The sequence below is a fragment of the Thermobia domestica genome, chromosome 1 (assembly GCF_964235325.1).
Source record: "Thermobia domestica chromosome 1, izTheDome1.hap1.1, whole genome shotgun sequence".
Lineage (NCBI taxonomy): Eukaryota > Metazoa > Arthropoda > Insecta > Zygentoma > Lepismatidae > Thermobia > Thermobia domestica.
The window spans coordinates 238,278,543-238,422,721 of NC_137454.1; positions in this window are offsets into that span (position 1 = coordinate 238,278,543).

The window sequence follows — 144,179 nt, forward strand, 5'->3', positions numbered from 1 at the left end:
CAGAACTCGAAAATGTTGGTGCTTATAGCAATCGTTTAAGTGAATCACTTAGGAACTAGCATTTTCATTACCAGGGCAATAAGTTTTATAATGTTGGAGTATGGGGAAATAATTTGAAGTACTGTTTAGACATGCATGGCAATTTCCTAAAATATATCATTTAAGTATATCTTCACTTTTCTTATATTGGCTGAAAATTAGTATTTATAAGCTAATATTGTTTTCAGAAGTACAACTTATTTTCTTTATAATAAGTAGGTTTTCTTTCTAATAAAAAATATAATAATGTTTTATTCTTAAAATTTTCTTTTTTCTTTTCTGAAAGACCATGCGCACTAACTTTCTCCTGTATAATATTGAGAAATACAGAGAATCAGTACTTAAATGTCTTATTATCATTTTAGGCTAGGAATAAGAATGGTCATAATATTGTTTATTTGGAACAAGTGATTGTAACCTAAGTAATCTTTGGAAAGATTGCACAAAAAAAAACTAAACTCTGATTTTTCATTTAATATCAGCTTCTTTACTGTGTATAAACAGCCACTCTTGCTTTAAAGTTTTATATATATATATATATATATATATATATATATATATATATATATATATATATATATATATATATATATATATATATATAAGATGAACACCAATACTTCTTACAATCACTTAGATTACAATTATTATTTTTGCACGGATTAGGATTAGGATTTAGATTTCTGGGCTTTCGTCATTTAGCCCATCACACATGGGAGAGGACGTCACTCGGCGAGTACATTACCCAGGGAAAGGAAGGAAAGAAGGGGCCTGGGACCTACAAGTTAGGTACAACCAAAGCATTTGTCTGGTGTGAATGGAGAAAACCCAGAAAAGCGTCATTCATGATCGCTGGCCTGAAAATCGCTTTACAGTTTTTCGACCGAGTGGCTGACCGGGAATCGAACCTGGAACCGCTCGCACCAAAGGCGAGAGCATTAGCGACTACGCTACGCGGGGACACTTATTTTTAGACGGTTATAGTCATTTATAATTGAGAGCACAAATCACACATTTTATCTAATTATTTAATCTTACATAGATACCAGTTAGCAAAGGCTCTTAATCATCGTAATCAGATTATAGTTTAAGATGAACATTTGATTCCACCATATTAGTGGGGCCGCGGTGGCTCAGTAGTAGAGCGTTCACCTCTGGTGCTAGGGGTCTAGGGTTCAAACCCTACTCCCGCCAAGTGAACTTTGTGGTGGACAAACAACATGTGCGTGGGTTTTCTCGGGGTTCTTCCGTTTCCTCCCACTTTCTTCATTCCACCATTTCATTCATTACTCATCATCACCGTCTCCTTTAGTTTAACCGGTATAATTTCATTTCATTTTTCCACCATATTAGCATAGACCTTTTGTAAAAGGTAAAATAAATTGTGTGGGTGTATAGCTAATGAAAATAATGTTGGCTGTTATATGATAAGGGAAATCGATATTAGTTTTTTTTCATTACCAAAATGGAAGAGAAATAAATTTTCAATTAATTTTGATACTTTTAGTTCGTTAAGATCTGAAAGAGTCTTCCCGTACATTATATAATGGGTGGGGGGATTCTGAACGGTGTGCCCCTCTGAACATATTAATGTTTTTCATTTGTTTTCGAAAATCGCCACCTTAGAGTTTAGTAGAAAGTGGTGGAAGTGGAAGACGTTTGTGTGGTGAGGTAAATATTCGTGCGATGTGAGGAACGCACGTTTGTTTTGGAGAGGAAAGCCAACTATTGAAACTTAAATGTAAATACCAAGTAATAAAATAGCCATACTGTAGTTTGAGAACTTGTGTATATAGTGTGTAATTTCTATCAGAGACAGAACAGAACCATGTTGTTGATGCATGGACATTTGTCGGGGATTTAGTCATGCCTGACTAAATCTGACTGGTGCTGCAATCTGTAAAAAAACTACAATCACTTAACTGACAACCTGCGTTGTGGGGCTGATCTGAACAGATTTGATTGTGTGACACTGAACACAGGTTTGTACTGTTGTTATATTGTTTTTACTGCACAATTTGTATACAGTGTCTTATCAGGGTTTCATGTTTCATTACAGCTGCCAAGAGACTACAAGAGAGTAAAGAATGGTACAAAATACGAACGAAGAAATGAGCAAACAATGGCGAAAGCCTTAGAGGAAACTAAAAACAAAAAGTCCCTGTGCCAGGCTGCCGAAAAATACGGGATACCCAAGGGCACGTTACACTTGACGTCGAAATCTGCAGTAGGAAGTCACATGGAGATCAGCCTGTGTTTGGGAAAGAAAAGGAACACGAAATCTCAAACTTGCTGCTCAAAGTGGCGCGGAAAGTTTTCCCTGTAACACCGCAAAGTGTAAGAAAAGCAGCATTTGACTACGCTGAAAAGAAAGCACTGAAATATCAACAGAGAGACGCGAACGGCAGGAAAAGATTGGCTTCGATTGTTTCTCAAACGACACCCTGATTTATCGTTACGAACCCCGCAACAGCTATCCCTTACAAGAGCAAAAGGTTTCAAAAAGGACACTAGCTGGATCAACTCACCGGATCACATCTACAACGTGGAAGAGACTGGTCTTTCTTTCAACAATAAACCAAAGCGTGTTATGGCAGACAAAGGTTGTTCAAATGCAATGTTCGTGACATCTGCCGAGAAAGGAGAAAACGTTTCGTTAATTAAGTGATGTAATGTTGGAAACGCTTTCATTTCTTCGTCCTGGGTCATCTACAATGGGCGTTTGGATCCAATGTTCAAGATGCAGGCGTTGGTACCACTTAGTCTTTGTGGGCGCTGGCGACAATTTACTTTTTATCTGTGTACGATGCAAAACCAGTGCGTGAGCACATGCCAGCATTGCTTTCCTCTACGTGGTCTACGTTACCCAAGGAGAGTTTAATACACAGTAGATATATTATTGATTTTGTATAGACTTTAGTAAATCTCTGCCTTTGTTCTTATTGTACAGATCATACATAGAGATTATTCTTTTCTAAAATATATACGTTTAGTATTTCTCAATATTTTAATGCTTTTTCTTTTAATGTTCAGTGTCACCCCTCCGTTGTTCAGTTTCACCTCTCGGTTGTGGGTGACTCTGAACAGAACACACGTGTTTATTTCCACGCACGTAGCATCCATTCTGTACCAGATATTACGAGGTACTTGCACCGAGTGTTGAACAATATATTTGGCTTTCGATTCCACGTAAAGTTTCTTCCATTCGTTGCGAACCGTTTGCCTACAAGATGAATTACCATGAAACTGTTCAGTGTCCCCCCCCCCCCACACACTATTCCGTTTAAAAATGCTTTGCTACTGCACGTTTCTAACACATAGATATTTAGAAAGAACAAATATTCGTATTTTCTAAGGAATATGAAAGCTGATAGTAAAACATACTAGCATTTGTTTATTTGCCTTTTTTTCTATTAATCATTTCTTTAAGTTATTAATACAATTCTTTCTGTTACTCTTGTGCCCATGTATAAGTATTTCAAAACACAGATAATGATTACAAACAGCTAATTAACTGAAACATGTTCAACAAAAATTGGGCACACCTAAAAATAACTACAACATTTACACATATCTTTCGAAGATCTCAAATATGAGCTCTGATTCATTAGAAAAATAACAAAAAGTATACGCCAATTTCTCTTCAGATAAGTACAGGATGTTTCAGTTAAAATCAGTGATTTTGAAGTGAAATAACGTATTTTATTGATGACCATTGTAAGAAAAATTTACATGGTATGATAAGTGAAAGACTAAAGGTTAATGTAACACATGTTCGAAGTGCCCACCCTGACGATTGGACACTTCCCTGACCCTGATGTGGATGTTATCAAAACTCGTACCAAGAGTGACGTGACTAGCTGCTGCCGTACACTGCTCAATGCTTGCTCTTAATTCATTTAAAGATCAGGGTTTAAGCTTGAATACCTCCTGCTTGAGTAACGCTATAAAAAAAATCACAAAAGTTAATATCTAGGCTGCATGGAGGCCACTCAAAGCCAATTCCAAAAGGGAATGGATAGCGATTAGAGAACACACGATCGCGTAATTTTGTGTGAAGGAAATTAAGAGCAGGTATTGTTGTATGCAGTTTAGCTCCATCCTGCTGGAACCATTGCCGGCGAAGCGGACACCTTTCACAACGAAGGTCAGGATAGCAGTAATGCTCAAGTATTTCCAAATAATTTTCTGATGTGACAGAGCCATCAAAGAACGAAGGTCCTATTATGCCACATTTTGATACAGCACATCAAGTCAAAACGTTTTCCGAAAGCAAAGATGAATATGCCATTTCATGTGGATTTTCTGTTACCCAAAATCTTACATTTTGTTTATTTACTTCACGTGACAGATTAAAGTAAGCTTCGTCTGTACACCACAAGTTTTCATTAATGTCTGGTTCATCAGCAATTAACGCACTGAACTGATTTACAAAAGGCAGATGCTCTCTTTTTACAAAGTACATGAATTTTTGAATCATTTACATTTTCCACATTTGTAGGTTTCTTCACAGAATACCCCAACATGATGTTACGGACATTTCATTTTCTGCTGACGAACATCGCAAAGATTTTTTAGTCGGTAAATTCACAACAGATGTTCGCACTACTGTAATACGCTGTTTCGTACGCAGAGTGGGTCTGGATTCCCCTCTTCGAAGTCCTATAACATTACCAGTCTTATTGAAGTGATCAACATAACGCCATATGGACCCGGTGGGTTGTCCCTATGAACAATGATTTTCCAGTCGGAATCACCGTTGAATCAACAAGGGAGCGTGATTCAATGAACCAAGTCACCAATGAGATATTCTGCTGCAACGTAAGTCTACGGTCCGCCATTACTATACTGGACTATGCAACCTGAACCAAAAAATAAAACATTGTAAAACAGAATTTGTACTTTGTATGCTGTGTATTTACACACAAACACACACACGTACACACACACACACACACACACACACACACACACACATATATATATATATATATATATATATATATATATATATATATATATATATATATATTACTATACTATTATTCAAAAAAGAATTGCAGCCGCTAGAAATGGCGGCTTCTTGGGTGAAACACCCTGTATATACACACACTAAATGGATGGTATTATTGGCCACACTGAACACGATTCCGATATTTATCTAATGCAACAAGTGCGTGACTTATTTTAGAACTTGAAATTATGCTATACATAAATGTCGGAAGTATTAAATAACGGCTATATTCGTCTGTCCGTCCGTCTGTCTGTCTGTCTGTCTGTCTGTCTATGTACAGGCATCAGAGCAAAAACATCGAGATACATAGGGAAGTGGCTCTTTGTAGTTGATTCAGATTCCCAAGAATAGTTCCTATTTCGTCCGTTAATCCTCTATTCAAACCGAAAGAAGTTCAAATTAAAATCTTGTTTCAATGTGTATCTTTATAGAACAAAACTATAATAGCGATAAGCTGTTCTCTGAAATCGATTCAATAACGTAAGAGAAGATACTGTCACAAGCCGCATAATTTCACCGAAAACAGAAATGGTTTGAAATTTACTATCACTTCTAATTTCAATACTGATTTCCAGGGAGCAAAAACTGTAGAAGATGTTGAGAAGCTTTGTTTCTGTTGGTTTAGCGTTTCAAGAATAGGCTCCATCTCCTCCGTCAATCAGCAATATTAGAATCAACAATTTCGGATTTCTACTTTTATTGCCATTGAATAAAATGATAACAGATAGCAACAAACGGTTTCCTGCAGTCGATTCATAGTCTCAAGAGAACACGTCATCACCACCCGTAGCCCTCTACCAAAACTGGAAGTGATTGACATCACTATTACTTCCTTTTCCAATACTGGTTTCCATGGAACAAAAACAGTAAGAAATAGCGAATGATGACTTTTTGATAAGGATATGAATTCAGCATACGACAAATAGATTATATTTTCTACGGTACTTTTTTTTATTGTAACAATACTACTCCAAGTCAGGGTATTTGAATTTGAATAGTTTAGAAGTACACCGTAGTTTCACACTGTAAATCAAAATTCACATATTTCTATTCCTTGTGATTTAGGTTTCAACTTAGAGATTTCGACGAAACAATCATTATGATAAATGTTACAGAATTGTCGTATATCCAGTTGAAAACTAAGCAGTCCTAAGTTCCACCAAAATATTCCCTCTATCCATAAACCGCCACCAATGTTTCGAGAAATCTCTCAAGCAAGATGGAAAACATCTCTGTGGGCTGTTCTCAGCATATTTTTCCCTTGCTAGAGTATCTAGATATCACTTCGCTTTCAGGATCATTTACACTTGAGAAAACAAAGAAATTGCTTTGTGGTAGTTTGAACAAATAAGAAGTAGAAAGTGCAGGAACACAATTATTTCTCGGATACTTTTGTATCTATGAGAGAATTGTCATACGAGAGAAATCGTTGCCAAGTTGCCCACAAATCGGATTGGTAACATATACAATAACTCTCTACTGTAAATTTTCACTACGTAAACGTAAAATGTCAGTGATTCTTTGTCGCAAACATTTCTCGTATACCACACTTCTTGGATCAATGAATGCAAAGAATAATGTCTTTGTTATTTACTACTACTACTTTACTTTCAACCATGACCTCACCAATTGGCATTTTGCTGCTTCATTTGAGAGTCATGTTGGTAATATAATCTTTCATCTTTGACAACAATGTTCAATACAGGTGGGGTGTCATGTCATATATATTTTTTAAGTATGGCTACTTGCCTTTTGTCTTCGTTTAGTTTTCATCTTGTTACGTGATTAACGGTTTTGAATTAAGTTCTAATTCTTCTAATATCTTTAAAATGAAATAATGCACATCCCAATTCAAATTCAGTAAACCTGATATGATGTGAATAGTAACACGGCATTCTTGAATTAAGCCTCTCTCATGGTTCACTTTTTAAGTGGTATATGCTATCCAAGGTCTGCATAATTCATGGATTGTTTCCATCTTGAACGTTTTCTAACAGGGGTGAGTGCACGTGAATGAACTCAGTATTTCACAGACTTAAGTTGCTTTTAATAAATTAAAGCTTAAGAAATAAGAGACAAATTAATATATTTTAGAAAATGTATTCATTTTCTTATGTCACTTGCTTTCTTGATCGACATATTTACAAATACCTATTTTCTTCTTAATGGCAAATTCGATAATGGACCGTGGATCTATGTTGTAGAAAAAATTAAATGTATCATACAACATATGTTTTTGCTATTCATCTGAACTGACAATATAGTATCGGAATTTACATATTATAAGATTCGTGTTTAGTCACACTCACACAAACGTAAGCGTAAATCGTAACCCTGATTTACTGATCTAATGGTTCCACTTACATCTATTGTACTACGCAAAAGTATATTGATGGTACTACTATTATCTATTGTACTGCTCTAAAAACAGTAGTTTTCTTGTGTAAGTAGTATACTCGTATCATCACTTTTAATAAGTTCTTGGACGTCAAATTATCGGAATTTAAAATTTCAGAAATACCTGCCTCCAATGTTCTGATATGAATATTTGCGCAAGAGTTATGTTAATATTTCAAAGTCAATAACGTGTTCGTCAAACATCAAAGAACAAATTTAATCATACAACGATTTATATATCTGCTCATTTATTTCTTAGGAATATACTATGGTCAAAAATTCAATACACAAATATTAATACAATCATTATGACATGATTGAATTATAATTACTAATAAAAAAAGTTGTTTCTATAATGCTTGGACAAAAAAAGTTTCATATGTCACTCTTGGCTTCACTGTATAAAATAAAGGGCCAATTGAAACAAAATATATTGCCAAAAATGATAATAACCATCATTGATCATTTTAATTCTGATGTGTATCTATGAATGTTTAAAAGAAAATGATATATTTCCTCTTATAAATAAAACTGCCCAAACACATCAACTTGCTACAGGGTGGGGCAAATAAATTGGCCCGGAGAGCAGAATTCCATGGTACAAAGAACCACGACAAAGAAAAGGAAATAGTTCCCTAACTTGTTAATAGCAGATGTTGAAAATTACCACCATTCATTGAATGATCACATGAATGAAAATGAACAATTTCAGGTGTTCGAACACGTTTCGGAATGTTATTTTGCCTTGTTCAAAATAGATCCTGTCTGACGTCATTATCTGATTAATCGTTGCATTGCACTTTTTGTTGGCACTTCGACACCGTGAGATTCATGAGCAAACAACTGACCACACTCTTCCTAAGTATTTGTTTTCACTTGACTTTCCATAATGAACACCCTCTTCAGCACTGTGACTTCCAAAATGAACATCTTCATCTATGCGCTGCTCAACTCACACTGACGCAGCTCACACTAAGGTCTCAACTGATAGTGTGGGTGCACGTTGTCTGTTTCTGTGCATACATTCACGTCCAATCGTATGCACTCGTTCGGGCCACCTTTATTTGCCCCACCCTGTATATAGTGGTTGATTTCATATCCCGTGAAAATTATCTTCATTTACCTGCAACATAACCATAAGATGGAAACGTAAGTAGCATGTTCAATTTTCCGAAGTCTATAACGATGTTTGATACGTGAAAACAAAGTAAACAAAGGATATCTTTTAGGCAACTATATTACGTTTCTACTTGCCATGTGTAACTTGCGATTTGCTGCTCTACTAACTCTCATAGTCATCAAACTTCTTGGATCAAAATAACTCAGTTTGTGGATGATTAATACAAAAGTTGGTTACAAACACTAAAACTCTCCTTATGTGAAACCAACTTTTGGTTTTCAAGGTTAGATTTCCTCGTACTGTTATTAGAACTCGGTTACCTTGTCGATAAAGCATATTTCTCATGGACTACAGAAGATTAGAAGGGTCATAGAGTGCAATTATTTTATCCTTGGATGCACTGTCGTTTGGAAACCATTCAATCTGAAGATATTTCTATGCATATCAAGGAACTTTAAGACCTTTCACGTTACTTCCTCTCTTGTCACACATAGTTGCCAGAATGTGAGTGCCGACATTCTTACACGCCGTGAATACCTTTTTCAGTAGCGACCAGAATGCCCGATTCAACTATACCATGTAAAATGTTGGATGCAATCGGTTGCTTTCATCTTCCTCTCAGGTATTTTATAATTATATATATATAATTTTATTATTAATTTGTCATATGTACATTGATTTAATTAATCTATTCGGCAATTGAATATGAACTTAATATATATGAACAAGTTACGCATATGCGTTGACTTTAAACTAAAGATAAAGTTATTGAAAACAATTAGTTTATTACCATATACCAGCAAATTGCTTATATAATATAAAGTCACAAGTAGATAAATTAATTAGATAATGTACTGGAGACCAAAATTATTACTATACTAAGAAAACTCTGAAACAAACAAGATGCAATTTAAAATGTATACTGCCGTGTCTAACACATTTCAGAAAGATTGAAACAAATTGATGAAAAGATTGAATAAAAAAATATGAATAAATTCAGTAGAACACAAGTCGCATCTATATCTTCTTTTGGGTGTTTAAGTTCAAATACTTATTTGAATTTTCAAGAGTTTCCTAAGAGACATAAATTATGAAGAAACTAATCTAATGTGCCCCAAAAAATAAAGAATTACTATTACTATCATTCATTGACACAACTTGTATTATAATTCCATCCAGGTCTCTTAGGTTAAGTTCATTGTTTAGTTAATGTCAAAGGATATGTATTGGGTTACATATTTTTAGCTTCATTAACAATTCGATGGTTATGTCCTCTACGTGACATGAACACTAAACAACTAACGCCAATAAGTCTGCATCTCCATGTTATGAGTTTTCTTGCTCACTTTTTTTAAGATTGTGACATAATAGTAAGATTAGTCATAGCTAAAGAAAGGCAAAGCATGAATAATTAAAAGTCCGAAATATGACAAATATGATGGTTTAGAAATGTTGAAAAACCAAATCTTCAATAATAAGATAACTATCAATTAGATGAAAGAGGTAATATCATGTGGTATAGTTTTTGCTACTAGCAGTTGTTGATAGTAATTGAAAAATGCAGTGATATATAGAAAATAAATTGATGGGAATTTTTCTTTTTCATAAAAGAATCCTCCCTGATACGATCAGCAAGTTGTTTTTCTCTTTTGCAGTGGCAAATAGAGGGACGGGGAGTAGATGAGTTATTTTGATTGTCTAACGATTTACATAGAATGAATAGTACAATCTTTAAGCCTAATGTAAATGAAAATCATACATTATTTTGCTTTGGATTATATGCACAAGACAACTTTTTAGTCTGTTGTACATCACTTCAATTCCGACACCGAGTTACGAGTGGAAGTAAGGATGGCGGATTGGACTTTAGTCAGAAAACAATGTTTGCTGGAAGTTCTGCTTTAAGCAAAACTTTTGCCACTAATCTATTCTGATAAAAATAAAACAAAATACATTGGGATGAAAAGTGCAATTAGGTTTGAAGCTGATGCAAGATCAATGGGTTCAAGAAAGTTGCAAATTCAGTTTAGACATCACAACATACGGAATATGAAGAAATATGAAAATTTTCACTAAAAACGATTTTTTGGTCAAAATATTATCAGTTATGAAAATTTAAAACACGGTATTTCTTTTCTACATATCATGAAATATAAAGGTCCTTGTTTACATTGACAAGGTTCTTTAAAATATGAGATTTCATATTTTGCCACATTCTTGTGGAAAAATCGGTGTAATATTGGTAGACACATTCTTAATCTGATAATGTGTGTAAAAGCGAAGAATTACTATATAATTTATACAACATAATCTGTTTAATAACCCGATAAAAGATATTTTATTTTTAACATTAATATAACGTCTGGCTCTGTATATTTCACGAACTGCCATAAGTAAACAATTGTCATTCTCGCTTTGTGATCTGAAAATATAGAGATTCCGATCCTGTGGCAGGTCATTCTAATTTTTTTCTAGAGGCTGACCCTAGTTCTATCAAACTAACTTCTTGTTAGTGCCTTAACTCGTTTGAGATGTTAGTATGAGAATAATTTTTTATTTTAATAATTTGGCAATATATTACACGACTGGCGTTCTCCTTTACAATCAGAAGATATAGTGGTTCTGACCCCGTGACAAGCTATTTTAATATTTTCTTTCTCTAGAGATTGATGTTAGTTCTACTAAATGAATGTATAAATAGTTTATGGATCACTGATGAGATATGTTAACAAAATATTTGTAATTTTATAATTATTATTATTTACACTAACGAACTCTGATTTCCAAAATAATGTCAACTAATGACAAATATAATATCAAAAAAGTTGTTTCTAAGTTTAATTAAAATGAGTCCACGCATGACTTATATTAAGGTACTTGAAAGAAGTTAGTTTATCAACAATGGAAATATAGATAGATGTTAAAGAGGTGGGAATTATAGCCCAATAAGTATTACTTCATGTAATTAATTCAGCTTCTGGTACTGCTTACCAGTTCACATCACCTTCTTTAAAATGTAATAATAAAAATCCAATCCAGTTTATTTACGATTCTACTGATATAATCAAGGAACAATTTATTCCTGGGTTACAAGTTAATAAATTTAGTAGTATTTGATGAACGAAATTTGGAACTTTCTTTACTGCGCTAATTGGTCCAATTCAAATCATGGTATTCGATTCTTACAATTATTATAAACATCACTGTTAGGATTGTATATCTTATCAATCAACAGTAGGTACAACAACAACAACAATATTCTTCTTAATAGTGTATTATTTTACGTAAATAAATAATCAATCTCTTCCCCAGAAAATAATAATAATAATTACTATTTGCAATGAATGACAATTTTTTAGCACGATAAAAATGCGTGTTGTTAATTTAGATCAGAAACTACGTATGGGAATTTAGTCTCAAGTATGATATTATAGTCCAGGCAATTTACGTTTCGGCCTGGGGGAAATTGCAATAGAAACGTTTAAAAAGTTTTGGATTTTCAAGAATAATTACTGAGTAACATATTAAAAATGCGACAAAATCGAACCACGGGAACACCGCCGGATGGAGGTTCATGTTTATAAAATATTGTGTCTATCTTGCAAATTTTTCTGTGACTTGGGTTTCTCTCATACGATTTTGACGGTTTTGTTAATGATGACGTCAGAAAACAGTACCTACAGATTAACATGGGATCTGGGCGATATGTCCTCAACGGGAATCAAACCCGGGTTCCCTCCATCACAAGGCGACGAGCGTAACCACTCATCCACCTGGAACATTAAGTAACTATATACGAGTTTCCAAATCATAAGGGAAAACGTTATACCCCTCCCAAAAATAGTATAAATTTATTCCGAATGTCCTAATATATTTGTAAATAAAGTTTAATTTGTGTATATTAGCTACCTGGTTTCTTAATTTGATTTCATTATTATTTCTTTTTAGATTTTAGTACTTCTAAAAGTACTTATTTATAATTTGCTTTTTCTATTTTTTTAAAGATTAAATTGCACATTTCAGAATGGAGATGTCTGAATACCGTGTGATATGTAAGGAAAAATTGAACAGTTGGCAAAAGGAAATTAAAATTAAACAGAAAGGAGCAGATGACACAAATAAAGCAAGCCGCAGGCGTCGAAGTGATGTGCTGTTTCTGGTATTAGTGTCCATGTTTCATGTCGGAAACAATTCACAGATTCAAACTATATTGATGTCAAGAAACGGCAGACTAGTAATGAAACAAAACCAAGAAAAAGTGCAGGTTTAAATGAAGGCCCATTTCGCAGTGCTACTTATTGCTTGTCGTGCTATACATTTGTGAAATTCGAAACACAAACCGACATCAGAGCATGTAAGAATACATACGTCAGAATTTGTTGAAAATGTCAAAAGTGTCGTGAAAATCGTTCTGATGAATTATCATTTAAGGTACGAGAACGTTTAGAGCACTATCTTGGTGACCTTCATGCAGCCGACTGCTTCTACCATAACACTTGTAGTGGCAATTTTCGAACTGGTAGGATCATTCTCCGTGAATACTCTTAATCCAATAAGTACATAAGGAACGGTCGACCCAGTAATGAAGAACAGCACCTTGCTTTCCTTCAGACCTGTTCGTACTTGGAAAATAATGATGAGAACAATTGCTAATATAAGACCGGATTTCAAAAATGGAAGAATATCCTAAAGGGAGTAAAACCTGTGCCTATTAGTTGAGAAGATGGCAATGGTAAAACACACACCACATGTTATTAAGGTTTTTCTTTGCTTTTTACTATGAAATGGAATGTTCTCTTTCAAATTCCGATTGATGCCACCTTGGCATCCTTGGGCAATTTTCAATATTACGACATATATGACTTCACTGTTTCACACCTCTAATTTACGCAGTAAACGCTGACAGATGAGTTAAAATCTCCGTAACACAGCAACTATACACAGTAAAAGATACTTTTTGGCAGTATACATATAGTCAAACCTTTCTACAATTTGGAACATTTCGGTGACGATTCCTGGTATTTTTCGTTACAATTTTCGAAAAATATTAATTCACTTTAATAATTGCCTATGAACAAAGTATTTAAACGAATTGCACCAAACTAAAGAAAATGGCAAAGAAAAGTGTAAAATAAATATTTCTTACTCATGAAAGCATTACAGTAAAACTTGTATAAAGATAAAAGGTGAAATAAGAATGTTTATGTCACGCTAATATGTATAGTGTATAAGAACCATATATACCCGATGACACGAGTCGATCATATGGATTAACAATACCACGTCTGAGTGGTTCATCTTTGCATAATCTCACACTCAGTGACTTTCTACAAGTAACGCCTATGCAAACCGTGATCCAAAGGAACCGTGCCCACCCTTTGTGTTTATTACGAAAGGTCAATCTCTCGATATCATCAAAACATCAGAGAATATTTCTCACGCCTTAAAAATAGATATGTAGTGGTTGCAAACTATTCAGACTAGTGACGATATATAATTGTCGGGGAACATGGACAGATTTGCCAGACAAACAAACAATACATCAACTCCAGCACGCTATACGTTTGGGCCGGTTATTGATTCCCCACCGTCCCGTCCAGATGGTGTTCTTAAAACGTTGTGTTATGTGGAAGAAGTTGTCAGAGAAAAATATCAATATATACATATGCAGCAGACATGCAAATATACAAAGTTATAACGAAAATCAAGTGGTCTGATATTGAGCGTTGGCATCACCTTGTTGCTAGACCAGGTACGGTGCACACACTAATGTCATTCATTGGATCCCTTGGATATCTTATGAGAGGAAGCGGTTTGGAGGATTTGCTACAGTCAGCAATTGTGAGCAACATGGTTTCCGAAACGTATGATGAGAGAAGTGCGAGAATTGCGTATGGTGGCATCCGTTCTTCTTGAGAAGTTTATTCACGATGAAACTGACACAGTGGAAGAGCTACAATGTGGACTTGACAAAACAAGAAAAAACACAACTAGTCAGTTTGTAGATTGATATGTTGATCATCCCTGTTGTTATTACTCAGTTGTTTATTAGATCACAAAGAGAAGATGACTGGTTAATTAAGCAGTACTGTCTAAAGCGTTTTTTTGAAAACCAGATGCACATTTCAACTATGCCTCGTACATAACGTGGAATATTGTTGAGATGGGAAATGCTCCCCCTTCTGAATTTAAAGACACTCTCTTAGAAGGACATAGTGCTTGCCACCATAGAGCTAGACCTTGGAATCGTCTTCATGTAGATTAGTTTGGAGATCATACTTAAATTAGAAAGTGGAAGGCAAAAGGAGGTCTCATTCTGATGACTCTTTTCCCAGATCAAGTTTCCGGATGGATTCTATCTCATCATATCTGTAATACCATTTCCATATCAATGGATCTGATGGAAGAAGATTCCAAGGAGAATATTGATAAAAAGGAAAAAGCCAGCCATATAGTTCTTGATCAAACTGACCGAGAGAAGAGAAGAAAACATATTAAAACAATGCATTTATACACTAAATACTGAAATCAATGATATTGTTAACGTCAGTACTGGACATACGGGCGACGTTAATGTAAGTGTAGAAGATGCTCTGGAGATTGGTTTCAGATTTCAAAAATAATTTGCAGCGTGGATTCCACCACAGTCTGAGAAAAACGATGAATACTCTTTCGTTATTGAAAAAGGAAGTCAAATATGGAAAGAGGGAAGGATAAGATATTTTAAAAAAGTATACAGCCGCTTGTTAGTTATATCGCAGAAAAGGCAAATGGATCTTTCATGTGTTCTCAATTTTGCCACGTAGCTGCAGAGTACAGTTGCGATGTCATTGCTGTGTTTGATAAATACACTGATCTGCCAGAACATTAACTGGTCTGTGTATGATATTCTCCTCATTAAATCATTTTGGGTCATGATATATGCGAATTTCTCATATTTGTGCAGCTTTCACAGGCTGTGCCACAGCGTTCCGAATATTGTTTCAATTGGAAAGTTCTCAGCATTTAACAATCTGCTCAAGAATAGTGACCTCCGGAAGAAAAGCAATGGTTCTGTTATATGACTGCAGGTCATTGGAATACGCAAATGAAATCTACAGAAGAGGACATGAAGGCTGAAGAGTGGGGTTGGTATATAAAGAATAATTTCCATTATCCAATATTTTCTGATATGCTACCAGCTCCAGAGCATCTACGTAACATGATACGCTATTCTTGTATGAGTAAACGCGCGACTAGTCGATGCGGATGCAAGCATATACGACTGCTATGTTGCTTGTGGAGACTGCCAAATCACTGGTTGCGATAATATTCAAACTCGCGTTTATAATGAGTATTAAGGATGATAATGAGTTAAGTTAAAAAGCTTAACTTTATGCATACAAAAAATATAAGCAAAAACGTGTTATACGATTTTTTAAAATGAAGAATTACATTATTAAAATACTTACACATAGAGAAGACAGTGAAGTGGCATTAACGTTGTTAATATATTGAACTTATCAAATGATTTAATAAACAATTAAAAATACGTTGATTGTAAATAAGTTTTTTACACGAAAGGGTGTAAGATAGGAGAAAATTGTTATTATTGGACACGTTAGCATTTATATATAGCTTTTATTCAAAAAATGTTTCATGTAATTCCGATTGCAGAAACCCGAGATACAGACAATTATCTAAGGTGAATATATAAGAAATTGTAAGTTCTTAAATTAAATTTCGTTTTCCACATGAAACTGTACAAGATTTAGATACCAATGCTCATAATAAAAATATAGTACGTAAAACGGTCTTTGATTTAAAGAAACAATCGTCAAATCCAGATGAGAGGTAACCGAGACACAGAAAAAATTACAAGATAGCCTTAATGTTGTTTAACGATGATCCACCATTTCGAAAACCGTTTTTAGGAGTGTTCCCGTGGTCCGATTTTGTCGGATTTCGAATATGTTATTTAGTAATGATTCCTGATTCAGAAACTGTTTAAGAAGCTTCTATTGCAATTTTGTCCAGGTTGAGGGTATAATCGCTCTAGATTTCCTGAATTATTATGTAATTTATTAAGCAATATATACATCTCGGGAGTCTTGCAGTTAAACGAAAGTATAAGCTTAAGAGTTAGCCATTACTAGTACTTGCGTTATAAACTTTTAGCCCACTATACAACATACATTAGACTTTAATAAATAAAAGTTTTAATTATTTATAATTAACATTTTTCCTTTTATGTTCCAACCGACAGCTCCAAAGACCATAACATTTTTATACAACTATACAACGACTTGCTGTTCACAACATTCCTGCAGGTAGCGACATTTCTTTGACCTGATGGTGATAGCGCTAGTTAACAATATTTATTAGCATAATTATTTACTATTACGAGTTAGTATGATGTAATGAGACAATTGCCGATTATTATAAAGAATTACAGGCCGCTTTAGAGGTAGAGCCCTTACTTCTGACATATGAGATCTCTAGTTCCATCTCAGCTCCAACTAATTGTGATTTGTGGTGAATAAACCTCGTGCTTCTCCCACTTTCACCATTTCACCTTCGTCACCCATCCCATCATCACCGTGTCCTTTAATCTCGGTGCATAATCCTGAGACATGCTGTGCTATACTTAAAAGGGGTCCTTTGACTTTGGACAACCAACATTATAAACCTCTGTAGCTAAATAGTATAATATTTTCGGACACCGTGAATCATAGCATTTTATAATTAGGGTTTGTGTTAGATCTCGCTCACTACACTAAGCACTGTATCACCTTTGAAGTGTGCTAATGAACAGCTTGATGAGGAAGTCTTCAGTAGAGCTTCGTCTTACTACATAGCATGGTTATTGTACAATATCAACTTTAAGGTCACAAAAAATCGTTCCTTTTTCAGTACGTAAAATATACTCTCACATATATTTCTTATCTTAAAAACATTGAGAGATCTATTGATTGGTATACCTTTCACCTTTTTATATTTTGTCATTATATAATAATATTGTTAATTTATCATCAATATGTATACGCATTTATAAGGGAAAAACTTTAAGGATTCGTATATTATGTAAAAATTTCCCTACTGTCTTGTTACGGAATACTTTCCATTACAGTTTGTTTACAAGACAGACTTGTAATTTGGTAAAAAGTCACTGTAGTTATTCGGATGACAGACGCCTTTCTGTTTAATTCAATTAGAGTTTGGTGCTTGTTTTGGCGTAAGAAAATACTGAATACAGACCATACATAAAATTACTTTCGGTAAACTTTTAAATATAAATTTCAAGCTTTCCGAAGCAAAAGAACCAGCTTTAATAACTTTAACAAGAAACCTGATACTCTTTCCTTTCGTGTTTCTCTTCCTGTGGAAAAATATAAGGGAAACAGTTACCAAAGAACTATTTCAATTAGAATTTGAAAGAGAGGAAGATTTCCGTACCGTATATAAAAGCAACTTCTGGTAACTCAACTCGAATATTTCTTAGATTTGTTTTTGTATGTTTGCTGTAGTTTTTTAAGTAAATTCTAAACATTCTTCTCATTATGTGGCGAGACTCTCTTTTCCAAAACAAGATTCTATGAAAATCAAAAGTATTCTGAATATGTTTTTCTTCGTGTAAGATGATGAATCTGTGAACAAAAGTGTTTTAAATAACATGATATCAACTAAGAAACAAACACAAAGTCTAAAGGAACTGCAAACTAAGAAAATACATAGTTACCTACATCACGAAAACTAAAGTAAAAAAATAATGAAAACTCTATTAACAATTTTCTTAAGGGCATACTGTAAATTCAGCTTAATATTTTATTTCATAATACAAGTAAGAATATAATTAGCTAATTTTATGCTTTACGTATCCTGGAAAGTGGTCAGGTGCTGCGTACCAAGCTTAGTTTGCTTGTTTCTTTAGAGTTTATCATAACTTTTGATCATGGAGGATTTATATCATGTGGATATCCAGTTTAATGTAAAATTCATTTCACATGGAACTCTAATCAGCAATTGATAATATAATATTTGTTTCTATTATTATAAAATTTATACGAGTTTCTACTGGACATCCTTTCGAAATATTTTCCCGCATTTCATTATTCATAATTTTAGTATGAAATTACTGCATGCAAATGCTCTTCATTTACTTCTGAAACTGATACAAGAAATAAGAAAAAGCAGAGGGATGGTACATGTTTGTCCTCTTCCGAGTACGTTTCGATCACATTTATACATGAATTACAACGTCACTGCGTTCATTCCTGGAAGCAGTCCTGAAACGACTGAAAAAGGCTGTACTTCCCTTAACGTGTTTTTCTCTATGACCTGGATGGTGTCAAATAGTATTCAGTGTAAAGAACAGAGAAAGCTCACAGAGTGCTGAATCCACGAGCAAGGTTTTGGTGCACCACGGAGATTCTGTTTTCAGGCCAAAGAGTTGGACAACATTCCTGGTGCAAAGGTCTCGAGAGACATATCCACTTGTCCGGTCGTTTACCACGAATGAAATGAGTTATGATTGTAACACAATTGTTCAGATCTTCTTATTAATAGTTTAACACGATCGCTCTAGAGGATCAGACTTATCTACCCTTTTGAGTCTCCTTACATTGGGATCTTGATTTCGGTTTAGTACCCGTAGATCCATGTTTCATCCTTTGTAACGATATTTGTCAGGTATGTATTTGGTAACACCCTTCCAGCTCCCTGTTCTTGGTGACGAGAGTACGCACTGCAAGTAAAATTGTATTCTTATTTTATTTCAATTTAAGCTTTGAAATACACGACTTTGACCAAAACGAAATATAGTAAAATGCCATCTTTTGCAACAAACTATCAGTGTCATCTATCGCAGTTTTCACACACTGGATATAAGAACCAATCTACGCTGTAAGGTTAACTCTATCCTTGCAAGGTACATCATGATCAGTAGCTAAGGCACTGGCTTTCTCCCCAAAGATAAATTAAAAATAAATAGGGGATCTATCGAAGAACAATCAAGTTACGATATTTCACTATTGTAAAAAGTGATGTTTCGTGTAAACTCTATATATTTATTATTAGTTATACAAAAATTAAGGATATGAACAACACTAGAGGTTTGAAAACAACTAATGAAGTCAAAATAACCGGACATGACACAATTTGAAGTAATCTATTATATTATTTATGTTAGATAATATTTAAATAGTACGCAGATAATTTGATAAAAGAACTAACTAAGTATTTGCCAATCTTAGACATAAGTGTAGAGCATACCAACGTATAACTATAACTAGTACGACTCACATTATGCTTTATTTTTTGTGCAATTATGCTTTATTTCTTTTCAAATTATGCTTTATTGTTAATTTCAATCATTGTTTTACATTAATCGTGTATAATGTATAACATTTACTACACACTAAACATATTAAATACCTTGATCTATTTATTAATATTTTGTGGAACCAGTTTCTTTCATATTTAATGAACTTTCTACTTAATGCACTGTAAAGAGATATGCTTCACTCGAGTCAGTTTTTTCTATCACTTGTGTCCGCCTTAGAGGTGCACATATACAAAAAGGGAAAGTAAACCAAATGATACCACCAAAAAGTACAGAAAGTCCTCAAGTTCAAGAGGTACACATAACAATATAGTGTGAAGTTCTTGTATACTATTCATTGTTGGCGGGAAGTTTTCTTCTTTTCTTTTTTTCTTTTCTCCACATGTAAGGATTACGTCGAAAAGTTAGTTTACAGTAATAAAAATAAGTTTTTCATTGTTGCATTATGTTCTCAATGATTTTGCATGGGAAATATTGGCTCTAAAAATATTAATACAGTATGTTAAGCTTGCAATTAAACAGAATTTTCCAAGAATTGTGCTATATATTTTAAATTACGCTTTATGCTATATTATCTAAGATTATGCTTTAAAAACTACTTTCTTCTGGACCCTTAAACAACCACAACCATGTTCAAGGTACCACCATATGTCTAAATTGCTTTATGCTTTTTATGCTTTTGGGTTGCCCTAATTACAACCATGAGTCTATATCTAGTTCTCCAAGTCTTCTACTGCCTTAAGTCTTTCAATATCTATGCGCATTCCAATAGATGCAGTAGTTTATCACTGCGTGTTATGTAATTGTAATGACATTTTTTAGTTGAGAACATTTAGTATCCTAGATGAAGTAAAGAGAATGCTGCCAACAGAGTAATTTCTTGTGTTATTTAAATCCATTATAACACTCTCAAATCTATAAATAGTTTGTACGATTTAAAGAAAATTAGATTTGAAAGTTCCAAACAAGGCTTACTAAGTACATTAGCCATCTAAGCACCGTTACACAAAATCTGTGACCTTCTACTTGCCTGTAATTACAAAGTTCTTAAAATCCTCATGCTACATACACTTCACTAAACCATCAATGTTTAGTATCCTCTAATAATAGAAACGATAAAGTCAATAATCATATTTTTCTTCTCAACTCTAACATTAAAATCATGCTACCTTCGCATTATTGCCTCTCGATAATCTCTTAAGTGCCTACATTAACTTCTCCACAACCTCTTCAGAAATTAATTACAATTTTGTAGTCTGAAACTTCTCCATGAGTTTCTCCAACTCTTTAATACTTAATGCTGTGTTGAATAATACATTGCATCAGATCTTGTAGTAGTTACTTTCCTGATTTCAGTCAAATTGTAGTCTAGGAATATTTGCAAAAATTTTCAAAATTATGAATAAGGACTATCTAAAGTTTGTTTTAAATTATCTTTAAGAGATTAGGGCCATTTGGAAACAAAATTTCTAGCCATCGAGTAACGCTTTGAAATAACTAGTTTTGAGACTTTTTATATGTTGTTAGCTCACTCCCTAATTGGTCTTGATTAGTGGTTCTCAATCTTTTCAACCCTAGCCCCATCCTTAGGTGAATGCAATTGTTCTTAGTGTCTTCATCTTCTTAACGCAATTAACTCATGCACAAAGTTGAACGTAAGCTTGAACAAAACAGTTTAAGAGTCAGAAAAAGCCTTTATTCTTAAAATCAGCCTTGAAGATTATGTATGAAGTGAAACGAAATTTTGTTTCCTTAATTTGTCTTACACTAGCCATCTTTTTTCCTTACATCGCTTCCATCAATAGCCCGATAAACAGTCTACCACCCAAGTTTTATTCCAGCGCCATCTTTGGAAATTAGAACGCCCAAAGAGGTCGTTAAGGTTCACCTAGAAGAGAACTGGTCTATACTACTTCCATATATGTAAAATCAAGGAGAGTTCACATAATATATAAACGATATATAATAGACCATATATCTTTGCACATTGAGGAAATCATTACCTAAGGATGAGTGAAAATAATATTTCAATTCGTTTACGAAATATTTAATTGATTCTATTCCTGACTATGTATAGTCACAACAGTTTTTGCCCACGCGGTATTTGCATCCGCGGTTTTTGCCCTTCCGCAGGTTTTGTTCACGCATTTGCGTCTTTGAGCGGTTTTTGTCTATGCGCTGTTTTTTGTCCATGCGCTGTTTTGACCGGATACCTACACAGTTAACCGAAATGAATGTTAAGGACTTGATATTCATTTCAACCAAATTATTATCATAGAGATAACAATACTTGACGTTCTTCTTGAGTATAGATCCTTTTCAACAGAAGAAGAAGCCATATCCCTCCTTATATTAGACAAATGAAAATTAGGAAAAGAGGAAGAGCTATATACTAACTTTAAGTGAAACCAAATATACAGTAGACTTTTGAAGATAAATATGAATAAATACAAATACATTAGTGTATATTTACTAATGTAACAATATCAGTGTTAATACATAATCATTCTTCTTCATGGTTTATTTTTATATAATGTAATTTATATTATTGTATATCTTTCATTACTGTTTTCCACGTAATTCATTTCTGTACATTTTATTATTCGATTACTTCCGCAAATCTATTTCAAAATTATTATTTTTAAACATTTCCGACCCGTATCATTTAAATTTCTATATGCAATATGGTTTCTCTCCTTTCTTACCTGCTTCACTTTCTTCCATCTATTTTCTTATCTAGATATTCTCCATATCTCTGTCTTCTGCAATATAAAAGTCTTCGAACTTTTCCGAAACTTGCTGCATACTCATGAGTGCCACAAATAACTGCTCTTCCGAAGTTCCACAGAGTTTGAAAGAAGCAATCTTGAAAAAATAATTTGAAGCTAGTTTATCATTGGTAGGTTTCAAACAAACGTCTAAACTGTAATTCCGCACGGGATCGAAGCAAGAGAATTTATTTAATTAGAGATTGAGGTGTTCATTTTTTGGAAGGGTAAACCGAAAGAGGTAATTTATTTAAATCTATATTAGTCATTTAAAAGTAAATAAACTAACATTTAAACAATTTTCATTCAAATATTTGGCCTTTCCAGTAAAATATCAAAGCATAAGTCTTAATACCAATTGAACCATTGAATTCAGAAATGAAATCAAACAAAATTTCTAAGTTTATATTATACAATGATGCTCTTCAAATTAATGATCATCATACCTATTTTGTCATTACAGGTATGACAGGTCACTTGCTGCAACAGAGAAGCTTTCGTGCTCCATAGTCTTTTGCTAACCTCCTCGTCTTCACGTACGATTTCTCTGTTTTAAAATATTCGATCATTAATAGTATTCTCCTTCGCCCCTCCCTCTCTTTCCTGTCACCATACTCTCCAGCACGTCCCTCATAGTACAGTTCCTTCTTATCCAATGTCCAAACCAGTTTCTCTTTCTCTTGTTAATAAAACCTGAAATTGTTATTTTCTCCCCACCATTTCTAACAAACTGTCACTGATTATCCGCCCGACCCATCTAATTCTCTCCCTTCTTCTCCGCAGCCACACTTCGAAAGGTTCCAATCATATTTCACCATTTTTGCGTAATGTCCATGTTTCTGACCCATACAGTACAATACTTAAAAGGATGAAATTTATGAGTTTTTTTTCTCAACTCTTTATTCGAGTTCCCACGAAATAGTATTTTCCTTCCCTAAATGCTTATTTCGCCATTCTAATTCATGGTTTTATTTCACATTCACACTTCATACGATCACTAAGGAGGTGTATTATTAATACGGAAGAATCAATGTAATGCAGCGGGAAGCGAGGGAATCTCGAAAAAACACAGAGACAATAGTGTCCATCATAATATCGAATGCTGTGGGATTGAACCAGGATCCGCTGGCACACAGGTAAACGCTCTGCCACTAACTCTGTCTATTTCCTTCTCAATGAGTTCAGAAAATGATATTAACCCTTAATACCGCAAGGTATTTCAGTTACACAAAACCGCAAGGTGTGTCAAATGCACACATTGCCATTTCTCACCTCATTTCGTTTTCAATACTTTAATATTTTATTTTTTCTTAACCGCAATTTTGTAGAAATATGTATTTAAAAGCAATACATTCTAACATAAGCCAAATATATAATATTCAGTGTTTCCAACCCCTTTGCATTACGAAAAATAAGCGACAACAAATTAGTAAAAGTAAAGACAAAAGTATTCTTCATAGATATATTTTTTGTATATTTTTGACATAACATGGATTAAGTTGTACATTGAACATCAAAATACTCTAATATAAGGAAAAATAAATAATATTCAATGTTTCTATCAGTTTGTAGTACCAAAGATAAACAACTACTTTAAAAAACTGAACACTAATGTTTTCTTCATAGACTTGTTTGGTATTGTTGACAAAACATTCAACATTTCACACATTTAACACCACTACGTTCTACATTCTAATGCAAGACAAAATATATTGTTCAGGGTTTTCATCCTCAAGTATCTAATGTATGATAAGCAACTCATTTGAAAAACTTTGAAAATATTTAATATTTTCTTAGTACATATACTTTGATATATCATTGACATTACATTTTTGTATATTTCCCCTTAAGAGTTACCCATGGAGCATTTCAGACATTTTCTGATAACACTTGAGTGCTTAGGGCAGACATTCTTCTTGCAAATATCACACACTTGTCTCTGCATTCTGCACTTTTTGGGATTACACATGTAACATCTTCTCTTGGGCGTAGATTTCAGTGTGCCAACACCTGTAGATGATACACCTTCTTTTCTTAATCAACAACTATATCGTCAGTGTTGTGCATGCTTCACAAAAGAATAGCAGCCTTTTTCGGTTTCGAGCAATAGGAAACTAATGTGAAATCACTTGTGAACCCGAAAATAGATGATTGCTTAACCCTGTTCTTGCTTGGTTTGAATTCTTCAGGAACAAATGGTTTGTTTTTTCTCACAGTGCCTACTATTGTTAGACCGTTTCTTAGTAAGGTTTTCCCGAGTTCCATGTCTGTAAAAGAATGGACACAATTTATATTTCTGTTAGTTCGATAATATTGTTCTACTAAGGATTAAACAACTTCTGTAGCTAACTTATTTGTTCTTTTTTTCCTTCTTTGCCTAAGTACGGTATACCTTTCAAAGGATAATGGGTTTTAGAGTCACATATCCACCAAATTTTCATACCGTACTTATTCGGCTTTGACGGCATGTATTGTTTGAAAGGACAATGACCTCTAAAGAGAACAATCTGTTCGTCGACTGTTAGACAACTACCATGAAGATAATATTTTGTTAAGTTTTTGCAAATCTTTTCCCAAATGGCTCTAATCGGAGCAAGTTTGTCCTTCCTTTTTTCCGATCTAGTAGTTTTATCATCAACCTGATGAAAGACAGTAGATCAATAAATCTATTATAACTCATAGTGGCGCGAAATAAAAGTGGACCGTACTTCTTATTCCATAGAGACTTTATGTTTTTCCATTTCAGATGACCAGCAGTAATAAGAAGTCCAATAAATGCTAAAACTTCTTCAGAATCACACATCTTTAACAACTTTTCCTTTTTTTTCCCTATAGACCCGATTATATTCTGATTTTGTGTTTGTAACAATATCACTTATAATATTATCCCCAACGAATAAGTAGAACACATCCTCAGGTGCTTTTACTTCAGAGTTAGCAGGAAGAACTACCTTATTGCAACTGCCTCTAACAATATTTCGTGCTTTTATTTTGGTAGAAGTTGGAACGTCCTTATTCCAACGGGTCCCATTTTTACTTACATATTCACTTACACTTGAACGAGAAGGTACTTGAATGTCATTATCACTATCCGAAGCCTTTCTTGATCTTCATGTTCACTTACATTATTCACGTGATCTGCTTCACTCGAATCACTTTCAAGTGTTTAATCGAATAGCAATTCTTCATCTGAGTTTATACTGCAATCTGAACACGATTCATTATCAGCAAGTATTTGTTCAATTTCTGTATCATTCACTTTTCTTTTTGCCATATTTAAACATAAAGTACACTCACCAACACGAAGGAAAATATTTCAAAACATAAATAATCTGGAATAACACCCACCAACACAAAAGCAACAGAAAACAAATGAATTACTAAAGGCGCATAAGAATATTACCAGCCACATCTGTCAAGAATGCAACTACATACAAGAGCAACTACATAGCAACTACGACTAAATTTTATCAACATAAATATAGAAAAAGAGACAAACAAAGAAAGAAAACCCGAAAGAAGAACGCAAGTAAGAACGTGAGGAGGATATGACGTCTGATAATTGATTCAAAAATTTTGAAAATACAATTATTCAATACATTTTAAATATGTATCCATTGGACACATCTTACGGCATTAACGAACATAAAGTATTAATCCCGCCATATGCAAAAGAATCAGCACCTAGAACGAACTTACTTTGGTAATACAATGTTATTGAGTAGTTAGATGCATACCTAGAAGTAAAAGAAAATTTTAAAAATAATAAAGATACAGCATCTAAAAATTCAAAGCTATATGTCCATTGGACACACCTTGCGGTATTAAGGGTTAATATTCACAAGATTATTCATGAGACAACTTTGAAGGTTTATTACTAACCTAACTTCAACAGTTCGTATTTCTCTCAAAATTATGTGCCTACTTTACACAGTCAAGTTAAATGTTCGCTTCTTAAATTTATATCACATGCTAAACCTACATTTGCCACCTTCTTTCATGGGTTCATGGTCTCCAAAACAAATGCTGTAAGTGCTGTTAGATACTACTTCAAGAACTTAGAAACAAGAACAAGAAAAAAGATTGCAGGAATATCTCCCATTTACCTATTCATAAATATCATACAACTACAAAAAATATGTTGTTACCAATCCAATTATAGTAAAATTATAACATCTTGGGAAGATTATCTATTTTGCGGATTATTATCAGTGATCTTCCTTTCCCTTTTATCTTCTTTCTTTGCAGTTATGTATTACTTTGTGACTAAATGTTGTTTAAAAACTTCAGTGATGAAAAGGGAAGAAGTATTACAACATAAGAAAACAGAAATATTTAACCACTTTTTAAAGTATAAAAGTAAAGTAAGAAACTACGGAAAATCACTGTTTAATAATTCGTAATTGAATATGTGAATTGAAAAACGGCTCATGTTCTCCACTGGAGAATGTTCTTGAGGAGGAAGAAAAACATTATAAAACTGAATGTCTTTGATTTCAAATCCTTTATTGTGGTTTGCTTATTATTTTTGTGCCTCTCTGAAGTTCAAGCTGTGTAGAATCAGTGATCATAGTTTGAGCAGTGTCATTAGTCTAGGGAAACTGAATAGGTACATTTAGCAATAAGAGGAGAGGGGAAATTTTTCAATAATACCAGAAAATCCAGGGAAATTATCGCACTGACTATATCACAAATATAAATCCTTAAATTATTGTCTGTTGTTCAGATATAAACCAATACAATATCAATAGTTAGTAGTGTAAAGTTTCAGACTATATTTTTAAAGTTATCATTAACATTCTTTTACCTTTCTCTTACAATTATTGACCACAGTTCGATTAAGTTAACAAGATCCAGCGCATTAATTTTTACACATAATTGCAAGAGAAATTAGACACATTAAATGCATATCACAATTAACTCTAACTCTTAAAACTCCATGAATAATATTTCTTCTGTAGTCATAGCAACGCAAAACAAATAAGTATATCTTGGTACAGCAACTCTCCTTTTTATTATTATTTTATCTAACTGCACACATATTCTACCTGTTTCTTCTTCTTCACAACAGATTGTACACTTTTAAGCACCGTTACCCAAAATAGCTACAACTAGAAATGGAAGTAATTCACAGATATCAGATACACAATCTCGTTATATATATTCCTCCCGACTAGGACTTCTTAAATTAGTTATAATTCAAGAAAGAATCCTGGACCGTTACATATCTTGCATACATGGTTACCTTACTTTCCGAATAGCCCTCACACACATAAATTATAATACATGTATATTAATTTCATTTTGTTTTAACAATTATTTTATATTCATTTAATAATCAATTTCATTTTAATTCAATAAAATTACCGCCGAAGAGGATTTATTCAAAAATGCAAACCTTTTGCAAATTATTTAGACCCTAAAATAGATTTTTTAATTCAATATCATCGGAGCTCATAGACAAATTAAATTAGGTATATTGAAATATTACATAACATTTCTTCCCTTTGGACATAATTAAGATAATTATAAAAGACTTTGAAATCACAATATTGATAAGTGAAGCGAATTACAAAGAAATCATAACAATACTCAAAGTGAAACAAAACAAAACTTGATTAATATCATTAACAGGAATAATATAAATAAAGCAATTATTATATTAAAAATCAATCTGAAAACTCAACATTATCTATGTTAATCTTACATTAAACTTCTGAAGGAGCTAACGTTTTAATTAATTGTATCCATTTACCTTCGGCATACTTTGACGGACGCCATAGTTTCAGCTCATCAACATTACGCAAACCCAAAAGTTTACCAGTCTTTACATCCATTAATTCAACAAAATTAGAGTTAACTTGTTTTGTACACAAATAACGTCCTGCGTATAAATTGGAAAACTTATAAATCCTTTTTAACGACGCATCGCTTTGTTGATGAAACTTCACAAAAACTGGATATTTTGATTTCTAGATTTACCTGCTTGTTGATGTTCCTTTTTCTGATTTCGCAAACGAAGTGTATGCGTCCTATGAAGATGTACCATACTAACAAGATGCGAATAATCCATTTCATCATCTTCATTAAGTTTAATATTAAGATGTTGTTCTATTGGCTTTATACAGTCTGTTCCATTATGAATATTGGCCGGAGTGACACCAAGGTATCCGAAACTGAATAATTTAAAAAGTAGGTGATTTCGGTAACATATTTAATCCAGTCGGTGTGTTTGTTTTGACAATAGTGTCTACATAGCATACCGAGATTTCAATGTACATTTTCAACAACAGAACTACTGGCGTGATACGGTGTAACAAAACGCACATAAATGTTGGCATTATTCATCGCACGGATAAATACATTGCTGCGAAACTGTCCACCATTATCACAGAGGTTATGCTTAATTGAGCCACAATGAGGTATATATACATTCAAAATTCAATGCACAATTTTAGATGAAGTTGCTCTTCGTAGAGGATATGCAACTAGATATCTCGTAAAAATATATATAACGGTAAAAGGAAAACTTTCACCTGTAGATGCTCGAGGAAGAGGTCCATATAAATCCACAGAAATAAAAGAACGAGGTCTTTAAGGCAGGATTGACATAATAGGTTTATATATAGAGCTTGATAGTTGTGCTTAATTTTCATACATTCCTCACAATCATTGATGTAGCTTTTGATCTGTGTTCGTAGTAATTTCCAATAAAAGGATTTACTAATTAATGAGTATACCTCCAAACATCCGAAATGGCCAAAATCATCATGATACGCTCTTAATATACGACGCACTAATATCGGTGGAATACAAAATTTCATTCTGTTTTTATATTTAAAGTCTTTAATCAATAATACGTCTTTAGATACTTGATACACTGTATACCAATTACGAGGACAATCACAGTCCTTAGCTCAAGATGTTAAATGTATGATTTTAGCATAACATTCATACATCCGTTGTTGCTCTTTCAATTCCTCTATGGATATCTTAGCTATTTCATCTTGTAAGATTTTAAAAACGTTAATGGACAACATGCGATGATTGTCATCCGGAAATAACCTTTCCACTGAGACATTATTGACCCCTTTAATGTGCTCTGCTTCGAAATCGAAAGATTGAAATTATAAAGAACATCTTAATAAACGCCTATTGTATCTCTGTACTTTCTTAAGATGACGCAAAGAATTATGATATGTTCGGACTATGAAATGGCTGCCACTGACGTACGGAGCGAACTTTTGAAGTGCAAAACGTACAACGATTAATTCGATTTCTCTGGTCGTCTAATCCTTTTCTGCGTTCTTCAATGTTCAACTAACAGAGTAAATAACAGCTGGTTCATCCGTAATTAGTTTAGGTTATCATAATATGCTAGAAATTCCTGATAACGAACCATCACACTGCACATAAAAAGAACGATCATATCTAGGATTATTTAGACGAATATTTTCCATAATACTAGTTTTTAATTTGTTAACACTATTTTTTGTAAAGTAACCAATTACCGCGGGATTCCCTTTCTGGTTACAGAGAATAGAGGTTGAGCAATTTCTGCAAATGGAGGTATTGACTTTCTAATCCAGTTGAACAATCCCATAACTTGAGTGTTTCTTTTAAGTTAGTGGGAGCGGGCAAATTTCTTATAGCTTGTATCTTGGATTCACCAAAATACATTCATTGAGCGACTATCAAATAACCCAAAAAATCAATGTACTCCTTGAAAAATTTGGATTTTTCTATATCAACATTTAAGCCTGCTTTTTGCAAATGTTCCAGAACTGCGTAAAAATTTTCCAAATATTCTTTGGGAGTTTTCCCCATAATTAAAATATCATCAGCATAGAAAATCTCATTTGCACGAAGATCTTGTCCTATCACTTTATTTCAACATGATGCTAAGGCAACACTACCATTAAACCAAAGACCGCTCTATTATATTCATATAACTGCCCTTTAAAAGAAAAATCTGCATAAGGTCTTGAACTTTTTCCTAACAAGATCGGATTATATGTCATCCGAGATCCAGATTTCCAAATATGGTATTTCCTTGTAATGAACTAAGGATTTCTTCGACCGGGGATATCTTACTTGCTGTAATTTTATTTGTTTGTTTAACTTTCTCAGATCTAATACTATTCTCAATCGTTTACCATTCTTTTTAGGTACCACATGCAATGGATCTAAATGGACACTCTGTGAAGGACTTATTATTCCGACTTGCAACTTTTAAGTAATATATCTTCTTATATTCTCCCTAAATCTATAAGGTATAATGTATGGCTTTGTTATAATCGGATTTTCTGTATCGACTTCAATATCGTACACGAAATTTTTATAACATCCCGGTCTATGTGAAAATAACATTCTATGCTTATGAAAAATACTTCTGAATTGTACTACAAAGTTTTCATCAGTATTATCAACGGTGTCTACAATTTTATCCACAGACTTATAAACTAAATGGTCACCGTTGTCGATAGTAGGCTTTTCACTTCCATGATCCATAATTATCTTTTCCTTACTATTACATTCATTTATATTAAGGACATTACTTATAAGGGGTTGCCACTGGAATCCAAAGTTGTCACTAACAGGAATTAAATTTTGAACAATTTTGTCGCGAAGGATATGCATTGAGAATGTTTTATTTTCAAAATCTAAAGCTGCACGTAATTGCGTGAGAAAATCTAGACATACCAGTACATTTTTTAGTTAATTAATAACGTAAATGGGAATTGAAATTTCATAATCCTATATTGAATTTACCACTTGTTTTTATCCATAACCATTTTCTTATGTTACCTGTGTAATCAACCAAAATTAAATTATCTATTTTCTGCAATCTAGGGTTGGAATAGACTTTTGTAAGTTCACGTAAAAAGGAATATGATAGTAGCGATACACTGGCTCCAGTATCATTCAAAGCTTGAAGGGAAATATCATTAATTATCGAATTTATTTTGGCTGTACTAAGTGTTTTCAAGAAAACAATCATTATCGTGCTTGCATACATATTCGATCTTATCATCAAACATCCAATGCCAATTACTAATGGAATTATATTGGTAATTATTACTAAGATACAAAGTTTTAAAGTGTGTTTCATTTACACAAAAACACTCTTGCGAATTAGTTGTTGACGTGGCTTTAACCCGTTCCACGTCAGCTACATCTAGTTTAAATTGCCATCAGCAAATGATTCAGTTAGGTTGCATTTAGTAGCGCAATCTTGTGTAGCGTTCTGTATATTATGAATTCCTTCAGTTCTTTGGTTTCTATTTTAAAAATTTATTACCTATGAAGTTATTACGAAATCCATTTCGAAAAAAAAATATATATATATACTGTTTGCCTGCTTTCTAAATGTTGTACGATTACCATTTTCTGTTTCTTCTGAAATTCAGTTCGGTTCTATTACCGGTATAATTGAATATATCATTACTTCTTACATTAGGACTACACTCTTCACGCACATTGATATTTCCGATTGGAATATGATTGGCTTGGTTTCGGTTATTATTACCCACATAGCACAAGTACGTCCACGGGATGTCCGAGACTGAGCAAGTAACGTTTTGTGGATTATCCGAATTTACTCCCAAGACTTAAACAGGATTTCCGCGGGAGTTCAAGATGTCCGCTAATATCCCGGGATACTGAACATTCAGCTGGACCACAAAGGGATGTTATTGGCAAATCGTGTTATAACAATGGGATGTCAAACGACTATTCTATATAGCATAAGGACGTCCACTGGTTGTCCGAGACTGATCCTGCAATTGATAACGGGATATCCGAATTTCCTTCCGGGAGATCCGCAGGACCTCCACGAGAAAATGGGATATTCAACGGAACCTCAAAGGAATGTCCATTAAAAAACTTTGGGATAACAATGGGATGTGAATCGACTATCATAGGATTACATAAGGTCCAACGTGGGATATTGATTGGATAACGTTTTGTGTCCTATGGAGCTCCTCCTTTGGTCCAAAAAATGTCAATGTTGGCTAGACGACTAGTATCCACGTACCGACTATAACCGGGATGACCATGGACTATTAACGGGATGTTCATTAGATAACATTTTGAGGCTCTTCTAAACGTTCGCTCTCACTTATCTTCATTTTCGAAAATTGTGGGAAAATGAAAGAAAAAAGACGTTTGGGAAGGGGCAGCATAACGGTCATAGAACTCTACGATCAAAACTAAGAATTGTTTGAAATAACTCAGTTGTAATGACATGTTTAATAAGTCACAAACGATGACGTCATAGGCTGCAACAACAAATATCTCAACTACAAATAAGTTATTAAAAACTTGTCGTTCACATTAGAGAATTCCGTGGCTACTATATCAGCCACTTTCCGAATATCTATTATTTCTTCAGTTCTCCCAGCTTTTATCAAAATTAGACATGTGGATGAAGGGGACCTTGAAATGATACGAAAGTAACATGTAGCAATCGAATTATTGACAAAAATTCTACGTATTCCTAATTTCTATTATAAGACCTATTGAGACGTTTGAAGTATCATCTGATCTAATAATTCCAAGATCCTTCAGACAAGTTGAAGATATGGCAGCTGTTGCTCTGTCGGAGACCCCATAACGATCTGGAGTGAGAGACAGAGTAGGTAGTGAAGCTCTCACTTGGCTTGTTGTTTCTCTTACCCTCTGTGAAGTTTGACTTGAAGTACTGGGCTGATTGACATTCAAGTCTGAACTAGAATAGGATTTACTATCGTCGCTGGAATGGTCCTCGTCAAACTTTAGTGTTTCTTGATTCGAGTATGTTCTTCGAAGATGAGATTCATAAAACGACAGTTGTTTGATTTTTCTTGCAAACCTTTTTTCCAGTTTTACTGTCTCTTTACTGTCAACTCCTCCAATAACCATTTTTCTTGCTGTCCGTTGATCTTCAATGAATTTGATTTCTTTATTAGGAATTTTCTTGTCCCTGCAACAATAACATTCATTGACTTTGCACTTACAAGATGCGATGTCAAATTTTTTATTTCAGCTTCTTTGCGGAAAGAAGTAATCTTCTCTTTATACAAAGGACTTTTCTTCCTTTTTTGGTACGGTTTTAATAAAGTCCGGTATTTATCATGATACACTCTTAATAACTGAAGAACTCTTGTGTGAGATGCAGTGGGAATAGATGCCTTACACCACACACTTTCCACCTTAGATGCTACAATATCTGAAGTATCAGCCAAAGAAGGATCTTGCCGGGATTGTTCTTTTAGTTCGCACCTCACAAAAAGATAATATTTCATAACAATACTATAAGTTGGTAACATAATTTCAGGTAACTTATCTAGCTACCCAAATAGAGGACAATAAGTGTCTTTTTTAGTATTAAGTTTTTACAGGATGAATCACTTCAAATTATTAGAGTTCATTAAAATTGAAACACATCTAGAAAGACAAAAAGACAACTGAAATCAGTTTAACGTAATCACACAGTAATACACATTACACTACATCAGACTTTAATGCTGTAACACATGCAATATACAACGTATAGCGTAACCAAATCAATTTTAGCAGTGTTCTCTACTCAAGCCATTAGGAGTCAGTACCAGAGTGAAGTGAAAAGAAAGGTAACAGTATTCATGTGTTTCTGCATAATATTTTACTTAACAGCGCTGTTTGTGATAGAATGGGTCTCTTTACTTTCAGATACTTAAATGTTACCTACATTTTCTTGAATAACTTCCATTCAAATTAAGAAATCAGGGTGTACTTTGGAATTTCAAATGCATATTATAGGCTTTCATTATGTCAGAGTAAACTTACTATGTACTATAACTGGTTTTTTGGTTTTGTTGAAATACCAGTTTAGAAAATGTAGTGAAATTTTTCACTTTCAACTAAAATTTGAAATATTTTCACTCTAATTGTAAAATGCTTTGTCGCAATAAAAACACATACTCTCCATTTCAATTCTTTTTAGTTCAAGTTTATAAGACAATTATTTGGCAGCATATCAACCATTCGTCTACAGTCGTTGATCGCCAACCTAATATTCGGGAAATTTTGCAGAAGGAAAGGTTAACTATGCTGGTGGCACCCAAAGATAATAAATTTAAACAAAAATAAATATTGATTTTTGAAATACTTACTAAGGAGCAACAATCCCGAACTATTAGAATACCGATGTGCAAACCTCAATTTTTCACACCAGCCTACTGCAAAGGCTTTAAATATTAGGTGATGGGCATATAGACCAACTCCTTTGTGAGTATAGATGCAAACGAATGGAGAGGAGATTTGTTGAAAATAGAAGGTCTTCAATCTGAAATAGTGGAATTATTCCAATCGTCCCAGAGCTCCTTCGTGGCTAAGCGGTTAGTGTACGCGCCTTTGGCGTGGGGAACCCGGGTTCGATTCCCGGCGAGAGCTCATGTGGTTCGGATTCCACGTTAATCAGTAGGTCCACGTCTCATATAGCCTCGCTGCTGAACGGGATGTTAAACCCAAAATCAGCTCAGCTCCAATCGTCCCAGTCTTTGCCAAAGTAATAAAACGTCTTACCCTACAGTAATAAAACTTATTACGTTAAATACAAAAAAAAATCCAGTTCAATAAGCTGTTAGAACGGAACGTAAGAGTACGTAATAGTGGCAAAAAGAACATGCACATTGTTGCGTGAGAAACCTAAAAAACTTCTAAGTTGCTTCTCAACAATGTAGAAATCTTATTACGGTGAGGACGCAAGGGAATAACCTGCTCCGCATAACCACTATTGGAAAGTTAGTATGCATACATATGGAAGTAAATATCTAGACTGTTTAATCTTGCAATATTTCAAAGACATCGATTCTTCATATGTATATAAGTTACATGGTATCTTCAAGTTATATACATTATCTCCAAGCTGTTTTCCCACGCAATGAGGTTTTCTATTAAGGCAGGAAATATGGCAAAGTGGGAAACATAAATTTTAGTACTGACTCATTACCTACACAGCATATTCATACTTCTAGGAAATTTGTTAATATCTAATAAAATCTTCAAGACTATGCCTACTTGTTGAATCGTATTATTTGATTTAGGGCGTTACTTATGTTCCTTGCATCGCTTAAGATAGACAAATAGCTTCCACGTAGATCCCTATAAGTAATTAGCACAAACAAATGCACAAATATACATAAAATCTGTTGGAAGAAAGATTATAGATTTTTACTTGAAAGTAGCAACAAATTACTGCATAAAGCAATGCAATGAGCAAGTTGAAGTGTTATAGTGGATGTAAATTATATACGATGTGATTAAAACACACTTCTAACTTCGAATAAGGCGCATTTACATTTTGACGGCTATGTCGTATTTGAGGCTCAAAAAACTCACATCATCGTCGAGAAGCAAATGCATATTTGGTGAATACTTGTTGATGTGGTTGTGGAGTGGTGCTCCTTTGCTCCTTTTTCTCCAGAGCTAAAGATCGCAACGATGTGACGGTCAACAGAGAGCGCTGCAGCCTACTTCTTTCTTTCCAATAATTATTGTATTATAATTTTGCGAGCTCTGGATTGAACGATCCGCTCGGGAGAGTAATGCTCCTGGAAGTATGTTTTTTCGCGCGCTACTATAGCCAGCTGTTTTACGCGTAATACTAGCCAGTTGTTTTTAGTCACAAAATTTATATCATGGAGCACAAGGGAAACAAAACGAGCCCTGCAGGGTTTCTAACCCGCTCCTCCTCCTACTACTACTACTTATCTGCACACAAGTTAGTAAATCACTTTTTTGAGTATTATTTTCATATTATTTTAATTTAAACAGTGTTATAAAAATGTAAAAAGAACTTTCCTCGGGCCGGGTTTGAACTTACGCCAAAAGAGATGTTTGTTACTAGCATATAGCGCTAGCCCACTCGGCCAGGAAGACCTACAACAACAGTCGTTTGATTTCGGCTATTTGAATGCAACGTGGCAAGAAAGGGATAACGCCAACCAATCAGAACTGTGCTTTTCTTTCCTACTTCTGGGAGCATTACTCTCCTGAGCTAGTCCTTGGATTGAGCAGAGTGTCGTTATGCATCCGGCAAGCTGTTTCACAATCGCTCTTTTGCACCTAAGTTCAACAATCGTCTAATTAGATGTTTGAATGATGTAGTTTGCTATCCACGAAGTTGTGATTTGATGTTATAAGAACTTATTTGTTGGATGTACGTGGTATATTGACAACCCACAAAAGTATTCAGACATATAAGAACAATATTAATCGAGGTATTACTGAAACAGCATCACAAACCATGTTATTGATCGCGGTATTCGTGAGGTAGCATCACAAGCCATGTTATTGATTACGGTATTGTGAGATAGGACTAAAAATCGTGCGGTAGGCATTTCAATGACTATTTCCCCTACTTAATCGGAAGGAGTACTGTTTTCAATAAACCAATAAAGGTCGAACCAATTAGACGGTGTTTGTTTAATATCACATGTAAAAAGAAACTATCCGATGGCAAATCATTCGTATACCGAGCCAGTGTACAAAGCGTTTCCATCGAATAGGTCCTTTTTAAAGATAGTATTAAAGAAACATCGCTCAATGTATATATGCATGCACGTGCATGTGTGCTGCATATGTTACGTCTGGTAAAATATGATAAAAATTTAAAAGAGCACATTCAATTTCGCCATTTACAATTTAACGAATCATTTTTATTGCTCATCACCGTTATTATGTCATTCTTTGAAGCAGCAAAATCTCGCAAATCTAATTAAAACAAGCGACGTTGGTTTAGGATGTATAGCAATTAAATTTGTTATCAACATAGATGTTCAATTTGCCATATATCCATGGAGAAATCACAGTTTAAAATACTAAAGCAGATGTACGAATGTTTATTTTACATTTGTGGAAATTCGATGTGAAATGAGAGCTATTATATATCTCTCTCTGTACGAAACCGATATTACCATTCTAACTTTTATTAGTGTTTCAACGTCACTTCTGGGTGATTAAGTGTGTAAATTTCATGGTGGTAATCTTTCGTATCAGCAAAGAACAAATCGCAAGGTAATTAATTTTAAGCTGCAAAAGCATTTTGTTAGAAGACTATTAAATGCTTCATCCGTTTTTTAATGAGTCCTAAAAAAGAAAGGTAAAAAATTAAATTCAAATGATTATTTGAACGTTTCCGCATTTTTACGTTATACCGACAAAAATTATATATATATATATATATATATATATATATATATATATATATCACGTTTACTTAATTCTATAGACATTATTCAAAACACGTGTTTAACATGAGATCTTCATGGATTTGTTTTTTCTTCTCAATTTTCAAAATACAACGAAACTATACTATCAAAAGTTTTGATACGTAATATAGTGATAATCGACAATACATTAAACAAATTACTGGTCATCTCCGCCTAACTGACAATCAAGAAACATCATCATCAATTATTTTTTGTCTGGTGGTTGGTTTTACGCATGCACCCTGCATGCATTTCTATATTCAACCCTTCTCCTTCTCCATCAGTAGCTTCCATCATTATTTTACATTGTTCAGCAACTCATACCACTTCCATCTCCTTTTCAATCTTTCCGGAACATTTTCTTCCGGTTCGTCAGTTATTAAACATTTTCTTGGCAAGCAATAGTACATCCAGTGCTTTTCTTGTTCCGAGAATGACCTCCAGTATTATCTTCCTTTCTTCACCAGTTTTTTCTATCATTCCTTCATAACTCTATTGATTTTCTTTACCTTTCTCCACACTCCAGTCCCGAGAGATTCCAGTTTCCTTATTTCCTATTTCCTCAATGCCCAGATCTCTGCTAAGTAAAGGATTATCCCAAGTATTAGTTCATGTCTACAAAAACTTTACATTACCAGATTGGAGCTCAGGTTAGTAAGTTAGGTTTGAGCTTATCGTTATAATAAACCATTTAGGTACATGATTGTTATAGTTGAATTTATGTTTTAATATAGAATGTTATTTGTCAAATCTTGCAGTAGCTGTGCATATGTAAATTGAAATATGTTATATTTTCTAAAGTATATTTAGATCTAGAAAGTTTATATGCAGTAATTATACAGTAATTGTGTGATTGTACTGTCTAATATCATTAACATGCAATTCCTAATGAAAATTTCTAACATAGTTAGAAAACCAAATTATTACATTTGATTTGTAATTTGTTATTAATTCATTTGTAATCTTTCGCAAATTTAACTTAAACCTTTATTGTTTTACGATATTAGAAATTATTTATATTATATGTACAGAAAAGTAAGAAGAGTTATAAGGAACAGACTGTATAAAAATGGACTCTGATGTATTGAGTGTTTAATAGTTAAATTTGTATTTACGCCTTGTAATTGGAAAATATGAAATTAAGTCGAAATCAGTACAGAATATAAATACGGGGATATCTTTTAATTACTTTGATGCTTCATTATTAAATATAACAGCAAAATAGTCTCTCTTCTTTATCGGATCATAGGATAGTAATTAAATTGTCTATTTTTAGGAAGTCAACCAGAATATGGTAAACATGTATGAATCGGTGACAATATTTGTTCACCTGATTACTTAACACTTTCCCTTCTATTTACGTTATGTATACCAGTTGAAATACCATATAGTAGGGATAGGTGGTGATTTTGTCAGATCATCATTAGTATATTTGATCTATAATTATGAAGTGTACTGATGATCCTGAGACGAATATTCGGACCCAAGAGGAACGGGAATGGGAAATGGCGGAAACTTCATAACGAGGAACTACATAATTTATATGGTTTACCCAACATTGTTAGGGTCGTCAAGTCTAGGAGGCTTAGGTGGGCGGGAATGGAAGAAAGTAGAAACGCTTTCAAAGTCTTGACGGGAAGACCAGACTACTGGAGATTGGAATATAAAGTAGAAACTGGATGCAGTTAGCTAAGAATAGAAGTCAGTGGAGAGCTTTTGTGAACGCGGCATTGAACCTCCGGGTTCCATAGGCCATAGAATTTGTTAGTTAGTTACTGATGGTGGATGCGATTGTCTAGCATGTACAGTATAATGATAGTCGCTAATGTACGTTTGTTATGATTTTCAGTGGTTAAATACACGGTTAAAGCAACGATTCAATATTTAAATGTTTAATGTCAATATAGTCCTATCTAATATAGCCCTATATGTAGCGTGTTGTTCTCTTTGAGGACCCTACATCTGTGGCATATAAATAATTGTAAAACCTGATTGATATATGTTGTAAAACGGCAACTATTAACTGCCGTTCACGTCAAATTCATTAGTCATCGGTATTCTATATAGGTCAGCTGAAAGATGACGCCTTACACATCCACGTTGTAACGGGCTACGACCAGCGTACTTTAATATATGATTGCCAGAATAAGAAAAATAATGTATTTGGAACCTATAAGTTTTCTTTGGTGATGCCAATAGGTATGATACAGAAGAACAGTAGAGACTGGCGGCCAAACATTAGAGAGGCAGTAACAGATTTTTAAGCACGGAGGCTATATGAGAGAAGATTAGAACTTGACGTGGAATCCGAACCACATGAGCTACCACCGAGAATCAAACCCAGGTGCCTTAAAGGGATATACGATAATCGTATAGCCTCAAGGAAGCAAGACGTTTGATTAATTGACAAATGCTCATTCAATGTACATTGTCAGCTCTCTGCAATTTGACCATCCAATAACGGATCAACATACAGAAATGGTCAATATATAGACCAACATACACCTACTATATTTTATTTTTCAGCTCATAAGCATGCACTGTAAAATTATAAATTCAATATCATACAGTACTATATAAGAATTGAGAATTAATACTAATTTTATTAGTTTTTAATAGCGTTCCTTTCCAGCATTGAGTAAGCCTATTTTTGGGATAAGCTGTACTCCTTCGAATCACAGTTATTTCCTTTTGTAACAGTATATATAATAAATATATATCATATATCATTTACTGTATATCATAAATGTATATTATATATCGTATTTTATATCGAACATTGCGGTTTGAAAACCAAGAGTTTCAAAAATATACCCTAACAATTTGTCTGCATAAATGTTTGTCTTTATTGTACTACAAGTAGTGAAGAAATGAAAATTTGGTTTCAAACAAGGTAATTAAGCATTGGCTAAAAAGCTGGCGTTGCTTCCAAGTATATGAATATTGAAGTAAAACTATTTGATTCTTTAACAAAATATTTAATCAATAATAAATACTTATTTAGAAGGATAGAAAGTATTTGCTGATGTTACGGTTGAAGCAGTCAGTCGTATTTAAGGAGCAAGAAAAAATTAGTATTTTTTTAAATTGCAAACATACATTGATATCATTAATTTTCTCTGAGGGGTTTGTTTACGCTAACTCTTACACATCAAGGATGCTCTTAACAAATGTCATAATTGAAATATAATAATGCAACTTAAAATAGCTATTTATTTAACATCGTAAACAATTGTTAATATTAAGTTAGTTTACAAGTTTATAATTTTGATTAACCCACTTTAAAAGAATATTTATCATGAATACAACTTTTCAAAGTAATATACTGAAGTAATGTTCGTAATGACTATTAAGCACTAAAAAAGGGAAGACAATCGAAAGCAATCTGTATCGTAGAATATGCAGTAAGGAATTTGTTAAGTATTTCATTCTTAAACAACATTTATAAAATGTAAAACTGAAAACTAAAATTAATAAAAAATTAAAATATAAAAATGATGATAAAGTTAATTAATTAATTAGTTACGTTACTCTATGAATACTAGTCTTTTCAAACTAGTATCAAACTTTGTTTCTCATTATGGTAAAATTCAAATGTTACTTGATAAAGCTTGGAGTTCCGGAAGATAATATGGAAGAGTTCTGTTAATAATTTATTAATTAATTAGCTATTGGAATTTGTTGATTTCGTTTATATCTGTGAAAACTGAGCTATTTCCTGTAAATCAGTTGATTTATAGAATGGGAATTAAGAACATATCAGCAGCTCTAAAGACAACAAAGAAAATGTTAATAAGGGACCAAATTTTACTATTATCGTGTGCTTCCTTCTAATGATTGTAACCGAAGAAAAACACTTGGTGTTTAGGGTCATTTTTTTTCAGAGAACAATTTAAGTTCAGTGGAGTGTGCATATTGAGAGAACAGAAGAAAAAGTAGATTTCTTGCTTTAATTTCTACTGGTGCTTATAGATGATAAGTAATATTTCAATGAAAATTTTTACCTTCAAATATAGGTTGTTCTGAATTGTAAAGAGCAACAGCAAACACACTACAATGTTACAGTATTAACACTTATTGTTAAGAATATTGTTCGAAATGAGACATATATCAATTGATATGTCTTATTGGGCTGAACAAAACAATATGGATGAGTATAAATCCTTATGTGTAGTTTTCGAAGAAAAGAGAGAAAACTTTTAATTTATACGATAACCATGCACCATTAATATATAACTGACATTGGAGTAAACAATAACAAACTTCTCATTATGACAGTAGCAAGACGACAGTAAACAGCATGGTTAGTGAAAATAGCCCAAAATTATGTTTAAGTTGTAAACTTCACTTTCCTCGTTAACTTCACCCACGAACGAAAATAGGTGATCCCTGTAGGTTTCGAGCTCCTGAGTTCGAATCCGTAACCCGTTTTTCTCCAGAACGTACCAGTTTTCATGGAGGAGAGAGGGGTGTTTCAACATCTGCCCAAAGATGCTATTATCCACCCATAATAATTTGCTCATAATTGAAATATCAATATAAATTATGCTGATAAAATTGCATAAAAAGTTAAAGTTTGCTGCTTACGTGTCACTTCGTTTTCCTACTCCTCTTGTAATTACTACAGAGTGTTTCACGTGTCCTATTCCAACAAAAGTCTGCCAACATATTCACACTCCATTTACCTATGTAGCGCCTCTCCATGGTTGCTATTTGTTGGTAAAATCTTTCCCTGTGTTCGTCAGAGACCTTCCTCAAGCTGTAGATTTCGGGGAGGAAGTCCAGATGGCAATGCAGGAAGTGTAACTTTAGGATTATATTACATCCCATGTTACGAAATGAAGTAATTAACCTGCCCACGATGTCTTTGTAATCAGGGGACTTATGATTCCCTAGAAAGTTACTGCAGACTTCTCGAAAGGCCTCCCAAGCCTCACTTTCCACTTCATTAAACTTAGAAGAAAATGTAGTATCCTTTAAAAAGTCTCTGATTTGAGGTCCCGTAAAAACACCTTCTTTCACATTGGCGTCGCTGAGTCTTGGGAATAGTTTTCTGAGATGATTAAATGCTTCACCATTCCGGTTCAGGGCTTTGACGAAGACCTTCATGAGCCCTAATTTGATATGAAGAGGTGGTAAGAATATCCACCGGAATTCTCCGGATCCACAAGACGTTCATTAGCTACGTTCATCTCCCCTGGGAACAGTTGCTTCCTTGGCGTCCATTTTCTGATGGTGTACTGATCTTTGGCTCGACTATCCTAATGACACAAAAAGCAACAGTGCTTTGTGTAACCTCCTTGTAAACCGGTGAGGATGGCAATAACCTTAAGACCACTGCAAACAGACCACTGGAACTGTTCATACTTCATTTTCTTTAATAGGTTTCGCATGTTCTTTTATGTTTCTTTTATATGTACACCATGAGCAATATGGCTGGCTGGCTTTTCATTGCCATTGTGTAGCAACCCTGCCTTGAGACTTATCATAGAGGAATCTACGAATAGCCTCCAATCTTCAGTGTCGTAGTTCAACTTCAGTTGTCCCAAAAGCGATGGAATGTCACTGTAATACACCAAATCACCTTCCTTTGTAAAATTAGGAACTAGGCTCACTTCTCTTTTCCTATACATCGATATTTTCACATCTTGGTTTAGTAGATTCCATTGCTGAAGTTGTGATGCAAGCAACAGGGCCTTAGACTTGGGAAGGTTTAAATCTCTGATCAGATTATTCAGCTCTTCCTGACTTATCACATGTGGTCCATTAGTGTCAGTCACTGGAGCGTAATTGTGATCTGACTGTGTATTCGAAGATTGTGCAACATCCTCACAAGCAGCAGGTTCTTCATCGGATGAAACACTGCACAGGGTGTATGAGTCTGATGGTACGGGTACAGACAATCATCATGTTTCACAGATCTCCTCGCGAAATCCAAGTTAGGATACTGTATTTTATGCTTCATGTTTTTTAAGAAACCTTTTATATTAGTCAGGCAGAAGTAACAGCCTGAAACATGATCACGGGGCTCGCACCAAACCATAGGTACGGCGAACAACATCGATTTATGTGTATCTTTCAACCATCCCCTGAGAGTACGCGCACTCGAGTTACAACTTTGTTTCAGAGCCCAAACGCGATCCTGGTCGCCGATTTTACACCCGTAGTACAGATGGTAGGCTGTGTTCAGGAACGGTAACAATGACATACTTTGTCCCTTGAAAATCACTTCCCCACATATGTAGCAGAATGAATCTGTCGAATTGTTGCAAGTTCTCGGCATGTTCGTTTAACACAAACGTCAATATTTCACGCAGAAATATTTTTCACCTACGGTATACACAGACACACCGTAACCTTCTAACACGAACACCACACTACCACCTTCTAACACGAAAATCAACTCGAAACTGAAATATTTGTTTCACGCGACAACGTGGTGTTTGTCTTGGCGCCTTTTTCAACAATCTGTCTGTCGTCTAGACAAAAGGGAGCCGACGAATGATCGCAAGTTGATTACGAAACCCTTCCCCGTCAATAACGTATAGGTTTTTAGTGTATGCAGTGTGGAACGACAGTAAATCTTTGCAACCCAAGGTGGGAGGGTACGTTTTCTGGGGGTCGTGAGCTAGAGAAAAGAATGTTCCTGGGATATAGCTTAGTAACAGTTCTTGGATTAAGATAAAAATTCAGAATTATGCAGGGGGGCGCGGTGGCTCAGTGGTAGAGCGTTCACCTCTGGTGCTTGGGGTCCCGGGTTCGATCCCAGCCCCCGCCAAGTGAACTTTGTGGTGGACAAACACCGTGCTCGTGGGTTTTCTCGGGGTACTCCCGTTTCCTCCCACTTTCTTCATTCCACCATTTCACTCATCTCTCATTATCACCGTCTCCTTTAGCCTAACCGGCATAACCGTGGGACGTAAAACTCAAAGATTTCATTTCAGAATTATGCACTCCAAACACGGAAAACACATATTAAATAAAAAAATAAGATTTTTCTGTCAATTATGGAAACAGCACACCGCCAAATAAAACCTTACGAGCTGGAACTTTCTCTACAAGATATTCGTAATCAGCGTCTTGAAATCTATCCGATACACCCTTTTACCCTCGTGGGAGGATTTTCATGCCGACCAGTGTAATAAGATCATTTGTCTTATTTGTTATGAAAATAACTTCTGATACCCGTTTTCAAAACATGCACATAGCGTTCCACGACGCTCCCAACAGGGAAGTAGAGTGAACTACGTATGTGTTTAATACCTCAGGCATACAGGAATTTCCTGAATGTGAAACAAGTAAAATAAGAGGTAGTAAGTGAAAACGCGAAACCTATTTATAAAATATATTATATAGATCGCGAGTAATAGTAGTGCTATTGGCCTTCCGCAGTGGAAATAAGTGTGAAAAATGTGTACAGTTATCAAGTACCAATAACATATAAGTATAGCTAGAAGTAGTTGGAAGGGGACCCGCCAAATCATCAAAAGATGCCCATGGGGAATTTTATTATATTTCGATATTAATTCCTCTTGAGGTTTGGTTAATCTAGGTTTTGCAATTTGACAAGTGTGCAAGTGGTTACGAAAGACTTAATATTCGCCATCATATTCTGACAAGTGAAGAGTCTACGAACCTTACACAAAGTTTTAAAATAGCTCCCATGATTGACCGTTAGCGAAATTCATGATAATAACCCATAATCATGTTTTTCAAGAATGAGGGTACCAATAGTTTATACTCAACAGTACGAGCCTTTGTTCGCTGGTAAAGGATATCATTTTCTTCTATAATCAACCAGCTTATTACCATTATTTGCCACTTGTTGATATACATTTTTCTTGTCAGATTCATTTTTTTAATAATTTCTAATATCTCGATATGCTAAATAAAGGCAATTCTCGCAAACTGCATATAAAATGTTATAATAAACATCCCGTCCAAGGGTTCATGTAACACATCATACAAATTGTTGTCGTATATACGAGTGAGAAAATCTGGTATCAAATTCTGCCCTGAGCTGGTATGTTCGATTTTAAAATTGAATTCAAAAAGTCTCTGAGTTATGTTGCCGTAACGTAATATTTTCTTTGGATTGCGTAACATGTATACCAAACTCGTATTGTATGTTAAAATTGTAAATTCATTTACCAACAAATGCTGAAATCTAATCACCGCGTTAAAGATTCTAAGCAGTTCGAATTCAAAGATTGTACGATTAGGGTCAGACTCCTTTAACCGTTTATGGAACCACTGGTTGTCTTTTGTGAAATTATTACAGCCAGACACTTTAGAGACGCACCCACCTGTAAATAAAATTTATTATTAAAATAATGAACCTTTAATTATTACATTTTCTTCAAAGGCTTCCTTTATTCTTTTTAAGGCTTCAGCCTGCCGAGGTTTCCACTCAAATTTTTGCTTAGGAGATTTTAACTCGTTAATAGGCAAAATTTTTTCATCATAATTAGGACAATGTTTCGCATAATGCCCCAGAGATCCTAATAGTTTCTGGACCCTCTTCTACAGCGGGGCAAGGCAATCGGTGGATCGTCTCAATACGCTCACGGAGCAATGAAACATTATCATCAGAAAATAAGAAGCCTAAATACTGAATAGAAGTTTGAAACAGCTTACACTCTTGAGGCGATACCTTTATCTCTGTAGAACGTAATCTATAAAATACCTCAAGCAACAAATTCTCGTGAGATTCCAAGTCAGAAGTTAAGACAATATCGTGGATATCAAAAATCAACACATTTTCATTTTAGATCATCCAGCACATCATTCAAAACATGTGTAATTACTTCTCAAGTTCTGGATAGACAAATGAGCGTACACTAATAAGCTTGTTTTACAGTTAAAACTAAATAGCACACACTTGCCTAACACAAGTTCGGTATTATTAACTGCCTTTCCTTTAAATGTTTTAGGAATAACTTGTAAGTTCAATTTTTTGTAAAAACTGAAACACTCCATTATTTACTAAATAGATAGATGTTGAGTCTACACAAGCATGATACTGTCTCTTAAATAGCTTAAGCATAACATAAACAAATTTATTAGACTCTTGAGAAATGGTACGCAAACGTCCTTGGCCTTCAGCATTGTACCAGCCCATTTTCGTGTTTCTTAAATTGAAGGAACACGAAGACAAGCGCGCAGCACTGTTTTTATTGTGTAAAGTTCCAGAAAAATAATGTTGCTTTTGTTGTAGATTTATGAAAAGAGAGGGAAGCACTATCGGTAGCAGTTCTCGGAGAAGAGGATGAAAATTAAGACGAATTATTGAATTCCAGCATATAGAGTTCATGCTTCATACACTGTTCCAATAGTTGCTCAAAGTCCCTCATAGATTTAGGAATTCCAGAATAGAACAGTTTCTCCCTAATACTCGGGGTAACACCAGAAATAATTGCACGCAATACACTTTCTTCATCCTCTGTAAGATCTAAAATTTTTACACTAGTAGGCCTACATACCCTCTTCACGTAATCTTTAATACGTTCATGTGGAGCTTGGGGACGATAAAAGTTATTAACAATCAGTTGATACTGAGCACAATCAGATATTAACTACCGAACAACGTGCCTACATACAGGGTCCAAAGCTAAAGAACAAGCTTCAGAGAAAATGTCACTAAGAGGTTTTCTCACCTTTGTTCTCTCTGCCAACATTAAACATTCAAAAGAAAAATATTTAAGTCATTCAATTCGCTCAATTGAACGAAAGTCATACAATTGGTCGGGCACTGTACCATAGCACATTAGAAGTTAATTCACATACTTATCAATAAGCTTCAATTGTACATTTTGTTCTATTTTGCTATGAGGGATATAACCCGCATTCTCATTCGTTTGAGGCGTAGTTAGTCCGCCTTTTTTAAATCTCTATTAACCCACTATTTCCTTCTGATACAAAATCGGTTTGAGTACCTTGTGATTTCGTCTCGGGGTTTGAACCCATACCTTTCCAGAACGAATAACGAGCAAGCCCTTCTGTTCTTCAGATTCCGACACTATGAATTATTACAAATCATATTTTAAGAAAACAAATAAATGAACTTCTTAATACTTTTACAGCGTATAGCTGTATTTATTATTCCTATTAAATGATAGAACGTTGTAACGCCCCCTTCCACCTAACTTCGCCTAATCGAATCCACATTGAGAATTATATAAAAAAAACTAAACAAACTGTCAATATGGTCTTAGACAGCAAAGCCTGGCAGAGAGGGCTTGGGAGAGAGGAGTCGAGCAGTATCGCGTAATCAACTTAGCACGTATTAGCTGGAATTGCAGATCCAATATGCGTGTTTTCAGAAAGGGAAACACTTCAAACATAAACAAAATAAACATGTACAACAGTGTTTCAATTTTAAAGATAACAACTTTATTGTCAATGGAAGGTGGTGTATATGCACTAAATCGTTTGAATAGCGCATATACACTCGGATGAAACGTGCAATATACAACTATCCTAATAATTATTAATTTCTCGGCAAATTTGATTAAATCTCAAAAATTTCAATTTTAGCTTTACTAGCAGATTCAAATCTTCCTTCAATTCAAAATCAATAGTAATTCAAATAGAATCTACAGTCAATAATTACTTTTCTCGCCAAAAATTGACTTTAACAGTTACAAAACTCCTGTCCACTTTTACGAACATCAACTACTCATAAGTAAATTCTTTCAAAAATGAAAAATATTTCTAAATATAATTCTGACAATACTTCTAGTTCTTAAATTGTTAACTCATTCAAATAATAGCAGTCAAATTTAATTCTGAATCAATATCTTTACTTTCAAGGCTTATGACAACTTTCGAGAAAAAATATGTCTATATTTATCGTTCGAGAAAATATATCACGCTCTCCTTTTGAACGTATAGCTAAACAGCTGAAAAAGAAAATACTTAAATTAAAATGGAATCTTGGATCTGCAGGTGGTACAAATCTTATTTCAATTATCGCGGTCAAAGTAGAAAGAATAATCGCCACAATTTCTGGGAGGATTTTAACTACTGTTGGAAAGCAATGGCCCGCGAGTTTAATCCCATTGGAGACAACATACAGACAACCACACTATCCACACTTTTAACGAATACAACTACTATAGGTAAAATACGAGTAGCAACTCACCCAGTTTCAGTAATACTCAATGGTTTACCTACTAGCTTCTTTCCTCTCGTTGGGTATTTGGCCTCCTTGACTAACGGTTGACTAGCCACGTACGCAATTCTTTGCTCTGTGCCAGAAATTATGCTATTCAACTTACGAAGTTCTGACAAGTTCAAACATCTAATCACGTATTTACAGAGATTCTCCTCAGGACAAATCTTTAGGATTGCCAAAAGAAAAAAGTTCTTAACTAGCAATCTCTTCAGACTCTATAAAGAATAGCCCTACACTACAAAATTTCTCTCTCCTTAATAAATTTCTTTTTTTGAAAAAAGAAATATTTCAGAAAGATTAAGGAGTAATGAAACAGGCACAAAATGCACACATTCACTCTCTGAATACAATTGATAGAGCGAAATGAGGGTTCACTTTGCATATACACTTTCCTTCTCTGACTCTGTAACTTTCACAAGCACAAAAAAGCCTATTTCTTTGTCAATTTCTTCCAGAAAAACTGTGAACTTGTTCCACAAATCGTGATACTTTACTTCACTTAACTCACAAAGAATATATAGCAGTAAAAGCTTTTCTGGCACGGAACATGTCCTACTTAACACACAAGCAAATCGAGAACACGTAACCGCGAACAACTCCATCCTCTCTGGATTCACTCAAGGAACTAGATAACGGGTCCTTGAGTCACCGAGCCAGGTAGAATCGGCGAGACAAGCCACGCCCACCGTACAAACACGCGCAAACACCTCTTTTCTCTCTAGTTGTCATAGCCTAGCTTTTCAAAGTCAATTCCTCCTTACATTCCTCCCTTCAACTTTTTTTAAATACTTTTTTTCTTTCTCTTCGTATTCTAAAAAGAAGATTTTTTTACAAAGAGAATATTATTGTTTTAAACACTAAAAATTATTTACAATATTAGTTTAAATAGAAAAAATAACGCTCTATATACAATTTTCCTTCTTGTAACCATCCATTCTTCTTCTTCTCAGATCCAGAAGGATGGTATGTTACATCCGCCTCTCCTTAGAATTAAAAAAATATACAAAGCTATATATTTTTTTGCAGGAAATCTACAAAATAAAAAAACAAACTATTAGTCAACAACATTTTTACAATTATAATAAATTAACTACTTATATACAATTCTTTGAATACAATTCATTAATCTAAAAATTGAATCAATAAATTACTATTTACAATCTATTTACAAAATTTAGAGATCTCTAAGTGCATTTAGTATTATCAAAAAATTTTTCAATTCCATGGCCATGGTAAATAAATCCAAAGAAATTATCTGATAAGCAATAACAAAGCTACATACAAATATACAATATCAAATAACAATAATAAAATAAATGACTAATAGTTTTTAATATTCAATATTTCCTTACCAAAAGTGAATTAATTTCATATCTCTTCCATTTCCATTAATAATTCAATACTCTTGGTTCTCTATATACTTTCAATTCCTATACATGACTTCTACGGAAAGAATTCAAACTATTTTCTTCATCCGTTACTAATACTGTACTTGGGGTCAGGAAACGACGGACTACAAATGAATCGAGCCATTTGTCGCTAAGAGACTTAGCTATTTTGTCTTTAAGAGATGACATTACATGGGAGCGAATGAGAACCTTATCTCGTAATCCAAAGGATACTTCCCTTCTCCTCTGAGCCATTAACTTCTTCCTTTTACTCCACGATTTCTCCATATTCTGCATTGCATTTAGCTAGAGCTCTTGGGTTGATTTACCCCCAATATCTGACTCTGTGATTTTCCATCGGTTCTCCAAAGGGGTGTTGGTAGGACGTCCGTAAAATATCTCGATTGGAGACATCTTTAAGCCAGAATGCTCACTAATATTTAATGTGTAATGCAAATCGGGAATAAGATTAGACCAAAGGTGTTGCTTATCTGAAAAATAAGCTCGAATTGAGGCCTTCAAGGTCTTGATGAAACGCTCAGAGATATTTCCTTCTGGATGATATGGACTAAGCTTTATATGATTTATGCCAAGTCCTAACATAAACTTTCTGAAATGCTCAGAAACAAACACTGAAGCATTGTCAGTAGATATTGCCTCAGGAAATCCCAACCTACTGAACATATACATTAGGTTTTCGGTGATTGATGCTGAAGTTAAAGTTCTTAACTTCTCCAACACCACAAACCTACTAGCGTTATCTACTCCAATGAGTATACACTTAAAGCCTTTAGAGGTGGGTAAAATTCCTATGATGTCAATCATCCAGTGTGATCCTATTCTCTTATTATATTCAGAGATTAGGTGTCCCATTTTCTTTTTATTTTCTTCTTTTGTAAACTGACATCGATGACAGCATCGAAAAAACTCCGTTACTTCTTGCTTCATGTTTTCCCAAGTGAATCTCTTATATAGCTTCTTCAAAGTTCGATAAATGCCAGAATGGCCGCCAACCAGTTTATCATTATGATAATATTCGATTAGCACATGTCTTAGATTCTTGGGAATAACAATCTTGTAAGGGTTGTTTACCGAGTTCGTCTTTTTCATTAATATTCTCTTATTCAGGATATAGCCAGAAAGTGACTCACCCTTTTCGATCTTCTCAATAATATCTCTAAGTTCAGAATCTTCTCTCTGCAGCTCATCGATCGGTTCTTTTATCAACGGAAGTCTCCACATATGTGCTAACCTTAGATTCTCGTTAAAAGCAGCTAATCCCATAGGCCCATCTATAATGCGAAATTCAAAGGGATCGTAAACCCTTGTCAATGTGTCTGCTACTAAATTCTCGGAAGATCTAACGTGCTTTATTTGAAAATTAAATTGACAAAGGGTCTCAACTAATGGTCCATACTTCATTAGTCTCTTTGAATTGCTGAGAATCCAAGTTAGAGCCTTATTGTCCGTTAGTACGTCGAATTCCTTTACCATGTAATGCCGGAATCGAGCAATCGTTTTTACTAAGCTAATAAACTCAATTTCATAAATGCTGCGGTGTTTGTCAGCTTCCGACAGTTTCTTACTGAAGAACGCGACGGGTTGATATTCCCCCTTGCTGTTCTCCTGCTGCAAACACCCAGCAATACTCTTTCCCAAGCCATCCATGTTTACTATAAAACGTTTATTGAGGTCAGGAGTTTTTAACACAACATTCTCCACCAATAAATTCTTCAAGCTGTCAAGAATATTTTGATGTTCTAGATTCCATTCAAATTTTCTATTGACAGACTTGAGTTCACTTAATGGTCCCATGAGTTCTTGCATTTTGGACGCGAACTTAGAATAATAACTAAACAACTAGAGAATTTTCAAAAGACCTCTACGATTCCTTGGTGGAGGGATATTTTTGATTGGTGATACCCTTTTCGGATCAATCTCCATTTTGTCCCCTGATACTACATAACCTAAGTAATTAATCTTACTATAGAAAAACAAACACTTATGAGGTGAGACCGTTACATTATATTTTCTAAATATATCGAAAACCTTTCTTATCGTTTCTTTATGTTCCTCTACTGTATCTGAAAATATCAATACATCGTCGAAATACGTTTTTACGCCATCTTTTCCCAAATTTCCTAACAGTTTTTTCATCACACGAGTTAATAGGTTACTCCCAGTTTTAATTCCAACTGGCACTCGTGTATAACGATATAAACCCGAGGTATCGTCTAGTTTAATCTGATTGTACGCACGCCGTAAGTCAATGCGTGATTACAGCTTCTTCCTTGACAACCTTGTTAGACATTCCTCCAAGTTTGGAGCAGGAAAAGGATCATCAACTATTAAGGAATTAGCCTGAACGTAATTTCCGACAATTCTAAAAGTATTATTTTTGTTCTTAACGAGGAAGCAACTGCTAGCATAGTTAGAATGGCCCACTTCCTCTAATATACCCTGTTCAACCAACTCTCGAATCTGTTCGTCAAAAATCTTTTCCTTTCCTTTAGGGATTGGAAATGGATTTTGTTTAAATGGTTTGTCTTCTAATAAATAAATATGAACGGTGAAGTCTTTGATGCATCCAACTCATTCTGTGATAACATCTGCATAATCTTTATTAATCGAATCTATGAATGAATTAATATCCTAATTGCGATACTTCCAATTTTCTTCATCAAATTTTTCCCCCTGTGTGTTCGACGGGTTTTTCACCTGTGGAGATCGTTTACATTTGGTTTCTCCCTGGTGAGAATCTTTATTTATATACTTTTTATTTCTATTGACAAGTTTATGGAAGTTTTCTGCTTGTTCGATATCCACATCTGATGATTCAGTTGAACTGTGGTGATGTCCTGTCCGTACCTTCGAAGCAGAAGGAATATCTACATTGATGTTATTAACCTTGGATCTCTGAGTATCGTCCTTATTCACCAGATCTGCATTCTTCATCTTCTTAGTCTTCCTCTTTCTTGACTTCTTTGAAGGAATCTTCTTTTTCAAACAACCCGAAGATTGATCCACCTCGTCACTTCTTCCATCAATTTCATTGTTCTTCTTCATGGCTATCTGCTCTTCCTTTTCTTCTGGCTGAGTTTGAACTAAATCTCTACCATTAACATCAGTCGAGATCATAGCCATGTCGACACATGTTGTTCTACCACGTGTTTCCTCTGTATGGGTGGTTGGAAATCTTCCTAGATCCAATTCTTCACCATTTACGCTAGGAGATCTTGATACATCACTAACTGTATTCCCTGGAGTTCCCTTGGTGTTGGAAGTTCTCAAAAGATCACACTCAATCCAATTCTTCATCTCAAGTAATTGTGATGAATTAGAAACTTCAATGGTAAGTAATTGATCTTCTAAATTTTACAGTTCAAGTTCACATTGAATTCCCCTATCACAATATCCCGAAGAATTGTAATCCGCTCTAATAAAGATCGAAGAGACACTCGATGAAGTTTGATTTATTGATTTATTTCCCGATGGTCTTCTTATACATTGTCGCTGGTCTTGAGGATATACAGATCTGAATTCCACTTTTAAACACGTTCTTCTGAAATGTTAAACGAACTCTCTTTCTTCCTCCGTTCAAAACTAAAATATGATTCTCATAGTCCAAAACAGCAGATGTAGATCTAAGGAAAGGCATTCCTAACGAACACTCACATGGTAGCTGTTCCACAACTCGAAAATTCACAATTTGGAAATATCCGGATAAGTTGACGTTCAACGTAATCTCTTCTCCCGTAAAAAAATGTAATCCCGAAGGGGCATTCACTGTTTTTTCTTCCACACTATGTATATGTTGTTCGGCTCCACTGCGATGAACTAACGATCTTGTTACAAGATTAAAATTAGAACCTCCGTCTACACAAACACTAGTTAATATATTATTAATCTTGCCAATAACGAAAGTCGTTACAAATCCGTCCATCTCCGAAGGAATTTTCTGGTTTACTGTCTTTCCCATAACTTTTTCATTCATTCGATTCGATTTTACATTATTCTTTGAAATATTATATTTCTGATTATATTCACTGACTTTCGATTCATTATTTGAAAGAACCATTTGATTTTTACTTTTCAATCCCATTGCTCTATTATACTCAACTTGTTCTCGAGTACTCATTATAAATCTTTCGGCTATATCTGGTAGTTCTAAACGGCTATTAGGAAAATAACTTTCTAGCATCCTATTACTTTGGTTTCGGTGCATTCTCATTAATATTATTCTAACTAATTCACATTCTTCCATATTTAATCCTAGTACATTCATTGAGGTAGTTACCGATTTCACAAATTCATTCATGAGTTCCGATAACTTCTGGTTTTTATAAATTCTGTCACTCACTAATGAATGAACAGTTATTGGAGTAATAAATCTAGATAGTAAGTTATTCTTAAACACATTCCAATCTAAATTATCATTCAATGCCGAAGTAACTATTCTTAAAACAATCCCATTACATTTCGGAATTAGAACTGATAGTATCATGTTAAATGAATAGCTGCTCTCCATTAGAATTTCTTCAATCTTGAACAATAGTTCAAAAATTTGCAAGCTATCATTACCATTCACGTTCTTAATATTCATAAATCTATTCTCCAAATAGGTTAAAGATCTAGAATGGGTATACTTCAACATTAATTTATGTTCATAATTAGCTTCTAAATGATGATCATCTAAATTTATATGAGATTGAACTCCCCTATCAATATTTCTACCCTCTAGATTTCTACTACTTGGAATAAAGTTACAATTGCCAGCTTGTTTATTATTTATTCCCACTCTAGGAGTCGAACTGAGAATATTTGAAAATCTACTATAGTAATTACCCAACTCTAAGTATGTATTTCGAGATCTAATTTCATGAGAAGAATTTAAATTAGGAGGAGATGTCCCCATCTCTCTTCTTATAGACGGTTCATTAAAAGTAACCCTATGTTCTGGTCTAGAAATATTCAAGCTAGGTGGATTAGCTATCCTACTAAAACCGTAAGTCCCCGCTGAATTATTTACTGAAAAATTCAAATTGTACCTATCTGGAGTAGGAAAGAACCTAACACCTAAAATATTTTGCATCGGCGGCGTTAAACTCATACTCAAAGAGCCGAAATTAGAATTTAAACTCGGATGACCAGTTGCATCAATAGTAACAAATTCGGAGTCTGGCATGTCTATGCTGACGTAATCACGTTCGCTTTGAATGTTCTCCATATTACAAAAATAAATAAAGCAAAACAGCACAATATATAAACAATACTTATAAATAGTCATACACAGATACTACATTACTAATACTACTAGGAACATAGACTAGAAATTGATACGAAAAAACTTGGAAGAGATTTGAAATTATTCATAAACTACAATAGTTCGATCAATTAATGATCTTCAAATTCAAACAACACAATACGGAGTGGCGATATATATTTTTATCAATATTTGGAAAAATAATCATCAAAACGTCAGGATTGATATTCACCAACACTAAATAATTCAAATTAATTCAAATTATAAAGATTAGATACTATTATTAACACTAAGTAGAATGATAATGTTGGAGGAAAATGAGAAATTTAAAATTTATCTAAACAAAATTGAAAGTCTTTCTCAATAATCATCCAATGATTAAACAACATTCCTATTTTTTACAAAGATGCAGAAAATATTTTGGTGGAATTTAAATGTAGGAGGAAAAGACTATCTCAATCTTTAAAAGGACAAATATTTTTCAAAATTCAATTTCAAATAAATATTTTTAACTAACATTCCATTTATCAAAGTCCTAGCAATATTACAAACTTTTTGAAGAATGGGAATGGGAATGTAGAATGGAAAATATTAACTAACAATTTAAAAATGTGAAAACCTATTAACAAATTTAATTTAAAGCAGTCAATATTTCAATACATTCACAATCTTATCTTTAGATTCAATATTAAATTCAAGTGGAATGAGAACGCTGGAGTAATCGTAATAATCATTTTAGTTTTTAACCAGAATACTAATAGTAACAAAAATTACCAAATATAATTTAGGATATTCTACTTCAATAATATTTCCTATTCTTTTTACTTTATAACTATTAGTGGAATGAGAATATAAAATATATCCTAAGTATAACATCAACACAAACTTACTCTCTTATTAGACCAAAAAACTTTATAAAGATCTAGAGGAGATCTAGACAAGATCGAAAGGAGATCTAGTTCCTTGAGAATTGTAACGCCCCCTACCACCTAGCTTCGCCTAATCGAATCCACATTGAGAGTTTATATAAAAAAACAAAAACTAAACAAACTGTCAATATGGTCTTAGACAGCAAAGCCTGGCAGAGAGGGCTTGGGAGAGAGGAGTCGAGCAGTATCGCGTAATCAACTTAGCACGTATTAACTGGAAATGCAGATCCAAAATATGTGTTTTCAGAAAGGGAAACACTTCAAACATAAACAAAATAAACATGTTCAACAGTGTTTCAATTTTAAAGATAACAACTTTATTGCCAATGGAAGGTGGTGTATATACACTAAATCGTTTGAATAGCGCATATACACTCGGATGAAACGTGCAATATACAACTATCCTAATAATTATTAATTTCTCGCCAAATTTGATTAAATCTCAAAAATTTCAATTTTAGCTTTACTAGCAGATTCAAATCTTCCTTCATGATACTGTCTCTTAAATAGCTTAAGCATAACATACACAAGTTTATTAGACTCTTGAGAAATGGTACGCAAACGTCCTTGGCCTTCAGCATTGTACCAACCCATTTTCGTGTTTCTTAAATTGAAGGAACACTGTTTTTATTGTGTAAAGTTCCAGAAAAATAATGTTGCTTTTGTTGTAGATTTATGAAAAGAGAGGGAAGCACTATCGGTAGCAGTTCTCGGAGAAGAGGATGAAAATTAAGACGAATTATTGAATTCCAGCATATAGAGTTCATGCTTCATACTCTGTTCCAATGGTTGCTCAAAGTCCCTCATAGATTTAGGAATTCCAGAATAGAACAGTTTCTCCCTAATATTCGGGGTAACACCAGAAATAATTGCACGCAATACACTTTCTTCATCCTCTGTAAGATCTAAAATTTTTACACTAGTAGGCCTACATACCCTCTTCACGTAATCTTTAATACGTTCATGTGGAGCTTGGGGACGATAAAAGTTATTAACAATCAGTTGATACTGAGCACAATCAGAAATTAACTACCGAACAACGTGCCTACATACAGGGTCCAAAGCTAAAGAACAAGCTTCAGAGAAAATGTCACTAAGAGGTTTTCTCACCTTTGTTCTCTCTGCCAACATTAAACATTCAAAAGAAAAATATTTAAGTCATTCAATTCGCTCAATTGAACGAAAGTCATACAATTGGTCGTGCACTGTACCATAGCACATTGGAAGTTAATTCACATACTTATCAATAAGCTTCAATTGTAGATTTTGTTCTATTTTGCTATGATGGATATAACCCGCATTCTCATTCGTTTGAGGCGTAGTTTGTCCGCCTTTTTTAAATCTCTATTAACCCACTATTTCCTTCTGATACAAAATCGGTTTGAGTACCTTGTGATTTCGTCTCGGGGTTTGAACCCATACCTTTCCAGAACGAATAACGAGCAAGCCCTTCTGTTCTTCAGATTCCGACATTATGAATTATTACAAATCATATTTTAAGAAAACAAATAAATGAACTTCTTAATACTCTTACAGCGTATAGCCGTATTTATTATTCCTATTAAATGATAGAACGTTGTAACGCCCCCTTCCACCTAACTTCGCCTAATCGAATCCACATTGAGAATTATATAAAAAAAACTAAACAAACTATCAATATGGTCTTAGACAGCAAAGCCTGGCAGAGAGGGCTTGGGAGAGAGGAGTCGAGCAGTATCGCGTAATCAACTTAGCACGTATTAGCTGGAATTGCAGATCCAATATGCGTGTTTTCAGAAAGGGAAACACTTCAAACATAAACAAAATAAACATGTACAACAGTGTTTCAATTTTAAAGATAACAACTTTATTGCCAATGGAAGGTGGTGTATATACACTAAATCGTTTGAATAGCGCATATACACTCGGATGAAACGTGCAATATACAACTATCCTAATAATTATTAATTTCTCGGCAAATTTGATTAAATCTCAAAAATTTCAATTTTAGCTTTACTAGCAGATTCAAATCTTCCTTCAATTCAAAATCAATAGTAATTCAAATAGACTCTACAGTGAATAATTACTTTTCTCGCCAAAAATTGACTTTAACAGTTACAAAACTCCTGTCCACTTTTACGAACATCAACTACTCATAAGTAAATTCTTTCAAAAATAAAAAATATTTCTAAATATAATTCTGACAGTACTTCTAGTTCTTAAATTGTTAACTCATTCAAATAATAGCAGTCAAATTTAATTCTGAATCAATATCTTTACTTTCAAGGCTTATGACAACTTTCGAGAAAAAATATGTCTATATTTATCGTTCGAGAAAATATATCACGCTCTCCTTTTGAACATATAGCTAAACAGCTGAAAAAGAAAATACTTAAATTAAAATGTAATCTTGGATCTGCAGGTTGTTCATATCTTATTTCAACTATCGCGGTCAAAGTAGAGAGAATAATCGCCACAATTTCTGGGAGTATTTTATCTACTGTTGGAAAGCAATGGCCCGCGAGTTTAATCCATTGGAGACAACATACAGACAACCTCACTATCCACACTTTAAACGAATACAACTAGTATAGGTAAAATACGAGTAGCAACTCACCCAGTTTCAGTAATACTCAATGGTTTACCTACTAGCTTCTTTCCTCTCGTTGGGTATTTGGCCTCCTTGACTAACGGTTGACTAGCCACGTACGCAATTCTTTGCTCTGTGCCAGAAATTATGCTATTCAACTTACGAAGTTCTGACAAGTTCAAACATCTAATCACGTATTTACAGAGATTCTCCTCAGGACAAATCTTTAGGATTGCCAAAAGAAAAAAGTTCTTAACTAGCAATCTCTTCAGACTCTATAAAGAATAGCCCTACACTACAAAATTTCTCTCTCCTTAATAAATTTCTTTTTTTGAAAAAAGAAATATTTCAGAAAGATTAAGGAGTAATGAAACAGGCACAAAATGCACACATTCACTCTCTGAATACAATTGATAGAGCGAAATGAGGGTTCACTTTGCATACACACTTTCTCCCTTTGACTCTGTAACTTTCACAAGCACAAAAAAGCCTATTTCTTTGCCAATATCTTCCAGAAAAACTGTGAACTTGTTCCACAAATCGTGATACTTTACTTCACTTAACTCACAAAGAATATATAGCAGTAAAAGCTTTTCTGGCACGGAACTTAGATTTGCCCACGTATACGCACACAAGAACATGTCCTACTTAACACACAAGCAAATCGAGAACACGTTACCACAAACAACTCCATCCTCTCTGGATTCACTCAAGGAACTAGATAACGGGTCCTTGAGTCACCGAGCCAGGTAGAATCGGCGAGACAAGCTGCGCCCACCGTACAAACACGCGCAAACACCTCTTTTCTCTCTGGTTGTCATAGCCTAGTTTTTCAAAGTCAATTCCTCCTTACATTCCTCCCTTCAACTTTTTTAAAATACTTTTTTCTTTCTCTTCGTTTTCTAAAAAGAAGATTTTTTTACAAAGAGAATATAATTGTTTTAAACACTGAAAATTATTTACAATATTAGTTTAAATAGAAAATATAACGCTCTATATACAATTTTCCTTCTTGTAACCATCCATTCTTCTTCTTCTCAGATCCAGAAGGATGGTATGTTACAACGTGTCGGTTTTATTAAGGTCAAGGCTACAAGCTAGCAATCTACACCTGTTATTTAAATTTCAATAAATAACAAGAAAAACATACATGTTTCTTTCACTAACAAGCAGCAGCAAATAGTTGCAAAGACTACATGCCCTCGAGCTACTTCGATTGAAGACCAGAAACTCAAACATACGAGAGTGAGTTGACGTAATATATTATATGTAACCATTTTCTCTCTCCCCACAACCAACCCTAGACAAATTGAATAAATCCAAAATATATTAGAAAGCACGTCGTAAGGCCGAAGAGACAAAACAGCCACACCGTCTAGACGAGTGGAAAGCCTTCCCAAGTAGTTGAGCTAGGTTTCTGATACTAAACAAAATATACATGTATTTCCTGTTAATGCTATTGGAGGTAATGCTGCTGGCTTTGTAAATGCCAGAAGTCGGTGATTTACAATTGTAAATATATAGTAGCAAACCCGCACGTCCTGAGGAAACTTAGTACACTATTGTTGTCTGGATGATTGAATATGATACAAAATTAACAACACATTAATAATAATATCTGTAATTAAGAATTTTTCGATAATTGCTGGGATTTAAGACGTCCTTGAATCTAAGACGTACCCCAATTTCGCTGGGTTAAATTAAGGAAAAATAGTAATATGCTCCGTTTTTTTCTATTACTAAAGCGCTCTTTGATATTGGCCTTTTCCGGTGATTTTTATATATCCCTCTCCCCTCCCCATGTTGCGGGGCACGGTATGATAAAAATTATCCCACCCCCGAATCTCATGTATGTTGAAAATTTAATCGTGATCGGTTGGGTGGTTCAAGAATTAAGTTCTATTTATTTTTATATATTAATCTTCCCTCCCCTATCCATTGTTTCTACAGTCAATGTGAAAATATATTTTAAAAAAGAACTTTCTAGGTTCGAACGTCATCTATCTTGAAAACTTGATCGAGATCGGTCAGATTATTCAAGAGTTATTAATTTTTATTTATTTTATCGTATCTCTCCCTCCCCATGTCCTACCCGAAGTTCTACTGTTAAGGAAATATAATAAAAACCACCCCAGGTCCAAACCTCATCTATGTCGATAATTTGATTAAGATCGGTTTGGTGATTTAATGGTGATGAAGTCACAAAAACAGTCACTTTTATTTTTATTTTTTTACATATGTGCCCCCTTCCCTCCCCAACATTGTCCCTGATGAAAACTTCTCAGGTCTTAACCTTATCTATGTTGAAAGTTTGATCGAGAGTGTGGTTGAAGAATTATTAAGTTTTATTGTTAACCCTTGTTAACAGTTGTTAACCCTTACTTGTATATGCAATATTTTAAGTCCATTATTACGATAGGCATTTTGACGTACCATAAGAATATAGTAGTCCTTTTAGCAAAAATGACGTCAGCCTAAGGTTTATAAAATACATAAAATAATATTAATTATATCTCAAAATGTATGAATACAACACTCTTACGTTTTTTTCCTTATATATAATTACTTATCTATCATGCATAGATACCAGGAGTCAATTATACTTTAACAAAAATAGTTGATGACAAATGAGAGGTGTAGATGCAAAAGTGGCCATCTCCATTTTTTTTTTAGAAATTAAGTTAGAGGTGGGACTGTATTGTTTTAAGTGTCCTCGACTGTGCGGTTTGGATCACAAACTACATCCTCCCGGTAAAAGCTGAAGGCGATTATCACAATTTTTGCAAATCTTGCAATATCCACTTGAGCCAATCAGAGGCCCGCTGGCGTCAGACGTTGCCATGGTGACCGTGTCGCTTCCTTGGAATCGTTCCAAACTTCCTCACTAAGTTTATAATGAGTCAACAAGTCTGTACTAGTTCACTAGCCCACGTTCATTTTCAAAACTTACAATCTGCAATTTTGAAACAGTAATTACAAAAAATGAGGGACTTTCTCTGGGGAAAATTTATGTTCAACCCTCTAATATTACTACGATCTACTATGCCAAAAAATTTGTACGGTAAAATCTTACAGAGTTTACGAGATATCAATTAATCGATCGTCCTGAAATATTCGACCGAGTGGAGATTGCCACTTTTGCATCTACACCCCTCAAATAAGAAATTAAATTCGTAAACCAAGGAATATCTGCCGTGAAATAAAGAAACAAACGAATAGAACACATAATAATAATAATAATAATAATAATAATAATAATAATAATAATAATAATAATAATAATAATAATATGTTATGAATAGCTTTTTTATACTATAACATTTAGTATACAACATTACCTACAAAATTTTTAAGCAGTTGACTGATATATATATATACTATATGATCAAAAGTATCCGGACACCTGGCTAAAAATGACTTACAAATTCGTGGCGCCTTTCATCGGTACTGCTGGAATTCAATATAGTGTTGGCCCACCCTTAGCCTTGATGACAGCTTCTACTCTTGCAGGCATACTTTCGATCAGGTCCTGGAAGGTTTCTTGGGGAATGGCAGCCCACTCTTCACGGAGTGCTGAACTGAGGAGAGGTATCGATGTAGGTTGGTGAGGCCTGGCACGAATTCGGCGTTCCGAAACAAGTTGTTCTATAGGATTCAAGTCAGAACTCTGTGCAGGCCAGTCCACTACAGGGATGTTATGGTTGTGTAACTACTCCACCACAGGCCGTGCAGTATGAACAGGTGCTCGATCATGTTGAAAGATGCAATCGCCAACCCGAATTACTCTTCAATAGTGGGAAGCAAGAAGGTGCTTAAAATATCAATATAGGCCTGCGCTGTGAAAGTGCCACACAAAACAACAAGGAGTGCAAGACCCCTTCAAGAAAAACACGACCACACCATAACACCACCACCTCCGAATTTTACTCTTGGCACTACACACGCTGACAGATTATGTTCACCGGGCATTCGCCATACCCACACCCTGCCATTGGATCATCACATTGAGTGATATCAATAAAACGGAGAAGTTCCTCATTATTCCCAATTTTGTAGTAGTTACTCGCATTGGCATCAATAAAAAGAGAACTGAGCACTAGTCGTCTCGACTGACCTCGGAGAAGCTCCGCCCTTTTGAAGTAACCACACCTCTATTCTCGAGCCGAGTAACTACTCCGCGTTTGATATCAATAAAAATCAAAGACTCCTCTGTGATGCTAGTAACTTCTCGAAATTTGTGGAACAAGCTAAATAGGTGACTCCGTGCGAAATATGGCCGAGTATATGATTCTTTTGCTATGTAGAAAAACTTATAAACTGCACAGAAAAGTTGCAAATGGAGGTTACAAAACACATAGGTTCATGAAAGAAAATGTAGAGTGGTTAGGACTTTTTTACGAGAATCAACCGAAATTTGGAGTGGTGCATTACGTAATGACGAAAAGATGGGGGTTTTCCTGCGTTATGTCAGTGATCCGGGATTCGAGGTCGGAATGTCAGGGGATTCTGGTGTGGCTCAAAGTACTGTATCTATGACTACTACAAGTGTAATGGATGCGATTATTGCGAAATCTGAAAATTGATTGTTTCTGAAAGTGCGAGTAATATACAAACAGCAAAGGCAGAGTGGCAAGAACAATATACATTTCCGGGTACGATCGGAGCACTTGACTATACACACGTGTCAATAAAGAAACCTAGTATTTTGGAGACGAATACGATAATAGGAAGAGCTCATTCTTGGCTAAGAGGTCAACGTACATACCTTTGGCATGAGAAACCCGCGTTCGATTCCCGGCGGAAGCTCATGTGATTCAGATTCCACGTTAATCAGTGGGTCCCTTCTCATATAGCCTCGCTACTGAAAAGGACGTGAAACTGAAAATCAACTGAACTCAACGTTGGTAGGAAGGGTGTATACATGAGAATGTATTTTGTTTATGTCAAGGCTAAAGGGGACACGTATGGTGTGGAAAACGTAATTAGATGGACGTGCTTTATGACGTGAGGGGCTGGACTTAGTTTTAAAAAAAAGAAACAAAGGGGCGAAGTGTCTGATTTCGTTCTTAAAGCCAAACAATCTACAAAGACCTTGGATAACATGTGATATGCGCTTGTCGTGTTAATCTTGACATTGCTGGATTCGAATCAACATCCATCAGCTTCAATAGGTTCGTTCTTATGATTTCAGTGTTACTTTCTTGTTTCCCTTTTTTGTTTTTGTTTTATTCTCGATCGAATATTAAAGATTCTCTTTTGGATTTGTGTCTCAGTCGTAGATGTATTTGATATTTCGTTGCATTTCACCGTAATTGCCTTCAAAGCTTCGGCTTTTCTTCGTTTCTTTCTGGTAGCTGTGACTTTGAAAGTACCACTGGAAACGCTTTTATAATACCCACAAATTCACTTTGATTGAAACTGTCGTTGCTACTTGCCTCTTTCATGGCGTTTAGGATACTACGCCATAGATTAAAAACAACGAAATGACCGCGCGACGGATGGGAGAAATGAGCAATCACTTCTTTTATTAATAATACTCACTGCCACGCGGAGAAGAATCGCGAGTGAACGTCCATAAATCTGAAGCAGTCTAGATCTGAGTAGTGACTTGTTTTATTGATACGAAATTAAAGGAGGAGATTACTCCAGATGTAGTTACTCCGATTCTCGAGCAGGACTTCTCAGGAGTAGTTACTTATTTTTATTGATATCACCCATTGTGTACCGTGATTCGTTACTCCACACAACGTTTTTCCACTGTTCAGTCGTCCAATGTTTACGCTCCTTACACCAAGCGAGGCGTCGTTTGGCATTTACCTGCGTGATGTGTGGCTTATCAGTAGCCGCTCGACCATGAAATCCAAGTTTTTTCACCTCACGCCTGTCATAGTACTTGGAGTGGATCCTGATCCAGTTTGGAATTCCTGTGTGATGGTCTGGATAGATGTCTGTCTATTGCACTTTACGACCTTCTTCAACTGTCGGCGGTCTCTGTCAGTCACCAGACAAGGTCGGACTGTACGCTTTTGTTCTGTACGTGTCCCTTCACGTTTCCACTTCACTATCACAACAGACACAGTGGGCATAGGGATGTCTAGGAGTGTGGAAATCTTGCGTAGAGACTTCTGACATAAGTGACATCCATTCACCTGACCACGTTCGAAGTCCGTGAGTTCCGCGGAGCGCCCCGTTCTGCTTTCGCATGATGTCTAATGATTACAGAGGTCGCTGATAATGAGTACCTGGCAGTAGGTGGCAGCACAATGCACCTAATATGCAAAACGTATATTTTTGGGGTGTCCGGATAGTTTTGGTTACATAGTGTATATACTATATATAAATTAATACATAGGATGGTTGAAACGCATACTTTGCCTTGAAATGAAACTAAGAGAAATACAACTAAAAAAACTGGGTATAGAAATTCGTCATTTCGTAGTTATAACATAAAACATGAACTTTAGAGGTCCATTGCTCCAATATTATGGGACATACTGTAGTCCGGGTTAAAACTTCTCTTAGGAACTAATATGTGTCTTATCCAAAAATACATGTTTCAGAATCCGGCGGTACTCACGCAACATTTTTATAGAAGGAATTTCACTGTGGACATATAATTTAAAGTATTCACCAAGTATCTTTATAATTTTTTTTTGTGATAGTATGCCAGGATTCTGAAACATGGATATTTGGAGAGGGCACATCTAGTTCCTAAGTGATCGTATTGAAGATACCAGATACCGTGTGTATTTATTGTTATGTCTTATATTCAAAATCTGCTGGAGGTGATGGTTGGATATTGTGTCAGCAGTTGCAAGAATGTGCCCGTGATCAGTGTGCTGGTGTTGATGAAGATGAGATTTCTTTGTGTATGGCATGCAATCTGACATTTAGGCTACAAGAAAGCTGATTCCAAAAAAGCATAACAGAACTAAGTTTTCAAAAAACGTTTTTTATATTGAACAGCATATTAGCCTATTTTAACAAACTATAAATAAAATCATTACTAAAGCACTTTAACACAGTATTACTACACCCTGTACTTAAGTTTTTTTAAAAAATATAGTCAGTTTGGAAGTTCACAAGATTTTTCTATTATTTTCATTGGAGGTATCATTTCACCCACCCTTTAAGGCAAAATGATCCTTTCTCAATAGGTTCAAATTTGTGTCAAAATAATATCGAACATGTTTATTGACAATGCTGAAAACTGCACATTAGAAACGTAAGACAATACCTTACCCTACCGACACAATCAACACAATTTATATCATTAGAGCTAAGATCTGGGGGCGAATTTGTCTTAAGGGGATCATTTTATCCACCTCTCCCCTATATATATAGTGATTGAAAAATTAATTGCAACTGCAGTTAGTGTTATGCGTTCACATGATTTAATATGTGTCTTCATAAGTAAGCATAAACACATTAAAATGACCATATATTTCAAGGAAATTTTATTCAGAGTGCAAATTAAATTAGAGAATTTAAACTGCAATAGTGGGTGATACTTTTTAAAATATGATAGCCGTTGCTAACTTAAGTTAAACTTAGGTTTGTATAAAAATGACTCTGACTTGATCTAATACTTAATTCGATATCTATGAGATTTGAGAACCGTTTTTGTCATAGAATTTAAAAAGTTTTGCAGAGTCTCTACTTGAATGAAATGTTACCAGATGTGGTTTGTTCCTTTCATTTACATATTTCTTGTTCTAGCTGTAATTGTATTAACAACAATCTTTAAAATCACGCAATAAATTTTCAATAGGGTTTAAGTTTGTTCAATTCTCTGGCCAAGGAACTGATGTTCCATATCGTAACGACAGAATAATACATTTTTATAACTGTGGCACAATGTCAAGAGAAGTATCGTCTTGAAAAACAGAAAAATTAATTACCAATAAATCTGTTCTCGGTAGTATCATTTTAGTCTCAAGAATCATTTAGTATGTTTTGTATCAACAACACAATTACAAATATGGATTCTGCTAATCCGATGTCATTGAAAAAAAAATCCCAAATCATCACATTTGTAGCGTATTCCTAGGTTGTAACCGTACACGCATTACTAAGTATTTCACCAGACATACGATAGTCAATTGCTTAGTTACTGGGTTTTAATGCACTTTCGTAATCCGCCCAATTTCAGGTATAGTTTTGCCATGCTTACTTAATGTTCGAATTTTACTGACTGGTGTTATGTTAGACCTTTTTCGCTTGCTGTGTAAATAAGTTGCATGATTTTTATTCTACAATGGATTCAGTAGAAACAATTATTAAACATAATAATAAGGGTATAAATTTGAATTTCAGAACTGAGAAGTTTTACTAGACGTTTGACAACTAGTAAGTACAAAAGGACCAGAACGAAGGACACTGACAACAAGGACAAAAATGCAGAAGAAACTGTGAATGAAGAACGGAAGAACACAATCTGCCTCCCATACACTGAGAACGCTTCTGGAATGCTCAATAGACTATTTGCCAGGTACAACATCAGGACAATACACAAACCTCCAGCAAAAATAAAATACTTAATACGACCAACCAAAGACGACCTGGGCCTCCGAACTCCTGGAGTTTACCGCATTTCATGTGAATGTGGTAAGTCATATATTGGACAAACGAAACGAACCATTGAAGCCAGATGCAAAGAACACAACAGTTACATCAGACTAAACCAACCAGAAAAATCCGGACTGGCTGAACATAGCATCAAACAGCAACATAAGATTTTGTTCACAGATACCGAAATAATAGCAAAATGCTCAAGAGTTTGAGACAGGAGGATAAAAGAAGCCGTTGCAATCACACAAGCAAAAACGAACCTTAACAGAGACACAGGATTCCAACTAAGCAAAACATGAACACCAATCATATCCCGCCATTTCAAGCACCAATCAGAAGCCGCCATTTCAACCACCAATCAGAAAAGTCCAATCATACATACATGAGTATGTATATTCCATACACTCTATTGCACCATCATATTCGCCATTTACTGTCTGCTAGCCCGAGAAGACCTGTTCACAATACGTCGCCAGGAAAGCTTCAATAGATACTTTAAGTATATTTCTATATGATGATAGAAAAAATGATATCTCACTTTCTGATTATTTGCTTTAGTAATTGGTTACTCTAAGTTTTATATCGTCGTTTGAGTTTCACCAATCACCGCATATCACCAATTTTGGCAGATTCGGGTTTTTGATACCATTAGAATCAGTATAGGATGGCGGACAATCTGGTTAAGATGTACACACATATCACAACAAATGACTCTGATATTCCCATTAAAGTATTACAGTGTATAATGAGGCTGTAGCTAGTTTCAAAACAGATTTTTGTCTCTCCTCTAAAATTGATGAAATGTTACTTATGCGATATTGAATCTCAGACGATGAATATTGGAATTAGTATATAATGGTTTAATTTAAAATTTCATATTCAGTAGATATATAGTGTTTTTGCCACTGAACCGACAATAATATTAATTCATAAGTTTCTAACTTTCTCTCGGGTTACAAAATGTTTTGGTATTCTTTCTGTTCTAAATATAGTGTTCTTGATTCCGGACGGAAAGTAAGTAGATACAAATGTTATCAACAAAAAATTTTTAACTAAACCATGTGTGATCAAGTACAGGAGCAAAAATATTTTAAACAAATGAGAGAAAGATTTTCCCATCATATATAAATTTAATTCAGGATTAGAATTTGGAATTATATTTCTTGACCTTCGGCCTTTAAGACCATTTTATCTTGTGACATATGAGGGATGACGTCTATCGGCGACCAAACAATCGGAAAAGTGAAGAAAAATCAAAGGAATGAAGCGGTCTAGAACCTGTATATTAGGTACCATCTCGACATTTGTTTGATATGAATGAAGAAAACCAAAAAAAAAAGCTTCACTCAGAGTAACTGGCTTGAAAGAACCTTTACACCTTTCTGACCAAGTGTCCGCATCGGGAATGAAACCCAGGAACACTTGCACCAAAGACGAGAACGTTAGTGTCTTCGAAACCGGAATTAATTCGTAAGGTAGAAATTTGCTTTCCTGTTAAAAATACTCGTAAAATGTAATTTACCACGCTAGTGTACATTTATTAGCATTAGACACATCAATAATTCTATTTGAATTTTCTCACGAAAAATCCAGCAATAAAAGCATGCATTTTAAAGCTTGAATGATGTTTTTCAGGGAATATTTTCTTTTATCCATTTTAGCGTATCATAGAATTTTCCCTTACTTAGTTCCATAAGACAGAACTTCAACTTCGGTCTTTCTTTCTATCTATAACGAAGTTGTTTGCCTCTCTTTGCTAGAGGTGATCTTGTTTGTCAGTGACTTAACGGTCACTTGGCTTTGTTTGTCGTCTCTCTCTCTTTCCTGGAACGGCAAGCTGACACGTATCAATAACTTCTACCGATTACTTTCCTTTTACCTTAAAAGATGTGGCAGAAAATGAAACAAAAAAAAAAAAAAAAAAATAGAAGTAGACACACATTTCGTGCCATAGAAAGTTTTATACTTAACATTCTACATTATTATTATTAGCGTAGCGTATGACGAGAAATGGTGTTTAAAGATAAGACATTTATTAATCTATATGCAACAAACTGAACAAAATTGTTTGTTTGAGGCAAGAAACTGACTTGAACGAAGTTCTTATGTTCTAATTATGTATTCCATCAAATTAAATTCTGGAGGTGATTTTATCTAGTTATATTATTATTATTATTATTCATGGCGATGGAAGATAATGAACATAATTTTTAGAGTAGAAAATATAGGCGTTTCTAGGAATAGGTTGTAAGCGTTGAGAAAATAATAAAGCACAAGCCAAAAAAGAAGAAAAGGAAGAAAAGAGATGTTTATGTTGCTAGGGACAGATTTTGGTTGTTGGTTTGTAAATGGAGAAAAGTTTAGTTGATTTGAAGAAGGAATTTTAGAATCTAATAGAATTGTGAAATGTTAATAATTGGGAAGTATGATGTTACGAGAGAATTTAAAGTGTACGTTTTGTGGAAAGTAATAAAGACTAGCTGAAGTTATAAGTATATACGATTGGTTCTTGTTAGCATGTTATGAGTTTCAAATTGTACTATCTAAAAATTAGAAATAACTAAAACCTAACCTAACAGATTTAAGAAATATAACTTAACTTAAGAGAACTGACTGAACTAAACCTAGGAAGTTTAATACTAACAATTTTGTACACAGTCGGTAACTAGAAAGGGTGGGATACAAACTCGAGTATTGTTTCAATGAGACCACAAGTGGAAGTCTTTGAATGAAAATAGTTATGAACAAGAACGTCCATGCTCAATTAACATATTTTAAAATACTAGACCCTAATCTGTCGCATACATTTTCAATATTACTTAAAGTAGAATCGGGACACTCAGAGCACAAGTGTATCTACTACAATTACAAAAATTGTGAAAAAAGAAACGGTTATGTGCTATACTTAATTACTTAGAAAGGTTAACACTGTTTTCTTACATTGTAAGAGTTCTTTACAGTTTCGACATGATTACTTCAAACTCAGAAAAGAGATTCAGATAGAATTTTTAAACATTGAATTACGTTGAAAGAAATATCTTAGTATCGATTTCAGAAGATTATTTGCGAAGGAATGGCTATAATAACGTAGATAGTTATGACCTTCAGCATGATTTGCGGACCAGTTGTAAATAATTGAAACCTTCTATGAATCACCGGGGTCCTGAGTTAACTTCACACTTTTGTAAGCAATTACAGTGTTAATAGTGACCAACAATTATAAAATATTTCGCATCTACTTTTATTTTCTTCTATTGTATTTTTACCTTGTCCTTAGAGATGCATTTCTTTTGTATGATCATGATGTAATACTCTATACAGTTTCTTGTCAGTTCGCAAAAACTCAACACCTGAAGTAATTAAAACGGATTAAATACTTTCTTTTCCTTCATTATATCTCGATGCTTATATGGCCTGGTAGCTCGAAATATGTTACAAATATACACCTTTAACCTTATACTGTATTTAAGATGAAATTGTATGAATGTAGAAACCTAAAGGAAGAAAGGAAATGTTCAAGTGTTTCAAAATCCCTCACTTGATATCCGAACCCTTTGGGCCTACAAACTTGAAATTCTGCATGTAAAAAGAGAAAGAGCTTTTATCAGGACCGTAACTTGTGGGGGAGAGGGAGCAACTGTTCCGCAGGGAAACACACCGCCGTTTGAGGGTGGCCCAGTTTAAGACAAAATTTTGTTACTCCATATACGATACGAACATGAAATTAGAAATGAAGCATCAAACAGCTTCATTACATTACATAAAGAAAACAGCACACAAAAGGTAAATAAAACAAAAATAAGTTGTTCACCCATTTGAGTAAGAAAAACATTTCCACTATTAGGGAATCTAGAAATAATATTTATTCGTGTGGCTTTGAGATTTGTCAATACTGTCCCTTTAATTAATTTGTCATGTATGGACGCGCCCAAGGGCGTAACTAACGATCCCGCAGACCTTGCCATGCGGGAGAGCCTACAGGTTCCGCAGGGCCCATAAAAAGTAAGAGAAATATGGAAGGAGGGGGCCCAAGAATTAGAAAAACAACTTTTAAAGGAGGCCCAAATACATGTATTAATGCTTGCCCAATCCCGCAGAAAAAAATGTAAGTTACGGCGCTGGTCTTTATACTACTCCAAAAACCGTTGGACTTTTAAAAGTTATTTCAAACATACCTACAACATAGACAAAAAGGGGTCTGTAATAAATTCGATCTCTAAGCAACGAAATTAAATATTTCTCTCTTTTAACAAACCTTTAATGCTCTTAAGGCTAGGAATTTGATTTTCTGTAAAAATATTTCATTTATTTAGTTTCCAGAGTATAGGTAATACAGGGTTTTCATAAAGTCTGGACGAATTTAATTCGCTTATAATTTACATAAAAATGCTCATATTGAAATCAAATAAAGTGAAAACGGTAGCGGAAGGATTAAATTTTTACCTGTAATCTGCACCAGCTCAGTTCATTCACAGGGTTGTCTGTGGAATTCCGAGTTCCATGGCCCGTCTAGGAATCGACTTCTGTGGGCTGTTGATGATGCTTTCCCTTACCCTGCTCACTGTTGCAGACGATGTTGACGGCCTCCCACTTCGAGAACGGTCCAGGACGCTTCCTGTCTCCAAGAACTTAACATGCCACTTTCGGATTGCACTCTCAGTCGGTGCAGGCTTTTTGAACTCTTTGGTGAACTTTCGACACACCAGAATTGGTGATTGTAGCTCTGCGTACCACAGAACACATTGCGCTTTCCCTTTCACCGACGCCATCTTTGATACGGTAATAAAAATAGTCTTCTCAGAGGAGTTTTTCATTGATTTATTTCTTTAAAAGACACACACACCAATACAGCTTACAAATTACTTTTAAGAGTCAACATTGAAACAACAATGGATGGAATTTGGTAAGAAACTGACCCTTGCCCTCCCTCTCCCTCTCTCAACGTGTTCACAGTTGCCATGCCAACTAAAAATGTAATCCTTCCGCTACCGTTTGCACTTTATTTGATTTCATTATGAGGATTTTTATGAAAATTATAAGCAAATTAAATCCGTCCAGACTTTATGAAAACCCTGTATAGAGCCTCACGAAATTTGAGCCAAATTTAGACAACAGATTTTGAGGTTTGGACTCAGCAGTAACCCTTAATCCTAAACGTTTTAGCAAATCACCAAAAAAACTACATTCGAAACGAACAGAAACTCTTGATTCTCTCAAACACAAACTATTAGAGCTTTCTCTATATAAAGGTAACCAAGAAATTTCTGTCGCTTTTTGTGGAGGTCTGTGTTCAATTAGCCTTCACACCGTAAGTTGAATGCATGTGGAGATAAAGCAAAGGTGTCCTGTTGGTGTGGATATATCCAACATATTACTTGGTTGTGGCAGTTGAGTTACACCATGAACTTGTGTAAAGACAGAGTGAACATGGAACTTCCTCAGAGCGTCATAAGACAGTATATGCTGTATGAGTACAAATTGGGCTCAAACGCAGCTGCAGCGGGGCGAAATATATGCTAGGCCTTCGATGAGAGTGTCGTGACTACGCGTACAGTGCAGCCGTGGCTTAACAAGTTGGTGGTGAAACACATGCCGGAAGACCAACGCAGATCTTCAGTCAGTAATTAAGGCCAACAATGTCCAACCATGTGAGAAATTGGGACTACAGTTCAGTGTGAGTGGAAAAACCATTCAGCAGCATCTCCATCAAATTGCGAAGCACTATAAGAAGAGACCATTGGTCCCATATGATTTGACTCCGGGCCAGAAGGCAACACGAGCAGACACTTGTGTTCTTTGCTGTCTCGTCTGAGGAAGGAGCCATTTCTCGACAGGGTGTTGACATGTGATGAGAAGTGGGTTCCGTACAAAGCTCCACGACGCCGTCATCATTGGTTAGCATCCCATGAACCGGTTCCAAAACAGCCGAAACCAGCACTACTCCAGAACCAGAAGGTCCTCCCGTTTGTTTGTTGGACTATTGCATCGGGAACTGTTGCCAGCTGGTCAGAGCATCAATGCAATGGTGTACTGTCAGCAGTTGACCCGTGTCCAAGTAAAACTCAAAAATCTGGAGCCAGCACTTCTGAATCGCAAAGGGGTCCTCCTGTTAGAGAGGAACCCTAAGCCCCATGGGGCAAGGATAACCCGGGACACCGTTCTACGCCTTGGATCACTATTGCATCTGCCACACTCCCCGGACATTGCACCGTCCGATTATCACCTGTTCCATTCTTTGAACAATCGCCTTAGAGAACGCCAGTTGAAATTCCTAGTAAAAGTGCAAAATTCACTTGACGCTTTTTTTTTTCTTCACGGTCCACCAAATTCTACCGCGATGGAATCCATGGCGATTCAGAACGTTGGCAGAATATCGTCAATCCTGATGGGGACTATTTTTGATCTTCCAGGTACATCTTAGGTGTTCAATGTAGATGGGTAAAAAAGCGACAGAATTTTCTTGGTTACCTTTATAGGTTAAATAGGAAATAACGTTGAAATGTGTTTAATTATCTTTAACGTTGGCAGAATATCGTCAATCCTGATGGGGACTATTTTTGATCTTCCAGGCACATCTTAGGTGTTCGAAGTAGGTGGGTAAAAAGCGACAGAATTTTCTTGGTTACCTTTATAGGTTAAGTAGGAAATAACGTTGAAACGTGTTTAATTATCTTTAATGTACGCGGAAACACATCTTTACTTATTTTAAATAAAAAAATCTAAACTCAAAATTTGATTTATCTAAACTTAAGGTATTCTAAGGTATGGACATTTCAGTAAATCCGTACGCTCTTTTCCTATGTTCTAGAAGAAACACTAAAACATGTGTTTAAATATTTTAAACGAAAACGCCGAATACAGCATTTCATGTGCCTAGGTGCAAAAGATTCAGAGATAGAAACACATTATTTTAATTGCAACCGCTCATTTTCTCTTCTTACGCCAAATTTCTAGAAACCCTTTCTTAATTGTACTATGTCACAAATCATATGCACTGTGTAAATTTGAAATTTCTAAAGTCGGCCTAAGCATTCATCAGTCATTTAGTCAGGACTTACTGTATATAGAGAGACAGTATAATTGGTTTCTGAATGTAGAAATGTAATAACATATTTATCTATTTACAAGCGTAAGCTCACGTGTTGAAGAAGAAAATGGATTGGACAAGAGTTGTTATAGATTACCATAGGGTGGAGGTAGGAGTTAATGAAAACAACGCTAAGATAATTCTGGTAGCCTTCGTGGTTATTACCTGAGTTTTTCACCAACAAACATATATGTGAATTTATTCCACAAAACCCAGTTGCTCTTTGTATCTATTGTTAATAGACTGGATATGACAAAAACTTGCCTAAGGTTATTTCAGAGACGAGAAGCCAGAGGAACTTTATCAACTGGACCTGTGATATATCGAACTGTACGAAGAGAGCCTTTATGAGGACCTGCCGCAGGTAAAGTCATATTGAGTTAATTAATGACCAAATAATTAACTTGAAGAGCTTTGTGCAAGGTGATATCCCAAGGGAATTCACGCTTTATACATTATGTGACATACAGAGGTTGTGCATTAAGGATAGTATGGGCTGCTGTTACCTCACAAATTGCCCATATCTATACAACGAAACATTCTTTCAGGTAACAAATATAGAAATAATAGTAGCATTTTTTTTTTTTTTTTTTTGAAAATGTTATATTTTCTTTCCCCGTTTCCTTCAACCAACTCCATGTTACAAGAAACGTTACCGTTATTCAATTGAAGATAACTGTAATTTTTCTTGTATAAGTAGACTAAATAATTTCTGTAATTCCTTTTAAAAAAATAATACTATAAAACAATGACGTTCTGATGACAATTTTAAATTTATAGTCATATTTCATCAACCAGTTGAAGTATTCATCCTGTGATCTGAACCAAATGAGAGTAATGAAAATACTTCTCAGAAAACGAATCATATTTCTATCTTTAGTGGTAGTTAGTGTGAAAAACGCAACGCTAGTGCTCCTAAATACAGAAAATTATTAACAAATTGAAATGAAGACCCCAGCTTGACGTCAAGCCAAAATCAACACATTTGCAAATAATCATTACGGAAAACGATAAGGACAACATTTTCAATGCTACATTAGTGCTTCCTAGTGCTATAATGCATTAGTGCTTTAACATAAAAAATCTTCTAAAATAACACTGCTATTCTGTCCTCAAATAAATCAAAAATCACCATCTTACAAATAAGCTTTGGGGAGAAAGAATTTATGCAGACATTGGGACTCGTTAACGTTACATGTATAACGTTAGTGCTCGTATGTACGGAAAGGTATTAGCAAATGAGTGTGGAATACTAGATTGAAGTGAAGCCATAATTACCACTTTTATAAATAATCTTGCGGAAAACGAAAAACATACTTAGTTTTAGTACTATCTTAGTGTTGTCTAGTGACAAAACCACATCGTTAGTGATTCTACATAGATAAATTTATTAACAAATTAAAATAGGATTCTGGATTGTCACCATAACAAAATTGACACTTTTAATAAAATCGTCGCGGGAAAAGAAAATTGAGTCAATCGTTAGTGGTAAGTTATTACTTTGAGCACAACCTTGGTGTCTCTACTTACGGAGAGTTAATAACAAACTATAATAACGAACCTGGCTTGGCATCATGCTAAAATCGACACTTTGACAAATAAGTTTTGCAGGAAACGAAAAATGTGTCAATCGTTAGTGCTGATTAGTGCCACAAACACACGGCATTAATCATACCGCGTACGAAAAATTATTAGAAAATCAATGTGCGATTCTGGCTCCTTGGAAACCAAACCGACTACCGTAATAAAAAGACGTTCCAGAGAAAACGAATACTATCTCAAAGCTGTATAATACGTTAGTGCTGAGGAGTGCTCCTACGCACAAAAAGTAATTAACTAATTAAAGTGGCGATTCTGGCAAAACGTCATTCCAATATCTCAAATTTTACAAACAACCTTTCGAGGGAAATAAAAGGGATGATAATAGATAGTGCTACAGCAGTGATATTAGCACAAAGTTTGCGCTCTACGCATGAAAAGTCATTAACTAATTAAGATGACGATTCTTGCTTGAGAGAAAGCCAACATCACTTTTGCAAACAAGCTTTATGGTAAACAGAACCCTGTCAGTCATTAGCGTTACCGTTAGTACTATAGGCATAACGTTCTTGTTTCGACGTACGAAAAGTTATTAGCAAATTAAAGTAGTGATTCTGGCTTAACGTCAAGCCGTAATTTCAAGTTTTGCAAACAAATTTCGCGAGAAACAAAAAGAATGTCAATCGTTAGCGCTGTAAGCACGAATTTAGTGTGTCTATGTACGAAAAGTTAATAATAAATTAAAGTGATGATTTCTGCTTGATGTTAAGTCATGGTCGCCAATTATTATAATTGAAGACAAAGTCGCCAATTATATAAATAATATTTGCGGAAAATGTTTGTTACTAACATTGTACGTAGAAGCACTAGCATTGTGCTTGAAACGCAAATCAGCAATAGCGATTGGCACCCTTTTTGTTTCCCCCGCAAATTTTAAGTTAAGGATGACGTTTTTAGCAAAAATCACCTCTTTAATTTATTAATAACTTTCCGTATGTAGGAGTACCACGTTGTCCTTGTAGCACTAATAAGCACTAACATAGCATTAATGATTGGTATATGTTTTATTACGACTTTTAGCTGATACGATTTTGACATGATGAAAGTGATTTGAAGGTTATACTTTTATTTGAAAGAAAATATTATTTAGATTATTATTGTCAACAGATATTAAAGTGATTATGGCCGCTAGCCTAGTAGTTAACCTGCATAACATTATAGTATATTGTCCCGGGTTTGATTTTCAGTTGGAAGGCATTGAAATTGGAATTCATTACGCTGGTTCGGATAATATCTTTATTAAATTATAGGTTCAAGTCGGATATAGACTCTAAACAAGAAAGAAATACTAAATTTCAATTAACACACAAAGACATACTATATCAATCTATAAATACATTATTATCTATAGTGACAGTTTAGCCTAGTAAAATCAATAAGTAATACACTGTAATTCGTAAGAAACAATAATGTAAAAGTGTATGTGACAATATGAAGTGTGGCAAACGAGAGTGATTTTGTAAGCATATTCGTGGGTTTTATTCCTGATGAAGTGCTTGCCCCGGGTAGAGTATTGATTCGGATTCTAGTTTCAGCAATCTTTTCTATCATCTAAAGACTATGTTAACATGCATGCAATCAATTGGCAATACATAAACCAAAGTACGCTGTTTATGAATATTTCTCATTGCTTATTGTTTTATGTAGCAAAAGTGTTTCATTTATTAAGTTACAGACATATAACCTTCATTCCGTTGATCTTGATTTTATCTAGATCAACTGTATTACTAGAGTAAAATGGGAAATGACGGTAAAACTTAAGCAGTCACACAGAGGTGCACCATTTCCTCGTTTCATCGACTTTGTAAAATTGTGCAAGAATACAAAACAAATGCCCTAATAAATTAGGAGTGAATGCAGTAAAGCTTTTCCCTTGCGACTAGATCCACGCTTGTATATCTGTTCTACAATAACTATCGCAAAAACTTATCCGATTTTAATGAAACTTGATATGTACATTCATGTCCAAAATTATTGTCGCATGTCTATAAATATATTGTTGTAGAAATATAATTTGATAACTAATTCGCCCGGCATTTCTTATAATGTTAGTATGTATTAATCGGCAAAGATATGTATGTGGTAAATTTCATGTCAAAAGAGCGGTATATAAGAACAATAAAACGAAAATAAAACTTTCTTGTCTATTTAGCAACATTTTGTTTTACTTATTCTAATGTTCGTATTTATAATTCTTTTCCTATGAAATTTACCACAAATATATATTTCTCGATTATACACATAGTATCAGTATTAAAAGTACCCTGCAAAATCATTATCAAATTATATTCTTACAAGAACACCGTTATAGATATGCGACAATCATTTTGGACATGAGTGGACCTTACTTCGTATTGCAAAATAAAAATTTTATCTAGAATTGCCATCCATGAAGAATAAGGGATAACACGGGGCAAAATTTACCTCCATATTTTAAGTTAAAAGATACATGCAAGACAAATATTCCTATTTGAACTATATAACAGTTATTCGATTGTGACAAAACTTTTTATGACTTTATCAATATCTCCATAGCTTGGTGTTAAAATGTGTAAAGATTGGAAGAACGAGTCCTATTTTCTTAACTCCTTTCATAAATTGTAATACAAGATAGTTTTCAGTTTAAAATGTCCTAGTTTGGTGTAGGATGTCATACATTTTCTTTGGGGGCTTCAAAATCATGTTCTCTACACGGAGTTGACTTAAATAAATAGTCAATTTTTTTGTTTATCTCCCCTCTTTGCTATACAGTTTTTTTAATTACATGAGAACTTTTGTTAAGTATATTTTCACTGACTATTACCCGCAATTCTCAGCGGTTGGAATTAAAATCAACAAAGAGTGAGCGGTACATTTGTTCACTCACGTGACATGAACTATTACCGTTCCTTGCTGCGGATTTTCAGGAAAGCTCCAAGAATGTTTTCTGTTTTGATGCAGTATGTCATAAATTTTAAGGCATTTCAATCATCCCCTTTGCACAAATTTAAAACTCCAACTATCCAGATTGCAGTAAAATAATTTGTTCGCCTCCATTTTCTAAGAGTTTCTCTATAGCTTCTATCAAAACTTATTCGGTTTTGATACAATAATGTGTATAGTTTCTTAGATATTTCCTCCATAATATCCAGTGTTTGAGATTATAATTAGTCAAGAATGAGAGGTGAATCCAGCTTCCTTGTGTGGTATGAACCCTTTTCTTTCCTTAAAACATATAATATACGATATATTCTTAAAAATATAATAGTTGTATGAAATATGACACATATTACTGGAGGGTTCCCAGTTATTCCTTTTATTTGCATTTAAAATTAGTCGAGAACACGAAAGTGAACCTATCTCCACCTCCTCCTCGCCCTTTCAATGCTTTATGGTAACTTCCATATAAATTATTCCACTTTGATACTGTAAATGTCTACTGAGGGTTTACACATAATCCCTAATATTTGGAGGTAAAATTAGTCCAATATAAGGACTCATAAATCCCTTTTCCTCCAGATTAAAGGAAATGTTCTCTAACTTTCCTTAAAAAATCGATTGTCAATGAATTTGGGGGAATTATTTCCAAGGATTTCCAATCATCTCAATTTCCTGGAAATGTAATGGACCAATAATGAAGGACTGCGTTTTCCCCAGTTTTATATAGAACTATAACATTTACCAAAAACCTCTCAAGTTTAAGGTTGATATTAAAGAGAGGGTGAATCACTTGCTTCAACAATACGCAACAACCTGGTCAATAATAAACAGTGATTGCTGCATTATAGATAATTATTCTTCTGACCTTTCCTTTACTTGGTTCGATCTCTCTGGTTACTATGACTACAAATTACTAATCTTCTTGCCATAGTTTTAAAATTGGTTTAAAGTTTTCTAGAGAATCATAATCATTCTTTCTTACGTAATTAAAATAATTTAAAACTTAGTTTTTCATTTAATTCAGCAGATCCCCAGTATTTGGGGAATTAGCGACTACAATAACATGGTTATACGTAGGAAAATATACTTTGCACGTTTTATAAACTGACAAATTGGGGGACAAACTATGCTTAAAATTCAGAGATTATTAGAAAAACGTGGTACCCCTTATTGCAATCTTTTATATATTTGGTGCACGTTCTTTTTAAAATGATTTAAACAACCTTTCAATTATTATTAATTCAAGCATAGAAGGTTATTGACTAATGACCAGTTGAAAAAGGAAGTCTGACGAGATAACAGAACGAAGCGATTTTCTACCTTAATTTCTAACTTCAATCGCGTTTATCCAGTTATCCACTTATTTCATCACAGCTATCAATTTCGGTAAGCATGTATAGTTAACTGATTGAGAAGTAGACGTTACGACTGACGACGTCTGCCATACTTTCTTGGGGATAAGCGGAGGCAGAGCCATTTTTTAGGGAGTAGTTATTTTTTTAATAAACAAAAGACAGTTTTATATTACTTGGCTTATTAAATTTCATCATTTCTGCGAGGAAGAGTGCGGACAGAGAGGAGGGGCGCTCGTCCAGTTGCCACACTGCTGTTGTTACTGGACGTTACCCTAAGAAAACGCCGGATATGTTTATGTCTTTCTTACGCTGGACGAGCTAAGCACTTTGTAACAAGGCCTCATTCAGAAAAAATAGGAAGGTATAGGTGGTTTATCTAAAACCTATAAATCATCATTCAACAATTTTTCTCATGACATAACTATCATTGTAACTATTAAGCTTGGCAATTCGAGAACAGCGATCTGATGTAAAATCTCCCTTTCGTTTCAACTAACTCTGTAATTAGTAATGTTTCATTTCCGTTTCTTTGCAATTATATAAATGTCTCCTCTCCCCGCTATAATAATCTGACAACAAAGTAATCGCATTTATTATTTTTCTATTGAATTGCAACGAGAGCTGTTCAACAAATATTGCCCCTAGTAAAGAGGCACATTTATTTTTCTACAAAGTCACCCATTACAGAAATGCACTTCGTAAATCTATGTTTTACAAGTGAAAAAAGGCTGTTCGTAACCAAACTAATGTTCCACAGTATGTGTACTAAAAACGTTAGTCTTAAACTTAATCTCGCGGCCATTTTTTATCATTTTGTAGGTGAGGAAATATAAAACAACACGTTAATTATATCAGTGTACAGCTCTATCGGTACTAAGCCCTTCACTTGCAAGTATTTGATCACGGCACATACATTAATTTTCTCAATTTTCAAAATCTGGATGCACTTGCACATACAAAACACAGAGAACACAACCAGTATCAATGGAGTTGGCTAGTATATTGCCACGCATACTTCTAAAGCTTTAGAGTACAGGTTGCAAGCACAATATTTTTGTTTAACTCCTTCTATATCAGGAATAATAATTATTAAACACCTCGTGCGAGTAACTTCGCTGAAATTAATATATATAGGCCTAATAACCCCTTAAGGAATATACATATGTCCCATTTTAATAATAGAACATTGTAAGTAATAACAATTTCATAAAAGCTTATTTTACGCTTACAGTTAGCTACTATTCTGTTTCAAATCGAGCATCGCATTGTGTCTATTCGCATGGCAGACAGAAATAAACTAAAATCACCTGCAGGAAGCAAAAACCACTGACCTTGTTAAAATAACATCATCACACAGTCATAACAACTCTATTAAGCTAATTCAGAACGTTATGTTTGTGTTGTCCCTCACAAAAGGTTGTAGATCGTTAATTTTGAAATTATTATTGTTCAAATTTGGAACAAACTTAAAAATTAACTTTGTTGAATACAATAACACTGACGTTTACGTCGGTTTATTGTATGGCCACCATAAAACCAACAAGAGAGAAGTTAATTCAGTGCAGGCAATGAATGTAGCGAGCGCATGTTTTCGTATGAAAGAAAACATTTCTGCGAGCACGAGGAAGCTATTACATCACTGTGTATATATATATGCAGCTGAAATGTTCCTTCTTCATTCAGGGATAATAGATTTCTGAAAAATTTTTTGACGCCTTCCTCCCTGAGTACGAATTTCAATGGCTGTGTAATTATGAAACTTCATAAAGTACTTTATTTATGGCATAGTATTGAACTTCTCCCCTTTTAGTATACATCTATTAATATGACATGATGAAAACCAATGGGGTAATTGCAACTATCTTCCGAAATTCATTTCAAACGGGTAAACCATTTTCCGTACGGCAATCACTAACTACATAAAACGTCTCTTTCAAAAAAAAGTAGAAAATATCAATTCTACTGCAACGCATCAGTATGGCAGTAAAAAGAGGGAACGTTGCATCAGTTTTGGGAACGCTACCCTCTGGTAAGGAACTGGAGAAGATCTTTTTTTCTGTAATGTTAAGCTATATTTTGCAATATTTTTATCTCATTTCTATTCTATATTTGTGTGTCACAAGAGTACGTCTGGCATTGTATGTCAATGTAAAATCTCGTCTGTTACGTCATTGTAAAAACGTTGTACAATATGTTTATAAACAACTATACAACCATCGGACAGCATGCTAAAAAATATTTCAGTTTGTGTAATGTCAAACTAGATAATGTCAGGGAGATTTCTGGTTAATCAAAATATCTGACACTTTTAACAGTGTATTTTTGAACGTATCAATAAACTCCATATATATATATATATATATATATATATATATATATATATATATATATATATATATATATATATATATATATATATATATTAAAAAATGGAATTTTACAAAACGTTGACACACATGTCCGTATGTTTTTTATGCAGACTTTTAATAAAGATTTTCATATCTCCAAACTAAGAAAGTTTACAAATTAAGTATCTGTGAATAAATAGTTGTAGATCTTAATGTAATAAAATCCTATAGATGCGTTATCATTGAAACCTTTTTCAACAAAAAAGGGAAATTTCCATATTATAGAATAGACTAAAACGCGTGTACTGTTAATTTTATTTAGCAGTTTGCATAACTAATTCTCATCTACAACTTAAGTGAATCAACACATTCAGCACTTTCTCAATAAGTAAAGGAATATTTCAATATTATAGAAATTGACATCATTCCTTCTTAGAAGCTTTCAGAAACGCTGAAATATCTATTATTTTATTTATAGAGGGTCTTTCAAAACAACACGGACAACATTTGGGAGGTGATTCCTGACATCAAGATAAGATGAAAAGTATAGACCAACCTGGGTGCTTCGGAGTTATAGGCTGTCGAAAACATGCAAAAATGAAATTTAAAGGCTATATATCCAACACTATGGAACCTACCGTAGTTCGGTCAAGACTTACCTACCGTAGTCTGTGCCCTAAACAAATGTCCATATTTCAGAATCCAGCGGTAGTTCCACAACAATTTTTATAGTAGTAGTTGGTGAGTACATCAAATTATATGCTCGTAGCCAAAAACTCTTGATTAAAATTGTTGCATGAGTACTGCAGGATTCTGAAACATGTATTTTTGAATAGCGCACTTATTAGTTCCTAAGTGAAGTCTTGACCCGCCTAGGGTAGGTCCCATAGCATTGGATCTAGGGATCTTTAAAGTTCATTTTTTTCTGCTTTTGGCAGTCTATAATTCCGAAAGGAAGCATTTGTGCAAGCAACTTTGTCTATACTTTTTGTCATATCTCACTCTCAGGAGTCACCTCCCAAACGTTATCGGTGTTGTTATGAAACAGCCTGTATTTCTACGGTAAGTTTCGAATCTTCCAAGACCTTGCTTGCTTACGCCCTTAACTTAAATTAGGTTAAGTACCTGAAAACACAATACATTCTCAGAATACTGTATGCTTATTTTTAACTGAATTAATTGAAAAATTCAATGCTTCTCTCATTATAACTTATTATTATGAAGTGTCCCTGTAATTGTTATTAACACTGAAACTAAGAGGCTGTGAATTTGTTCTATACTTTTTACCATATCTTGGTGTCAGGGGTTACCTTCCAAACGTTGTCGGATTTGTTTTGAAACATCCTGAATTTTCGAGTTTTTTATATAGCGAGTTTCACATCTCTAACTCAAGCGAATCCGTACATTGAGCGAACAGAAATTTCAATATTATAAAAAAAAAAAATCCGCATTTCTCTTTCAGAAGTGGAATTTTCGAAAATGTTGAAACACGTACTTTCGTAACCCTAGTAACACCAACGTATTTTATCTTCCATTAAAACTAAGGGCTGTTGGCCTCAGAGAACCCCTCCCCTTGGTGTTCCTAGGGTATTCTTTAAGAATTTATGTTCCAAATTTCACGTCTCCAATTAAAGTGAATCCTTACATGCAGCTCTTTCTGAATAAATAAAGGAAAATTTCAATAATATTGAAATTGAACCCTGCTTCCATTAGAATAGGATTTTCATAATCGCTGAAACATGTCTTATTTTAATTAGAAGCATATACCACTTTTCATATCTTCAACTTAAGTGACTCCTTACATTCGGCAATTTCTGATTGAACAAAGGGAACTTTAATAGTAATGACATGACGAAGATACCTCGTGATCGAGGTTGAGGTTTAAGTCGCGGTCGCTATCACGATAATGGCATAAACACATGGAATCAAATGGGTAAGCGCATGGAGATGTATCCTCGTCGCCAAAAGTGCCTTTACATCGCCGTGACGGGTATGTGACCGCGCAGTACTCTAAAGAAGGGATGCTTGCATAAGAAATTGTGATTAATTTCGAAGAGTTTTTATTTTGACTAGGGAAATAACATAAGTATAGGGAGTAAAGGCATAGATTAGAAGCATCAGCGCACTGTCATCTCTGAAAAGATTCGTATTCTCAGTTTTTCAATTTACTGTCTTATAAGTTAAGTTAATAACTTCTAACAACTGCTACTAGCGCTTTTCACTCTTCAGGACTTTACCACGACATGTTCGCAGGGCACTTTTCTAAGTCCTAAATGTGTGCGTGAATTATTTCATTCCTCTCACTGGAATTATTTGAGAATGGAAACTGATTACGCTGAACGTGAATATGTTTCGCTGTCGTAGAGCAAGGACCGTAATAAATATAGATATTATTATACAAAACACAGAAGTATTTATTCCGTATATAGAACAATATAATACAGTAACTGAGAAACATCATAATCACTAACGCCCGCAGGATTTTTTCCAACGGAAGGGGGGGGGGCAAAATATCGATATAGAGTTTTTCATTTTATTGCCCTATGTTAAGTTAAAATCCATAACTTTAATATTGATAACGTATCTCGTCTTTCTCCACTGTAGCCCATTATTCAGAACATTCATCTCCAGACATGATGTCGAGAGAATAGAAAGAGATATGAACAGTGGCGTAATTAATTTTACTGCGCCTTGGATCGGTCGATCATTGATTTACTCATACTCCACCAGGCCCTCTGTCCCAGGTATTTCAGCTGCTGCCTTATATATATGGTTCCATGTCAGAAGGGCAGACAAAAGAGCAAACACAAAGACGCCCGAGTCAAAACATTCCGCGACAAAAGGGACCCGCTACAAAAGGGCCAGACCAAAAAGGTCCTGCGACAATGGTGCCCGGGTAAAAAGGTCTCCGCAACAAAAGGGCCTGAGTCAAAAGGGCCCGTGTCAAAAAGGGGTCCCGCTACGAATGGTCCCGAGTCAGCCCTGCATCAAAAGGGACCGAGTTAAAAGGTATCCGCAACAAAAGGGCTCGAGTCAAAAGGGGTCGAATCAAAACGATCCCTATCAAAAGGGCCGGGTGAAAAGAGTCCCAAGACAAAATAGTTCTAGCAAAAAGGGAACTGCCTCAAACAAGTATGGGTCAAGGGGGGCCACGTAACAAAAGGGCCCGAGGCAAAACGGCCCCGCGTCAAACGTGTCCGGGTGAAAAGATCTCGGCAACGAAAGGGCCTGAGTCAAACGGGCCCGAATCAAAACGCCCCTCATAAAAAGGCTCTGGCCAAAAGGGTCTCACAACAAAAGGACCCGATCCAAAAGGTCTGTGTCAAACGGGCCAGGGTAAAAAATGGGCGTCGCTACAAAAGGAGCCAGTCAAACGGCCCCGCATCAAAAGGGCCCTGTTCTAAAGGTCTCCGCAAAGAAGGGCCAGAGTCATATCACCTTTCATCAAAAGGACCTGGGTCAAAAGGGTCCCACGACAAAACGGCTCGAGTTGCAAGGGACCTACGTCAAACGAAACCGGGTCAATAGTGGTCCCGCTACAAAAAGGCCCGAATCAAACGGTTCCGTGTCAAAAGGGCCCAGGTCAAAAGGTTACCGCAAAAAAGGACCCAAGACAAAAAGAGGCCGAATCAAACCGCTCCTCATCAAAATAGCCCGGGTAAAATAATCCCGCGACAAATGGGCCCTGGTCAAAATTGCCGCGCTACAGAAGACCCGAGTCAAAACGGACTTACGTCAAAAGGATCCGGGTCAAAAGGTCTCTGCAAGAAAAGGGCACATGTCAGAAGTGGCCCCGCTAAAAAGGGCACGAGTCAAAACGGACCCGGGACAAAAGGTCTGGGGTCAAACGTCTCAGCAACAAAAGAGCAGGAGTCAAAGGGCTCGGGTCAAAGATCTCAGCAACAAAAAGGCAAGAGTCAAAAGGGCCCAAATCAAAACTCTCCTCACCAAAGGAACCAGGTCAAACGGTCTCACGACAAAAGAGACCTGCCTCAAACGAGCCCGGGTCTAAAGGGGTCTCGCTACAAAAGGGCCCGAGTCAAAACGGCTCCGCGTCAAAATGTCTCGGGTCAAAAGATCTCGACAACGAAAGGCCTGAGGCAAAAGAGCCCGAATCATAACGCCATTCGTAAAAAGGGGTCGGCTTAAAATGGTACCACGAAAAAAGGACCCGAGTCAAAAGGCCCTGCGTCAAACAGGCCCGTATCAGAAAGGGGCCCTGCTACAAAAGGGCAAGAGTCAAACGGACCTGCGTCAAATGGGCCGGGTTAAGTCTTCACAACAAAAGGGCCGGAGTCAAAAGGCCCGAATCAAAACGACCCTCATCAAAAGAGCCCGGGTCAAAAGAGTCCCACGAAAAAAGGTCTCGAATCGGAAGGGCTCTGCGTAAAACGGGCCCGGGTGAAATATGGCTCCACTACAAAAAGCCTAAGTCAAACGGACCCGTGTGAAAAGGACCTGGGTCAAAAGTCTACGAAGCAAAATTGCCCGAGTCAAAAGGGGCCGAATCTAAACGCCCCTCATCAAAGGGCCTGGGTCAAAAGAGTCCCACGTCAAAAGGGTCCGAGTCAAAAGGGCCCTGCGTCAAACGGACCCGGGTCAAAAGTGGTCCCGCTACAAAATGTCCGAGTTAAAACAACGCAAGGGCCCAGGTAATAAGTCTCCGCGAAAAAAAGGCCCGAGTCATAAGGGCGCTGCATCAAAAGAGCCTGGGTCAAAAGGGTTCTGCGAAAAAAGGACCCGAGTCAATAGGGAAATACGTCACACGGACCCTGGTGAAAGGGGCACCACTACAAAAGGGCACGGGTTAAAACGGCTAGGCGTCAGCTGGGCCTGCGTCAAAAGTCCCTCGCGTCAAAATGGCACAAGTCAGAAAGATCCCGCGTCAAAAGGGTAAATACGGTTTCACGGGTAAAAAGCTTTATATCAAAGCAAGATTCGAGATCACGCATGCACAAGGGGTTTGTGTCCTCTTAGTAAATTGAAGTCTTTGTGCAAAAGAAGGAAATATATCTGTGGTTATTAGTAACAAATAGGAAATTTGAATGGTGATATTAGTTTTGTTTACTCGTTGACTGGTTTGCAACAATCGCTTTCGCTTAAGTCGTTGTCCATGAAAGTTTGCTTGCACTCCCGTCATAGGCGGACTGGGTGTATTAGGGCCTAGGCCACGGTTACCATGGAGGGCCCTCAGATTATAACACCAATTTCTAAAATATCGTACAATTAGTGGCGCAACCAGCTATGAGCTCGGGGGTTCATGCCTCCCCGAAACAAACCTGGTCAATCTTATACAGCCGCGCTGCAGACAAATTTCGGTGAAATTTCAAAATAGATCAATGCATAAATGAACATTGAATTAAGTCAAAGCATTGTCAAAAGAGAAATGCACAGAGAAAACCCTTACATTAATTTCTTAGAGTAGTAAATGTTAGTAAAGAGTACGTCATTTTATGCAAAAATATAGATCTACAAAATAATAATTATAGTACAAATTTTAAAACTTGTAACCATTAATAATAGGGAATTTGGGAATTGGAATTTTCATTTTAAGGTTTTCTTTAGCAAGTTAATAATAAGGATAACTAAATTGCTTGTAATGAGGAGAATTCAAACTTTCAATTTTGTCCATATCAAATGGCGCAGCACGTCGTTTGTGGACTACTGTATTGGATATTCTTGTCCACTCCCAAAATAAATTCCTGGTTGCGCCAGTGGGTACAATGAACATATGCGATGAGCCATCGCGTTAAGTAGTTGTAAATTCGTTATTACATGATAGTTTTTGCAAGCTATGATTTTTTATTGGTCATTGGGAATTTGGTGTCATAGCAAGCACAAGATTTCCAGAAAAAAACTTTCAAGATAATATTTTATAATTATTATTGTATTGCCACACCGGGTGTCTAAAATGTCCCCTGACTTAGGACAACTCTGTTATTATCAGAGTTACAACAAAATGTAAGAGGAGAAACCGTCTTCAAATAAAGTTTTTAATAGACAAACTTCATTCATTTATGCTGTGGGTCCAGGTAAATGGTAACGTTGCATTTTCATGTAACATTGTGCGCATATATAGCGTACAGCCCAAACGGCTTGTCCGATTTGAAAAATTCTTTCACTTTAGATTGAAAACATTATATTTGGAGACGGTTTCCCCTCCTACATTTTGTTGTAATTCTGATAATAAGAGTTACCGAATGTCATGGGACTTTTGAGACTCTGTATAGTAGCTGAAACACTAAACAAATAATAGCCAATAGCTTTGTACTATTTAAAGAACAGAACAACTTACTGAAAATCGTAACAAACAACTAATAATAACTTTTGACTCTGGAATGAACATGACGTTTTACTGAAAATGAAAAACACTGCTGAACCACTAAACAACTAATAATTTTAAAACGTTAAGATTCTTTTCAGTTCAGATTATGAATGGGAGAGTTCCTGAATAACTTTGTTCACAGACACTAAATTTAACATATCTCTTTCCATTTTCATTAGTATAAATGTGTCCAAAATGTCTTCACACAAATTATCTCTGAGATTTGTTTACTCTCACTTTAACTTTGAGAAGCACCTTTCACATGTCACTTGTGTGCATGGTAGAGACAACGCATGTTTGTAAGCAATGTATAAATAATTAAAACAACTAGACTGACAGAAATTGGTACAAAATTTTCCCTGCACATGACAAACAATTTTTACACAAGGTGTTTGCAGCATCATTATCACTCTTGCCGTGAATCCAGTCCAAAATGTTCCATCTCCCATAGCATGCTCAAATGCATAATCATCATCATCTTCTTCTACGGATTCAGGGGCATCATTCTCTTCAGGATCATCAAAAACCAGAACGTTTTGTGACAGAATACACGACAAAGAACTGCTGGAGCTCTTTGTATATTTCCTCCTATTTTATATTTAGTTTTTTCGCAAGAACTCTGAAAGCTCCTGCAGACACACCGTTCTTCCCGATTTCCGAAAAGTGCTTGGGATCCAGCATTTGGAGTTCATTTGCCTGCTGAAATCTATCACTGACATTTTCTTCTTCTTTAAGATTCTTCTGGGCGGAAAGTCTTTTTCCATTGCTATCTCTACACCAGATTGCACAAGCTCTTGTTTTTTTACACAAAATATTTTTGTATTTTCGTAAAGCTTAAACAGACATCTTTTGCTTCTATTTTCTTCTGAAGCTGCTGCTGCAAATTGTCTACAAGTCTCGAGGTTGTACGATAGTCCAATCCGTAACTTGAAACATGCTTCGTTTCTGTAAACAAGTCCTGAAACACAGAGCACATCATTACAGTGTTAAATTCTGTCAATTTATTCAGCAAAGTTTAGCTTGAAATGTTGATTTCGCATTAAAACTCCTGTCCTGCACATCATCATTGAGGAACAATAAAAATGAAAGAAATCTTGATGGTGATAGACAGTCGTCTCGTCTTGGCTTCATGTTTCATAGCGAAACTCGTTAGTGTTTACTACCGCATTCAGTGCCTTGTTTTTGCTCCACAATCGTGTTGCACCGACTTGTTGAACTTTTCGTAGTTTGTCATGTCCCTCGTGGCTTGCATCAATCATTTTCTTCCAAACATTCTTTCTTTTGCAGTATTCAGACAGAACACGGCACTGGTTTCAACCACACCAAATAAATTTGCAGCTTCAGGGTTCTACTCAGTCGAATTTGTCATAACCAAATTAAGAGCATGAGCCATGCATTGGGGGTAAATGATTTCAGGATTATCCTTCTCCAGTAATGCTTTAACTCCTTTATAGCATCCACTCAAGTTAGCAGCTCCATCGAAAGAGCAACTTACAATATCAGACATCAAAAAATCGTTGGCACAAAATACTCTTTTGTTTTCATTTTAAGTTACTTGCCTTAGAGAGTCACTCTTTACGACAAATGCTAACAGCCGCCCAAATACTTGACCGCTTATAACGTAGAGAATTACTATAGTAGAAGCTGATTCAGCACTGAAACATCTTAAATAGAATCAACCATTATGCTGAAAATGCCCGCTTTCTTGGCGTCTTCCACTGTTTTATAGTGCAATTTTGTAAACGTTTTTGATAGAAAATATTTTTTTAAAAAAATGCGCTGTTGTTGAGTTATCAAATATAGACCTACAAGATGTATTAACATCCATAAAGGACCAATCAGCCTGTGGTTAAATATGGACCCAGCTACAAACTAGACCACAGTCTTCAACGATGAAAGGGCCCCAACTGTGCAACATAACGAAAAAAAGTTCCAGGTCCCAAGAGCTCAACATGATGAAGAAAGTGCCTAGGAGCCGAACTGCTCAATGAAATGAAAGAAAGTCCCCAACTGCCCAATATAATGAATAAAGGACTCAGGGCCACAACTGCTCAATGTAATGAAAGAAGGCTCCAACTGTCCAATATATTGAAAGAAGGGTCCAAGGCCCCAGGTACAAACTAAATCACAAATTCTGATAATAAAAGACCATAGTGAAAGATGGATCTAGCCACAAATCCAGTAACAAAAGGACCTTATTGAAAAAGATAACTTACTGATTGATAAAAGGATGGAAGAGGAGTGTGTGTTTGCAGCATAATAACAGTGATCTACCGAATTATTTAGCTTTCTTATGTTTTAGCTTTTCTCTCTTTCTTTCTTTATTGTTTCATATTTCTTTTCTGAGAGGGCCTAGGCCGCGATTGCGGCCTAACGGCTCTGGCCAATCTGCCCCTGACTCCTGTCTTTCTGAGTTTGTATTCTAGTGACATAGCCCAATCAAACTTTGTCTATTGTTGATTTTCCCCTAACTTGTAAAATTCCATTTCTACCCCTGGATCAAAGTATAGTATGAAAAATATTCTGTGGAAAAGATTAGTTTAATTTTACTGTAAGAATACATATGTGGATCTGTATACAGGGTTAGTGAAAAGTATTGGAACAGAACAATAATAATGACATGCGCGAACGGAGGAAAAATAAATGTTACAAATGGCATTATTGCAAAACCTGTATTGATTTGGAGTGTGGTCACCATGGAAGGCATCTTGAATTCCGATATTTGCGTATCACACAATATTGTTTTAAATGTAAAAGGTTATGATTTTACACTTCAACTTAGGTTGGAATATTCCCACAAATGAGAATGGGAACTCATTTATTACACATCATTTGTTTCAGACAGAGTGTGCTATGTTTGACATATGTATCTCATAGAAAAAATGTATCATGATAGGGCAGTAACAAAGAGATGCATAGACGGAGGAAAAGCAAATGTTACAATTTGACATTGGTTTAGAAACTGCGTTAAATGCTTTAGTATACATCATAGCAGTCATCTTGAATTCCATATATTGTATACCACACAATATTTTTAAATAAAAAGAGGTATGTCTTGAGTTTTGATTTTGAGTTTAAAGCAGTGGCAAGGCCTGAGGGGAGACAAGGTAGAAGCGTCTACCCTTTAGAATGTTATATGTATTAAGCCATTAAGCCTAAATTACTAACTTAAAATTTTGCAATTTAGATTCTGAACTTAAAATTTCCTATGACTTATTCTAAGCTTTTTTTAATGCTTCCGTATGAAAGATAGAAAGCAATGGGTCTTACGAAACCTTGAACATTATTCCTATAGAAACGTAGGATAAACAAACAGCCACGTGAGAAGTTAAAGTCCAAAGACTCGTGCTGTGTACTAGTACTTGCGAAAAGACAGTTGCTGTTTTGTCTACGTTTACAGGGCTATTTTCATTTTAAGCTGGATTTGTAAGCGACAGAAACAGACCGCTATTTCTTCTTATTTGTTTTTATTTTAAACCATCTTTCGAGCTCCCTCTATAAAATATTAAATTTTTGTAACGTACCCTTGAAGAACATTAGTATACATATATTGTCCCTATATGTCTCCAATATCAGAATAAATAAAAAAAGAAGATTCCCTAAGTAAAGTTTAGATGTATTATCAATTCTATCACTTCTATGTTTTTCGCGAGAGTGACAAGTACTTTTACATGTCCCGGTAAATACCCCTCCCCCCTGGTTCGAATTTTGAGAAAGAAAAACCTTTTGTCTTGGTCTGAGGCCTGGATCAAGGTAGCCGTGACCAAATTTTGGTAACTCGGTCCACTCGTCTGGTCCGCTGGTCCACACAGATACAGATAGATAGATAGACACATAAACAAACTCTACTTTATTTATATTAGATTCTTCGCTCAATAATTGTGCAGATGAAAGATTTGAAAAATACAAAAATCTGGTCCTTGTAGAACTAATAAATTATAGAATATTTAGTATGCATCAACAAATTATTCCATACGGCAAACTGAATGACTTGATATCCACCTTTCCTAACACTTTTTGCTCAGATCAGCTTAAGAATGAACTTATCAACATATGTTCCGATAGAACAAACACGTTTCTCTTCCCGAATACTTGAAATATATTCGCAGTAATGAACCTCAAAGCATATATCAGGAAACAACGAAGCTGCTAAGTATGGTATTAAGCATTCCATTAACTCCAGTTTTTTGTAAACATTCAATGAATGCCCTGGAAAGAGTGTAACTTACTTAACGAATAGCTTGACAAACTTTCTGAAATACGGACACTTACAATAAAGAACTTGATATGGAAGCTTTGTAGGATATTTGAATTCAAAGAAAGAGCTAGTAATATTTTCGCCTAAATAAAGAATAAAGTATGGAGCTCATTTACAAGACTGTAAGGTATTAATTAGGTAAGGTATTTTGTATTAGGTATTAAGTTAGGTGTTGTAAGGTGTTTGGTTTTTTTACTTCTATTGTTTTTTGTTTACTTTACAGTTCATTTCTAAGGGATTTAGAAATGACTATCCCTAAGGAGGGTATGGGGAAGTAATGCCCCCATTTCTTGCATGTGAGGTACCATTCAGAAATCTATGCTTCGAAAAAATAATACTATTCACCAAATTTCACTAATTATAAAATTTTATACTTAAAGGAAGAGAGTAAACATATGCCTTACAAATACTATATATATATATATATATATATATATATATATATATATATATGAACAGTGAAACCTGTCTATGCTGGCCAACATTGGTTCCATTGAAAAGCGGCCAACTTACCAGAAAATAAGTGTGATTCGTGTATTTTTAGAATAGGATTTCTAGTATTACTTGATTGTTAATAAGCAATGGCACGACAGCTACTTTAAAATAATGTATATAGATTAATAATTTAACTACTTTTTGTTAATGAACTACAAGTGTTTCCTTCGGAGCAAAAGATCTCTTGAGAAATGTTAAGGGAATTCATATTTTAAAACCTCCACTACCTTTTGACAAGAAGTCATGTGCCAATAGTTGAGAATTGATATGGTTAGCTTTAGCCTTGAGAATTTTCCGAAATTACTAAAGCTCCCCACTGATGAACGGAGCTGATAGGCTATAGCTAATGATTTTTCCAAAACATATAGGGTAAACAAACACGTGCAATCATTTCCGGAATTCCTGTACGTGCTTGTTCTTATTCATGTCTTCCTTCCGAAACCCTTTATCAGAGTAGTGTTCTGGCCTTTGACCTCCAAGAAAAAATCGTGGGAGTCTATGCTTCTTTGTCTCCACTTACAAATACAGAACATCTGCCTCGCGTATGGGAATGCAAAAGAGTTAAGAAAAACAACAAAATAATACTTTGCATGGCCAAGATATGCAGGTAAATTTATCATTATCATTATAGGGTAAACTTTGTTTCAATGCGGCCAACTTCCAAGATAGACAGATGGCCAAGTTGACAGGTTTTACTATATATATATATATATATATATATATATATATAAACATACATTGTGGCCCATTTTAATATTTTCACGGAAATATCTCAAGAATGGTTGAACATAAAAGAACTGAACAAAAACTCAAATAGGAAATACCATGGGGCAAATCGAATGATGATATCGCGGTGTCCCCAGGGCCGCTCTTCAAGTGGGCCCGACGCCAACTTAAAAATTTTAAATGGAAACATGGGGCGAGTGACACTTCATTCGATAGATCTTTAAAAACTAAAAAGCGGTGTGGCAAACGGTTTTTCATATAGGTCACCGTATTCGAAATGGCCGCCAAAATATGTTACCTATATCAGATAAACGTCCAGTAGCACTAATATGAAAACGGTTGAACATAAATGAACCAAACAAAAACTCAAATAGGAAAGTCATGGGGCAAATCGAATAATGTTGTCGCGGTGCGCCCAGGGCTGCATTCCATAGGGGCCCAGACCCAACTTAGAAATTTTATATGAAAATATGGGTCACGTGATACATCGTTCGATAGATCTTCATACACTAAACAGCGTTGTGGCAAAAGATTGTTCATATAGGTCACCGTTTTCAAAATGGGCGTCAAGACATCTTGTCTGTATCAGATAAAACGTCAAGTATCAGTAATATGAAAACGGTTGAAAATAATAGCTGATGAACAGAATAGAACTCCTATAGCAAATCACAGAGGGTATTATTCATTCCACGCCTCGAGAATAATCCAATGGAGAAAAATATTATTAAAGTATAAGTGATAATGCTAAAGAGGAAATCTAATTTTTAGAAAATTATCTTTCCGATCTCCTTCCGTAAGGGGCGAAGCGGGAATGAATGGTAAAATTTCAAATGAGAACCCCCACATTTACTTGCAATAGGTATGGTTTGTCTGAAACACTTGGTTGAATTAAGCTGCTTTTGGGTTTAACGTCTCTTTCAGCAGCGAGGCTATATGAGGCGTGGACCTACTGATTAACGTGCAATCCGAACTACACGTGCTCCCGCCGGGAATCGAACCCGGCTCTCCCACGCCAAAGGCGCGTACGCTAACCGCTTAGCCATGGAGGAGCTCCTGAAACACTTGGGGTGTACAAGTGACTGGTACTGTAATGAACCAATATTCTGCAGACGACTTTTGAGAAAACCAATGTTTCTACACATTGTTCTAAAATTGCATTGTTCGACAAATTGGTTTCGCATTTCAGTTAATTCATTTTGCACAAATTATTTCCTGCAATCAAAATGGAAGGTACCGTTTAACAAGAATTTTACCTACTTTTTTCCATTACAGACATATATCTCATAAAAAACATGTATAAGATACTTTTGTTGTGTAAATACAATTTGCAAAAACTAAGGTTCTCGTTTGGAATTTCACCGTTCCCTCCCGTCCCCTTCACCCAATTATCGTTGGACCGTTTTTTAGGAATTAGATTTCCTCCTTTGCATTATGGCGCCTTTACTCTAATCATCTTCTCCTCCGTTGCAACATTTTCGAGTCGTGTAATGAAAAATACCCTCTGTGATTTCCTATAGGAGTTTTATTCTGTTCATCCGTTATTATCTTCAACCGTTTTCATATTAGTGGTACTGAACGTTTTATCCGATACAGACAAGATGTCTTGGCGACCATTTTGAAAACGGTGTCCCATATGAACAATCTTTTGTCACAACGCTGTTTAGTGTATGAAGATCTATAGAACGAGGTATCACGTGACCGATATTTTCATATAAAATTTCTAAGTTGGGCCTGGGCTAAGATGAAAGGCGGCACCGCGACAACATTATTCGATTTGCCCCATGACTTTCCTATTTGAGTTTTTGTTTGGTTCATTTATGTTCAACCGTTTCCATATTATTGCTACTGGACGTTTATGTGATACAGGTAATATATTTGGCAGCCATTTTGAACACGGTGACCGATATGAAAAATATTTTGCCACATCGCTTTTTCGTTTTTAAAGATCTGTCAAATGAAGTGTCACTCGCCCCATGTTTCCATTTAATATTTTTAATTTAGCCCCGGGCCCCCTTGAAGAGCGGCCCTGGGGGCATCGCGACATCACCGTTCAACTTCCCCCATGGTATTTCCTATTTGAGTTTTTGTTCAGTTTATTTATGCTCAAACGTTTTCGAGATATTTCCGTGTAAAGATTAAAATGGGCCACCCTGTATATATAATGTGTGTGTCTACTCCGCCACTGGTTTAACGTCCCGTTCAGCAGCGGGGCTATATAAAAAAAAGGCATGTGTGTAACAAATTGATGCTAGAATCTTCCTGCAAACTACGTTCATCGTCCGTTTCAAAAGCATCGTAGTCTACATTATTTTATTATTTCCGTAATTTCTCGGGGCGAAAATATGCCACTATCATAAGAATAACGACTTGTCGCGGTGGTATTCGTAGCCAAAAGCTCAACTGAAAAGAAGGAATAGTAAGCAAACTACAAGAAGGGTGTGAAACAACCATACACACTTCCACTGGCTAATAGAAAAGGGGAAAACAAAAATAGTACATGTTTTTGCCTTTTGAGTACTCATATCTTTTTGGGAATATATACTTGACACAGCATGTCATTTAATTACGCAAAACGTCACCTGTACGCATTAAGGTGAAAAATATTCGTGAAAAGTAAACAGAAGGGACGGTTGTATGCTGCTGTTGTATTCTAACAGTCAATCAATGTTCAACGAACTGTCCTTGATAGAGTACTGACTAAACGCCTTGTAACAAGAGGGCAACTAATTACCTATAGGTCTCTTGCAGCTACACAGCGAGGTGTGTGCGTTCTGAGTCACTCCCTGCGAAAATATTGTGAGCTTTTCTTGCCTTCGGGCAAGGATTAAGAAGGCACCTTTGCACAGCTTTGGAGAGTGGGACGAAGTAACATAAAATGATCGAAAGACGACCGATGTTAATGTAGAGTTAACTGTTTCGAGCAGTGGCGTATACTGGTTTGAAAGCATGCGCTACCACTGACCTTTATATTATTATTAATATTAATGATAATAATAGAAAACGTAATAAAAATAATAATAATAATAATAATAATAATAATAATAATAATAATAATAATAATAAAATTTGCATAACAATGAACAAAAAGTGGTTGTGCTTTTTTTCTTTTTTTGAACTTTTGTTTTGAGACCATTAATGTTTTCCACCGTAAATTAAATTCCATCGTACATTTGCGCAGTTCTCGTGGATTACATTCGTAAAATGTTAATTTTTAAAATTGTAACTTCCATCAAAAGTCGCCTTTGTTACTGACATTGGTGCGGGCGCGGTGACTCAGTGGTATAGCGTTCACCTCCGGTGCTTAGGGTGCCTGGTTCGATCCCAGATCACGCCGTGTAAACTTTGTAGTGGACAAACACCGTGCTCGTGTGTTTTCTCGGGGTTCTCCCGTTTACTCCCACTTTCTTCATTCCACTATTTCCCTCATCTCTCATCCTCAGCGTCTCCTTTAGCCTAACCGGCATAAACGTGGGACGTAAAACTTAAAGATTTCATTTCATTTCATTTACTGACGTTGGTTGTCATTCTTGAACAGTCTTCGCAAAAATTCTGAGTATAGTAACGTAGGCTTAATGCAAAAATGCAGACAGTCATTATAATTGTTATGTTTATTATCGCTACGTAAATCCCAAATTTTTGCGTTAACAAACTATTCTCGGGCCCTTTTGTTGCGGAGATCTTTTGACCGGGGCCCTTTTGATGAGGGGCGTTTTGATTCGGGCCTTTTGACTCGGACCCTTTTGTTGTGGAGCTATTTAGACCCGGACCCCCTTGACGCGGAGCCGTTTGCCTTGGGCCCTTTTATAGAGGGCCCATTTTTGACAAAGGCCCGTTTGATGCAGGTCCTTTTGACTTAGGTCATTTTTTCGTGGGACCCGTTTGACCGGGCTCTATTTATGAGGGTCGTTTTGATTCGGCTCCTTTCGATTCGGGCCCTTTTAACCCGGGGCCGTTTGACTCAGGAATTTTTGCATCGGGCCCCTTTTTCACCTGGACCTGTTTGACGCAGGGCCTTTTGACTTGGGTCATTTTGTCGAGGGACCCTTTAACCCGGGCTCTTTTTATGAGGGTCATTTTGATTCGGCCCCTTTTGACCAGGGCCCGTTTCATGAGGAGCGTTTTGATTTGGGACTTCACTCGCGCCCTTTTGTTGCGGAGACCATTTCACCCGGGCCCTTTCACGAGGGACCGTTTGACTCAGGGGCCGCGGTGGGTCAGTGGTAGAGCGTTCACCTCTGCGGCTTGGGATCCTGGGTTCGATCCCAGCCCACGTCAATTGAACTTTGTGGTGGACAAACACCGTGTGCGTGGGTTTTCACCCGGGCTCGTTTGACGCAGGGCTTTTGGACTTGGGTCATTTTGTCGTGGAACCATTTTGACCCGTCCTCTTTTTATGACGGGCCTTTTGACTCGGACCCTTTTGACACAGGGCCGTTTGATGCGGGACCTTTTGTAGCGGGACCCTTTGTCACCTGGGCCCTTTGACGCAGGGCCTTTTGACTTAGGTCATTTTGTCGTGGGACCCGTTTGACCCGGGCTCTTTTAATGAGGGGCGTTTTGATTCGTCCCCTATCGACTCGGGCCCTTTTGATGAGTTGCGTTTCGATTCGGGAATTTTGACTCGCATCCTTTTGTTTCGGAGACCTTTTGACCCGGGCTCTTTTGACGCGGGGCCGTTTGACTCAGGGGCCGCGGTGGCTCAGTGGTACAGTGTTCACCTGTGCTGCTTGGGGTACCGGGTTCGTTCCCAGCCCACGCCAATTGAACTTTGTGTTAGACAAACACCGTGTGCGTGGGTTTTCTCGGGATTCTCCCCTTTCTTCCCACTTTCTTCATTCCACCATTTCATTCATTACTCATCATCACCGTCTCACTTAGCCTAACCGGAATAAACATGGGACGTAAAACTCAAAGATTTTTCTATATCGGTCTTTGCCCCCCCCCCCCCCGTTGGAAAAAATTATGCGGGCGTTAGTGATTATGATGTTGCTTAGTTACTGTATTATATTGTTCTATATACGGACTAAATATTTCTGTTTTTTATATAATAATGAGAACCCGATGAGACGTTTACACTTATTACGGTCCTTGCTTTACGACAGCGAAACATATTCACGTTCAGCGTAATCAGTTTCCATTTCCAAATAATTACAGTGAGGTGAAGGATATAATTCATTCACAGATTTAGGACTTACGAAACATGTCGTAGTAAATTCCTGAAGAAAGAAAAGCGCTAGTAGCAGTAATTAGCTCAGTCGGTCCCTATAGTTCATTAGTGAATTACATAAATCTTACACATGTTGTATATCTTTCTTTCTTTTCTCTCTACATCATGTCTGGACATTAATGTTTGGACAAATAAGCTAAAGTGGCAATTTTAAAAAGTAAGATGATCTACGCTATCAGTGACAGATGTTGTGGTGTTTAACTTAACATATAAGGCAATAAATTGAAAAACAGAGATGGCAGTGCACTGATGCTTGAAATCTGTGTCTGTAATCTCTATACCTATGATATTTCCCTAGTCAAAATAAAAACTGTTCAAAATTAATCACAAATTCTTATGCAACCATCCCTTCCTTAGAGTACTGCGCACTCACATACCCGTCACGGCGATGTAAAGGCTCTTTTGGCGACGAGGATACGTTACATCCCGACCTAGAGGTCGACCGCGATGGTGAATTAGTGGTCGTGATGATAAACAACATCAATGTTGAGTGTAAGCATCGCTATGGCGCGTGTTCTCATTGGTTGTCCCTGAAGCACTGAACGGAATTAAATCTTCATTTGTTCAGAATTTCGTCTACAGAGGATTGTGTATACCTATGCTCAAGAGGTTTTGCTGCACTTTAAATTTGATTACGAAAGACATATTAGTAGAATTAATTAGGAATGTTCCAGAAATATGGGATAAGAGGCACAAACAATATCATAATAGGTACGTTTTAAATAGAGGATGGAAGTTAATAGCAAATGAAATGTGAATGTCAGATAAGTTATTTATATTTATTTGAAAATTGTGTTGTAGCATATTATTATATAAGGCAGTGGCGGTTACACAACGGGAGCTTTCGGGCTGAAGCTCTATAAATGCTTGAATTTCTTTAAAAAAAAAAGCCAGTGTTAACCATATATATGCTTAAAAATTTCATCCCCGCAACTGCGAGATTAACAAAACAAAATTTCTTCTAAATTCGTTACGGATACAAGGTAAAGAAATACCAATAAAGACAAGCACGTATCCATAGGGAGGCAACTTCGATCAATGAACCTGCAGTAACGAAACTTCACTTGGTGAAAATAATACCCCGTCTACCTCGTAACCTGAAGACATACCTTTTTTCTATTTTACTTGAAAATGATTTCTCACCTGAAGGCTGAAACAGGGCAGTTCTTCACAGAAACTTGAAAAAAAAAGTAGAAACATGATTTATTGATAGAGATGGACAGGAGATTAGACTCAGATATTTTAGTAATACAAGAGACGAGACTTCGGCATTTCTCATATGACGTTTCGGGTCCATCCCTATTTATGAACTGTTTTTTCTTTTCAATTTCAAAATGTGGTTTCGCAGTGATTTTATGCACTGAAGGAATAATTTCATACGCGTCACAGCAATGTTTCTCCTCAAACTTAGAACTTACAGCAAGAATGCGACATCTTTGCTATGTGCGCCCTTCATCCTTCTAGACCCAGACATCGAGGTAGCGATCGCAACTTAAACCTCAATCTCGATCGTGAAGTATCTTCGGTATGTCTTGACATTTAGAGTTTTAGAAATGTCCTATTTCCCCTCTTAGGAGAGGAATCTTCAAAAATGCCGAAACATGTTCCTATATTTCACTATTGTATTACAGGGGAGTGTTGGAGCACCCCAGACGATATACTCATCGCCATTCTGGTTCTGTTCTCAGGCACATTGGTTGGTGCTTCTGTGTATTCTCATTTTGGATCATGACATTTATGGTGGTGGGTGTGAAGCAAATTGTCTCGTTTTAGAAGAGAATATATTCAAGGGGTGAGGTTCTCCATCACCCCACCTGTCTATTTACGTATGTGAAATTCAATTTTTGACAAAATTCGTTTTAGATACTTTGCGTGCATATTTGTTTAATTGCATGATGACGAAAGTGTGTGCAGGTTCAAGCAAATTTACAGACTTTGTAGTGAACATATTAGAAGAAGATTATGATTCTAAAGGTACTTTTAGTGAGTCCGATGACAATATTGAAGTATAATCGAAAGTCGATGATGAAATTAGTGGAAGTGACACGAGTGACACTGAGGGTAACATCGAAAATGATTCAGCTATAAGGGGAGCCTCTATATTAGGAAGAAACGGTCATAAATGAAATTCTCAACCATCCACTCTGAGTTTCTAAAAAAACTGGGCTTGCAGTTAGCTAGACCTTACATGCTGGAGTGCCTCAAGAAGAATCTTCCGACTACTTTGTCTATTGGTATCAGAAATATTCTTGAAATTCAAAAAGAACTGTCACCTGTAATTCATTCAACATCTAGTCTTCCAGAACAAGCAATTTGTCATAAGTGCCCTAAGAATAAGAACAGAAAAACTAAATATTTTTGTTTCAGATGCGAAGAGGCTGTTTATGCTGAGCACGGAAAGGAAGTCTGCATTTCGTGCAGTAAGGAATAGCTGTGTCTGTTCAAAAATAGATACAAACTCTTATTGTGTATTCTTGTAACTGAAAAAATAAAATAAATATATTTAAGTTCGTTTATAATAATTTTAGTAGCGTTTAATTATATGGGGTGCACTGACACCCTACCTGTGTATTCACGTAAGCTTCTTTTGTCCGTGTATTCCAGGGTTAATATAGTTCGTATCAAACCAGAACCCACATCACTCGTTACGCGTAAGAGGGATGATGCTTGTGCAAGTGCATTCAGACTGATTGTCTCTGGTAAAGTGTAAAGTATCTCTGGTCTGGAAAGCTTGGGCTGCAGCTTGTCTCGGAGTGTCATGCCCAGAAACAGGTTTGAAGAAATAATGAGATTTATAAGGGTTATCTCAAATCTAAGAGGACGAAAAGTAAAAACTAACAGGGTTTGCTTATTTTTTTTTATATCTGGTATCAGTTAATTAAAAATTCCCTAAGGTGCTACAATTTCCATACTTATTGCACTATTGGTGAGTGGCTCTTTCCAATAAAATCTCGCGGTCCATTATTCAGTTCATGGGTAGCAAGCTGGATAAATATGGCGACCAATTTTGGATGCTGTTGAAGTGAAGAACAAATATATAAGAAATAGGTTTCCATATCTAGGAAAAGGTGAAAAGAGGCGAAGGAACATCTCTCTTGCTGAACATGTAGTTTTACATCTTTTAAATTCGGGTTTGCATGTAACTTGAGACAACACTTTTACGTCTCTACATCTTGCAAAAGAACTAAAAATTAACGGAATAAATTTGCTTGGTACTGCCCGAAGCAACAGGAGAGTTCTAGCTACCGTTTGTTTCCATAATAAAGATTTGTATACCACTGACTACTCAAAACCGTTGATGATACCACACTCACCACATATCAATGCAAGAAAAACAAAAGAGTACTAATATTGTAATGAATGATCACGAAAATAAGAAAACTGAAAGTTTTGTTTTACAATCAGCAGAAAATTGGTGTAGATTGTAGACCAGATGGATAGCAAATATCCCGTGAAGGCTGTTAGAAGAAAATGGTAGGTATAGCTCTTTTATAACCTGTTTGGTTCGGCCGCCATAAAATCTCATATCTTATGCAAGTGTATTACAAATAGGCATATTAGTAGACAGAAAATTGGAGAAATTCTGTTTTTTCAGGTTGGCAAAGGAGCATTTTGAGAAAATGAGACAAAAGCGTGTTTCGAAAGGTTTGCCAGAACCATCAACAACTTCTACCGGAAAAATGAACAAGAGACAAATCGGGACATATAGCGGAATCAGCATTGAAATTATCCCTATATGCCTTTATATAATACTATTATCAAAATTTTGATTTACTCTTGAAACTTGTACTCGTTTATATGCTTACATCTTATATTTGTAAATAAATGCGTAACCTATTGGTATAAGAAATGCGGAGTTTATCTTTCAAAAGATTTCAAGTGTCCATTTATTCACATATTGTCCAACATTTTGGGAATAGGGAATCATGGTTTGATACCTGGCTAAAGCTAGTGTTGATTGTAACTCATATTAATTTTTATATCAAGTCACATCAATTCTTGGTTGCCAAAGGAACGCCAAACTTCAACCTAAAAAGTTCTAAAACACAAAGGGTCAAAATGACTCCTTTGGTAGTTCTTGTATAATTAATTTCCTGGTAGATCTAGTGTTAAATTCTTACCTTCTTCTATTGCTCAGATGTCCAGCCAACGTGAGCCTCTGCCCAGGCCTTACGAGCCATTCATCTTGACAGTAAGGCGAGGCTTTTTTCTGGGACGATATTCTTTTAGTCCACCTTCCAATACTCTCTTATTTACTGTTGCGCGAGCAATGGTAATACTCTCTGTTGTAAGTTGGTTGGAAATCATTCTACAATATGCTCTTATGTTGTTAATTGCCATTTTAATTATTTTTCTGTCCATTTTCGGTTTGTTTTGTTGGGTCTACCACATTTTCCAACCCTATTTGATGCCAAACTGTGCCCATATTCCAATTTCTTCTTGATATTTCTGACGGTTTGAGTTGAAGTTTCTTCGCTATTTCTTTCTGTTTTAAGATGATTTCGTTCAATAAAACGCTAATCTGTCCAACCTTGCGAGGACGCAAATCACGAACTTCGCCCATGTCTCCTCAATTTCATAAACACTTTAGAAAATGTAAGAAAAAAAGAAAAAAATGCATAAGACGAAGTTGGCATTAAACTTAAATGCACAAATACACAGTACTAAAGTGATCACATCCAAATGACAGGCTGACAACACAATAAATACACACTTCTCCACGCAAATACCAGACTATTACTGTGATCTGTGCAGACAATGCAGTGTTTGTGTCGGGGTTATCAGACGTTTTCTCTCTGTATTACTAGACTCTCCCATATAAGACAGTAAAACCCACTTAAAATAACTAATAAATATTTGTTTGGTGCTGGTGTAGTAAAGTAAATAAAGTATTAGTTAATAAAATTTTTTTGCAAGACATTTTTGCACAAAAAGATATGGTTTTTCAAAAATCCATAATAATTGTGCCAGTACTGTATAGCAGCAAATTTACTACAATTTTTAGTTTCAATATTAATTTTCACAGAGCAACAACGATACGATATATCAAAAAGCAGTTCTCGGTCGTTTTCTTGTTACACACACACATATATATATATATATATTTTAACCATTAACATATATATTAACCATTTTGCAATTCGCTATACATTCCAACAGGGTAAATTCTCTTTGATCTCTGTGTAAACGTTTGTCAGTTGATGCGACAAATAATCGAGTTTATTCTTGACTATAGAGTTCGAAACTGCTTTTATAAGATTAATACTTCCCTTACTTGAAAGCAACATGGATTTTCTGAAACTTTCGTACGTCGTTAGCTCCAATACGCCCAGGATCGTCGCGTGAGTTGTAAGAGCCCGGGACATGAATTCCCAGGTGCTCCCCAGTGTGCTTTGAGAAACGATCAGAGTTTATTGTGTACTACTAGATTTAAATATGGAATGTACGATAAAATAAGTTAGTATTATGTCAATTTTTTAGTGATTGACTTTCGTAGTTAAAACATAAAAGTTAATGAAAACAGGTTTTGAATTCTTGAAATCGAGTGCTATTCCTGTTTATTTTGAACTTGATACACATCAACATAGTAATAGCTTAGAATGTAAAAATAACGATACAAATATTAGATTTAAAACAAATCTCTTCTCACATGGGGTTGTAGAGAGTGCCAGTTGAATAACCGTAGGAATAGATGATGTTTTACATTACTGGTAAATAATTTTCAAGTTCAATACTCTATCGGAGTTCCTCAAGGATCTAATCTAGGTCCCCTCTTGTTTCTTCTTGTTATTAATGATATTTCTCTGTGCATTAAAACTTCTCAAGTTTTTCATTTTGCCGAAAATCTCAAATTTATAATCCAAAGTAAGTTCAATTGATAACTGAGTGAAACTTCAATAGGATCTACAAAGAGTTAAAGCATAGTGTGATAATAATACGAGTAAAGTCGCTCTCAATGTATCCAAATATAAATCTGTATCTTTCACGAGGAAAGAAAATCAAACTAACTTTACCTATATAATAAGTGACACTTCCTTGTCTAGACCAAATACTACCAAAGATCTAGGAGTTATATTTGATAGCAAATTAATCTTTGCTCAACACGTTGACGCAATAACGAGTAGTGCATATAGAAACCTAGATTTAATTTATAGAATAGGACGGGATTTCTACGAAGAATGAACATTTAGAAGGTTATATTTTTCGTATGTGAGGTCAAAATTAATACTGTTATACTGTTTGGACACCAAATGTTACTAAATACTCTGATGCAATAGAAAATACATAATTTAATTTTTTTGAAAATGCTTGAATCAAAGAAAACCCGGTTTCAACCCAAAGTATGTTCCCTATAAAGACTTAGTAACGAATTTTAGTTTTCAAACATTAGTAGAAAGGATATGAGTGTTTGATCTGTTGTTCTTACATAAATTATTAAACGGTAAAATTGACTGTCCAGAATTAGTTTCAGAAATATTATTACGTGTCCCAATAGGTAAGACTAGAACAGCAAACACTGGGACATTCTATTGTAGAAAAGCAAGAACTAACAAATTACATAAGTCTCCTCTGTGGAAAATGTGTGCTTCATATAACGAAATGATTAGATTTTATGTAGTAGATGTATTTAGTATGTTCGAAAACAAGTTCAAAACCATAGTCAGGCAATAACTTTTGCATAATAAAACGACCTATATTTGTGTATGTATAATAATGTATGAATAATAGTGTATGTTAGATAATTACGTACACACACTATAACTGGGCATTAAGCCTGTTGTGTTGTCGTTATGAAATAAATAAAATTTACTTAGCCGTGGCCAGATCATTATTAAAATATCTGAATTGACATTTTTTGGTGAAAATTTCATTTATCAACATAATCTGAATTCCATGAATTTTGTTGATTTGCCGTCCCGGCGCCCCCCCCCCCCGGTCGCGGAGCCCAGGGCAATTGCCCCGGTCGCCCCGCCCACCGGGTTACCTGAATATGCCGCTAGAGGTAACTATTCGCGGGAATCTGTATGTAGAATAAATAAAATCTTCAAGATCTATGAAGAGAGAGAAAACAGACTTTGCTCTTATCTGCTGTCAATCTGCAATCCATCGGTTTCTTCGTCTCCAGGAACAACCCAAAGTTCGTGCAGAGAATGAAAGAAACCTACCTGGTTAGCCTCGTATCTGCTGTTCTGCATTGTTGCAAAATATGGAGCACAGCTCTTAAATGGAAGAGCATTAATTTTTAATTAGCGCTTTCTAATATTACCCTAGCAAGAGAAAGTGAACATACAATATTAATAGTAACAAACATTTGGACAAACTTTGAAATGTATAAAATAAATAGTTTTCATAAGATTTTGGAAAGGCTGGGAATCGAACCTGGGTTTCCTACACTAATGACACGTACGCTAACTGCTTAGTCACGAGGGAGCTATTCCTTGATTTGGAGTATAGCATTCCATTCAGCATTAAAGCTATATGAGGCGTGGACCTAAAGCGTAACATTGGGTCTGAACCATGAATTAATCCCAGAAGCGACAGTCCTATTAACGACAGGAACTGTTATCTGTCCTATGAGCGACCGATTCATTTACATTGAGATGATGGAAGATGATATGATTCCCTCTCGTGAAATATGTTTGCCTCTGGCGTTATTAGCGCCCGAACAACCTTGCTACGAAAAATATACATGCCAGTAATACAGTTCAGCAAATATATTTTCCCTCTACAGTGAGTGCAAATAAAACTTATTTTAATTTTGAGTTAGATTTGACATAAAACATATCTAATAACTTAGCGAGACAATAAGGGGACATCTCCATGAAAAGTATATTCTTATGTAATTATTGAAAATCCAGTTGTAATATCCCCTTTCTTCAAAAGGTCTGTTTTCTGTACTTAATTTGATCCAAATCTAATTACTCACTGAGCACAGTAATATATTTTATTTTGAAAACTTAAACGTGTAACAGTTTCGCTAACTATCCACTTTTTAGCCTTCCAAAGACACTGAATAAAATGAAAAAAAAAGTCAATGATAAAAGACAGCTTTTGAGTCTACATCTGATTGGCTATTCTCAACCAATCACATCAATTACAATGCAGTTCACTCTAAACAATGCAAAAGGTAAACAAACTCTTTAAACTACCTTCCTCCCTATTGTAAGCTACAAAAACGTAAACTAATTGTTTAATTTGCCTTCCTCTCTTGTTTTGACTTATATATAAAAGCTTGTGGTATAGCAATCTGAAATAATCCCTTATAACTAGACGAACTGTTAAGTCCTGCGAGAGATTTGTAACTTGTGTAATAATTTCTTCGAATACATTTTTTTTAAGATTTCTTTGATATCCTCTAGTGGTGAACACCCTCTTTCCATGGGCGCCCGATGCGAAGGCAGGGATCACCCCCCTGGCTCACTAAAATGTATACGTAATATAGCAAACAACGTATATTAAATACCAGATATACCAGACATGGTACCATGGAATACATGGAATACAGCGACCATGAAGATGCCCCTTCCTAGAAAATTTTCTTCGGGCGCCCCTACCTCTTTCTGATTTCTTTCTTATGCCATAAACATATTAAGTCTAAACTTATGCTCCGCATCATTTTAACATGAAATTTTTAATTATATTAGAATCATAGACAAAGGCGGAGCTACTCTAAATATTTAGTTAGTTTTCCCCTTGGTATAGTCATTGTATTCATAGAAAGTAATTCAAAAATATTTAGGAAAACGTAGAAAATATTGTTAGTGTAATGAGAGTAGTCTCACGTATTAAATTCAGGTAGAGCGAAATTTTTCATAGTACATTTTGTTAGGTTCTAAATCGCATTAGCATGAAACAAGTTAAAGAAGAGAGAACCTTGTCTTCTTCCATTATCTTAGTATGAACGAATCGGTGACTCATAGAGCAGTTAACAGATCGAATCGGTCGCTCATAGGACAGTTAACAGTTCCTGTCGCTAATAGGAATGTCGCAAGTGGGACGACACCCTGAACCACATCAGCTCCCACCAGGATTGGATCTGTTTCTCGCGCCATAAAACATGTTTTAACCATGTGAACGATTTAACCTTCGAGTAGTCGCGCCACAGTAAAAAGCGCCACAGGGAAATTATTTTTTATCATGTTTCTACCCTGTTTGTCAGACAGAATCCACCGTCCAGCTAATCTTCCCTCTCACCTTCCCGAACATTCCTGCTCAATCACTCCGTTATCTGTTATTTAGTTTATCTACTAGTGATTGTTTAGTGACTCTGCAGTGCTCTCCACTGCGCGCGACTAAACGTGTATTTTTTTCAGTACTTTGCTGCGCACGTGACCATTGTTTTGGAGATGTTTTAAGCTTTATAACATAAATATTTTTTTAATGGACAGAAAGGAGGTCGACAGTGTTAAGAAACATACAAAGTGTGAAAAAGAGGAAACTACAAATGAACAGGTTAAGAAACGGAGGGAAATGGTAGAAAACGACCATTCGGATAAATCAGCTAAGATGATGTCATGCTAGCTTTGTCTGAGGAAGATTATTACAAAAAAAAAAAAAAATAAAATAAATAAATAAATAATGCAGAAGTGAGTGAACACGAAAGTGGAAGTGAGGAGTCTACAAGTGAGTTTGAAGACCTTAAACCCAGAAATGATCAGCGATTCCCCGAATGTTGTCAGAGCAGGAGAGGCCGATATAAGCGTCGACAAAGTGAAAACAGTGTAAAATTGAAGATGACCTAAACTAATTAAATGTAGTGCTGTATAGATGAAGTGTAAGAATAACAGGACCGTAAAATCTTTGAATGTAAATTTGATTTGATTTGATTTGATTTCAGTCCCTTCCAGGATTTAGGCTATATGAGACGGGGACCTACTGCTTAACATGGGATCCGAATCACATGAGCTCCAACCGGGAATCGAACCAAGAAGTTCCATGCCAAAGGCGCGTATGCTAACGACTGAGCTACGAGTGAGTTCTACTTGAATGCAAAATATGCTGTGAAGTTTTCTTATGGTTATGCTTATATAGTATTTATTTTATTAATTTACTAATAATTTATAATTGCCTTTCTAATACAAGAAAAAAAATGAGTAAAACGATATTTGCGACACATTCTGTTTATGCGGTACTTTCGACCGAGCGCGACTGCTCGCGTTACTTTGGCAGCGCAACTTCTCGAAGGTTAAAGAGGTGAAATGGAACGGATATATGGAATAAGAAAAAACAAAATCATTTTTACTGCAACCTCTGTAGAATGTTAGGATTAATTTATCTTTAAATATGTGTTAGATCAGAATACGGACAGAAAGTTTCTTTTCATTCTTTCTTTTTCTTTTCTTTAAATTATAAATACTTTTAGTATAAGAGTGATTCAGAAAGTAATACCTCCAAGGCGATAACTTTATTTGTGTTTTACAAACAGCACCAATACAGGTTTCAGTGGAAAGTTGGCAATGTCAGCTACAAATTGCAGTATCATTTTTTTTTTAAACATAGTCTCCATTACGGGCAACACATTTGCGCCAACGCGGAACAAGATTTTACATGCCGTCGGCAAAAAATTGTGGTGGCTGCTGGTGACACCATTTTCTAACTGCTGCTTCCACCTACAGGTCGCAACTGTAGAGTTGGCCCTTACAGTAATCCTTCGTTTGAGAAAGAGTCAAGAGTCGCAGGGTGCAAGAGCAGGACAATAGGCAGAATAGAGAAAATGTGAACAACACTTTGACAGTACTCCATTGATTGACGCTTAGTTTTCGGGTCGTATAGGTGTATCCACGACTCGTCGCCGACGATGAAAGTTCCTGGGTGCACAACCTTCCGCAATCACAAATTGAATGACAGCCCAGTGTCTCAACCGGACGTCACCCCTGGATGCCATGAATTGCTCCTTTAGTCTGGAAGAAGAAGAGATAGAAAGATGAAAAATTACATTCTATAGCTTAAAAGTCAATACATTAAAGATAAACAGTTCAGAATGTGTGGGCTTGGAGGCATTACTTTCTGAATCACCCTCGTACATAAAGAAAATAATAGTTGTTCTTCTAGCTAGCGAGCTTATTGTGACTGTCTGTAGATATAACTAATATTTATTTAGGATTGAGGAAAACATATTCATGTAAAAAAATAATTGTACGAGTTAAATCAGAATTATGTGTAATATGAATGTGTTGGTCATAACAAAAGCAAAAAAAGGGTTCGCATGAAGTTACAGCATCATTACTCTTAATGGCAACTAAGCTAATAGTGAATCGAAACTATCTCCTATACTCTTCAGTTGTTTTTGAGTTACTATTTTGTATAGGCATGTACGTATATTTTGCACTTTAAAAAGGTTTCCGGTAAGTGCTAGTTTTGTTATTTTTGAAGATACTTATTACAAACAAAACACGTTTGAAAGATAATTTATCATTCTGTATTTTATGTGTGCTGCATATTTCAGCCCACTACATTTGAAATACCTGAAAGGGCTTGTTAAAAGTTAAAGTTTAAAAAGCAAATTGTCACTTTTGAAATTAATTTTTAAAAAAATAAGGCTTGATCAATTTTGTTTCTAGGTACGTAGCTCTTAAAACATTACATTTTTTTTCTATTAAATTGGCTATATTTAACCTGAAATATCTTTGCTTGAACTTCCGGAAATAAGTTGAATTTTAAAATCTCAAACTTTTGCAAATCAATTGTCCTTTGCATGGAAACAACAAGTTGAAATTTATAATTAAAACTTGGATAGATTTTAGATGCGGCTTCTTTTATATGACAAAATTATTTTATTAGCAATTAAAGTACCACTAAACGGATGATTCACGCTGCCCTAAACTATTGTTTGTGATTCACATTCATTGACTGATCGAGTATTAATTGGGTATCGTATATTACTAATAATCAATTTCCAGCAAACTGTTACGCAAAAAGAGTGGCGCAAGTGTGTTGGTCGTAGTGAAGACTATGTTAAAAATGATGCTACCATTTGTAGCTGACATTGCAAGCTTTTCACTGATACCTGTATCGGTGCTGTCAAACACAAATAAAGGTATCGCCTTGGAGATATTACTTCCTGAATCACTCTTGTACTAAAAGTATTTATAATTAAAAGAAAAGAAAAAGATAAAGAAAGAATGAAAAGAACCTTTCTGTCAGCGTTCTGATCTACAACATATTTAAAGATAAATTAATCCTAACATTCTACACAAGTTGCTGTAAAAATGTTTTTTTTTCTTATTTAAAATATTCGCTCCATTTCACCTCTTCAAATCCTTCACATGGTTAAAACATGTTTTATTATTTATTGTCAGCATTATCTATTTATTGTAACCAATTACTTTATTATTTGATTTTTTCTGTACCCAGTAGCTTAGTTAGGTGCCTAAAGTAAAGATGGGGAAAACACTCCCTATAAAATGGGTCTCCCCACTAAAAATTCGTAATAATTAATTATTAAATTATCGGGGAAAAATATTATTGGTAACCACCTTCCTTGAGAATAGCTCATTTTGTTAGTGATAACTGCAACAAAATATCACGTAATCCAAAATGTAGTTAGCCTTTTGCGGATAAGACGGCGTCAGTGTTCCAAATCACGAGGCATATATGTCGCAACGAGTCCGGCCTAACGTGATTTAACAACTGATAATTGTGAGTAGTAGGTATGCAAAGTGCTGGAAGTCTTAGTAACAGTCGTAATGTATTACGCCGTGATGACAGGTGAACTTTCCGCAACACTGTAATACATTTTAAATTTTATTTCGGGAAAGATGCAAATTGTCTAAATCAGCCATAGTCAAATCATTGCAGCTGTGACATAATATACTCCTTTTCCATTCTGAGGAAATTTTGCCTGGACTCATGTACTGAAGAACTACTAAAAATAATGAGTTTTGATATATGTTGTGTCTATTTTGACTATGTGATGAGCCTAATTTTAGATATTCTTTTACTAATTTTTGTGTCTATATTTTGTATTTGAGGTTGCTTAAATATCAGCAGTCTACTAACAACAAGCCTATAGGAAGTCACGATTGTCCATTGTTAGAAAGTTCACATTAAGTGTCAGAGGTTTGATTGTAGGCCATGTGAGATCGTTGGGTACGACGTTGAGACAGAGGAAGAGAATTAAAATATGAGTAGTGAGTCCGTCACAAACTCACATTTTCTGGAATCAAACGTCCGACTCTTGACACCAGATGTAAGCCTCTACCAATGGTTATTGTGATTCGCTATAGGCTTGTTTTAATAGGCTGTGGATATTTAGGCATCTCAAACAGAAAACAGACACAAAAGTCAGTAAAATAGTAGTTTTCGCTCCGGAAATTTTAATCTCCAAGGTGATTCTTGCAGTGGGCGACGAATTACAGAAAAAAAAAAACATGATATTGTGGCAAAACCTGAGAAAAAGTAACATGCAAATATATATGACTTCGTCAATGACCTGAACATCCATCACCAATGCTCATTCGAACAAAGCTGGCTGAAAAGTATTCTTATTCCTTGGTTGTATGAAACCCACCCCATTTTGTTAAATTTCTCGTTGTAGTAGAAGCTTTGTATTCCAAGCTCTTGGATGTTTCGTACGTTGCTGTGAAAAGAGACGAACAAAAGGTAAAATAATGTACGTGGCCGTGTTTAGCAGGGTCTACCAGCTATGTGTCTCTCTGCCAGCCGCAACCAGCCTATAACTTTGGTTTAGATAAGTCTTTTTTATTAGGCGTTGCAAGGCTTGTTTTGACTTTTTTTAAAAGAATAATTAATTAATTAATGCATTTTTTGTATCTATAAAACTTACTTGGGAACAGTTTATTCAATTAGTGACAATCACATCGAAATATTACCAACGGTTCTGTCGATAATCACGTACAATCATAAAAACACACAAATATACCAATATACATACAGGTCAAACTGAGAACTTCCCTTTTTTGAAGTTGGTTAAAAAAATTCTAGCTGTCTATTACATTTTTTTTTTGTTTGTTTTATCATAACGAAACAATCTGTCCATAGTTATGAATAGCACTTAATTTTGTTTTAGTGTAGTCATATTCAACTCGGCAAAGCATACCCTCCTGACACCAGCGAAGAGACAAAAGATGACGTCATTTGCCCGTTCTTTCCTGTGGACATCTCGAGCTTTGCTGAGTTGAAATCCTTTGTAGAGTAATTTCTACACTTCAAATTTTGCTTCGGCAGACAGACGATAGCAGAAGCGCCTTATGTTGTGCAATTATAGAGCAGTTAAGATGGCGCCGTGCAACAGTGTAGCCTCAACCCACAGCATTCAGGTAATTTATTTATTTTGTACTTAGAAAATAACAAAATATTTTGAATCCCCACTTGTATGTTTAATAGATAACTTAAAATCTGTACAATATATTAGTTTGGAAAACTTTGTATTTGGTGGTGTGCAGGACTTTACTTTGCTGTTGTAGAGAGCTCTCTATATTGGGTTTCCATGAGTACATTTTAGTGGAGGGATAAAATTACGCAGTATTATTTGCGCGTTGTTGAATGTTTTACAGACCCTTTTGTTTTACCTCCTTAGATTTGACACTTTTCCCAGTAACATACGTAAGATTTAAGTCTGGGAGTCCACATCCCCCTCAAAATCTTTCAATTTTGCAGAAAATGGTATAATTAAGCAGCAAAAAGTATATTATAGTTTCGATCAATGAAAATAAGCAAAAAATAAATGGATCATAAAATAATAATAATATTGTCAATAATCGAGTTTCTATTTTTTAAATCTCTATGTTTATAATCTGTGACTTCTGGTCAGAGTGTGATAACTATAAAATTGACAGTTGTAAGGATAATATTTCGCGTTGTAGATCTGAATGTGACTAAGAACCTGATGTACTATATATCCAATCCTGTTTGCGAAAATTTCTAAACATAGCACGAATTCACCTTAAAGTAAATCTATGGTATTTTCTGACAATGCAATGTTCTAGCTTTTTCAGAATGTAACTTTAGATTTAGAAGAAACGGAATCTTCGAACAATCTTGAACTTCTTCGATCTAGCAGCCGTAAATGCATGGCTTGGGCACAGACGAGAATGTAAACTGAAGAATCTTCCGTCCAAAAATATCTTCAAATTTCATGAATTTAAAATGTCTCTGGCTCAGGAGCTTATTTTTCCTGAGCAGCACTAACGTGAGGAAAGTGATCTCAAAGATGACGATCCAGTAGGCCATAGGCAGGAAAGAACGCCACATCCATGGACAGCATCCAGATATGCAAGTGCACAGCGCTTTCCCGAAGCGCTAAAGACGCAAAACTATCCAAAATGCAGAAATCCTGGATGTAAGCAATTCTCCAGACTACGATGTGTCTGGTGCAAGGTATTTCTGTGTTCAATCTGAACGTAATTGTTTCTTAAGATTTTACACTAAAACGTGAACAAAGAAGTCATAAAAGATTCAGTGAGCAAACACTGTCAATTGTAAAGTCTAAGGTATTATTTTATAACTGAATCTCTATTCATATATTCTTTCAAAATAATGTTTGTTTATTGTACACGATCAAAGTAACAATGTTAATCACCATGAGTATGAATAAAACAAATGTATGCACATAGAAGACCAAATTTAGATGTCTAGCATTAAACAGTTTTCATAATACTAAATAACATATATTAATTCCATTTCTATTATTATCCACAAATACCCAGTGTTGGGATGGCTCTAGAGTCGATTCTGCGCATCGCACAACCACAAACAATGAAAGTTCACAAATTATTAATCTTGGGACCCCGAACATTCAACCATTAAAAAATGAACTAAAAATTACTCCTCCTTCATGTAGGTGATTTCGTCTGTGCTTCAGGACGATACGTAGGGGAGATCGGAGTCAAGAGAGAGAGAGGGAGAACAGGTTGGGCAAAAATTGGAGGGAACGAGATAGGTAGAATGGAATAAAACAAATGTTGACTGTGTTCCATTAGCCATCAATTCAAGAGTAGTGTATCAGCGAAACCACTGACTATGTGTTGTTTGCCTGTCACCACTGTCTTCTATCAAATATATGTTTAGTGTCTTGTTCTTGCTGTCTCTCTATGTGGTTAACTAATAATACAAACTACAAACTGTGACGTCACAGAACATTCAGTTGGAAATTACTACTATAGTAAATACAGTGAATAATTTGGTTCATGAGGTAAGTATTTTAAAAATACAACGGCTGTCAGTAAAATACTTTTCTCATGCTACACTACACGGAAATCTTAGTATGATCTCATTATATTATCAAACTTTCATAGTTATTATTTTATTGTTAAAATAAGGCTGAATAGTTTTAATGCCACTTAAGTAGGCCAGTGTACGTGTGTTTCGATGTACCATTGCAATAATATTGGAGCACGAAGTAAATAATTGAAAATAAATAAAGTACTTAATAAATAATAACGTTATTAAAATACTTTCTTCAGTAGACAAGGAAACCACTGAAAGGCCTTGAGTACATTCTACAAAAGATATTTCAGAGTTTCCTTTATAAGTGCACTAAACAGTAACAGAGGCATGTGTTTTGGAAGTGATTACATTGATATTCAATAATGAAGTGTCGCACTTTTTAACGACTGGTTCGCAAAATTTCTTGTCCGATCTTGTTATGGAAAAATGATTATAGTTATGTTTTCATGAAATATATTTAAAATTTTGCATGAAAAAATGTTGCTTCTTAAGGTACTGTATTTGGCGTTCATAACTCAATACCACATACTGGGATTAATATAAATCAATTTCCTAATTAATAATACTTATTCTTCTATTTCAAATTTATTTTCTCTTGAACTTTATCTTTTCGATCATAAAAAGAAATATTTGTTAAAATATATTTGAAGAGTAATCTTTCATAAACGTCCTACTCCATATCAAGACTATATATTGATGCAGAAGAAACACGAGGAAATTATTATATTCCATACAGAAGCATCAATTAAGCAACATCAAAAGGAATTCGAATTCGAAACTTCGACTTCTACGTAAAGAAAATTTTGTAAGAAATTTATACATATAAAATATCGCTCGGCTATATAAATCACATCACACTTTGTCCTAGTATTTGTAATAATCTAAACTTTTAAAGTATTACACACGAAAATGATCCATTCTCACGTCATTTTCATTTGAAGAATAAATGATGGAGGATGATTAATATTGTTATGTCACGGATAGAATCAGTCGCTGTAATACGGAACAAAAGAAATGATATTAACATTTAATTGTACGAACTGTCTTGCATTTTTACTTTCAAGCAACGATAAGAAAGAAGAAAATTGGAAATGTAAAATAATAATAATAATAATAATAATAATAATAATAATAATAATAATAATAATAATAATAATAATAATAATAATAATAATAATAATAATAATAATAATAATAATAAAAGGTGATTTCTGATTGCATATCCGTTCGTTGAATTCCTTGTTTATTTCGATGTATGTGTTCAGAGGCTATACCACTCAACGTACCCTAGGATGGATATCAATTTATTCTCTTCTCCCAACATAAATATTTTTTTATAGGTTGAAAATAAAAGCCATTGCGAATTTCTATAAGACAATGCTGACAGCTTTGTATCAACCCTGAAAAAAAAAAAATGATTCAAGACCCGGTACGTTAGTCTTGGGAACAAAGTTTTTAAAAGAAATACTCAAACGACTTTCTACATATTTCATAATTAAATAATTCTCTAACAACTGTACCTTGACATAATTTAACTTTGAGAATCATGCACAAGAAAATTAACTTAAGAAATTAGTGCGATGGCTCGTACCTTTTATTTATTTTTCGTATGAACAAAGCTCTTTACTCCATTTTTAGTTTAGTGATATATATGGACTGCACTTTGACTATTCGCTACCTTCTAATTATTGTAACTTATTAATTACTGCATTATTCTACGTCAACAGAAATATTCCACTCTCTTAAAGGAACCAGGATCCAAGAACACACTAAAGACGCACGGAAATATTCGGCTAAACAAGAGTAGATGGTAATATTAATATTTCGCTAGTAATCATCTTAACCATATTAGACAAGCATTCATTCTACTGTTTTGTATCAATATGAGACAAGAGGAAAACTGAAATCACAGTTTTTTAAAAGTAATCACTACATTTGTATTTAATCATACCGTTTCGGAAAGACAGGCAAAATGTAAGATGTTAAACACTTATTCAGAAACAACCATCTTCAGAAATGGCTACATCTTTTCACGCTGGAAATATATGAAAATATCTTTATTTCTGTTTAATCCTTCTTTCGTTCAACTGCAATCAAATCGTCCCCATCAAATTGGATTAAATGGTACACTAATGTATAGGAAAGTGTACGTACTCATTACTACAAATAGCAATTTGTCATGGGAGTGCATATAAGGAATTATTCTTTCCAAAGAACTTAAAGAATAATGCATGAAATAATCATTAGCTGGAGTTAAACACAAGAACTCGATTCCTCAATTTCCATTTTAGATTGTATTGGAAGACTTTCCCATTCCTGAATTCTAATTCACCAAAGATCAAACATTGAAAGGCAAACACACTAATATGGAAGTTCATTGCAACTACGTTCCCATAATGATAATAATTGCATTTTACATTTCAAATATATTTTCATTCTAAAATTCTGCACTTCTATATTCTCCCTTTTAAATCACTTGTAACTTTATTGAAAAATTCCGTCAAATTTCTGCCCATCAAAGCAAACGTCTTTCTCAGCTTCATAAAATTCCATTCTTTTCTATGTTTTGATGATTTTAAAATCTGAACAATGACATTTCTTTTTATATTTTAAAATATTTAACAATATTTTAAAATTTGAAAGAAGACGTCCCTTAAAATTATTGTATCTGTTCAAAAATATATTTTCTTAACATATGCAGGGTGTTCCAAAACAACACCGACAACGTTTGGGAGGTGATTTCTGTCACCAAGATAAGACAAAAAGTATAGACCAACTTTGGTGCACGAATGCTTCCTTTCGGAGTCATAGGCTGCCGATAACATGACAAAATGAATTTTAAAAATTCATAGCTCGAAAACTAGGGGACCTACAGTACTTGGGTTAAGACTTCACTTAGGAACTAATATGTGCGCTAACCAAATATCCATATTTCAAAATCCTGCCGTACTTCCGCAACAATTATTAGAGGTAGTTAGTGAGTATTTCAAATTATATGCCCGTAGCCAAATTCCCTCTATAAAAGTTGTTACCTGAGAATCCTGGGATTCTGAAACTTGAATTTTTGGATAGAGCACATATTAGTTTTTAAGTGAAGTCTTGACCCAACTACGGTAGGTCTCATCGTTTTGAAGCTATATATATATCTTTAAAGTTCATTTTTCATGTTTTCGACAGACTACAACTCCGAAAGGAAGCATTTGGCACCCAAGTTGGTTTATACTTTTTGCAATATCTTGGTGTCAGGAATCACTTCCCAATCGTTGTCGGTGTTGTTTTGAAACACCCTGTATTTTTACTGTTCATTTCGAATCTTCCAAGACCTTGTTGTTTTACACTCTTAACTTAAATTAGGTTAAGTACCCAAAACACAGTGAAATCCCAAAATATGTTTATTTTTAATTTAATTCATTGCAAAATTCAGTGCTACACTCTTATTAAACTTATTATTATGAAGTGTTCCGGTAATCGTTATTAATTCTGAAAGTGAGAAGCTGCGAATTTTTTGTACTCGAACATGTGCATATTTAAAGTAAAGTAAATGATGATATCGATAATCTTTCAATCATACTACAAGTTCTGTTTTAATGTTATCAAACAAGATGGAACTTGCATCAAGCACTCAGCGTCTGTATCTTACCCATCATAATGTTCACATAGTCAAATATTCGGCAATAATTTGATATTCAAGGAGCAAAACAATCGAAGACTAAATGTTAAATCTCATACAGGAAAAATGGCTAAATAAATGAAAATACATTCGCTTTTTATTCATAGCCAGCACTCACTTATTCTGTTAGCTTCAATATATATGGGGTGGGTGGGTGTGTATATATATAGTATAAACGTTATTCTCAAAAATGGGAAGAATTAAATTAATTTACCAAAATTCAGTAAGTTGATTTCAAACAAAGTATATTATGAAAATATATTCAGATTAATTGCATCTCTTCATCTGCCATGCCACATAATTACGTGATGTTACTATGATGTACTTGTAATTTAATAATTAGTTTCAACAATATGAAACTAACTAATAGTAAAGTTTGTGTAAAACCGAATAATCCATAAGGTTAGCCAAATAAATTATTTCTTTAACATAGTTAAAAATAAATAACACTATGAAATGTAGATCTGGGAGAAAATCGAGACTAATCTCGTCTTGACGTTATCTTCTTACGTCTGTACATTAGTCCTGAAATGATCATAAATCTGTCATTTGTTTATCTTCCTTTCTCGAAAACTTGACCTTTTTTTCTGGTTTGTGATCGTATGATTTTTAAACGTAATATTCAGGTAAAACTACGCAGGTCCCAAACTAATTGCTCTTCCTTCCCTTACTCGCTGTAGCAAGTCAACATATTAAAATGCAAACGAACATGGAATTATGATCTACAAATCTGTTATCCTAAATTCCTATTCACTGTTCCGAAATCTTATAAAAATAATTGTGATCTATGTTTTACAATATACTATAAATTCACATCTAAAATAGCCCATAGCGTTTGGTGTGACTGTGAAAACATGAGACATGTATTATCGGGTTTTATCCAGTTTCTTGATTTATTACAAATAATCGACGAAGATCGCGTAAATATCTAAAAGAAATCTCTGATTCAACAGCAGTTTTCTTGTCACACAGTTTAAACAAAACTATTTTCTTATAGATGTCTTCGAAGTGTTGGAGGAAGAAAATAGTGAAAAAAAGTTTCTCTCTAAGACCAGATTTTTCTCCGTTCTTGTGATAGTAACAACATTTCTTCCGCACAATTTTCTCTTATTTTATTTTGCGTCTGCTGAAAATGCGTTGTAGAGAGATTTTCAGTATGATGAATGGAACAATCTGGCATGAAGTAACTGCGTCCGTGCCTTCGTATTTTTAGGTCTATCGTTTAACGTAAATTTTCACAAATTTCAGGAAGAAATGAACTTGAAATATGTCATATTATGGTACAACAAGGTTACCAGAGCTGACATATTTTTTGTATATAGTCAGTTAAAAAGAAAAAGGCAGGGAAAAAGAAACTGAGATTGAAGAATGATTCCATATATATGTGAACCATGTTCATTTTTATTGATTTGCGCAAATTAAATGGTGTCTTTGTGTAGCGGTATGATTAGAGGCAAGTAGTATATGCGTAGTTAATGCAATCTTCTAGATGTGATATGCAAAATATAAAAAAATAAGGAATTTCTTACGTACTTTTTATACACGTGTATTTTCATATACATGTGCATATAAACAGCAACATCTTGTAAAATGAACTACATAATAACAGTACTTATGTTTCCTACTTGTGTGTATATGTCCGTAATTCTAATATAATTGATGACCAAATAATGTGATCCCCATACATTACCAATTATTATCCGCGCCATAATTCCAATTTTTACTGTACACTGTAATATGTGGGAGAAACTTAATAGACCAAATAGTGGAAACTTGTTGCCGTTTTATCGTTATTACAATCTGGTGATGAATAACACTAGGAATACCTTTAACACTAAAATAAATAATGAGCAATCCTAAACATTATTCCCTACATGTCTTTTACACTAGCATGTCGATGGACAGCCCCTATTTCAAACATCAACTTCATTCACTTATATTGTGGATCCAGGTAAATGGCAACGTTGCACTTTCATTTAACATTGGGTGCACAAAGAGTGTACAGCCCAAACGGCTCGTACGATTATAAAACTTCCTTCACTTTAGATTGAAAACATCATATTTGCAGATTGTTTCCCCTCTTACATTTTGTTGTAACTCGAGTAATAACAGGGTTATTCTATGTCAGGGGACTTTTGAGATACCCTGTGTATATACTGTATATTCGGATGATCCTTATATAAGGTAATTTCGTCTTACAATGTGCACACCCATGAACTTTATTCTATATAACCGTAAACACGCATTAGTGAAATAGCAGCTCCCTACGAGAACGTTAATCCGTGCCGAATTGACGACAAAGTCATGAAATGACATTTCCACATTATATTATAATTTAGAATGTCCAGCCGTGATAACGGAGGAACTAAAAGAACCAAAGAAACGAAACATTGCACAAAGAAACTAGAGAAAGGAGGACACCTGCCCATGCATTGACGAATATCACCGGATGAACAGTGTTGTCAACCCAAGAGAAAGTTATGTTTTTGTAGGTCGAATGACCTAAATCGGACATCATCATTGAAAGCAACAATGGAAATAAAAAGAAGAGAGATGGTAAATGCAGATCAGTGTTGCGAACTTTCCGAGAAATAATGTGAAACATGTGTTAAATGCCAACGCCGTTCGCGGACACAGGAAGTGAGGTGCTAACGTTTTGGAATCCTTAAATTAAATATTGACAAAAAAAACTGTTTACGCTGATTCCAAGTCTAGAAGAGTTCATTGAACAGTGTTGCCATTAACAGAAGAGAAAAGTTAACTTTGGGAAATGTAGAATAACTTGGAAAAGGTCACTAGTGCAATATAGTTTAAAACCTATAATGCAAGATGATATTGCATGAGGAGTAGCACCGTGGTTATGTCAGATCTATAAGTCAAGCACTGACTGAAACATCCGGTATCTTGTTCAAGCTGAGTATCATGAGCGGAGCTAAATTTGGAGCATTTCGAACATGTTTGGCCTACCAAACTGAAATAGCCATTCTCAATTTTTCACTTTTGATATCATTAACATCAGCGACCTCGAGAAACCAAGAGTACATAAACTCATGCAAAATGCAGCTGTTTTCACATTTTGACAAGGTTGTTATTATTCCGGCCCACTGTGCAGCGTTGCCATCTTTTACAAACCACACTTATCAACTTTAGCAAGAGACCGATTATCTCGGTCAGTACGTGACTTACCGATCTCACATAACCACGGCACTGCTCCTAATGCAATATCCCCTTGCATTAAAGGTTTTAAACATACTGTACTAGTGACCTTTTCCGAGTTATTGTACATATTCAAACTCAAGTTTTCTCTTCTGTCGATGAAAAAGCTCTGTTCAATGGACCCTTATAGACTTGGAATTAGCGAAAACAGTTCTTCTCGATAATAAATTTAAGGTGAACAAAAGGTTAGTAACTCCTTCCTGTATGCGCGAACGGTGTTTGCATTTAACACATGTTTCACGTTATTTCTCGAAAAGTTTGTAACTCTGGTCTGCGTTTACCATCTCTTTTGCCTTTATTTTCATACATTATATATATATATATATATATACCATCGATGTAACAAATTCGAAAGATAATCAAACAGTAAAAATATGAATATTTATTGTGGTTTCAAATATGAACATGTTCTTGTACACAAATACAACTAATATATTTTTTTAATCAATAGGTTAAACGTAATATTATGGCAAAAATTATATATTCAACAGCTTTTCTTATTCACTTTATACACATACCATGACATATCCTAACCCCTTTACTAGTTCGATTAAGCATGCGAGAATGCAGATACTAAAATGTAAAATTTGCATTCCAGTTGAAAGTGAGGAAAAATGTATGTGCGTACTTTACTTCAAACACACTTCGTATTCTTCCAGGTAGGAAGATACCTTTTTTTCTTTTGGAGAGTTGAACTTCTTCATTCTGTTCCATTTTTAACTTTGTAGATTACTGTATTTCACGAAAACTAAAAGATCACTGAGCAATTAACTGAAGCGTCTTAATCTTAACAATTCTACAATATATTGGTCACTGGGTTCTTCTCTCAGCCACCCAGATTGGTGTTTCTCTGTATGTATGTGGACGAGCAAGAGCGAAGTAGCGTTGAATTGTTCTTGAAATATTTTTAATGAACGTTGCTCATATTCACTGGAAAACACTTCATATTTTTCCTTTGCTGGAAAACTATTGGAAAAATATATTGTTTGGTAAAATTACTTTTATTTTTCACTGGAGAAGGCAAATCTGAATGAGAGAGTCCCGCAGAGCCCAGTTGGCTGTGACGTCGCCAAATGCAGAAACTTTTGAAGAAAAATTTTAGTGATAATTACTTAATTACTTTTGTAAACCTTGTTATCTTGTTGTTATTTATATTAATTTGACAAAGAGAGACGGAAGTTTTTAAAGTTAGAATCGCAAGCCGTATCTATAAATAATATGAAATAACAATTCAGATTTTTGTTCCCAAAGTATAGTAATATTATTACATATCAAATAAGACAGAGTTTCTAAACGTCTAAATACTGCCAAAAGCAATATAAGCTGACATTTATACCTCAGAAGCTTGGAAATCTATCTGTAACATAACAAGAATAGTTTTAAGTTTAGGTAAGAATGATGGATAAACTAGAATTAAACAGAAAGTGTAATCAACTATATTTTGAACTCTATCTATTTAGCTTTGAATATATGATAAAATATCTTTAGGTTTGTCAATCGAACAGATATGTATTCTAAGCTATTGCGGGTTAAGTTGGAATCTACTCTCTTAGGTCACAAGGAAAACATATGAAGCTTGATATTGAAATCTACTAAATACATCATACTAACAATAGCCAAATACCCAATAATCATACAATATTTAGATGTATTTCGATCTACCCTGTACTAACCTTGATGAAGTTACTGTTGTCATCCGTCTTTATTGGAGGATTCTCATACTTATTTACAACTGTAGGAAATAATCAACAATATTAGTAATGAATAAAACATTTGGAACATTAACCATTATACAATATTAATGTGACCTCTAATAAAGATATGTCGTATAATAATTATACAAAATAATTAATTGATAAACTAGAAGAAAGCTAATTTATGGAATTTTATGCTAATATCTTATATTGCGAGGAAACTACGTATATGTCGAAAGGACAAAAGTACAGAAGCTTGTTATGATTAGTTAATTAGATTGATAGATACCTTCTAAGCTGCAAATACATAGTAGTAATCGCGTCACTTTGCCTCACTTTTTGGCCCCTGGGTCCCTGCCTCAGGACCCATGGTCCCTGGCCAGGGTCAATGACCTAGGGGTACATAGGACCACCCCCTCTAAATTTTGGCAGGGGTACCTTGGCCCACCCCTAAATTTTGGCAGGGGTACATAGGACCACCCCCCTTAAATTTTGGAAATTACCAAATCTAAAAATTTGGTATGGTAGCCTAGGACAATAGTATGTACCTCTATTAGTATTGGGTGTCTATGTCGTTCCCTTTTATGAGTAAAAAATTGCCAAAAATTCAAATTTCGGAGGTTTTTGACCTAATTTATCCCCTTTGATGAGGTGTTATTACCCTATATAGTTATATGGGCGTATACAGGGGTCCATTACCTTTCATAAGACATGGGTATATTAATGCACCCCTTTAAATTTTTGGGAGGGGTACCTTGGCCCACCCCTTCAATTTGGAAATTGCCCAATTTCAACATTGGGTATTATAGTATAGGACCCTAATATGTATTATGATAAATTTGGGTGGTCCACCTCATTCCCTTTTAGGGGTACATAGGACCACCCCCCCTTAAATTTTGGAAATTGCCAAATCTAAAAATTTGGTGTGGTAGCCTAGGACCATAGTATGTACCTCTATCAGTATTGGGTGTCTATGTCGTTCCCTTTCATGGGTAAAAAATTGCCAAAAATTTAAATTTCGGGGTTTTTTGACCTAATTTATCCCCTTTGATGAGGTATTATTACCCTATATAGTTATATGGACGTATACAGGGGTCCATTACTTTTCATAACATATGGGTATATTAATGCACCCCTTGAAAAATTTGGGAGGGGTACCTTGGCCCACCCTTTAAATTTTGGAAATTGACCAATTTAAACATTGGGTATTATAGTACAGGACCCTAATATGTATCATGATAAATTTGGGCGGTCCACCTCGTTTCCTTCCAGGGGCACAAAATTGCCAAAATATAAACGTAAGCAATACGTTATACCACGTGTTTGGTCTTTTGGCCCAATTTATCCTCTTGGATGAGGTTCTATTACCTTATATGGTTATATGGTTATGTATAGGGGTCTATTCCCTATCATAAGACATAGGTACATTTGTGCACTTCTTTAAAAATTTGGGAGGGGTACTTTGGCCCACCCCTTAAATTTTGGAAATTGCCCAATTTAAACATTTGGTATTATAGTACCGGACCCTAACATGTATTATTATGATAAATTTGGGTGTTCCACCTCGTTCCCTTTTAGGGGTACAAAATTGTCAAAATATAAACGTAAGCAATACGTTGTACCACGTGTTTGGTCTTTTGGCCCAATTTATCCTCTTGGATGAGGTTCTATTACCTTATATGGTTATATGGTTATGTATAGGGGTCTATTCCCTATCATAAGACATAGGTACATTTGTGCACTTCTTTAAAAATTTCGGAGGGGTACTTTGGCCCACCCCTTAAATTTTGGAAATTGCCCAATTTAAACATTTGGTATTATAGTACCGGACCCTAACATGTATTATTATGATAAATTTGGGTGTTCCACCTCGTTCCCTTTTAGGGGTACAAAATTGTCAAAATATAAACGTAAGCAATACGTTGTACCACGTGTTTGGTCTTTTGGCCCAATTTATCCTCTTGCATGAGGTTCTATTACCTTATATGGTTATATGGTTATGTATAGGGGTCTATTCCCTATCATAAGACATAGGTACATTTGTGCACCCCGGGAGGGGTACTTTGGCCCACCCCTTAAATTTTAGAAATTGCTCATTTTATATATTTGGTATTATAGTACCGGACCTTAACATGTATTATTATGATAAATTTGGGTGTTCCACCTCGTTCCCTTTTAGGGGTACGAAATTGCCAAATTTTAGTACAACCACGTGTTTGGTCTTTTGGCCCAATTTATCCTCTTGGATGAGGTCCTATTACCTTATATGGTTATATGGTCATGTATAGGGGTCCATTACCTATCATAAGACATAGGTACATTTGTGCACTCTTTAAATTTTTTTGGGAGGGGTACTTTGGCCCACCCTTAAATTTTGGAAATTGCTCATTTTATATATTTGGTATTATAGTACTGGACCCTAACATGTATTATGATAAATTTGGGTAGTTCACCTTGTTCTCTTTCATGCGTAAAAAAAATTGCCAAATTTTACTACAACCACGTGTTTGGTATTTTGGTTCACCCCTTGGATGAGGTCCTATTACCTTATATGTTTATATGGTTATGTATATTGGTCCATTCCCTATCATAAGACATGGGTATATTGATGCACCCTTTAAAAAATTTGGGAGGGGTATCTTGACTCATCCACTCAGTTTTAGAAATTGATTAATATAAGCATTTGGTATCTTCGTACAGGTCTTCAATATGTACAACTATAAATTTGGATGGTCCACATCGTTCCCTTTCATGGGTAAAGAACTACCAAAAATCAAATTTCGGATGTTATTGACCCCTATTTAATACGTTATATGGTTTATTACCTCTATATGTTTATGTTCTCTTTTAAATTTGGGAATTATCAAATAACAAAATTCGGTAAACGTTTTCTAGGACCCATTGGTATTCCTCTTATGGCCAAATATTCAAAATTTAAAGGTTATTGACCGGCTTTATTATTGAATAAGTACAGGATTTATTACTTTTTCATAAGACACAGGTGTATTTGTGTACCAATCTTAAATTTTGGGAGGGGTACATTTCTTATTGTCATATCAATAATTGGTGATTGTTCTTTGGGTAAATCATTGTGATCACGTGATCAGTTATTGACCTATGATGGGATTAGGAGTCCAGGACATTGGTACATTGAAACTTTGTAGGATAATTTGAGAATGCGTCATTGGTATTGATTATTACAGCCAAATATAAACGTAAGCAAGACGTTGTACCACGTGATTGACCTTGATGAGGTAGTGTACAGGGATACATAGCTAACCTTATTGAATCTTATGACTCATAGTCTTAAGGGAATACATGCTACAACACTGGCAAAGTTATTGTTAATGCAATTTCATTGGCTGATCACTATCTTTCGTGCAATCTGATTGGTTGATCACTATCTTTCGTGCAATCTGATTGGTTGATGAGTTTTAAATCTTTGCTGTATTCAGTTTTTAAGTTTTGTTTTACATTTAAAAATCTTGTTTTCGTTCAACATTTTGCACTCAATGATAAATATGATCAAAACCGTTTATTTGTTAATCGAATAGTTAAAAACCGGATAAAGTTTGACGGTTAACCGTGAAACGTAAAAATTTTTTAGTTTGAAAATTTTTTGTTTGAAAGTTTTTGTTTGAGTCAGTCACGGATTGCTTTGCAGTGGCTTGCCTACATGGAAGAAAAAGAGGGTCATTCAATTCTACATGCGGCCAAAGGCAAAGAAGTTTATGTTGCTGGTTTTCATCTGGACGGCTACTACAAAGATCCTGACACTAAAGAGGAACACGTGTATGAATTTGAAGGTTGCAGAATTCACGGCTGTCCTCTATGTGTCCCTACAGGCCGTGATCAGCCCATTTATGAGAACTCCGAAGAAACGATGAACTATCGCTACGAGAGAACACAGCGTAAAATGAAATTATTACGATCCATGGGATATAAAATACATGAAATGTGGGAATGTGAATTTCGTCAAGTGTTAAAATCCAATCCAGCATTGGCCTCTTCTTTAAGCACACATCCTTATACTAATAAGACACCATTAAATCCAAGAGACAGCTTCTATGGTGGCCGTGTTAATGCCATTAAATTGTACCACGTCGCAAATGAAAATGAAGGCGAAGAAATAAAATTCTTGGATATCGTTTCCCTGTATCCTTATGTGAATAAATGTGGACGGTATCCAATAGGGCATCCACGAATATATCTACAGGGAGATCCAGAAATGCCCGACATTCAAGATGTCAACGGATTGGTCAAGTTGAAGATTTTGCCTAGCAGAAATGTGTTTCATCCAGTGCTGCCATTTCGCTCAAATAAGAAGTTGTTGTTTCCACTTTGTGCTGCCTGTGCCACAGCATTAAATCAAGATTCTGAATGTACACATTCGGACAGTGAACGAAGTCTAACGGGAACATGGGTGTCCTATGAAATTCAAAAAGCCATTGAACTTGGGTATCAAGTCATTGAAATTTACGAAATTTGGGATTACGACATCACCGTATATGATCCAGAAACCAAGACTGGCGGATTATTCAGCGAATACATTAACACATTTTTGAAATCGAAGCTGGAAGCTTCTGGTTGGCCTGCCAATTGCGTCACCGAAGAAGAAAAGCAGCAGTATATCCAAGTGGTACAACAACGGGAAGGCATAACTTTGAATGCAGCAAATATAATGACAAATTCAGCACGTCGTAGTCTTGCAAAGCTCTGTTTGAATGCCTTCTGGGGACGACTCGCTATAAGAGACAATTTCAGCCAAACGACCATCATTAACGACCCGAAAGAACTGTATCAAAAATTAACTGCTCCAGACATAAAAGTCAACCAAATTTTACCTGTTAACGATTCGATGTTATACCTTTATTGGCAGTATGAAGATGATGTTCCAGTACAAAATCACAATGCTAATGTTGTCCTTGGAGCATTTACAACGTGTCAAGCTCGTCTGGAACTCTACAAATATTTAGAACTGCTGCAAGAAAGAGTATTATATTTCGATACAGATTCCGTGATATTCACGCAGCGACCATCAGAGCACACAATAGAACCAGAAGTATTTCTTGGTTCAATGTCAAATGAACTTGAATCAATTGGACCAAAAGCATACATTAAAAAATTCGTGTCTGGTGGCCCAAAACAGTACGCCTTGGAAATCTACAACCCCGACACGAAATCAACCAGTTATGTATGCAAAATTCGTGGATTCACACTCAATTATACTGCAAGTCAAAAGTTAAATTTTAACAGTCTGGAGCAAATGATCATAAATCAATCGAGTGAAAAAATCTCCATTAGCACGCCGCACAAAATTTACAGAACCCACGATCATCATCTTGTCACAAAACCTGAAGAAAAGAAGTACAGTTTCAACTATAAAAAACGCCGATTAATACCAGACACATACGAGACATTGCCCTATGGGTATAAAAAAGCCAGAACAGAATAACAGCCATATTTTTCCCTAATCCCACCAACATCACCTCCCAAAGACGGGGCAAAGAATCAACGCAACACGGGACATGCTTCAACGATGCACGAGCGGAAACAAAACTCAGATGACATCACCTTGCAGAAACCAGTGGAGAAAAAAAAAGGAATTCAGGTACGTCACATTTGCGTTTCTTTTCTCACCTCACTCTCTCTTGATCAGTTAGTTCGATGTTAATAATCTGTTTTTCTTCTTTCACAGGAAACAAAATAAATATTACAATGTATATTCATATGTTTTATTTTCTCTTTACAGAATTTGTACCCGTCACGGACACGTCTTCCTTTGAAGAAAAAAAATTCTGTATTCATTTTCACATGCTAAAAATAAATGTACAAAAACATGATTCTGTGTTTTATTTCCTGTACTGCGATTTCAATTTCTTTTTTCTGAATCAGTTTACCGGTAAAATAAATCAATGTTTTGCGGAAAAAAAAAATCAAACTAAATTTTTGTTTCAGAAAATTTTTTGTGTACGAAAAAAAACTGATTCAGAAAACTTTTGTGTACGAAAAAAAAATGTTTTCAGAAAAATTTTTTGTGTACGAAAACAAAATTCTGTTTCAGAAATTTTTTTGTGTGTACAAAACAAAAACTGTTTCAGAAAAATTTTTATGTACAAACAAAATTCTGTTTCAGAAAAAAATTTTGTGTGCAAAACAAAAATCAGTTTTCGTCACGAAACTGCTCCGACTAAATGAATCGATTCATTCTGATAGTGTTGGCAACATTGGAAAAATTTCGGTAAGTATCGCTCAGGCACTGAGTTACAGCGAACACAACTAGATTCGAACCAACAACTTTAAATGTCTGATTCATCTCTAAATACAGCCAACTAAACAATAAGATTATGTGTATACGTCAATGCTTTGCACTGAGTCAGCAATGTTTTCTTCAAGGTCAAAGTTGCACACGAAGTAAAAAAGATGACAACACAGATCTTCTATCTTTCTATATGAAACATAAACCTAGTATAAACTGCTCGCACTGAAATGTGTAATGTAACATAATCTGCTCGTCTTCTTTTCATACGCGAAACTGTTCGCACTGAATGGAGTACGGCGGCTCAGCGCTTCAATCCACAACGAAGTAAGTTCATGTTTCCTCCTATCATTTTTTCATCATCGTTTCAAGGGGACGTTAAACTCAACATTTCTTAAACTAACACACACACACAAAAAAAATCGAACTCGGGACCATGACATAGTAATCAACAAACTGAACTTCTCAATGGGCCATGGTGACTCAGCTCTTATTTCTGATGTGTGAGATCTCTGCTTCAATCCGCAAGCAAGTAAGTTTATGATGTTTTCTCATTTCTCATCATCGTTTCAAGTGGGACGATAACATTTCCTGAAACTAACACCAAGAATAAAACTCGGGACCATTGCATAGTAATCAACACACGTGTACGATGGCTCAGCGATTGTCTCTAGTGTATGAGGTCACTGCTTCAATCCTCAGTCAAGTAAGTTCATGTTTCGTCCTATCATTTCTCACCGTTTTCGCGGGGACGTTAAACTCAACATTTCCAAGAATCAAACTCGGGACGATTGCAAGGTTCACTCCTAAAGCGGAACAAAATGCCCCCTAAAAGGGAACGAGGTGGACCACCCAAATTTTGTAGTAATATATATATATTAGGGTCCAGTACTATGATACCAAATGTTTAAATTTGGCAATTTCTAAAACTTAAGGGACGGGCCAAGGTACCATTCCCGGGGTTGCACATATGTACTCATGTTTCATAATAGGGAATGGACTCCTATACATGGCCATATAACCATATAAGGTAATAGGATCTCATCCAAGGAAATGAATTAGGTCAAAACCCAAACACGTGATACAACGTATTGCTTACGTTTATATTTTGGCAATTTTGTACCCCTGGAAGGAAACGAGATAGACCACCGAAATTTTGTAGTAATATATATTAGGGTTTTATACTATTATACCAAATGTTTAAATTGGGCAATTTCCAAAATTTAAGGGGTGGGCCAAGGCACTCCTGCCGGGGTGCACAAATGTACCTATGTCTTACAATAGAAAATAAACACCTGTATACACCCATATAACTATATAAGGTAATAGGACCTCATCCAAGGGAATAAAATGAGCCAAAAACCCAAACATGTGGTTGTACTAAAATTTTGGCAATTTTGTACCCCTAAAAAGGGAACGAAGTGGACCACCCAAATTTACAGTAATACATACTAGGGTTCTATACTATTGTACCAAAATGTTTAAATTGGGCAATTTCCAAAAATTGAAGGGGTGGGCCAAGGTACACCTCCCAAAAATTTCAAGGGGTGCACCAATATACCCATGTCTTATGAAAGGTAATGAATCCCTGTATATGCCCATATAACCATATAGGATAATAATACCTCATCAAAGGGGATAAATTAGGTCAAAAACCCCCGAAATTTGAATTTTTGGCAATTTTTTACTCATAAAAGGGAACGACATAGACACCCAATACTGATAGAGGTACATACTGTGGTCCTAGGCTACCACACCCAATTTTTAGATTTGGCAATTTCCAAAATTTAAGGGGTGGTCCTATGTACCCCTGCCAAAATCTAGAGGGGTGGTCCTAAGTACCCCTAGGTCATTGACACGGGCCAGGGACCATGGGTCCTGGGGGGTGGTCCTATGTACCCCTGCCAAAATTTAGGGGGTGGTCCTAGGTACCCCTAGGTCATTGACCCCGGCCAGGGACCATGGGTCCTGAGGCAAGGACCCAGGGGCCAAAAAGTTAGGCAAAGTGCAGCCAATACTACTTACATTATATCAAGCATTAACTACAATAATTGGAAAGTCCTACCAAAATACATATTAGCTTCAGTAACAAGATATTCTAGTGTATACAATTTGCATATGCAATTACACTACAGAGCTATAACTAGAAGTTAGATCTACAAATGTATTAAAGCAATAACTCAACAGTTAACTCAATAGTTATGTTTACTGTCTACGAGTAAAACCTAGGCCTACAAATACAAATAACTCTACCTTCTGTACCTAGAGACATACTACAATTACAACTATAGTCTATAGTTATCACCGTGAATTACATCTACAACTATAGTTCTGCAATTACATCTCAGTTTTTATAAAACTAAAATAACAATAGCAATAAATACTTTTTACGACATCTCCAGATGCGGTGAGAGAAATATGACGACTTCGAGGAACACCCAAAAAGAAAAAAAAACTTGCAAATCATGGATTAAATGTCATGAAAATAACAATATTTATCGCATGTTAATTATACCTAACTTTTGTAAATTATGCTATTTGTAATCTAATGTACATGGGCACCTTGGACGAATATAGTGGTATGTGCCACCTCCGGTGAAATTGAGTTACTAACTAGAATGGGTTAGCATCGAAAAACAGAATAGTATGTATGTAGTGTTATTACAGATATGAAACTGCAGGTAGCAAGAGAAGCTTGTTTGGTATGTGACATTGCATTGAATAGAATAACAATATTGAACTGTCTTTTCCAGTTTACTCGAAAGTTAGAAAACGTGACATACTATTATGTTTCCCCGAGTCATTCTTATGTTAAGACACATATATGTCATTTAATCTTAAATTTTCTTACAGATAATCTTATAAAAACCTATTCCTTATTGAAATTGCAATTTGTTTGAAATTCTTGTATTCAAATGTAATCCCGTCTTTCATTTAGTCGCACTCGAGAAAATCTCGTTTTCTGTCATTAAACCACCTTTAACTTAATTTTCCAAGTCGGCCAGACCTGCATGACGACTCAGGGCTTTTCACAATATTCTACCACAAAATGGACCTAGAAATTTGGGAAATACTTTTTTTATCTGTTGCATATTAGAAGAATTAATGAACATTTGTAATAAAACAAGAATTATCTGTCATGTCCTAATGAGAGGCGCAGGGCACAGGTTGTATTTTTAATCTTTGCTTTACAAAGAATTAAAGTTTGCCACTTTCTAGCCACAGTGTAATTTGATTACCTCAAAAGTATTTCTAAGGAAATATACAATAAAGAACTTTCTGATAGTATCTGCCTTGTTTTCTACTACTATTCTTCTTAACAACAAAGTACTGTAGTGAAAACCTCTAGATTATGGAATGGGAACAATATGTATTTTAAAAGAACCTGACCTAATCATAACTATCAATTCTTATCCTAACACACTAGAATTTCAATACTTTCTTTCCGGTTTGATACCAATTCTAGTTGTTTCCGAAAGACACATATATCACATTGTTTTTCCTAAGTGTACGCATATAATCCGTACCAAAAACAGTAAAATGCCAACATAGTGTATTTATTAATCTAAACCAAACCGTAATTAGTATTTTGGTTCGAATACTAAGGTGTTCGATTTTTATTACAATAAACAACTTATAAAAGGAGACAGCTGCATTACGTTAGCGAATGCAAAGGCATTCAATGCAAGTAGACCCGTTATGGATTAGGCGACTCTAGATTCTATTTTCTGAACCAGATGGCCAGATTATTAAAATATGGCCGTTTTGTAGCATAGTTCTAAGTAATTATTATGAGTAGCAGAGAGAAATGATCAAAATATTAACTACGTTTGAGTCTAGGTCGATGAAGATGCGGTAAGGATGATCACCGTCTCAACCGACTAATATCACGTCAATGATCAGCTGTATCTGCTCTATCTCACACATACTGCTTCCTTTTCTTTCCGTGTTACCACATGTATCAGCAGTATCAGGAGTCTTTAACACAAAAACAGGCAGGCATGTACATGACGCAAAACAGAACTACAAATACAGAAGCACAAAATTATAATAGATTTAATTTCCAAAATTATAATAGATTCCCTTTTGCAGGCCGGTCCGCATTGTTAAAGTTACGGCACTGGAAGAGGAATCACTTTTCTCCCAAGATTTGTTTTCATTTAAAATATTCCATAAAAACAGACTTTAAAGTGACTGTGTTATTCCGCTCGGAAAATATATGTGCCAGGAACTCTGAGGGAACTCAGAGGGTAGACTGAAAGTATTTGAGAACAAGACCCTGAGACGATTATTCGGATAGAAGAGGAACGTTAATGGGGAATTGCGGAAACTTCATAACGAGGAACTGCATTATTTATATCGTTTACCAAACATTGTTGTGTTAATCGAATTTGGAGTCTTAGGTGGGCAGGTCATGTAGCCAGAATGGAAAAAAGTAGGATTGCTTTCAAAGTCTTAACTGGAAGACAAATCGGAAAACAACCATTAGGAAGACCTAGGCGCAGATGGGAGAACAATATTAAGATGAATCTCTCAGAAATAGGAATACAAAGTAGAAACTGGATCCAGTTGGCTAAGAATAAAGTCAGTGGAAAGCTTTTGTGAACGCGACATTGAACCTCCGGGTTCCATAGGCCATAGAGTTAGTTTAAATATATGTACTTTTTTCTGTAGCAACTAAGATTTCAAAAACAAGTTCTACTACAATACTTATAATTTTTCCTTTCCATTTTATGAATCCAAAATAAGTGATTAATCAAATAAAACTTAAACACCAGATATAAACTCTCGCGAATGAAGTACAAGCATACTACAAAAATGAAGTAAATTCCATGCACGCAAAAGTTATTAAATTAATGGGGAAAACATGTACTTGATTGAAGTCTGTTCAAACGCAGATTTCAACAAGAATATCGTAAAATTAGTTACATTGTGTATTCTAATTCTTTCGGAGCACTTTGAAATTTCTTTTATCTCATTACTCATAAGATATGAGCATCTGATTTCGCACACAAAGGTAAAATGAAAATAAATGTTCCTTCTAGGAACTCTATTAAGCCATCTCAAAGAAACTAGTATAAAATCACATTAGCTTCATATTTATTATAGGGTTTATAAACATATGTAACAAGAACGGAAACTCTAATAAAATATAATTTTCCTCTAGTGTTTCCAAAGGTTCTCCACTTTTGCCTTCATTTTCTCACGTTTCTAATGATGCTGCAAAAATAATTCTAAAATTTGTATAATTACCTAGTACGTACAAAATAGTTCCGATGTCAACATGTTCCACTTTGTCCAATAATATGAGTTTACTTTCGAATCAATTATAATATGAGAAACTTAGATCCCAAATTAAACAAGAACGAAAAAACATTGACTAGTTCTTCTATAACTTTATACTTAATTAGGAAATTATCCAGAGAAAATATTACGTTATAATTTGCTTGTAACAGCATTATGAAAAAGTGCAAAAGTACGGGAAAAGCTGCAGAGCGTGTTTCATGCAACAAGTCAATAATTGATAGTCAATCAAACAATGTTACTAAAATGTTTGTGTTTTCAAGACCATCAGCAATTTTGTGAAGAGAAACTAAAAATATTTTATATCTCTAAGAATGGTTAATTGATGGAGATATCTGAATCTAGTCATATCTTTAGTCATTAATATCTTTTTTTACAGTGTTATTACGAGCTCAAGGCAGAATATATATATTTACAGAAAACACCAGAAAACCGAGAAAAACTGTAGAATTCATTCGTTTTGTAGAACTGAAATATTTGAGAGGATGTTCAAGTTTTTTTTTCACATGAACACACTGAAGCATTCCCAGGCCTACAAAACATGCAGATTGTATATATATATATATATATATATATATATATATATATATATATATAGAGAGAGAGAGAGAGAGAGAGAGAGAGAGAGAGAGATAGATATAGATAGATAGATAGATAGATAGATAGATAGATAGATAGATAGATAGATAGATAGATAGATAGATAGATAGATATGTTTTCTCGGATTTTCTGTAAATGGATAAGAGCCGTTTTGCAAATGGACGACTGATACATACTCTCTCTGTATCCTTTTGGCTTTTCCTCTGTCTAGCTGCGTAGCATAGGGTCAAGATGCAGAATATCAGATGGATTCCCAATATCGGATACCAGAAATATTCCGTTTAAGATGTTGCATCCTAGCGGCCGTTATCGTAACTGCAAACCAATCGGTGGAACATGAAACACCTGAGTTACAATATCTCTCGAAACATGTTTATTTGTGTGAAGACATGTTTTGTGTTTTTGACCTTGTGAGATATTTCTAATACTGCAGTTGATTGTCTTATGTCGTCCATAAAGGTAACCTAGTCATATTCATATTAGGATAAGACGATTAGTCATAAATTATATATTGTTTCAGAAGTTCGTTTCTGTTTACTTGATGTATATAGTTGAAAGTTACCACACGATCTACGTTGCCAAATATCGGATAGTAAAGAGGTTCCAAATATCGGATATCAGATATTAGAAAACGGTATTGTTGATGACAGTCTTCAATTATTACAGATGACAGAAATCGCTTGAAGGAAGAAGTGGGATCCTGAGCCTATGCTCCAGGCTGTTGCTGCCGTCAAAGGAAAGAGCGTGGGGTTCCTCAATGTATCCAAAATTTCATCGTTTTGTTCTCAGTTATATAAACTTGACAAAGGTGGTGAACGATAGACACGATATATCAAATGTCTTAAATGGGCACACGAACTATGTACAGACACTGATCCAGAAACATGGAAATCCTTTTTTCGTGATTTTTGCCAGTAATTTAACTTGTCGGTGGATCCTGGTACAGATAAGTCGAACAACGTTTATTTGCAAATAAATCTACATTATTAGAAAGTAACCTTTTTTGTTGAATAATGTTTAAATACCAGAAAGTCTGCGTATTTAGAAATTTGTTTGTTTGATAGAATGTTTAGTTAAGATAAATTCAATTATGTACATATTTAAAAAGTAGTCTGTTTTGTAGAACAATGTTTAGTTAGATCTACATGTTTTGCAACTTGACGATTTGTATATGTTTACACCATGTAATATAATTAAAATAATGCACAGTCTTTTAAAATTGCGGTTTGCCTTAAATCCTTCTCATTGAGTTTCCTTCCGATATTAAGACCCTAATTATCAAATATTGGGAAACCTGTTTCCAAACTTAGAAAAATGCCACTTCGTACTTCGAAACTTTCAAATTATAATCTACAAAGATAACAGAATATTTAGTAGAGGCTAAAACAATGATATATCTGTTGGTAAAGTTTGTATTCCTTTTTTCAAACAGTATCTGATATTCGACAACTTTCCTACATACTTGGGTCGAGCGAACAATTGAGCATAGTTACGGAGAGGACCTTTCAGCAGATACAGCCGAGCCACGAAGTTGTTCGTGAGACAAGCAAAATTATTCCACCACCAACTACCATCGAAATGATTCATTGATTAACGTTTAACTGGCGATTTGCGACACCTATCGGCTGGACCCCTAATAAGATAAGGCAGCGTTTCCCAACCGGTGTGCCGCGGCACACTGGTGTGCCGTGAATGGGCTGCTGGTGTGCCGCGAGGAAATCGAAACAAAATCATTAATTCTATAGCAATCAAATTGCGAAACGTACGGGAAAATGTATATTTGCATTTCACATTACTATGAACATCTACTATGAATATACAATTTTAAGTTTCATACCCTGTTACTTTTCTATACCTAGGTATATTTCGGTGTCCTCCCGCTTGCGACAGTCCTATTAGCGACAGAAACTGTTAACTGTCCTATGAGCGACCGATTCGATCTGTTAACTGCGCTATGAGTCACCGATTCGTTCATACTAATATAATGGAATAAGAAAAGGTTCTCTCTTCTTTAACTTGTTTCATGCTAATGTGATTTAGAACCTAACAAAATGTACTATGAAAAATTTTGCTCTACCTGAATTTAATACATAAGACTGCTCTCATTACATTAACAATATTTTATACGTTTTTCCTAATAGTATATTTTTGAATTAATTTCTATGAATACACTGACTATACCAAAGGGAAAACTAACTAAATATTTACAGTAGCTCCGCCTTTGTCTATGATTCTAATATAATTTAAAATTTCATTTTAAAATGATGCGGAGCGTAAATTTAGATTGAATATGTTTATGACATGAGAAAGAAATCAGAAAGAGGTAGGGGCGCCCGAATAAAATTTTCTAGGGAGGGGCATCTTCATGGTTGTTGTATCACGTCTGGTATATCTGGTACTTAATATACGTGTTTGCTATATTACGTATACATTTTCGTGAGCCAGGGGGGCGATCCCTGCCTTCCCATCGGGCGCCCATGGAGAGAGAGTGTTCACCACTTGAGGATATCAAAGAAATCTGAAAACACGGTGTATTCGAAGAAATTACACAAGTTACAAATCCGTCGCAGGACTTAATAGTTCGTTTAGTTATACGGGATTATTTCAGATTGCTATACGACAAGCTTTTATGTATAAGTCAAAACAAGGGAGGAAGACAAATTAAGCAATTAGTTTACGTTTTAGTAGCTTACAATATGGGGGGAAGGTAGTTTAAAGAGTTTGTTTACCTTTTGGATTGTTTAGAGTGAACTGCATTGTAATTGGTGGGATTGGTTGAGAATATCCAATCAGATGTAAGGGATCTCAAAAGCTGTCTTTTATCATTGACTTTTTTTTTTTCATTTTATTCACAGTGTCTTAGAAAGTCTAAGAAGTAGATAGTTGGCGAAACTGTTACACGTTTGTGCTCAGTGAGTAATTAGATTTGAATCAAATTAAGTACAGAAAACAGAGCTTTTGAAGAAGGGATATTACAACTGGATTTTCAATAATTACATGGGAATACACTTTTCATGGAAATATCCCTGTTGTCTCGTTGTTTGATATGTTTTATGTCAAATCTAACTCAAAATAAGTTTTATTTGCACTCACAGTAGAGGAAAAATATATTTGAGATACAGTATTACTGGCACGTACATATTTCATACCAAGGTTGTTCGGGCGCTAATAACGCCAGAGGCAAACATATCTTACGAGATTAAATCATATCATCCTCCATCATCTCAATGTAAATGAATCGGTTGCTCATAGGACAGTTAACAGTTCCTGTCGCTAATAGGACTGTCGCTTCTGGGACTAATTCGTATATTTCTAATGTTGAAAAAAGTATTTGTTATCTTTGTTATGACCATTATTGCTTCTTTATTGTTGCAGACTATTTCGTAACTTGAAAATTTAAAATGTCATTCAATCCTTTCGACAATACAAGTATCTAGTGATCTTCCTTCTTAGTAAAATGTTTGATACAGTTTTCGAAAAAGGAAGCGTATTTTTAAAAAACTTGAGTCCAATATTTCATTGCAATTGTTTTCTATTTTTAAATTAGAATGAAAAATAAGCATAATGATTTACCACGGGAGAAAACCAGTGATTGAGCTTTCTTCTCTGTAATCACAGAAAAAATACCACTCTGTTTTATATTTATAAATAAAATATAAAATATATATAAGTGTGCCGCGAGAATTAAACTTACACCCGTAGTGTGCCGTAAGTTGAGAAAGGTTGGGAAACGCTGAGATAAGGCATACGCCGTTGTACCACTGGCTCCCCTTTACGACGCTACTAATTATAAACACAATAAAATTGGTGTTATCAGCTTGTGCAGGGGTGACTATTTCCAAAGGACGAAAAACCGCATATTGTAAATTGAAGCATCTCACTGAATAACGTTGTTGGCACATTTTAGTAAATTCGAGAAACGGAGGAAGCCTGTACAGCTTTATTTCTCCGAGAGACACATTTTCTGTATGCTATTTTCTCACATCTCCTGCAAAATGTATCAAAGTGGATTTAACAGTGTGTAGCATTATAGTCCTCATGTTAAAGTAGAAGCATAGAAATCAAGATATAATTTCGTCTATACTCCTCATTTCTTAGCTCATCGAAATAATGATTTCATTTCAAGATAACGTTTCAAAATACTTGTGAGAAATGCATGTTCAAATATCCTAATACAGAACAATTGTTCTCTTTCTTCTTATAGAAATTCTGGAAACATCTTTTGTTTCTAATTAACGTTGATATTTGATAGAGATTTATGTAGTTACTGAGTAATGAATAGAATCGTTATTAATCCTTCAAACAATTCAGGCATGCTAGCTCATTAAATGTTCCTGAAAATACCATTCATGGCAGTTTGTGCTGTTAGAGAAACACACACACACACATAACACACGCAAAATTGGACTAAATACCAACGTAGTAACCAAACAATAATAACAATAATAAAAAGAAATGAATTAAGAAGACGTTAATATAAATAGAATAAAATTGTTTAGAAATTACAGCAAATTGGATGTAGGAGAAAAAGAGAAAAAGAATCTCGAGGAAACAAATATACAAGCTGATGCGAAGAAAAATGAAAGAAAGAGGAAAGTACACAAAGCATAGTAAAGACTATAGGTTATGATATATAAAAGAGGTAAAATGAAACTAATGAAAAATAGAGTTTACTGCATTTATTTCATGATTTCTTTGATAATGAATCATGCATGAATTGTACTTTCTGTAGGATTGTTAGCGACATGGTTATAAATGAAATATAAACAAAATGATTATCTCATTTTCCCAATACAAAATGTTCGTAATAAAATGGATTCTGCTCGTTATCCTAGCCTTTGTTTGCTTTTCATTTTGCTGACTTCAACTATTTTCTAGATAATAATTAAATATGTACTTACAAAATATTAGGAAAACCTTTAGAGATGTTTCTGAGAAAAGTACCTGAGAAAACATTTCCAGAAATAAAATTTTCCTTCTCTACTTCTTCGAAATTGCTATAATGTAAGATTTGAAATGGAACTGAGTAGATATTCAATGCAGTCTCGGTCTCGATCTTGAATAGAAAGTCATTGTCTAGGCTTGGCAAATGTGAGGGCCAAATGTCGGTTTTATCTCGATACTTTCGAAATAAATTATGTGAAATGAACAGTGTACAATCAGTATTTATAACCTTACAATTTTTAATTATTTAAATGTTCATGGCATTTTATTGTTTCTCTAGCCCTTGCCAGCGTGCAAGCGGGTGTATGTGCCTTGAATAAAAGCCTGAATCTTAACACGGTTCCCGCTTTAAGCAGTAGACCAAGTCCCATTCAGGCTTAGTGCTGAAATATACATTCAATTCTTAAATGAACGAAAAATTATCTGTACAACTACAGTTTCTTTCCGTCCTTTTTAAATTAATGTTATTCACTAACTCACATCCCATACCGCAACAGTGATAGACAGCAGTAAGAGTATTAAATCGAATAGCAGTACACATTTTACACTTGAAGTTTTCATTTATTACGAATGAACTTTTTTGTACTGTTTTAAAAATAGAAAAATAACGCTCAATTTCCTAACAAATGTCAATAAATTATTGTAAAGGTATTTTATATGTCAAATGTATGAAATGTTTCATTAGGTTTTATTATATTCAAGTCTATACTATGTCTTACTTTGAATTTAAGATAGGAATGAACAAATGAATTTAAAAATATGGAAAGTTGTAAAGAAAGTAAAGCTTTGCCTGTACGAGAGCGGACTTCGTTTCGCCAGCCGAAACTATAGCCTTAGTAGTTTCTTGATGATAGTCGAATCCCTAAAAGTCATTTTAGTTGGAACATTTAGACATCTCTTTTGACATTAAGATAAAATGTTTCCATATTACTTAAGAGCACATATCAATCATAAGTCAAACATTTTAATCAATGAGTATATTTCCATGAGAAGCATAAACTAATTTAAATTAAACAGACACAGAGATATATAGCTATCTTAGGTCTTACACTTGAAATTACATAGGGTATTTACAACTTTATGCCAATTCAATTCTCTATATGCTAATAGCTACAGCTGTCATTTGTGTTGCACATGTAGAAATCATATGCAACTATTGAAATATCCAATTAAGTTTTTTTCGCTAAAAATAGGTGATTCGAGAAATACGGATAAAAATTGTATGAGAATAAGAAGACATGTTTAAAAGCAAATTAATAGAAAGGTACAGAGAAACGGGAATAAAGCGGAAGAATAAAGTTAAGCAGGAATTCTAATTTATGGAAACACAGAAATAGTATGAAACATTAGAAAGGAAACTACTGAATACTTATTTTGTTTTAAATCTAGATATTAAATTTGTTATTTTTCATTAGCAGAATGAAAAACCAAATTCTCTAGAACTGTTTGGAAGAAGTAATTAAGTTATATTTCAGGATGCTCGTGCAAAGTTAAAATCAACTCGTGATTCTTAAATATCTTACAATATCTTCTCTAAAACACTTTTCCCAACCTACTCAAACTAATTTATCACACAAGAAAGCGACAAATTATCTGTACTTCATGCCAATCATTAACGAGAAAAATACATATTTTTAAACATAATCCCTGAATAACCTCTTTAAAAATTAATTTCGAGATTGGGTTAAATTATTTTCTTACACTAAATCGCGACGTTTTATCTCATTGGACAGAACACTTTTAGTATACGAGGTCTGATTTAAAAAGTTACGATAGGATTGGTGCGAAAAGTACGATTTATTGTCACAAACTTATAAACTAAATGCGATCCTCTTCTACATACTTCCCTCCCTTCTGTACTCACTTAGGCATATGAAATTCCCATTGTTGGAAACAGTTGTGAAAACCTTTAGGTCTCACCGTCTTGAGTACCGCTGTCGTTTTCTCCTTCACCTCTTTCACAGTCTGAAAATGAGTTTTCTTAGGGGATGATGTCACTTTCGGGATAAGAAAACTATCACACAGTGCTAATTCTGGCCAATAAGATGAGTGTCCCAACACGAACCTTCTTAGCTACAAGAAACTGCGTAATGGTTAAAGTAGTTTGCGAAGGAGCAGTGTCGTAATGCACAATCCATTCATTGTCTTTCCACAAGAGTAGTCATTGCTTCTCATGAG